The sequence below is a fragment of the Lepidochelys kempii genome, chromosome 7 (genome assembly GCF_965140265.1).
Source record: "Lepidochelys kempii isolate rLepKem1 chromosome 7, rLepKem1.hap2, whole genome shotgun sequence".
Classification (NCBI taxonomy): Eukaryota; Metazoa; Chordata; order Testudines; family Cheloniidae; genus Lepidochelys; species Lepidochelys kempii.
The window spans coordinates 111,781,168-111,911,114 of NC_133262.1; the positions used below are offsets into that span (position 1 = coordinate 111,781,168).

General features: G+C 41.5%; 2 protein-coding genes across 2 annotated transcripts; both read right to left on the reverse strand.

Annotated features, from left to right (window-relative positions):
* Window positions 1-2,867: 2,867 nt before the first annotated feature.
* On the reverse strand, window positions 2,868-34,219 carry LOC140915215 (pancreatic lipase-related protein 3-like). The gene is made up of 10 exons (XM_073354788.1): window positions 33,683-34,219; window positions 17,155-17,203; window positions 15,583-15,737; window positions 13,413-13,538; window positions 10,197-10,331; window positions 8,531-8,639; window positions 6,458-6,574; window positions 6,270-6,368; window positions 3,417-3,528; window positions 2,868-3,039 (listed from the first exon to the last, which is right to left on the reverse strand). The coding sequence occupies exons 1-10, from the start codon at window positions 34,217-34,219 to the stop codon at window positions 2,868-2,870; spliced, it is 1,611 nt and encodes a 536-aa protein (XP_073210889.1).
* A 38,150-nt stretch (window positions 34,220-72,369) lies between these two features.
* CCDC172 (coiled-coil domain containing 172) lies at window positions 72,370-117,906 on the reverse strand. Its single transcript, XM_073354789.1, has 9 exons — window positions 117,828-117,906; window positions 116,435-116,520; window positions 108,044-108,160; window positions 106,813-106,978; window positions 105,742-105,843; window positions 103,039-103,056; window positions 102,426-102,510; window positions 79,992-80,079; window positions 72,370-72,405 (listed from the first exon to the last, which is right to left on the reverse strand). The coding sequence occupies exons 1-9, from the start codon at window positions 117,904-117,906 to the stop codon at window positions 72,370-72,372; spliced, it is 777 nt and encodes a 258-aa protein (XP_073210890.1).
* Between the last annotated feature and the right edge of the window lie 12,041 nt (window positions 117,907-129,947).

Genomic DNA, 129,947 nt, shown 5'->3' on the forward strand with positions numbered 1-129,947 from the left:
CTTGCACACCCAACCTGCTTCATTGTGTAGAAGCTTGGTGTGGTGGCAGGTTTTGCCATCAGGACTTCACAGGGTTAGTGCCACCGTGGTATAAGCCTCTGCAAATGGAGTGGGGAGGAGACAGGGTCATGGCCCTGCTTCTTCTCCACAATCGCTAGCTGGGCTAGCCAGGCCATTTAAGAGCAGCGCAGTGGCTGTGCCATCAGGAACTTGGCAGAGACCAGAGTGTCTCCAGGAACTTCTATGAGGCTGGTGCATCTCTGTACTACCCTTATTGTAGAGCTGCGGCTTAATGCTACAGCTTAGTTCCGTCATTTCTCCGTAAGTGGGGAATATTTTACTTTGCGAAGTATTTGTGTGAGATTGCAAAAAGAAAAGGAGTACTAGTGGCACCTTAGAGACTAACCAATTTATGCTCAAATAAATTCATTAGTCTCTAAGGTGCCACTAGTACTCCTTTTCTTTTTGTGAATACAGACTAACATGGCTGCTACTCTGAAACCTGTGAGATTGCAGTGTATAATGCGTAGTTCTGACTTTCACTGAAATGGTGACTTGTTTTTGCGTGTGTCTATTCTTACCTTATACATATTTTGTATGTTAAGTGTAATGATGTATTTTAATGCATTCAAACAGCAAGGTAAACTGCATAGGGGTTTTCTGCATGTACTCCCAGCATATGTTTAGGGCTTTTTTGAGATTTTTTTGCCATCTAAACACATTAAAGAGAGAGAATCTTGCAAACGCAACACAGTGGAAAACATTTGTATTTGTCTGTGAGATTCTGTTTGAAAAGATTGTGTCAATATTTCAATGTTTATCAGTGCACCTACATATGTAGTCCCGTGGCTCCTGTCTCTTACAAGGGAGATGGACTAGGATAAACTTAAAACAATGACTTCTTGCTTGAAAAACCCATTAATGTGTTTGCACAGAGTTGAGAAAACAAAGAAAACTACCCATTTAAGAATTATTTTCTATCAATAGCTGTGTGTGAAAACAACCTCAGAGAGAGGACAGATAACACAGCAGCTATAGTTGAAGGGATTTAATTTAGCAAGGTGTAAGTAATTGTGGAATTCCATATTTCACGTTTCCATTGCCACAATATGTAGACCTGGGGGGAAAAAAACAACTTGAGTCAATATTTCACTACAAATGTTTTTTCCAAAGGTGTGTAGGAACATTGATTACATTTATTGGCTCATCTGATGCTGCCAGCCAAGATCCTACTCTTCTGGGAGGAGGGAGTACTCCACTTACATAACAATAATTCAGCCAACTAGTATAAAGGGGTGACAAGAACTGATGGAACACTATATATTTCCATCAGTGTGCAGTGCTGTCTTCACTTTTGTTGAACACAGGCTTTGCATATTCAGAGCCACATTGTATGATGATCTTGTTAGAAATGGATTTATCTGAGTACTTCCAAACACGGGGGAGCCTGTGTATACCCACGAATAAGTCTATGTTGATGTCCTGACCTATTTCTTTGAACAAAAAACATGGTACAAGTTTGTTTCCCTGATGTGACTCCTGGAAATACCTTCTGAGAAAATGACACCTTTGGGTGTGATCTGCACTAACTGGCTGACGGACACTTGAAATGCTGCCTGTAGGGTGGTACTTGTGGAAAGTCATGTCATAGAAATGGTAACCTCAGGGTTCTTTTTAAAAATAAAATAAAAATTATTTAACAAGTATTTATACAGAGTGTAATAAAGGAGTATCCTTTAATGCTCTGGGTGCCCTTGTCCATTTTTTTGGCCAAGCCAGGTGAAATCTAACACTCAGCTCTCTGGCATTTTCCTGTCTGCCTGTAACATGATCTCACTGAAACCCCATGTCTGACAAAGTCCAAAAATTCAGGGAGTGTTCCAGGCATCAGTAGGCACAACTCTGTTGATTTTGCTGCAAATACGAGCACCAGAAAAGCCTGATTCAATGGAAAATCAGGGCTCCAAGACTGCCTGGTGCTTCATGCAGAAGAATCTCACTGACACCCTCTGCTGCTGCTGCCTGGATATATCAGAGGCAACAGCTTAACTTACAAAAAGAACAGGAGTACTTGTGGCACCTTAGAGACTAACTAATTTATTTGAGCATAAGCTTTCTTGAGCTACAGCTCACTTCATCTACCCTGGGCTCCAAAAGAAATAAGAGAGCCTTACAGGGAGGGCTTGGGGTGGGAGGAGAAAGGGGGTGCACAGAGATCCTGGCATGGAGGGAGGAGATGCAGGACCCAGGGATGGGGGGTGCACAGAGACCCTGGAATGCGGGGAAATGAGCGGGGATGCAAAGAGACACTGGTATGTGGCAGAGAGGGGAATGTGAGCTACCCAGCCCCTGGCATGGGGCAAGTGGTAGGGAGGAGCTGCACTGAGTAAATGAAATGGAGGGGGATCGGAGCTTGTGGGGGAGAATGGAGGGATGCAAGAAGCCCCTGGTGTGTGCAATCAGCTCAGTTTACAAAAGCTACAAAGTCTGCACCCTCCCAGTCTAGAAATACGCTAGATCAAACAGAATCATCACTCCTCCTGATCAACTTGAATACACAGCAATGACGAATGACTGAAATCAATCAACCCCACACAGAGTCTCCAGAGCTGCTGTACTTCACTGCATGGAGTTAAAATTGCTTTTTGGATGAAATCTATCTCCATGCAGAAAGCCAGCCGAATGCCTGGGCACCCTTGAACTCCCATTTAAGCTCTGTTTGGAGGGTTTAAATGGGACTGAAGTGGGCCTTGCCCTTGTATGCTAGTTCTTTGCGTAGGGGAGGATATCACCCTTTAGGAGCAAACTGTAATGTCAAATTTGGCTCTTTTTATAAATGAATAAAATGTAGTGTAAGACAAGTGTACTTACACATGTCCATCTTCTTCATTGATTATGTGGACCATTTCTGCTCCCAGTTGGGCCCAAAGCAGAGTAAATATATTCTTATTCCAGAGAAATTCAATCTTCGTAATATTTCTAGGGTTAATTTCAACATCGACGTACTTTGTATAAATGTTACCTTGATGAAGGAGTCCACTGCAAATAGGAGAGGAGAGGACACTATCTGATATGGTCAGGGGCAGGGGTTCTCAACCATTTTCTTTCTGAGCCCCCTCCCATGTTCTAAAAACTTCACAGCCCAGCTGTGCCACAACTGGTTTTCTGCATATAAAAGCCGGGGACGCTGTTAGAGGGTAGTAAGCAGGGCAGTTGCCGGGGGCACCGGTAGGGTGACCAGATGTCCCCATTTTATAAGGACAGTCCCGATCTTGGGGGCTTTTTCTTATATAAGCACCTATTACCCCCCATCCCCGTCCCCATTTTTCTTGCTATCTTTTCATCCTACTTGCAAACAGAGGTGTGAATGAAATATAGACACACTACAAAGCCTAGTCTTGTGCCATTGAACTTACCAGATAATTTGGTACTGCTTTGTGAACCTGTCTGTGCCATGGAAAACTATGTTTAGTTCCCCCCTCACTTTCTTCGTGCCAGACAGCTTGATAGATATTTTGTGGCTCCAACCTACATAACAAAAGCCAAATAAAAGTAGATTGCTGGCATTGTTTAGGTTCCTTACAGACTGCAAACAGTGACAGTTCTCTTTTTAAGTGTACTTTTACTGTTCTCATTTGAAGAACAGGCAGCTCAAGAGTCTCAGCAAGAATGAAAAGGAGGACTTGTGGCACGTTAGAGACTAACCAATTTATTAGAGCATAAGCTTTCGTGATGCATCTGAGGAAGTGAGCTGTAGCTCACGAAAGCTTATGCTCTAATAAATTGGTTAGTCTCTAAGGTGCCACAAGTCCTCCTTTTCTTTTTGCGAATACAGACTAACACGGCTGTTACTCTGAAACTCAGCAAGAATGGACTTTGGTAAACAGTTTAGTGTTTTTCCTTGGTTGTCAGAGGTCCCTTCCAACTCTGATATTCTATAATTCTATGATACTAGAGAGACATGGAAAACCACCACCATTCAGCTTATCAAAGGTTTATAACAGCAAAGAGAATTACAGCTTTAGATCATCTCATTTCAAACCCCCACCTCTTCTCCCCCCTCCCCATCCATTTGTCTAAATAATTACCCTTCTACACTTACTAGTAAAGGGTGGGTGTGCTCCTGTGTTTAAAAAATATTTTTGGTTTATTTTCTCCAGTTTAGCTGGATATTGATCAGCATAGTGACCCATCATTGGGCAGCCTTCTCTGGGACATGGGAAGCAGATTCCCTAGGGTAAAATAAGAGCGTCTGGGTAATGTGGAATATTTTTCTTTTCATCCTACTCTTGCAAGACTAAGGCTGAAGAGGTGGCCCTGAGGCTGCCAAAGCCTTGACCATTCTCTTACCACGCTACTGAACCCCACTGCGTTTGTGTCCTGTTTCTGATATCAGTTTATTTTCTGATTATTTATGCTTAACCATCTGAGGATGAAACAAACTAACTCTTTACCCATAACAATGAAGGGTGCACTTAACTTCCAGGTGGTGATGGTCTGAACTCTTCCATTTCAAACACTGCCTTTTTTTCAACCTGAGATTTGCACAAAACTTATGCGAGCCGTAACCCCCCACTGGAAAGTGTAGCGTAGGAGACACTGGCGGTTTCACCTCTACCAGTGGAATCATCGGATACCCAGGATTCCACCATTGGTGCATCTATATCTGTATCTCTATCTATATCTGTCCTGCCACATGCCTGCTCTCCACCAGCTGGCATTGCTTTATTGCTGTTGGAGCTTTGTTCTCCCCAAGTCCTGATCCCAGTCAGGCACTGGGAGAGCAGAGACTCCCTAGCACCTGACTCTGTGTGTGATGTGTGCACATGAAAGTAGAGTTGTTAATTTTTGCAGCTCACCCATTCTTGGGCTGTTCTGCTTACCGACTGGAAGAACGCGTATGTCCTGCAGGGATATCCGAGAAATCCATTGGGATGGAGGATACTTTGAAAATAAAACTGATGGCTGCGTGAATGATGGCATAAAAGGTAATGGGCCTCTGTTGAAACAAAATTCTGAGAGTCTGTGAAACCATCTTCTATTACATTTGGCCATGTAGAGCAAGGGTGGTTTTTTCTCCTTTATGACAATAATGAAAATGCTGGCTGGAAGGATAGCATGGTCCTGTAGCATTTCTGAAGGAGAATCTTATGGGTTTCTGGTTGTCAATAGCATACGAGAAGCTTGCTGCTTCAATTGACCCATGCACTGACTTCTCATAGCTGGAAAACTGGGTTCACCCCTGCCTAAGATCTCTTGTGGATATTGATCCATCTTAGAAGACAGCTACGCAACGCAGTATCGTTTTTTGTGTTGCAGCATGCCATAAAGCAGCAGTTCTCAAACTGTGGGTTGGGACCCGAAACTGGGTCACAACACCATGTTAATGGGGTAGCCAGGGCTGGCTTAGACTTCCTGGGGCCGAAGCTGAAGCATCACCGCCCGGGGCCGAAGTCCGAGGGCTTTAGCCCTGGGCGTCAGGACTCAGATTACAGACCCCTGCCTGGGACTAAGACCTAGGGCTTCGGCTTTGTCCCCTGCCACCTGGGGCTCGGGCTGGCTCAGGCTTCAGTCCCTCTCCTGGGGTCATGTAGTAATTTTTATTGTCAAAAGGGGGTCGTGATGCAATGAAATTTGAGAACCCCTGCCGTAAAGATGCAATTCAGATAAACTGAATAGAGTATAAGGGATATACAAGCTTTGTGTCCACCATTCCAAGCCATGTGGAAAGGGGATTCTTTCCCCCTTCTCCTTGGAGACGTTCAGCCCACTCTTTGGCTCAAGTTGCTAGAAGGAGGGGAGATGCACTCAGGCTCTGTGCCTTTGCTCAATGCCTTGTGGGTGCTGGATGCAGCGTGGTGAGAGGTGTCACTTGCAGCCTCTGTTCCAAAGTGGGAGCTACCGCTGCCCCACCATAGGTATAGTCATGAGCTTGTCCTCACCCTGGCCAGACACTTCCCCTTACAACTGAAGCACTAACTGAGCTCTGCCCCAAATCTGCAGTCAAATTATGGAAATTAAGGCTGATCCCACATCTTCTGTATGCCCATTTCTCCCCTCACGCTACCTTCAGGCCATCATGGCTGTCATCTGGCCCTCATTATTTCATGCTTTTTTCCCCACCCATCATCAAATATGCAAAAACATTATTTTTAAAATAAAACCCTCAAAAAAGCTCCATTTGTCATGGTCAGAACTATAATATGAACTGACACTGTGAGTTAATGCTGCAGATGTTTGAAGTAGATTTATCTTCAGCGAAGATTTACCTTTTTTAGATGGAATAATTACATCATCGCATCCAGGCATAATACTGCCTCCATTTGGGTAAAAGTCAAGGTGGCCAGAGGTATTAACTATTCCAGCTCCTGAAATACATACATGACATGGTGAGTGCCTCAGATAATTCAGTGTCATGACTGTTGCTGCAAATGTTTGCTTGTATGTGGGACCTTACCTACAGTAGGAAATTGAGCAGCATTACTATGAATAACGTCAACAAATCTTGCATCCGTAGGGTCCAATCTGACTTTTGGCGGAGTGCCTTCAAAAAGGGGCCCAGCGGGGTCCAAGCCTAAAGAGAAACAAATTATTCACTGTTTGATTGGAAAAAAATTGTACGTATGCAGAGCATCAGTTTCAAATGAAGTATATAATGCATGGTGAGGAGTAATGTAAACATGGGTTAGAACCCCAGGCCAGTGCACTGAACATTTTAATGTAATAAACATTTGTACAGTGTCAAAACACTTACAAAAATTCAGAATACTTCATAAAATGTAGTCACTGAAAGGAGAATGAAGTCTCGTTTCTCTTGGTTGTCTACTGTTTTTCCCAAGTGATCTAGAAGTGAGTCTCAATTTCTAGAAGGCAGCCTTTCTGCAAACTCATCCCAGCACAAGCAAAGTGCTATCAGTTAGTGTATAATGGTGTCATATTGCCAAGGATAAGGAGGGATTTTAACACAGTGATCCAGTTTCCTACATTTTCTGCTGGTGTGGAATGGAAGGACTAAAGAGTTTTTGATAAGTTATTTATTTGTATTTTAGTAGCACCCATGGGGCCCAACTGTAATAGGCGCATTACAAACGCAAAGTGAGAGACCGTCCTTGCACAAAGGAGCTTGCAATCTAATTAGAGAAAAGAAGCATTATCATCATTATCCCCCTTTTACAGATGAAGGACTGAAGCACAGAGCTTGTGACTTGCTCAAGGGCACACAAGAAGCCTTTCATAGAGCCAGGAACTGATCCATCCTAGTCCAGTGCCTTAATCACCAATCTCCTGTCACTAGCAGCAGTAACTACTACAAATGAATCTGGGGAAGTGTGGCAAAAAAACCAAAATACAACACAGGAATGCAGTTATAGCCTGTCTGACTTGCCTGGTTGTGCCCACAAATCCTTAGCAGGGTCCAACAGCTGTCCAGGGAGAACCACCTCCTCCCAATGCTTAGACCTCCATCGTGGTTTAAAACAAGAGCATGTGGTGGAATGGTGCTCCACTCTAGCAGGAGCCCCTTGCTGTAAGAGAACACCGGATCTGTGCCACAGGCTCTTCCTGCCTTAGGCAGAGCTAGTTTGGTGTCGGAGAGAGGTGAGGCTGTGACTACCCCCTTCCTATACTCTGCTGGAGCAGTGCTTGTCCTCATGGGAGTGCAGGGATTGCTGTCGCGCTCTGCTGCTGTGCAGGTGCATGTAGGGGTGGGGAAAACCAAGAGAAAGCACAGAAAAGTCTTCAGGGGACTTGTGTGGTTATTTCCTCTCAAAGGCCTGGGAAAAGGTCATTTAGTGGGATTGTAGCCCGTGTTCCCGCCCCACCTCTTAAACCCATTCAGAGCAAGACATATGTCTCAACAGTGGCCATTGGGAGACTCCTTGGATGAGACTCCGATGAAGTGAGCTGTAACTCACGAAAGCTTATGCTCAAATAAATTGGTTAGTCTCTAAGATGCCACAAGTACTCCTTTTCTTCTTGGAGGCAGAGTGTATCTGCCTTGTTAATAAGTCCCATCCCAATTCCCACTTCCACTGAAAGTACGTTAAGCAGAAACTTAAGTTTTACTTTGCAAATGGATTGGAAGGCATGGAAAAGTGTGTGTGGAGAGAAACTTGCCAGTCGTATCTCAGGTCATCATTTGCTTGAGAATACTAAAAATACAGATCTGCATAAGAATCCTTATTGTTGCTATTTTAATACTATTACTAAACCAATACAGATAACATTGCATTTTCAGTTAACAAACACAACGATAAATGTTGAATATCTACCAGTGTGCAGATGGACTAGTTTTTTTATTTAAATATTTTGCTTACTCATGTTAACACCGTAAAGAATGCATAGTGACGTCTATAGGAACAACACACAGAACGGGCTAAATTCCGCTGTGGCATAAGCAAGCACAACTCCTCATTGAAGTTGGTGAAGATACATCCACTTACGCCTGTTTGGCTCAGTAGGTCCAGCTTTGCAAACTTCTTTCCTCTTAAAGAACATACCCTGTAATGTTCCATCTTAGTGCCAAGCCTACCGGTTATTCTTTTGATGCCTCGTATTCTTCTTCCCGCATCTCCTGCAACATGTGCACCCAGACTATGGCCGATGATATGGATATGAGAAGGGAAGTATCGAAACATTTTCTGATGAGTTTTTGAAAAAAAGAAAATAGAACATATGTATTTAAATGTCAAACACAGAAGATGCCTTATTTTCATAGATTTTTACAGCCAAAAGGGACCATTGTGATAATGTAGTCTGACCTCCTGCATAACACTGGCCATAGGACTTCCCTGTATTAATTCTTGTTTGAACTAGAACATTTTAGAATAAATCCCATCTTGATTTAAAGATTTCCAGTGTTGGAGAATTCATCACAACCTTTGGTTAGTTGGTCCAGTGGTTAATTACCTTCGCTGCTAAAAATGGGCACCTTACTTCTAGTATGAATTTGTCTAGCTTCATGTTCTAGCCCAGAGGTGGGCAAACTACGGCCTGCGGGCCACATCTGACCCGCGAGACCGTCCTGCCCAGCCCCCGAGCTCCTGGACCGGGAGGCTAGCCCCCGGCCCCTCCCCTGCTGTCCCCCCTGCCCCGCAGCCTCAGCTCACTCGCTCCGCCGCCGGCGCAATGCTCTGGGCGGCAGGGCTGTGAGCTTCTGGGGCAGCACAGCTGCAGCGCCCGGCCTGACTGGGTACCTACTAAAAGCATTGGCAAAAGTTATAAGGAAAGTGAGTAACACTGTAAATTGAAAGCCTGGGATTCTTTCATTTAAAGGTAAAAGCATTTTAAAATACTGTAGCCAAAGTTTTTTCTGTTCCTCTATCAAGGAAGACAAGCAAATATGGCTGGATGCACTTATTCTGGTACATGCATAAGCAAGTTAGGTTCCTTAGAGGCTAACCAATTTATTTGAGCATAAGCTTTTGTGAGCTACAGCTCACTTCATCGGATGCATTCAGTGGAAGTGAGCTGAAGCTCACGAAAGCTTACGCTCAAATAAATTGGTTAGTCTCTCAGGTGCCACTAGTACTCCTTTTCTTTTTGTGAATACAGACTAACATGGCTGCTACTCTGAAACAAGTTAGGTTGTGGACTCCAGGCAACGAGTCACTGTCACTGTCAGTGTCACAAAAGTTGCAACTCCTTGGGTCAAATACACCCTTATACAGTGAATATACAAATACAGTTGAGAAAGCAAAGAAATATTACAAGGAGTCTGGTGCAAATAAATCTGTTAGTCTTTAAGGTGCTACCGGACTCCTTCTTGTTTTTAGAAAATGAGTACTTGTGGCACCTTAGAGACTAACCAATTTATTTGAGCATAAGCTTTCATGAGCTACAGCTCACTTCATCGGATGCTTGTTTTTGTGGATACAGATTAACATGGCTACCCCCTGATACAAAGAAATGTTGCCACCTGCTGGTCTTTTAAGTTATTTTGTCACTTCTATCATATTAATATACTATCTTTAGGACATATCTTAGTACCATGTGTGGCTGTGTGAGGTATCCCCATTTTGATGGTTCTCAACTATCTGCTGTGTTCTTCACTTCCCAAACATTAATTTTTTGAATCATACTTTACTGACCACAAGAAAACAGGATCAGAGCACAAAGACACCAGTTACATAAACCCATTATGCTCAAGTGACTCTTAGCTTTAAAAAGTAACTTAAAATTCACAATATTTTTTTTACCATAAGAGTATTTATGAAATAAGCAATCTCCGCCCCAACAACACGGATGTTGTTCACTGCACTGATGTATATGCCTTTTGCACCTTCTGCCCAGTCCACGGCAATGCAGTTCACATCTTCCACTTCCACTAGCAGCTAGTGTGTAAACAGAAAACAAAGAATGTACGAAAGCATACAGTAAAATACGGATTCAACTTAAACCTAAATGAATCATTTAGTAAATTGAGCATTTGGGTTGCTTGTTGTTTACAAAGGACAACATTTTACTGCAGCTCTTACACACATTAACCTGGGTCTTCTCATGAAGCACAATGTGATGAAAACTTTGACATTCATACAAACAGATGCCTGAACTTTAAAAGAGCACACTCAAAATATTTTTTCAATTTTTGTCGCCATAAACACTTATTTCAGATCAGAACTATAAACTGATTTATTGCAGTATACAATTTCTGGCTGTTTTGTTTTGTCTCTTCTGTAAACAGTTTAATGAAACCATTAATTTTTAAAGCTCTCTCTTCAATTCTGAAATAGGCAACTGACAGTGAGGGGCTTAGATCTGAGTGGGAGGCTTCTACAGCAGCTCGTAAAGTTAAGCCTGGTGACTTTCACACTGGAGGCTTACAAACGTCAGGGATATTACTCTCTAATTTCCCATCATAACTCAGCATTTACTATAATAAGAATGCAAACATGAAGGTTTGCACTGTGCTTCTATAGTCTGTCCTCTTCGCAAGGCAGTATGTCTGTGCTGACCCATGAACAGTGCAGAGAAGGAATCATGCCTTAGAGAGAGGATTCCTTCCCTGCTTCCTATTTTGTGCCACAGGACCAGTAATTAGATGCTGGTGGATTACTACAAACAGTTCAGCTGCTCTGCTTAGAGGAGCGAAGGCTCAACTTCCTGCTCTGGGGTGGGTTGGGGGTGGAAGCACATAGAGTGTCAGTTTGCCACTTTATGCCTAGACCCAAGGTTTGGGGAGGAGATGCAGGGGTTTGTGGGGTTCTTACTGCTCTCATTCCCCTCACCAGGTACATGGACCACATTGTAGCCTGGCCTTTTTTTTATTCAATGGATGAAGGTAAATTTGGGTCATATTATCCAGCGAGAGACACTGTATGGCGATCTCTTATTTTTTCCATTTTAAGGTTAGTATTTTGCATCAAGAGACAGTATAAAACAGCCTCCACTGAGAGGACATTGAAATATTTAGTTTCACTTCTCTGCTGTGTATTGACTTTTCAAGATATTTTTGGTTGTGGGTTGTTTATTTTTCTGAAATGTATAAGATGATTCCAGTAATTGCAAGTAGAGCTCTTTGGAAAATATTTTCCTCTAGAAAATTTCAAATTTACACTGAAAAACTGACCATTTTAATTCAGAAAAGTTCTATTTTCTGAAAACTCAAAATATCCCTTAGAAAACTGATATTTTTCACAGTCATTTTGTCAAAAGTCCAATTTTCCTTTGAAAAATAGTTTTGATGGTAAATTTTCGACTTGCCTTAACTGAGAGTTCTCGGTATGAATTGTGTACTAAATCAGGCCAGCATATTGGTATTACTGTAGATTCTAGCCTTCACATGCTTTATTCTTTCAGAAGGATCTACTCAAAAGCAAACTAACTTTTGGATAAAATTTTTTTTAACTTTTAATTTTCAGTTTTGCAAACAAGCATTGTTGAGTTCAAGAAATGTGTGTGTCTGTATACTCTGTCTCTCTCTCTCTCTCTCTCTCTCTAGTTTTAAAGTTTGTCCTCTCTTCTGCATAGGGTGTAGAAAGTAACAAGACCATCTGTTAGCTTCAGCACAGTTAACCAAACCGCAAGGAGCAAAAAAGTTATTAAGGCTATGTCTACACTATCACTTGTGTGGATAAAATTTTTGTCGGTCAGGGGTGTGAAAAAAACCACCCGTGATTGACATAAGTTGCAACCACAAAAGCGCTGGTGTGGACCGTGCTATGTCGGCTGGAAAGAGCTCTCTCCTGTCAGCACAGAGCGGCTACATGGGAGTCCTTATAGTGGCGCAGCTGTGCTGCTGTAAGGTCTGTAGTGTAGACACTACCTAAGTTTCAATATCAGAAAGTTTGGAACAATGTAGGCTTGGCATGAGATCAAAATAAAATTAAACACCATCTCAATTAGAATAAAAATCCAACTTCTCAGGCCAATTTGCTAAGATGCCAATACTACAAAGACTTACACATATGCTTCATGTTGCTCTCTCTGAGTGGGCCCATTACTCGCAGTGTGTAAAGTTAAGCAGGTGTGCAGGCCTTCATAATGTCAGGGCCTAAGGTATTATCTACTTCCCGGTTACACAACAGTTAGCTTGATCCTGAGTATAAACTGATTTCCCCTGGAGCCTTGTGCCATAGGCTCTCTCTGCTTTTGCAGATTGCTGTTTGTTGAGGCCCAGACTTTCCTCTTTTTATTTTGCTGTGTAGAAGTCCTACTTTGGGAAGAAATTTCTTTTTCTCTGTATATATGTGCATATATCATTGCTTTCCATTCATTTGTCCAAAGTAGAATTTACTCCGTTAGACTGATGGACATAAGGAGCCATAATAATTCTGCAAGACTGGGGCTAAATTTTCGGGCTGGCTTGTGAGTGGTGATGTCAGAGGGATAGTACCCTCCAGCTGAGAGGTGGCATAGCTGAGTTGATAGCACACTGCCCAGGAATTCAGATGACTAGGGTTCTATTCCAGGCTCTGCCACCAGTCTGCTGGGTGACTATGGGTAAGTCATTTTACATCTGTGTGCCTCGTTTTCCCCATCTGTTAAATGGGGATAATGACACTGGCTGCCTTTGTAAAACACTTTGACATCGATGGATAAAAGGAACTATATAAGAGCTAGGTATTAGTATTGTTACCTCCCCCAACCACCCAGGAAGGAGTGGACGCCACAAGAAATATAGGTTTTTCTTCCAAAGCTGGACTACTACAAAAACATATGCACATCCTTAAACCCAGCCCTGCATTTTCATTTCCTGTGAAAGCCATATGGAATGTACAGTCCAATTCACTCCCACACCCACGTTCGTGAAAAGGGCGAGGTGATTATTAAAGTTGTTACATATGGTTTAGCACCCCTTGCCCATTAGTAACATCAAGTGGTTGTCAAAACGCAAGCTTAATATTAGCGTTTAAGAAACAGCGATTGAATGTGGCTGCAGTTAAAGTTGGAAATTATAGGATATTCTCTCATACCAAGCACATCTTTACCACCCAGCCACGTTTTCCGGTGCTCATGAATCCATGAACAATGAAGCGAGTTTTCCTATGTGAGCAGAAATGTGAGTCTTTGATAGTTGAGGGATGTATTGCAGAGATCACCTGTTTTGAGCAAAAACAACAGTAATAAATATCATCCTCTGTTTTGTCATCTTCCAACTCTTCTTAGCTAGGAAATAAAAACAAAATATGGTCCAGATCGTCGCTTATATAGGATGCTATCTTCACTCCTGGAAACCCCTGGGTCTCATTGGCTCCCCACAGCTCCCTGCCTCTCTAACCTCAGTCACAGCATAGTTCCTGTTCTGTCCCTGGTGCTCCACACTACTCCTCTCTGTGTACAAAGAGCTCTTTATACAGAGCCAACCAGTATAAGATAATCACAGTGAGCAGTACCCCACTGAGTATCCTCCTCCCAGCTCCTGCCTGCCCCCTTACTGACCTATCTCCTGACTCCCCAATTCTGCAGGGCAACTGAAGAGTGGCTTTGGGAAGTCACAGGCGATGGAATCATTGAGGTCGCTCTCCTCTCCAAATATGCTGGTACAGCTCCGTGCTAGGTACAGTAGTGGAGGCCTGTTGTACATTAATTTAGTATGGCCCTTTCTTCTGCTGCCAAAATGATCTCTAACCCTCAGTTTGGCTTTTTAAACTAATGTTAGGTCTATGTTCTGGGTGTGTGGAGAGAGTGGGACTCTGAAGCATTCCAGGACAATGCCCCTACAAGCTTAGTTTGAGTCATTTGTATTCAATGCAGGTTGAGCTGCTGGGCAATAATACAAGGTACATGCTACCTGATTTAATGTACTGGATAGCAGTAATGTTTTGTGTAACCCACTGGTGAGGGTATGTTACATGTCCTCATGTGCTCTCTCGTAGCCCTGGCTAGGGAGCTTTAATAGCTCCTGTCTTTACCTTCTGAGGTGCCCAGTTGGGTCCCTGTTGTGTTGGCCAAGATGGGTGGCTGTCACATTTACACCGTCACAGCTTGTGAAGGTTGCACTTTTTCTGTTCATGCATAACACAAAAGGCAAAATGTTCAGAAGTTCCTAAGTCCCATTTTTAGAAGAGTCTTGGGCTTCTAAGTCTCACTGAAAGTCAATGGGACTTAGGCTCCTAAGTGCCTAAGTCATTTTTCTAAGTCACTGAAGTGTATTTTGAAAAGGTGACCCCCTGGGCACGTCTCACTTCCACCCCCAAAGTGATATAGCTCTGGCTCAGTGGGATGGCACTAGTACTACAGTGTCTCTGGGGTAGCAGCAGAAGCGCTGGCTTCCTCACGCTGCTCCACTGCCTCCCCCTGACCTGCAGGATGAGATGGCCGTTCATGCTCCATGCCCGTTCAGGTTTTGGCTTCTGCTGAAATTGCCAACAAGGGCACCCATTAGGGTGGTGGTTTGTATGATGAAGGCAGCTATGTTCTGGGGAAATGGACTGAGACCACAGACTTCACATAGGCCACCACAGAGGAAGAATCTTCATTTGAAGCTGAACTTGGCTGCAGTGGCTACAGGTATTTTCCCCTTGCAATTTCCCCAAGCCATTCTCCTCCCCTCAGTTCCACTTCTTCACTCATCTTCCCTTACTGGCTGCATATTTGAGTTTAAAATTATGTTGGCTTTAAAAGGCAGCATGGGTGGGAGGAATGAACACAGCATTGGGAGTGAGGAGCCTAATCCTGGTTCTGCTCTGGACTTTCTATGTGGTTTTTGGCAAATCATATAATCCCTGCCTCAGTTTCCCCATCAGTAAAATGGTGATGTTAGCTCTCCTATCTGTCAGGGGTGATTAAGCACCTAGAGCACTGCATAAATGCTATTGACTATTCAAATGTGTCTCCCAGTTTTCCTCAGAGAATTAAATGTGTTACAAACAGTAGTAGTCTACAACATTCGTAGTTCCTTGCACAGGAAAAGTGCCAGAAAAAGGTTTCATTTGTTTGGTTCATTTTTCAGTTTGTGCATGAAAATATTTCAGTTTTTACCCCCGTGACTTTAACCTCTGTTAGTTACTGCATCTAACAACAAGCTGACTCTTTATTCCCTGACTCAGTTTCTCATGGTGAGTGCCGCACTCTTCCTAGGGAGCTAGTGAACATTGGCAGGTGTAATTAATTTTTAATATTAAAATAGAGGTAGGTTCTCACTTGAGAGTTATTTCTAGTTTCTTTAGTGTAAAGGGTGAAGCTGATGTTCATACTCTCTGGAGAGTCGGGTAAACCTCCCAGAAATCTCCCTGGTATTCCAGCCCATGGCGGTTTATCTGAAAAGCAGCCAAGTCGTTGATAGCAAACTTTTTCGCCTGTAGCATACAAAGCAAATCATTAGTATTTTGTAATCCATTACAGTTAGATGGTGCATTGGAAGCTGCAACAACTTTGAAAGAAGCAGACACTGGGCTTTGGTTTTATGATTCATTTTGAAGTCCAAATTCTTTCTGTCAGTATTCGCTAATGCAGATAATAGAGTATAGATCTTAGTGACTCATCAAACACAATGAAAGACCAGGATACTTTTGTGGAAGCTTTTTTCCCTTAGGGTTGTAGAATCCTCATACAAAAGTAAAAGAAGAGACTTTAAAAACTGTGTGCTGGTGTTACTACTGCCAGCTCCTGACTCAAAAGAACAAGTGTATATGTCACAGTTCCCAGGTTAACTGCATCCCTGACCCTCCCTGGTCTTCGTGAGGGCACCCCACTTAGGTCTCAGGCTCTAGCCGTCACCTTTCTTGGACTGGGATCCTGTGATCTGCTCCCTCTGGACCAGGAAAGTAGCCTGCAGACTCCTGCAGTTCTCTTTGATCACCTCAGCAGAACGGCCTTCCCATCAGCACCTGGTCTCTCAGGTGCAATGCCAGGGTGAGCAGCCAGCTCTCATGGAGCACATTACTATTTATTCAGAGCAAAAGCATTTAAGAGAAAACATAAAAACAAACAGCTTCTATGCATGCCTCGCTCACCAGCTGTCACCCATCTTCCACACAGAGACCCTGATAGGACTAAAGTACTTTGGGCACTTTCATAGCACCTGTCTCTCATGCTCGCAGTCTCATGTCAGTTCTTGGACTGACTGTGAGTGACCCTCCCCTCTGATCAGGGCTGTCACTTGATACAGTTTCAAGTCATTTTGTATGAGGCTTCTTGGACCAGGTTGAACTAGCATATGCTATTTCCCCAGGGCCCAAACTTCAAAAGTCTGGTTACCTGCAATTTTTCAGCATTGGGAATTGCATTAATTACTCCCTACTGAGTTCAGCTCCTGCAGGATGCACCTTTTAGCTCACCTGTTGAGCCACCCCACCTAGCCATCCCATGAAGATACATGCAACATTTATAAAATTGATACAATATCAAGGGATTACAATCTTTGAATCCTGAACACTTATTATTTCCTTTGACTTTTCTGTTCATCGCAAACGCTGTTCCTGGGAAACGGTGCACACGTGTAAAATAAGTATGTCTATAGGACTTTGCAGAATCAAGGTCTAAAGGTGAACAAGGGGGTCTATGCATCGCGTGAGCTCTTATAATAGAACTTAAGTGGTTCACAGGCCTTTTGCTAGTTCTCGGCACCAAGTGAACTGCATCATAAGTCATATAGAATAAACTGAATGCAGAGGAAAATGAATTTCCGTTGTACCTACATTGATTTTTTATTTCATTTGAACATGACTAAATTCACCATGTTTGGTGTAGTTATTTATAAATATGGTATCTCACCTGCTGTTGGGTCTAGCAGATAAAATGCAGCAATCCAAATTCCAATCATCTAAAGTAAATTAAATATACATGTGAAGTTCAGGTAAAGCATTTTATTTGGATACTAATTGATTTAGATTTATTCATCTTGTAAAAAGTGTATAATACAACAGTATTTTCCCAGCGACCAATATAGCACTCAATCTAGCATGAATTTCTATGCATTCATTCCTTTATGTCTTGCAAAGTAAAGGTAGCATGTCCTTAAATGTGCCCTTTAATCTACTCCTGTTTCAAAGCAGGGTAGATCAAAATGCACAACAGAACATTTAGGGCATGGCTAGAGTGACCAGACAGCAAATGTGAAAAATTGGGACAGGGGGTGGAGGGTAAAAGGAGCCTATATTAGAAAAAGACCCAAAATCGGTACTGTCCCTATAAAATCGGGACACCTGGTCACCCTAGGCATGGCAGCAAGGTCTACATGGACACTTACAGCATGGCAGGCTACTGCAGGGTAGATTTACACCCCAGCTTGCTGCAACCTAAGTGCTCATGTAGCCAAGCATTAGTGTAAAGCTCTGTTTTCTTGATGTCTCCTCATCAGCAGATGCCCCTTTTTAGTTCACCAGTTATTTTTTCTGCTTTCTGCAATGTCGTTTTTTCTTAGATTAAAAATTCCAATTTATGTCTTACACTTAGCCTGATAGTGCATTCTATGCATCCCCCCCAACTCCCATTACCGTCCCTGGAGAATTTTGTGTGTGCGAGAAATGCAGGCTCTAACTTCGTGAGGGAATAAATTCTGTCTCAAGTAGATCTTGGAAATGTTCCGACAAAACAGCGTTTGAGCTCTGCCCCTCCTTGTGATTCTGCTTTCATCTCTATTCCCACTCCCAAGGCACTACGCAAGCCTACTCCCTTTATCTCCTCTGATACTGTGCCACAAACTTAGCACCCTCCCAGTTGCAGTCTTCCAACAATCCTCCACTTCAAATCTCTCTTCAAATCCTCTTCTCCCTCCCCACCCACATAGTTTTGCATACAAGGTGTTTGGAAGCCCTGGGCTCAGCTCCTGACTCCATGCCAGAGAACCTGGAAGCCCTGAGAACCCAGGTTTGCGCCAAGCCTCTAGGGGCTTCCAGGGTCCCAAGTCAGCTGGCTCCCGGGCTGCCCAACTTCCGCAGCCTGGTGAGCCAGTTGCCCCAAGAGTCAGGAAGCCTAGGGAGCCAGCAGGGGTCCCTGGCCTGAGCAGTCGAGAAACCCCGGCTGCTCCAGAGCTGCAGATCCTATAAGCTTTGTCAGCTGCTGAGTGAAAATGACACAAACTGAGAAGATTCATCTCCTGCCAACCACTAAATAGCAGCACTGAAACTGACTCAGCAGCTGCTGAGTCATGGGACCATTTTGGAAACACCTTGTTTTGGCCAGCTCTAATTTGAAGGCTTTTGATTATTCCATCATCTTCGAGGAGCTGGGTAAAGTCCGGAGGGGAACAAAAGACAGTGACATGCAAAACTTATTAGAGGGTCACACACTTTTTTTTTCTTCTGTGGGCTGAACGCTGGGCTCACACCAGGGGCTCCTAGTGTTATTTACCCCATCACATCACCCAAGAACCAGGGGTCATCCAATGAAATTAATAGGCAGCAGGTTTAAAAACAAATTTCTTTACACAACGTATAGTCTAGGGTGACTAGATGTCCCGATTTTATAGGGACAGTCCCTATTTTGGGTCTTTTTCTTATATAGGCTCCTCTTACCCCTCCCACCCCCATCCTGATTTTTCACATTTGCTGTCTGGTCACCCTAGCACAGTCAAGCTGTGGAAGTTGTTGCCGGGGATGTTGCGAAGGCCAAAAGCATAACTGGATTAAAAAAAAAGAGAAATTCATGGAGGATAGGTCCATCAATGGCTATTAGCCAAGATGGTCAGGGATGCAACTTCATGCTCTGGGTGTTCCAAAACCTCTGACTGCCAGGTGCTGGGACTGGATGACAGGAATGGATCACTCAGTAATTGCCTTGTTCTTGTCATTGGCCACTGTCAGAAGAAAGGATCCTGGGCTAGATGGCCCATTGGTTTGACCCAGTATGGCTGTTCTTATGTTCTTATGTTCCTTGCATTCTTCCATTCCCATACAAGCTCCTGATGTGGCCTCCCAACCTCCTCTATTTCAGGGACTCTTTGCAATCCCCCAACCCTTTATTCATGCCAGATTTAGCTCAGTATGCTTTAGGATTAATACACAGGACCAAATCCTCAGTTGGTGTATATCCGCTAAGCAACATGGCCTTTGAAGCTACAACAATTTATACCAGCTGAGGGTATGCCTAAGGATATGATATAAACAATTGTAAGCTCCTTTCTTTGGCCTTCTACTTCAGTCCCACCCCCCTCCAGTCCACATGGAATAGCTACTGGAGAACAGCAATGCCAGTGAATTTCCCTGTGTAGGCTGCCCTAAAAGTGGCAGTAAAAATCACAAATCCTCTCCTGCCAATTCCGTCACATCACACCCCTCTCAAATGCATATGCAGACTGACCCAGTCCCGTATGTATTTTAAGCTCCTTACTGCATCAGAACCTTTCTCAATTCTGCCCCTGTTTATAATTCTGCTATCATCTCTTCCTTTATTCACACCCGTGAGGCACTGCACAAGCCAAATCCCTTTGTCTCCTCTTACAGTGCCTCAGACTTAAAACACCCTCCCAGCTGCAGTCTTTTAAGCATTCTCCCTTTTGTCTTTCAAACCTTTTTTTATATCCTTGCTGCACTTCACCCCCCCCCCCCGTTTTGCCTACCATTTACTTAATAAGTGACGTGCAACAGGGGTATCCACTCTTGCACTGCAATTATTACATGCAAAATGGAGAGGAAGGAGGGTGTTAGGGGTAGTGCACCTGCTGGAGACCCAAGTTTAATTCCCTGCTCTGCCACAAACTTCCTGTGTGGCCTTGGGCAGTCACTTAGTCTCTCTTTCTCATCTGTATAATGGGTTTAGTAGTGTTGTCAGGGTAAATGCATAAAAGATTGTGAGGTGCTCGGATACTGCAGTAATGGGGGCCATATAAGTACCTAAGAGACATAGAACTACCTCTTTCCCTTGCTATATTGTTGTTCCTCTCTTTGGCTGCTGTCCTGGAATGGTTTATGCCAGCAGCTGTTGTGCTGTTTTCTGCTCTTTCTGCACAGATCATATTATAAATTTTCCAAAGCCGAAAAGACGTCTCTTTAAAGTGCTGCATTCACCAGATCAATACAATGTGTCTAAGTGTTCACCTGTTGTCTTTTATACTTCAGTTTAAGGCCAAGGATCAGATTCATTAGAAGGAAAGAGGTAAATAAAAACATGCCAGATGATTGCAGTTAATGTCTTTGAAAACTCAAAACAAAACCCTTGATAATGGAAATACCTGACAGTACAAAGTTCTCGGCATACCACATGTCCCCTCTTACCTGTGTGAATACCCAGTTCACCTCTAGAAAATGACTACTTGGAAACACACCGGCCCACTCCTTAAAAGGAATCTGAGAATAGCCTCTTCTCTAGGCACATCCACCCTCTGTAGCTCAGGTTGGAGATAGCACAGTAGGATCCCAAATAGCTGCCCAGACTCTTCCAGACACTGAAAACTGGTGCACAGAGAATTGCATGGTTTGCTGGTGACATGAATAGTGAAGTAATCTGTACAGGAAGTGGAGGACTTCATCCCATCTGTAAATGCTGCCTACTCCTTCCATGTGATTGTACAGTGCTTAGCACAGTGATCCATAATTGCTATTAGGATTACTACAATGCAAAATATAACAGAGAAGAGAGCATCTTGACTTTGGCCAATCTCCTCTTCCTGTCTACCCACTAGGAATTGTATGGGGAAGTTCTCCAGGAGGTAACTTACCTTAAATAAAGGCTCAAGATGACATAAATTTAAAATTAGGCAAACCAGCCATCCCATGGAGCAGAGTGCTTTGGAACTTCTTTGAGACTCTCCTCCTCCAAATCAGCGGACAGAGTAAAAGCAATAATTAGGTCAGGGTAGAGCATTCATACATATCACTTTGTCCGGTGTAGGTAAGAAGGGAGGCTTTCAAATATCTGCCGATCTCCTAAATTATGTTGGAGTCTCTGGATTGAAGCAGTGACCCAGAATAGGTGCTAGGGGATGTTTTTCTGAGGTATTTGATGTGGGGGATGAGGGTACAAAGTGTACAGGCATTTGCTTACTGTTGGAGACCATGTGCCAGGCGTTGGGATTTTAAGAAATTAATGTTATAACCTGATGAAGAATCAGATACAATTAATATGATGGTAACATAGGACAGAGGAAAAGGGGATATTAATCCACAGCTACTTGCTTGGGCACGGATCATAGTCGAATGGACTCAGATAATGTAGTGATGAAAAAAACTCATTCAGTTATCCAATTTTTCATCTTGCCAATGTAAGATTGTTCCATTCAGCATTTTGTCTAGTCTAGTTTAATGTCCTAAGTAAGGAGGATTCAACCACTTCCTTGCACTGGGATTCATGGATTTTTAAGGCCGAAAAGGACCATTATGATAATCTATTCTTGACCTCTGCATAGCACAGGCCATAGAAGAGTTTGGGAGATGTTTGTGCTACCTGTGGATTCTTCCACTAGTTTATAGTCATTGACTAAGATTTCTTGCCTCTTCTTTCTTTCTAGTGGCTCTTTCTCTCCTTTCTTCTTGGTCAGTAGTTAGGTTACTGTTAATCTCTGGCCTATTCTCAGTCTGCTTGTCAACTAGCCATCCTTAGATGCAGGATACCTTTTAGTGGCAACCAACCTGAATCTGAATGTCTCCATAGATGATTGCGTAATAGAATTGTTTCTAGTTGCCACATTCTTCCAATTAGTATCTCCAAAACAATCCCATTCATTCTTTAACTCTGACAGTACTTTACTTCATGCTTTATCTAATTTTGCTTCCTCAGTGACTTCAAATATTACTCATCGCTAGAGCTGAGTGTGAAATAGTTCTCCCATCCAGCAACATTTTTTGAGATTTCAAATATGTTCCTGTTTTGCATTGGGATGAAACTAAGACCTTCCGGCATTTTTCACAAACAGAGAGACAGACACAGAATAGCTAATAGCCTGATGCTCCAAATCCAACACCGCCAGGACTTAAACAAGGCACGCTCACATCCCGGGTAAGTGCTCCAATGACTAGGCTGGGGTGGTAGTGGATCTTTCTCAGAATCTCCTGTTGGAGCTATTCCACTCTGTATAAATAATTAATTCATCATTGGGCTAGAGTACAAGCAAGACTGACTATAGCACAGTAGTTTAGTCACTGATGTGAAAAACCAGGGTTCAAGTCCTTGCCCTAGAGCAGGGATTTGAACCTGTGTCTCCCATTTGCCAGGTGATGTGCTAACCAGGAGTCTGATGGTCAGAGGCACACACTTTAATCCTAGACACGAGAAACCTTATGATGAAAGTTTTGTTGACTGTGAGCCTTTCCCATGAAAAGCTTTGGTTTTGACAAATCAGTTATATTCTGATGAAAACATGTTTCATCAAAAAATTCCCAACCAGTTCTACTTGTGCCCCTATATATTTGACTCTGAAAAGGATCCAGATTACAGATATAGCTTTTCTGGTCTTCTTTCAAATTGGGACAGCATCCCCCCCTCTGAATCCCAGTTATGTTACATTATCTCTCCAAAGGAGACTCATCACTTGTTGGGATATGTCAGTGTTTAGACCCTGAAACCTCTTCCTTTCAGAGCTTCCACGGGTAGCCCTCAGAACTCGTTTGTTTGCTTCTCACATGTTGGCTGAGTCACTCTGCCATCCCTGTCTCAGATACATCCCTTGGTTAGCAGTAATGGATTTCACTGTCCCCTGGCCCCTACATGGAAACAATCAAACATCTCACACTACCCTTCTTATTTTTAGTCACTTACCACTCTAAATCCAGCATATACTCTTGCTTTGTAATCTCTGTTCAGATCACTCCCTCTGGAACACTGGTTCCTGCTCTCTTTCCTCAGACTATCCTCTTCTTGGGTGTGGACCTAACCATAAAGTGCCTAATTATGTATTTAGTGCGGGGGAGTGTGAATCTTTGTGATGATCATACAATGAGAGTATCCTTGTTCCACCCTTTCCTGTCTTGTCTTTTTTCTTACCATCTCCAGGGATGAAGCAACCCCCAGCTTCCCCCAACATTAGGGGGGCACAAAGGAAGCAATTTAGGGCAGGTCTACACTAGAAGTACTACGTAGGTACAGCTGCACTGATGCAGCCTTGTCGCTGTAGCATCTCTGGTGAAGACGCTCTGTGCCGACAGGAGACACTGTCCTGTCAGCATAATTACCCCACCTTCGTGAGTGGCAGAAGCTCTGCTGGCAAGAGAGCGTCTCTCACCGACACAGCACTGGTGTGGACAGAGCTTAGGTCACTGTAACTTGTGTTGCTCAGAGGGGTGTCTTTTTCACATCCTGGAGTGGCTTAAGTTAAATTGACTAAAGCAGTAGTGTAGACTTGCCCTTAGCAAAGACAAGAGGGTGTGTATTGTGTATGGAGCCCTATATAGGGAACAAGACACTAGGTAGGTGAACATGGTGTCCTACTCCAGAAGCAACTAACAGGCTCAAATGGCTTTGCCTAAAAAGCTGTGGAGCAGCGAAGGGAAAGTAACTTAAATAACAAGTGCACTGAGTGCCACACTGGTTCTTTCTTGCTTGTTCCAGGACAATGGGAAGGCAACATGTGACACTGAGAGATTTAGGATATTAAATCTGGCCAGGAGGGGTCGGAGTCTTGGCAAACTGAAAAAGGTCCTGTGCTGAGGAGCAGTAATCACGTTTTCCTCATTCAGGCTGGGGATTGGGTAGAGGAACCTCCTATTAGAGGAAGTTAATGATTTATAGGGTGGTGGGAGGAAAGATGGTAAAGGTAATCACAGAAATATTCAATTGTACTACTCATGGAGGAGGGAAGAGCCAAGCTCCCACAAGCGGATGCTAAGAGGGAGAGAGCTCTTGCTCCCGCTCCTGTGCATAATTGATGTCCCACAGCTGTGGTTTGCATTGATTTTGGCTGAAAATGGCAAAAAGCATCTTTGGCTCCAAATTGCCTCTTCCAAGCCATAAGCATCACCCTCACGATCTAACCTCACTCCCTTTGCAACCTCACTATTTTCTCTCAATTCCAAAGTCCTGGGACAAAATTGTGAAGGGAGTATTATTTACTCCTGAGGGCATTCTGTGCAAAAAAATTTAAAAATTCTGCACCAAAAATATAAAAATTCTGCGCACAATATTTTAAAATTCTGCAAATTTTATTTGTCAAATAAATATGGAGGCTCCAACATAGCAGTGGGAAGTACAGACTACTGGCTGCACAGAGATGGGAGATAACTGTGCAGCTCCCCTCTGGGACATGGACTCAGGGTTGGATGCAGCCTCACCACTGACATAGCACAAGGACCAGGCCTGCCTCAGAAACATCCCAGGGCCCTGCCCCTCTGTGCCAGGTGCACCAAGTGTGGAGAGGCAGGCTCAGCAAGGCAGGATCCAAGTATGGAGGGCTTAGTGTGGGGTGATCCAGGTGTGGGTTGAGAGGGTTCTGTGTAGGGCAAACTGGCTGTGGGCGGCTCAGTAGGGTATCTGGGTTTGTGGGGGATCTGGATGCACAGGGGCTTGTTGGGGAGTTCTGGGTGTAATGGTAATGGGACTCTGGAGGGGTTGTGGCATGCAGTTAAACATTTTATTTCCTGTTAATAGAGAATCCTGATGTTCAGGGTTCTTGCTATCAAAGGAGCTCATTTTTATGCATCGTTATCTGCAAAATGGATTCTCTCCTTTAACATTGTCCCATGGAGACGCACACAAATTGAAGGCAGTAGGATAAGTGGCTCTAAAATATTATTAGATTTTTGGTACAGTAATTTAATATTCTGGATTATTTATTTACTATTGCTGTTCACTTCTTCCATGGAACTAAAAGGAACATATAAAGTTCAAGGATCTCATGTTTTTTCACCTCCCACAGTAACAGAAGAAATGTCATGCGTATAATAATAACCTCCCCACACACTGAAAGCTGAATTTTCTGTAATAATTGTGTTAGTAATTTTTGAGAGTATCCTCAGCTTATTCTTTGCACCAAGGAAGAACTTTGGACGAAGGTTTTTGTTTTGTTTTTAATTTTAATAAAATATTTTTCTATTGTAGTTCCAAAAAGCCAATACAATGTTAAAAATAAAGAAAAATCAATAGTAATAACTGAAGTTGTTGAATCCAATGACAAAAGCTGCCTCTAAAGTTAGCATTTTATGGGGTAACAAAGAGAATGCAAATTGCACAGTAGAGGAATATGCCCTCAAAAAACATACTTAGAGCACAGCTGTTCAAAGAGTAATTGTCTTTTTCAACATGGCAGCAAAATGCATCACGTAGCACACCATGAAATTATAAATTATAGATAAGATTTAATTCATTATAAAATGTAGGCTTACTTTATTTTGCCATTTACAAGGTATGAACTTCTTGACTGGTTATCTTTTTCCAAGGCAAATCTTCCTGTGATTAGATCAGGCCTTTATAGCCTCAGACTAGTTCCAAAAATTTAAAATGACAGCACCACACAAATCTGAAACCAAGTTACAATTTTAAAATTTCAAAAGAGGGAGGTGGAAAGAGAAGACTGTGATACAGCAATAGCTGGTAACTGTCAATTCTTTATTAAAAGTACCTGTGATAAGTTCACAGGTACTAGCAGGAAAGATCAGTACTTTCACCCAAGTAATTATTACACCATTATCATAATCTCATATTGCAATAAGGAATGTAATAAATCTACTTTTGATCTACTTGGGGAAGATACTTACCCTCTCTATACCTCAGTTCCCCATCTGGTCTTCTAGGTGCTACTGTAGTACAAATAGTAAAAAACAACAGGAACCATTCCCAATGCGTCCGAACTCCTCCCACTCTAGTGTATCTCAAAAGATCTACAGGAGAGGACTCCTCATATTAGGAAAATCCAAAGATTCACAGGAATGGGGTCCTGCCCAAGTAGATTTCCTAAGTTAGACCGGAGTAGGTTCCTTGGTTGTGCAGGTCTCTATGTCTGGTTAGTGGATGCACTGATTTACTGTATCTGAGCATGAAGTCTGCTGATCTGGTCAGCACTGCTGCCGGCTTCCTAAGCTGCTTCCATTCCTCTGGCAAACCTCATAAGAAGTGACTGGATTTAGACATTTCTAGATATGCTTTTTCGACTCTCAGGTTTGGCCTTGCAGACTAGATCTCATTAAGATCTTGCCAATAAATCTTGTTTGAAGTATTCCAGACAAGCCAGTAGTCAGGATCCGGTAGTAAAGTAGTTGCAAGAATTGTCACATAATGATTAATACTTATTATTTCTATGTCCCATATTTTAAAAATGGCTTCTTGAAATGGTCTCACACCAGGTTAAAAAAAAAAAAAAGGCTTGCCACAGACCACATACACCAAGTTCAAAGCTGAAAGGACTTTTATGGGGGATTTTAGATAGGAATCAAAATTTGGTTTATAACAGAAACAGTGTCTGCCTTTTCAACATTCTCTGTTAGTTCATCTTATAGATAGGCAGAATCTGAATACCTTCAAACTTTGGGAAAAATCCAAACTATGCAGCTCAAGTCTACCTCTAATATGAACAGATGCTGAAATTCTGATGAGGAGGATAGAGATTTATGGGACATGTTCTCACATTCCCCTCCTTTGTGTTCTTTGTGGGAGGAAAATAAACATGATCCTAAGAACTGATTAAGCCTGTAGCTGTAGAATTTCTGTGACAGGTGATCTTAATGGTCTTTCCAGAGTTAGTAAGCCACATCAGTTGTTTGTATAGAAAATTCAGCTTGATTGCTAAAAGACACACGATCATATTTTGGAAGACACCAGGGATGTTTAACATATCTGAATACTTCAGTGTTGTTCTGGCTAATGAGATGAGCCATGCTCTGTGAATACAAAGGGTTGGGAAAAGATCCTGGTTGTCCACCAAATCCAGCAGAGATGGATGAAGCCGACCACAGCAAGAACAAGGTGGCAACAGCAAATTTGTTCTAGAGGAAAATGAGAAAAATCAAGTGCCATGCATTGCATTAGGCTGGCCTGATACGTCATCGTTCCCAGCAATGACCAGGTTTTATTTCCATGTACATGTCTGACTACATATCTGGATACACCGTCCTGCCAATTCTCAACAGGCTTTTGAAGGTATTGCCAAAAAGTAGCTTTAAACATGTGCTTCAGGAAGAAAGGTCATATCTCAGATAATTCTAGTCCAACTTCGGAGGCTTTTATTTTCAGTAGACACTATTCAGAATACTGGTGTAGAAGCAGATGTTCCCAGGACAACCATGGGAATTTTCTGGGCATGTTTAGTTGCCCGGGAAAAGGGGATTAAGAAGAGATGGTGCAGCAGTCACTCTCAGCATGAGTTAGCATATTTGAAGCTCCTATGCTTACAAAGTACGTTCGGAAGGGTAAAGGTTTAAAGACAGTCTTTTTCCATTTTAGTATTTGTTTTCACGTTGATACAAAAATGGAACGAAACCATTCAGTTACAGCATTGGTAAAATATCTGTTATGTTCTATTGTCATTAGCTGAGCTTGACAGGAGTTTAGCTCCCCTGTGAAGGAGTGGATAGGGACAATGAATGATTTTGAAAACACAATGTTAGTGCTTTTGCAGAGAGCCAAGTAAATAAAGCTCTAGTATTTATTGAAGGAACCTTGTTCGAAATCAGTTTGCCACTGAACAAATGAAAGAAGATTCTGTGGTTCCGTGTACTATGGTCGCAGGAACTACAAACACAAAGTTTCCATCTATATGTTAGCAAGGTGTAAGAGTTTGCCAAACTCTAAGCTGCACAATGACTTTGCTACAAAACATAGATCTGTGAACAAAAGAAAAATATAAGTAAATGTATTTCAGTACAACTGGAAATTTTCAAAGCAATGGCCGCAGTTACTAAACATGGAATCTATTCACTTTTTTAATGTCGTGTCAACATACTGGTTATTCTGCCTCAAAATATTTGCTTTTTCTAAAAATACATTGTTTTTTAAATGATCAGAATAAATATTTTAAGGGTCACCAGGTAGGATTTAACTAAACTATTCCAAAATATATTCACCCTCAGGTCAGCCCAAACATGGAAAATTTCAGCCCAAGAGGGAAACATAACTTTCCCATATGCCTAAACCAAAATTGCAAATCTGAATTCTCCTGTATCTGGGGTAAATCTGGATACAATTCATGGTTGGCTGTGAGATCCAAAATGGTCAGAATCAAAACCCTGTACCCCGTGGAGGATTAACACACAGGCCCATGACGCTGTGCCTAGGGGCCCCAGCCAATTTGGGGCCTTTGCTGGAGTTCTGGAACCTGTGTAGATGTGGGGGGGTCACTGGCACTGGAACTCTGGCCCCGCCCCTTGTTCCTCCTTTTCCCCCCGGGGCCCTGCCTGCTGGCTAGGCCAGAAGCCAGAGCCAGGCCATGGCAAGAGCTTTCTGGGGAGCTCTGGACCCTTCACCTCCCTGGACGGAGGGATGGGGGGCCTGAGAACAGCCCCCGGCCTGTGTCCCCGCCCTTTGAGGCGCGTTCCCAGGGCAGGTGGAGAGTCCATAGCTCCCCACAGTAGCCTGTTCTCCCTGGGCAGCTCTTACCACGGCCCAGCTCCGGCTTCTGGCCTGGCTAGGGGGCAGGGCCTTGGGGGGAATAGTAGGAGAAGGGCCCCATAGCGAGAGTGGGGCTAAGGCCCACCTCAGCCCTCCACTGGGAAGAGTATGGCACCGCTAGCGGGGCTGCACTTTGTGGTGGGGGAACTGATTTCCTGCTGCAAAGCACAGCCCCTGCTGCTCCATGCTGGCCTGAGGCTACTATGCCCATGTTAAAAAATGCATAGGCATGACCACCCTGGCTCCCCTGGGGTGTGGGAGGCCCAATGTTCTTTGTGCTCAGAACCCCAATAAATCTTAATCCGCCTCTGCAACACCGACAGACCCCAGTCGTCAGCAGGCAGGATTGAACCTGGGATCTCTGGAGCTAAATGCGTGAGCCTCTATTGCGAGAGCTAAAAGCCACATAGCCTTAGCTAAGGCTGTGGAGCAGACTCATTAATCTCTCTCTAAATGGTCTTGGTCCAATAGATGGGACAGAGTACTACACCCAGGAGGTGTGTGGGTTACACCTGGACCAAACATACCTCTGAATGGGTAAAATTTGCATCCGAGCCTTAATTTCATGGATGCAGCCTATTTGTTGTCATGAGAAAATCACAATGGATGTAAAATTTGTTACTTGAACCATCATTTTCACTGCAGAAGAAACTACAGAAATACAGCTGGTATGTGTACTTACACTTGCCCATCTTTTCCAGACACGACTGTAATGTTTTCTGCTCCCATAGTGCCCCTGCAGATACACAGGGGATGCTTTTCTCAGAAAAACTCGACTTTTGAAATGTTCCCCTGAATTTCTGTATCAATGTAGTTTGCATAAGTGTTGCTAAAGGAAAAAATATGCAAGGAAAGTGATACTCCATGTTCTTCAACATAGTGAAAAGAAAATTTATCAGCATAGTAATGCATCACTGGGCAACCTTCTTTGGGACATGGGAAGAAGGATCCCTTTTTTGAAATAAGAACATCTATTAATAAGTATTATTTTCTTTTCATCTCAACTTTTATAATATTTGGAGTCAGGATACCTTGGTTCAGTACTTAATCCCAGTTTAGAGGTGCTCTTTAAAAATCAGAAGAGGCAGAAGTGCTTGCTTCTGAGATCAAATCATTTCCCTATTATTTATGGATGTAGTTGACCCGTGAGACAGGATGGTCTGGTTAAGTCACTGGACAAGAACTCTGGAGACCTGAGTTTAATTCCTTGAGCTGCCATGGGCTTCTTGGGTGACATTGGGCAAATCGTTTAATCTACCCTGTGCCTCAGTTCCCTGCCTATAAAATGGGGATAGTAATTCCTTACCCCTAGAGGTGTTGTGAGGCTAAAAACCATTAATAATTGTGAGGCACTTAGATACTACAGCGATGAAGGGTCACATAAGTACCTAGATAGAGACTACAACAGAGAATAGTGATGAAATAAACTGGTTTTGGTCCCCAATCTTGATATCTGATCTGCATGCATGTGGGCCTTCTGCCTATGTAGAGTCCATTTTAAGCCAGTGGGGCCAGAGGTCTGACCATGTTGATGAGGACATTACTAACCATAAAAAAAGATGAGTGCACATAAGCTGAGTTAGTTTTTAAGTATTTATATTTAATTTCAGGAGGAAAATATTACTTACCACATTCAGACAGTAGAATTTTGTTGTTCATGAGTTATTGTGAAAAGTGTTCTTGCAGCAATAGCTATTTAGACATTAGAATGATAACAGGGCAAAATTGGGCATTGTGATCATTTCTATTATTTATTCTGCCATTCATGGAATTACTTTCCTCTCTGAAGTAAATTGCATAGAGTAGGAAAGAGCACTGGTTTTATTCTAATGCTGAATTATATCAAATTTCCAGGTTATTCTATAATATTGCTTCAAGGAACAATAAAGCTTCTTGTTGATCAGCACTGAGATAATCATTCCTTTTGTGAACAGATGGGGGGAAAGGATTACAGGCTGTATTCCCTATATAATTATCCCTCAATTGCATTACCAGAGTTCATTCATTAACGACCCAATCCTGCCAAGTGCTGAACATCACCAGTTCCCATTGACTTCCTAGTTTTCAGCACTTAGCAACTAATTTAGGCCCTGAACCATGAGTGTTTATATCCTGCATAAATGTTCATACAATCCTGTGCGTCTGTGGATGTACTTTCATTTATATAAACATCTAATCACATATGAAATCATACTCAGGCCCTGCCTCACTGATACCTGTTGACCATGAGTTCTGTTGTGAGCATTGGGCCTACAAATTGACCTGAATTATGAACTCAGCTGTAAAAAGTATGTAAAAGTTCATAAGATGTTACAGTAACATATAACAACAAATGCTGATGGGAAAAGATACGAAAAGTAGATAGAATAACTGAATTAGTTTTTAAACAAAAAGGCCTACTGATATAATTCAAGAACTGTGTTGAAATTAGGATTGTTAAAAATAGGAGATGTAGATCTGGAAATTAATGAGTTAAAATTGGTATGCTGGATATTAAGCTAATTGGTGGACAAAATAATAAGGGGCAGGGCTATTCCACCCATTGCTCCTTTTTGGAACCTCAAAAGAGAGAGATTTTATGGGGAATGAAAAAACAAAAAGAACAGATGGAAAGAAGAGAGGCTATTGGAGCAAGCCTCACAATCATGGCTGCCACCCCACCATTTCTGGGACCCTGCCTTTCCTCATCCTGATCCTCAGACATGTCCTGGCTAGAATGGGCCAGAGAGAGAGGGACCCAGATCATGTCGCCATCCCTATCAGCTCCATCTGAATCCAAAACACCATCTGGGATGACAGTTATTGCCATCTTTGATACCATCTAAAAGACTATCAAACAAGGGAAATTTTCCCTTCTGAAATTGGACTTTAACAACAGCAGCAACGACATCTCCAGACCATCTCAACTAACTTCTCTTTTCCCCAAAACAATACTTATTACCATCTTTAATACCATCTAAGAGACTGCCAACAGGGGATTTCTCCTTTTAAAAACTTGCTCCAGCTAAAAAGACAGGGAACAAAGGATGTCGTTAAAATGAAAGCTTTACTTAATACTTCACATTTCAAATGCTTTAATTGTTTTTCCTTCCTTTCTGTATCTTTAGTAAAAGTTTAAAAGGATTTTTAAATGCGTGTTTGCCATAGTGCGAAACAGGCTGACGTCTCTATATACCAAGCATCGGACTTTGTTTTACACTTGTTTAATGTTGAACAGTGACTCAGTTATGTTAACATCATTAGCTCATCTAAATTAATATAACAGTTTCATTGGTTAATTACGTATTTTAAATCCAATTATTTTCTTTTTAACTGTTTTAAGTGTACTTCCTTTTAATTGAGTGTTCCCTTGTTCCAGTATTTATATGAGAGTAAAAATAGGAGTGCGTGATTTTCTTTCTCATCATATTATATGCTCCTATTATTCCCTCTATTTAGTCATCTCTTTAAACAGTACTAACTCTTTTAATCTCTCTTCATGTGGATCTTCTTCTGTGTCTGCTGCTTCCTGCAGCTCCTATTGGCTGGGAATGGCGAACCGTGGCCACTGGGAGCTGCAGGGGGCAGTGTTCCCTCTAATTTCTGACAGGCCGTGTGTGCAAAAAATTTCTTCTGTGCAAATTTTTGAAGCAGAGGTCAAATTTGTTCGCCATGAGGCAAATGCGCCCAAGCGAGTAAAATGCTTATACATTTTAAAAAGTTTTAATTTGCAATTTGTGATGATAGTTTTACACCATGTTATTTTATAAATGTCTTTTTTAAATACTTAGAAAAAGGAAATTTAAGCATTCTTCATGAAGCAGAAGTTAGTTTTAAGCATTACGCTTTATGATCTTTTTATAGACAATCACAAGCATATATCAAGCACATATTAATCATGATCATTATCAGTCCATAGGCTTCTGTCCATTGATGTCCACTTTCACCTTTCATTCTATACACATGTCCGAAAAGATTTTGATAAACATATAATAAAGACAATTTAATAAGTATGCCATTATGTCAATTTATATGGGTTTTCAGATAGAGACATCATAAGTAAAAAAAGAAAAACAAGAGTTTGTGTTTTAAATTTAAAATATTCCTAAAAAAATCAATAAATGATTATCAGCCAAGAATAAGATATGTAATTACAAATGCATTTTAATTTCTTTATTGGTAAAAATGTCAAAGACGGCTAAACTAACCTTACTGTTTTTCCCTGCGATCCTTTTCATTTGCCCATTCAATATAAACTCTGTTCAGATCTATCAGTCCTCCATCCAGCTGGTAACTCTTAATGCACGTCAGCATGTCCAAACGATCTACTTGTAAACAATTCCATAGTTTGTTTTTTAGAGTGTTCATTAAGCTAAAGCCACGCTCACAGTCTGTACTTGATGCTAGGAATGTTCCTCCAATATCCATCAACTTTGCAAGATCCTGAAGCTGTTCGTTCTGGTGAGCAAATGTCACCATATCCGGAAAACTTAAAACCAATTGGCTTTTGATTCTTTCGGCTACTGCAAACTTGAAGTCATTGTACTGACTGATTATAACAATCTCTTCAGCAAGAAAGTCTTTGTATTTTGAACATAGGGATTTGACCTGATGAATTCCAAAAGTGAAGTCACACTTAATTATTGCTGCACAGTCAAAAGCGGACTACTCCTGGACTTCATCCTCTGGACACCTGTCTGCCAAATGTGCACACAAGTTGTTTATGAAAGTTTTATTATGGAACTGGTATCAATTTCATTATTTTCTTGAGAGCTCATATCTAAGAGAGCCTTAACTTTGTCACTCCATAAGACTGAATCTCCAAGGTACTGTCTTCTGATCTTGTTCAGTTTACCTCGTACAAGGTGAAATGCTTCAAGAGGTGTAAGGCCCCGTTCTGGAGCAGTGTGGATAGTGAAGCCAGCTCCGACAAAACATCTTTCATAACTTCTAATGTTATTCGGTATTCCATGGTATTCAGCTTTTTGTGGCAGTATTTAGAAACTGGATCAGTATCTTTGTCTTGCTCAAAATATTCCAGAAGAGGATTATAGTTGCGAATAATTGCTCTAAGTGCAAAGTGCCTAGATAACCAGCTCACTTCATTGCGTGGCCTGATAGCCACTGACTCACATTCAGAAGCATCCACTATTTCCTGAAATTTGCATTTTCTCCTAGATGACCAACAGAACACCGTGTGGACAGTTCTCATTAAGGTTTCGATGTCTCTTATCAGCTTGACCTCTTTCCATACATCAGAAATTCCCAAGTCTTCCCGGTGTGCAATGCAATGTTGCTGGACTAAGTGTGGAATATCACGTTTCAGCTGAGCCGCCACACCACTGAGTTTGCCCAACATCACAGAGGCAACATCAGATGTGAACATCACCATTTTCATTAGATCAAGTTGGTGTTTTTTATAAACTCTTTGATTGCAGACACTATTGAAACAGCATCATATTCTTGCAATCATAATAGTCCACCAAACGAAGTTTTATAGTCTGCAGAATTTATGGATCTATATTTAAAGTAGAGTATCAAGTATCTGTTAATGGATATATCAGTGCTTTCATCAACAGCTAGAGTATGAAACATTGCCGATGCTATTTCATGCATGAGGTCATTTTGGAAAATTAAAAAGCATAATTTTTACTTTTCCAGCTTGCTGGTATGTGCACATACTTTTCCATATGGTCATTAATATCCTGAACAGAAAACATTGAGCTGTTCATTTTAATAGCCAACAACACACTGTCAATAAGTACCTTGATTTCTTCTGGGTTTGAGTGCTTGCATTCAAGATTAATTTGCCTCCCCTGCTTTTCAGCTGGACTTTCAAGAATCATGCTAAGCAATCCGCTCTGTAAGGAAGGGTTTTCGTTTCTAAGTCTTGTAACACCATCTATATGAGACTTACTTGAAAGATGATGCTTTAAGAAATCCAACTTCCATACATTGTTCCACATTCTTCCTGTTGAAAATTCTCCCGAAGCTCTGGCATCTCGACAATATACACAAACCACTCCATTGTCCTCATCATATGTGAATATTTCACAAAGTTTGACAAGCATTACACTATGTGACTTTGGTGTAACCATCTCTATAGTCTCATACAGCCATCCAGATTTAAATGAAGTCTCTGTTCTTTTTACGCTTTAGACCTCTAGACAGTGACATTTTGGGATTGATTTTTTTACCAGATTGGTTTATTTAAAATTAATACTTTTACTATATGGCTACTATTTCAATGCGCTTAACAGCATGACTCGACAAAAGGGCAAATGGGAGATCATTCAGATCAGGATACCGGAAGTTTGTGCATAGCTCCGATCATGTCCATGCATCTGCGGCAAAAAAATGCGGGGAAATGGTAAAACATCATGAGTAAATGTATGAAGTCCAATGCCTTTGAAAGATTTCAATCACGAAAACAACACTCACCTTTGTTCATTTCTGGGAAATCTTTGCAGTTCCTTAGCAACTATGGCCAGGCATTTTGACTTATTCGCACGTACTTGAGTTTGTACACAGCCAAATGAACAGACTACAAGGAGATGTGTAGGTCCCGACTGTCCCGACATGATCAGCGTTCCACGTTCGAAATGCTGGCGGGGAGAGGTACGATTCATTGCCCTCCTTCCCCCCCACCCCCCTGCCAGCTAGTAGAATCTGGCTTTGTTGATAGATGGCGGGCGAACTATGTCAAAAGTCGCCTGTAAATGATATTTCGGCCTGGCTCCGATGTAGTATTTCATTTTTTGTGCACGTGGTATTTCACCATGTGCGTGGGGCTTAGGATCTGTGTGCGTGTGCGCACACCCACAGAGCTTAGAGGGAACAGTGGCAAGGGGCCGGGCCTGTGGATGGTTAACGTCAGCAAAATGTCTCGCGGCCCGCAATCACATTACCCTGATGGGCTGCATGTGGGCCGCAGGTTGCCCACCACTGGTCTAGATAATACTTAGTCCTGCCATGAGTGCAGGGGACTGGACTAGATGAGCTCTTGAGGTCCTTTCCAGTCCTATGATTCTATGATTGTCTTCGATCTCTCTGTAAAGCACCAATTTCCTCCCAAATTTTGATTAAAATATGTATTTTTGTCTAAAAGCTTCCATTTTGTTAAAAAGCCACATTTGGTTGAAAAAAAGAGTAGAGATGTGTAGCCCATAAAGCTAGCTTTGGCATTTGTTTTATTTAGCAGTAATGCAAGGAACCTACAGACATTGGCTTCAGCAGTTAGCATAAGGCTTGAGGCCTGTGAATTTTGGCACACATAAATGGCCCAGCAGTCACTTCTGAGTTTTGGGAAACTTGGAATAGTATTTCAAGGGGAAGTTTGTACATACAGAGATCAGGCAACCACAGAAATATGAGCTAAAACCGGTTTTTGGATATTTTAGAATAGGAACATCTGCAGATGTCTGATTTCAAGAGTGTAATGGCAACGAACTGACATATATGATGATAAGTTGAGATCATTAATATCCTAACCTATAGGAGAAGGGCACCCCAATATTAGTAGGGTGAAGAAACATAAATAAGGAAGAAGGGAGAAACCCTTACCGAATATACATTAGGCATAGTGGCATCAGCATATCATATTGTACAAGTTAAATCCCAGCCTGTGTGCAGGGAGAGAGGCCCTCTTTGTCTATGATCACATGATCACATAGGCTTAATACTATCGCGTGTGGTCGGTATTGTGGATTCATAAGATAGCAGTAGTTCCTGTGCTTTGTTAGGTTCTTCCCTCTTGCTGAAAAAATGTGCCACGTCCCATCTGATGAAGTAGCCTATGGTACCTGTTGTTCTTCCGATGCCTCTTTCCCTTCTCCTTGCTTCCCCCTCAGCATGTGTTCCAAGACTGCGGCCAATGAAATGGACATTGGCAGGACAGTATTCACATTTGTTTGGTTGATGTATGAAAATGAAAAAAGAGCATAAATATGTTTGTGCTGGGCCAAGAGAGTGCCAGGGAGAGGACTGCGTTGGGAGCTAGATCTTCTGACCCAGCTCCCGGCAAATGTCTGTCATGTCTGTGCCACAAATGTGCAGTGTGTGAAAATGTTAGAATATATGTGGGACCTGTAAATTAGAGATACAAGCCTAGTACAATGGCCTGATGCTCAGGGCCCAATCCTGTGAGGTGATGTATGCCTTCCCCCATTATGGACTTTGTTATGACCAATTTACCCCCAACTCATGCTATATCATGACCCCCCTCAGTACTTCCATGTCTTCACCTTCCCCTGCACAAGCACACTACCATCGTCTCTAAGGCACTGGCTAGCCTGCTTCCCACTCCTGGAGTCTGTGCAGGGACAGCAGAATGACCCTGGTTGCCCTCCCCAAGCCCCTCTTCCCCCAAGTCCCATCCCCATCCTTCAGGTCAGGGCTATGAGGCCTGGTGAGGAAGTTTGCGCTGTACCCAGCCTGTGGATAAAATAGGCCTTTATTGTACAGGGATGTCAGTCTGAGCCCTTCCACCAGCTCTGTTCATATGCACACTAAGTAACACCATGTAATTTAAAAGCAGTTAAAAAAATAGTGTATGAGTCATGTTCCATACCTCTCACTCCTAGTGAAGGGCCTGTCCGCTTCATTTGTGTGAGGAGACACTGCCACCTAGTGGCTTTTTGGGTTAATTGTCCGCCTTTTTCATAGTTTGCCCTTGGGGTGTATGCTGCATGTTTTGTGGTGGTGTGACCCAGATTTGGCAAACACATGCTTAACTTTAATGGGACTCTCAGGCACTTAAAGTAAAGCCTGTATTTTATCTATTTGTAGGATTGGGGCCTGTGCGAGGTAGCCACGTTTATGTGGTTATCAGCTACTGCATTCAGCATTCCCCCTCTTTCTGACTGTGCCAAGTCTGATCTAAGGATACCATTGGTATTTTCTTAGACCCATCATGTGAAAAAGCTTTAGGGTCTGTAAAGAAAATAAAACCTGATGTAAACTCCACCACATGGACTGTATGTCAATGGGTCAGCTCCACACAGCCTTGAATGGTGGCTAAATAAGATATTTTTACCTCAAGAAGGTCCACAAAATAGATCAGTTCAGCCCCCACAACACGGATATTGTTTGCTGCTTCAGTGTACAAGGCATTTGAGCCATCTCTCTAGTCTACAATAATGCAGTTCATGTCTTCCACTTGATACGTGAACTTTGGATATGAAAAAAAGAGGATGGAAGGAAATCAGCATGAGTTAAAAGTCAGGATTCAGGTTATTAGAACTAAATAATTAAGTAATGATTGAATTATATTGTGCTACGGCAGAGGGTCTCGTCTCAAGCACTGAGGGCTGGATTCTACAGCTATTATTTATGAAATTAGCATATGCTTGTGCAAAAAGCCCCATTGGCCTCAAATTCTGCTCACGTTACTAATGTGACTAATCATATTGAAATCCCTGGTCCAACTCGTGGGCACTGTACTGCAACTTTTCCACTGAAGAGTACCTCATTTTGCAAAAAGAAAAGGAGTACTTGTGACACCTTAGAGACTAACCAATTTATTTGAGCATAAGCTTTCGTGAGCTACAGCTCACTTCATCGGAAGCTTTCGTGAGCTCTAGCTCATGAAAGCTTATGCTCAAATAAATTGGTTAGTTTCTAAGGTGCCACAAGTACTCCTTTTCTTTTTGCGAATACAGACTAGCACGGCTGTTACTCTGAAACCTCTCATTTTGCAAGTAATTCTATTGATCAGTGGGCTACACACAGAGTAAAATATACATACCACTGGTAAGGGGGACAGAATGAGTATGTGAGTAAGGTGAGCAGGATTTGGCCTCCGGTTATATATGCAAAAATTTTCCACATAACTATAAAGCAACTCAGCTAAGATTGTTTTTCAACATTATTTTTTATCCTATATGTTTCTAATAGCCCCTCAGAAGCTCAAATCTTTGTGTGTTTCTATTTAGAAAAGTGGCAGTATAATAATGACACAACTGCCTCATCAGCTTACTTGACTAATGAAGATAAACTTTGAGTACTTTTTTACTCCTGTTAGTGGAGTGAACACATCACAAAACAGTGAGGCAGGATGGTCCAGTAGTTAGGGCATGACACTTGGACTTGGGAGACCTAGGCTGAAATAGCTGCAGCACCACTGACTTCCTGTTTGACTCTGGGCAAGTCACTTAGCCTCTCTGTGCCTCCGTTCCCCTTCCCCCGCTGAGGATAATAGTGTGACAGGTTGGATCACAGAAACCCCCTTGAGGCTGCCAACTGATGTGCCAAGACTACTTCTGCCCCTGCCTTCCCTGCGAGCTTCGGACTCCAGAACCCTGGCTGGTTGTGCCAGACATGCTTGCTGGCTACAAACACAGACCCAGTTCTGAACCACGTCCCGCAAACTGCAGGCTTAACTGAAAGCAGCTTAAGAAGCGTTCCTGTCTCTAACACTCAGATGCCCAGCTCCCAATGGGGTCCAAACCCCAAATAAATCCGTTTTACCCTGTATAAAGCTTATACAGGATAAACTCATAAATTGTCCGCCCTCTAAAACACTGATAGAGAGATATGCACAGCTGTTTGCCCCCCCAGCCCCAGGGATTAAATAACCCCGAGTATATATTAATAAGTAAAAAGTGATTTTATTAAATATAAAAAGTAGGATTTAAGTGGTTCCAAGTAATAAGACAGAACAAAGTGAATTGCCAAACAAAATAAAATAAAACACGCAAGTCTATACCTAATACATCAAGAGAGCTGAATACAGATAAAATCTCACCCTCAGAGATGTTTCAATAAACTTCTATCACAGACTGGACCCCTTCCTAGTCTGGGCACAATTCTTTCCCTTGGTACAGCCCTTGTTCCAGCTCAGGTGGTAGCTAGGGGATTTCTCATGATTGCCTCCCTTTATTCTGTTCCACCTCCTTATATATCTTTTGCACAAGGCGGAAATTTTTTGTCCATATCTGGGTTCCCACCCCACCTTCTAAATGGAAAAGCACCAGGTTTAAGATGGATTTCAGTACCAGGTGACATGGTCACATATCCCGTGATACCCCAAGCCTTCACTCCTCCCAGACTGACTCACAAGAAGGCCTGCAAGCAAACAGAGCCATCTACAGTCAATTGTCCTGGTTAGTGGGAGCCATCAAGATTCCAAACCACCATTAATGGCCTGCACTTTGCATAACTACAATAGGGCCTCAGAGTTATATTTCATATTTCTAGTTTCAGATACAAGAATTATACATACATGCAAATAGGATGTCCACTTTCAGTAGATTCTAAATTTTGTAAGATACCTTACAAGAGACCTTTTGCTTGAAGCATATTCCAGTTAGGTTATATTCACACTCATTAGCATATTTTCATAAAATCATGTAGAGTGCAACGTCACAAATAGTACTTCCCTTCTCACAGGTATGTTGCGAGGATGAATATATGAAAGACTCTGAGCAGCATACATGCAAAATTGTGGTGCACCCAGCATGGAGGGGTAGGACTTCAGGTTTTTTGGAGGTAGGCATGAGGCAGGCTCTGTCCCCTCAGGCAGAGCAGAAAATGTAGCAACCTGCCTGCATAGTTTTTCCTATTGTTGTTAGTTAATTGTTCCCGTTCTTAGTGAATTCCCCAAGGAGCGTAAAACAGGTGTAAAAGTTTTAAGGCTCTTTTACATTGTGAGAGTGGTGTAAAGGAGTCTTGCTGTAAATGACAGTAAGGGAATCCTCAGCTAGGAAGATCGATGTGCTTTCTCGCTTTTTTCCTGTGCCAGAATGGCACAGTGGGGTTAAATTACAGCTCAGGATCTATTTTACCGACCCATTTAAAAAAAAGACTTTGAGGGCAAATCAAATGTTTATCAAACAGTCAATAAAACATCAGGACAGGCAGAACTAAGCACTTTCCAAGGTAGCCAGCCAGGATTGTAACTGGAACGCAGAGTATTGGTTACCAAGTATTTGTAACTTAACTTTCTTATGTATAGGAAATGCTAAATAATTCTTGACTTTTTCCTGTATTGTAGTTTAAATAAATTACTAATGTAATTGAAACTGGTGTGACTATATTGCGTTATTTTGACAAATAAAATGTGCAGAATTTTTAAATTTTTAGTGCAGAATTCCCCCAGGAGTAGCGTATAAAGAGCTTAATGAGAAAACAGAGCTGACCATGTTTTGAAGTCCGTACATTTTAGCTAGAAAATACATACCAAATATTTTAGAAAAGGAAAGCTGAAATTTCAAGTTGAAATGGTATGACTATGAGATAATATTCGTATTATACCCTGCATGTATCTATTATCTAGAGGTAGTCTTACTGATGGTATATCCATGTATCATGAAAGGAATTTTCCTATGTGTTCAGAAATTTGAAGCTTTGATAGTTGAGGGATTCGTAGCTGAAATTTCCTGTATTAAGAAAGAAAAGGAAAAATAAAAAGATCTGTATATCTTACTGTGGCATGTATTTTTATGTGGAGGCAGTGTGGCCTAGTGAGTAGAGCATGGGACTGGGACTCAGGAGAGTTGGGGTTCTATTTCCAGCTCTGCCACTGGACTGCTGGAGGACCTTGGGCAAGTCACTTCCTCTCTCTGTTCCTTAGGTCTATGCATAAAAGTTAGCTACGTCGTTCAGGGCTGTGAAAAATTGCATTCTGTGTGTAACATAGGTAGGTCAACTTAGTGCCTACTGTAAACGCAGCTAAGTCAACAGAAAAATTCTTCCATTAACCTAGCTACTGCCTCTGGAGAGAGTGGATTTCCTGCAGTAACAGAAAAACACTTTCCGTCAGTACAGTGTCTACGATAGAGCGGGATAACTGCAGCATGTGTAGTGTAGACATACCCTTAGTTTCCCCTTAGTTTTGAGATATACTGCCATATCAGAACTAGGTATTATCAAAGGAAATACCTTCAAGCTGATAGACTGACAGGCACCTGTTTCCCCCACTTTTTGTTTGTTTTGTTTTTTTAGGAAAAATCAGAGAGACAAGAGGGGGGACCTGACTTTCTAACTATTTCTTTTTTATCTTAAAGACTCTCTAGACAACTGGAAAACTGCCAGTTATCACATCAGAGACCCTGGGTATCATTTGATTAGTTGAGAGGGGAAGCAATATTTTAATTATTTTTTTTTTAATTGTAGCTTGTTAAGGCTGATTAAATTTGAATACTTCCATAAACAGTTGTGAAAAAAGATGACTTGAAGTACTCAACACTTCCATGCCTTCAGCGAGGAGTTAAGAGAAGTCAGAGGATGTATCTGAGACCCTCACCAAGTCCTCCAGGGAAAACCAGACCTGTTAATCCTGAAGGGTTTTTAAGGTGACACACAACCAGGAAAAATAAAACTTTAAAAATCCCACTTTTTAAAAACTAACACTAATAAAAATCTTTTGAGCCTTTTTATTCATCATAAAAAAACAATAAAAAAGACACCCACCTCACTATTTTTTTCCATTGCCAGGTAACCATTAAATTACTTGAATTTCAATTTCTCTTTAACACAATTAGGATTGGCTTTCTTTGGTGAGTCATTTTTCTTCTGCCACCAACGTAGTCTCCGGTCCAGCAAATGCATCGCAAGTACACACTGTGCTGCAGATGGGCCCAAGCCAGAGCCCTCAACCCAAACACCTGCTACGTCTTGAGAAGGTCAGATGCGAATTTGGATACAAACTTCACCCAGTGCTGGCTGGTTCTTAAAATAATTGATGGGACTGAGACATCCTCCATCTCCTTTCTACCCTCCCAATGAGGACTCCTCACTTTCTCTCTCTCCCTGCCAGTGCAGCAAACCTCTTCCAGCTGTCCCTTTCTGCTTCCTCCTGTCTTCCGCTCCATTACTTCCTCTGATCATGCCTGGTCTCCTGTCACTGTAGTTGCCTCTGTTGCCTCCTTCCCTTTCCCACTGCATGTGGTTCCAGAAAGCTGGCCCAGCCACCTCTCACTATCTATCTGAGCAGCCTCTAGAGACACAGCCTACTCATACTTTCCCTGCCCAGCTGACCCTGCACAGGAGGAGCCAAAGTCACCTCCAAAGTCACCACCACTTTAAAAGAAGTCGATTAGAGAGATTTGCTTCTCTTTAGATCGGGGAGCTGAGAAGAGCTGAATCAGATTTGAAATGGTACATGAGTCCATTTCTAGAGAGAAGGGGTTCAGCTTTCTGTTGAATACTCCTAGCAACCACACTGAAGTCCCCACAGCGATTGCACTGGGAGTAAGACTGGGTCCCAAAGCATTCCGAATTGCTCCAGTGGTGTTCCTAAGAAAAATAAGAGTAATAGATAGAGCAGACTTCATGGCTCTATCACTCACACTCGCCACATCTGGGAGGAGAGGGGAAAGACCTGAGAATCTCTGCCATGCAGAGTGCACAGCACGGGGATTGCACTGGTTCCTCTGTTCCCCTATAGGCGAGGCAGGAGTTGCCCTTTATTGCAGACATGTTGACACAGAACAAGCCCACATCTTTTTCTGGTGTTAACAGTGCACTGACTAAACAAGGCGCTCCTAAGAAGAATAGCTGTGTTACTTTGATGCAGCAAACTCTTGACATCCACTTAGCCATTTCTAGATATTCCTGATACACGGCAGATCACTAAAGACGACAGCACTACAACAATAAACTTCTTCGGGGCTGAGGGCCACGTCTAGATGGGGAAATTGTATGCAGGGCTGGGGCAGGGGGTTGGGGTGCGGTGTGCAGGAACGGGCTCAGGGCAAGGGATTGGGGCAGGGGAGGGGTGCGGGGTGTATGAGGGGCCTCAGGGAAGGGGGTTGGGGTGCAGGAGGGGTGCGGAGTGCAGGAGGGGGCTCAGGGCAGGGGTGCGGACTGCGGGAGGGAGCTCAGGGCAGGGGGTTGGGGTGCAGGAGGGGTTCGGGCTCTGGCCAGGCGCCGCTTACCTAAAGCAGCTCCGGGGTGGCAGTGGTGCGCACCGGGGCCAGGGCAGGCTCCCTGCATGCCTGGCCTGACCCCAGGCCGCGCCGCTCTGGGAAGCGGCCGGAACCATGTCCCTGCACGGCCCTTGCCACGCCTCCAGGTACCTCTTCCTAAGCACCCATTGGCCGCGGTTCCCCGGTCCCGGCCAATGGGAGCCGCGGGGGGCGGTGCCTGAAGGCAAGGGCAACGCACGGAGCCCTCTGCCCCGCCCCCCCCTCCCCAGGCCCCAGGGACGTGGTGCCGCTGCTTCTGAGGGCAGCGTGGGGCCTGTGGCCGGATCCAAAGCCCAGACGGGCCGGATCCAGCCTGCAGGCCGTAGTTTGCTCATCCCGATGTAGGGCATGTTACTAGAACTGGTATTTCTGGGGAACTTGGTTTACTGTCTGCTAAAAGCTAAAAGTGAGCTATTTAGAAATGGTCTTCAAGTGCTGTCAGAGTAAACAAGAATTAGGTTTGAACACTCCTCAAGAGACTGTAACCTGGTGGAGCTCTACCTTCCACATTTTTAGATGTTATTTCTTTAGAGATGACTAAGGTTTGGGTCTTTGGTCTAAGAGGAAGAGAAGCCAAATGGGAAATACATGTAGCCTATGGAACTCATAGTTACAAGTTTACTGTTGAGGCCAAGACCTTAGTAGGAAATTTATGTGAATAACAACAATATCCAGAGTCATATTAGTGAGGAATTTAAAGAGAGTTTGGAAGGGATATAAACTTACATACTTCCGAGAATAAATCAACTTTTAACTCATGAGAGTTAGGAAGAAACCTCCCCTGCAAGGTAGTTATCCCAGAACTGCTTAGTGCAAGGTTTCTTGTATCTTTCTTTGAAGCAGCTAGTAGTGGCTACTGTCAGAGACAGGATACTGGACTTAATGGGCTTTGGGTATGATCCAGTATGGCAGCTCCTATGTTCCAACGACCTGACTGGGAAGGGTTTAGAATCTGATTGGCCCACATCTTAAATCAAATATCTGCTTTTATTAGCCAAAAGGCGTGAAGTGAATGTACTAGTGCCCAAAGCAATGCACAGCCTGGGGAAGTGGTGAACTCCTAAAAAAAAATAAAATAAAAAAAGTTGTAGTCTTTTAATTTCTATAGTTGTTTTAATATAGTAGCAATACAATGACCATATGTGGAAGTTGCCATTTAAAAGTCACCATTTACCAACACTTATCGCTGTACCTGCAATCCTCCAACTAGTTCCTGTTCTAACTAGAGGAAAATAATACAAATGATTGGAAACTATGATAACCAAGGTTAAATAATGAATTTTTAATTGTGGCAACTATGACTTGTATGTTGTTCAGAACTCTTGACAAGTGACTGGTATAGTAGATTGTATGCTTTAGAAACACATTTGGGATAAGAATGAAATTTGAATATTGAAATGTAAATAGGGTGTATGTTGAGACCTGACATTGTTTAGTGATATTCAAAGGAGTCATTCCATTGACTTCAATGAGCTTTTTGATCATGCCCTTAGATACTTGTAAAATGTAGTGCTTATATAGCTCAGAATGCTTTATTAACAAAGATTCACATCTGCGTCTACTCTTTGGTATGTCAGGATTACTTACTGAAGAAAACTATGACCCAAATATTTAAGATGAATGTCTGGTTTATATTCCTGCATCAACCATTTTGCAGGAGCAATGTGGGTTTGCACAAAACTGTGTGCACACTTTAAAAAAAAAATTGGACCTACCTCCTTTACTGAGCCACAAAACCTGCTTTGCATTAAATTCCAGCGTAACAGGAGTAAATATAGATAACCATAGATGGCCACTCTGCCTATTGGCCTAGATGAAAAGTCAATCAAATGTCATTAATGGGCCATACACCATAACTCAAAAAGGCTAGATCCAACAGGATTATAGATTAAAGCCAGGCTATTAAGCACCACACAAATTAGCCTGGAATTTAGCATTAATGACATTGCTAAATAGCATACCAGGAGTAGGAGAGAGACATTTACTCTATTAAAGAAGCTGTAATGGAGGGAAAAGGAGCAGACAGATGGTGCTTGTCAAATTCCAATATCAGGTCCTGTCAAGGTTCCTCCCCCACTCTGAACTCTAGGGTACAGATGTGGGGACCTGCATGAAAAACCTCCTAAGCTTATCTTTACCAGCTTAGGTCAAAACTTCCCCAAGGTACAAAATATTCCACCCGTTGTCCTTGGACTGGCCGCTACCACCACCAAACTAATACTGGTTACTGGGGAAGAGCTGTTTGGACGCGTCCTTCCCCCCAAAATACTTCCCAAAACCTTGCACCCCACTTCCTGGACAAGGTTTGGTAAAAAGCCTCACCAATTTGCCTAGGTGACTACAGACCCAGACCCTTGGATCTTAAGAACAATGAACAATCCTCCCAACACTTGCACCCCCCCCCCCTTTCCTGGGAAATGTTGGATAAAAAGCCTCACCAATTTGCATAGGTGACCACAGACCCAAACCCTTGGATCTAAGGACAATGAAAAAGCATTCAGTTTCTTACAAGAAGACTTTTAATAAAAATACAAGTAAATAGAAATGAAGAAATCCCCCCTGTAAAATCAGGATGGTAGATATCTTACAGGGTAATTAGCTTCAAAAACATAGAGAACCCCTCTAGGCAAAACCTTAAGTTACAAAAAAGATACACAGACAGAAATAGTTATTCTATTCAGCACAATCCTTTTCTCAGCCATTTAAAGAAATCATAATCTAACACATACCTAGCTAGATTACTTACTAAAAGTTCTAAGACTCCATTCCTGGTCTATCCCTGGCAGAAACCAGCATACAGACAGACACAGACCCTTTGTTTCTCTCCCTTCTCCCAGCTTTTGAAAGTATCTTGTCTCCTCATTGGTCATTTTGGTCAGGTGCCAGCGAGGTTACCTTTAGCTTCTTAACCCTTTACAGGTGAGAGGAGCTTTCTCCTGGCCAGGAGGGATTTCAAAGGGGTTTACCCTTCCCTTTATATTTATGACAGGTCCCAATCCTGCAATGGCTGCTAGGCAGGCTGATCCCAGCATCCCCACAGAATTCCAGTGAAGACAGTGGAGCTCTGATGGGGACCAAGGGACAATCCATATGGAGCTCATTGCAGGTTCAGAGCCTAAACATATCCTCCCTTATGCCCCTCCCCTGACACGAAATAACCAAGGCGTTGTCATGGCCCACATTATAGTTTCATGGATTTCAAGGCCAGAAGGGACCATTGTGATCATCTAGTCTGACCTCCTATATAACACAAACCACAGACCTTCCCCAAAATAATTCCTAGAGCAAGGTTTTTAGAAAAATTTCCAATCTTGATTTAAAAAATTGTCAGTGATGGAGAATCCATCACAACCCTAGGTAAATTGTTCCAATGGTTAATTGCTCTCACCATAAAAAATTTACACCTTACATCCTTGTCTGTATTTGTCTAGCTTCAACTTCCAACCATTGGATTGTGTTATATCTTTATGCTAGGTTGAAGAGCCCATTATTAAATATTTGTTCCCCATGATAGGTACTTATAGACGGTAATCAGGTACCTCTTAACCTTCTCTTTGTTAAGATAATTAGATTGAGCTTCTTGAGTCTGTCACCATAAGGCATGTTTCCTTCTCCCTTAATCGTTCATACCTGACCGTATGTCCTTAAGTATCCCTAGCACTAGTGGTGAGCTGGAGCCGGTTCGCACCGGTTCATGCGAACCGGTTGTTAAATTTTGAAGTTGTTAACTCGCTTCCCTGCAGGGGACGCTGAGGCTTTGACGGGCTCCGGCTGGGAAGTGATGTAATTCCTCCTCCGGCCACCGGGGGCGCTGCGGGAGCCATGTGGGCTGCTGCCTGGCCCTGGGCATGAGCCCTGTTGCTGCTGCTGCTCTCCTGGCCCTGGGGCTCCCAATGCTGCTTGGTGGGTCTGGGCTGCGGCATCCTGCTCTCCCCTTGAGTACCCACCACCCTGTCCACAGCCAGCCCCTGCCGCACCCCCAGCACCCCCTGCCCGCACCAGCCCCTGTCTCCAGCCACCCCTGCACCCTCTGCCCGCAACCAGCCCCTGCCGCACCCCTGCCCTGCCTGCAGCCAACCCCCGTCTCCAGCCACCCCCGCATGCCCTGCCCTGCAGCCAGCCCGTGCCGCACCCCGTGCCTCCAGCCAGCCCCTGCCCTGTCTCCAGCGAGCCCCGCACCCCCTGCTCTTCCCCCAGCCAGCCCTGCACCCCCTGCCTCCCCCAGCTAGCCCTGCCCCACACCCCTGTCTGCAGCTGGCCCCATGTCCACTGGTGCCCTGCAGTTCCCAGGGCAGTAACCCTGCACACCTGCTTCAATGAGGGGGGCAGGGAGCAGCTGGGACCCACACATGTGCACACCCTAGGGTGACCAGACAGCAAATGTGAAAAATCAGGACGGGGGTGGGGGGGTTATAGGAGCCTATATAAGAAAAAGACCCCAAAATCAGGACTGTCCCTATAAAATCAGGACATCTGGTCACCCTAGCAAACCCCAGGGAGTGGCGGGGATCCACACATGTGAAACGGAGCTCATTTCTAGTTCAGGCCCATCTTTTTAAAAAAGAACTTTAGGCAGGGTAAACATACATCCGTATTTTCCCAGACAGGTCAGGCTTTTTGGTTCTTAAATCGCTGTTCGGGAAAATACGGACGTATGGTAACCCCGTTGGTACAAAAAATACATACTGGGGCATATCCCTTAAATCAGAACTTTTTATAGGGAACTGGTTGTTAAGATTTTGGCAGCTCATCACTGCCTAGCACCCATACACTACTGCAGCTTACCAATGGACAGGCTGAAGCTATGCATTTTAGGTCCACCATCTTGGCGTAGAATGTAGCCTCTTCAGGTGTCTGAAGCAAAATAGGGCCACAGCACATCCTCCACCCCAAGCCATGAATCAGATTGAGACTAACTCTGCAGTTGTTACCCTTCTTTTGGTTTCCCAACTATGTGTGCGGTTCCATGGGCTAGTGCCAACCCAAATCTCGTTATTTTGGGAGTGTTCTATTTAAGACAACTAGAACTGGTTCAGACCAGCTTTTGTGGGGCACCACTCATGTAAACCCTAGTGAATAGTAATTAATTATTTTTAAAGAACCCAGAAGTGTGGTAGGAGCCCCACTGTACAAATAGAGTCAATGGCAGGTTGCTTGGTGGTATATCGTCCCCTTGAAGAACATTGCATTGAGCAAAACTCAAACTTCTGAAAACCAGAAAATGCACAGCTCAGGGTTGCCCATGCAGCTTTAATTTGGCCCTCTTTCAGAATTTCATATGGATTTTAGAGCACTTCAAAATTCAGCTCTTCTTATGCTCCTAAGTAACTTAGACACTTTGCAATGGGGGCTTAGGCTCTTAAGACACTTAAGTGCCTTTGAAAATTTTACCTATAATGACAATATCACAATCTTGTGTCCAAGATCTAAAGCAAAGGTTTATACTGTACAGTTATTCCTCTAATTCATTACTCGAGATATTACACCTCAAGCCTCATTGCAGGGAGCTTAACTCCTGTCGGCTTTTCTAAAAGTATATGAGATGAATTTTCAGTGAGTCCCTTACTGCTGGGTGGCAGTCAGTATGATTCCACAGTTCCCACTTCACCACAGAAAGCATCACAAGCCAAGATTACAGGTAAAGTGGTGGCCAGCCGGAGCATCTTCATTTATTAACAATTCAGTCAGAGGATTTACTAGAGCTGACAAGCATGAAATGAATTCTCCATAGTAGTTTATTAATGCCAGGAAAGCTTGCTCCACAGAAGCCAATAGAATTTGTCTGCTTACAGTATTAACCCCTGGTTTTCTGTTCTCCCATCAGTCTTTCATTCTTATTCCTGCTTCCAAGTTCTACAGTTGTTTCTCTAATAATTTGGATGTCTTCCAAAAACAAAGGATCCCTTTTAGATTTTGCTATATCTGGTTCATAATGGATTGAAAACCATAGCCAGGATTACTGTGTGAGATAAAACAGGATTCCTGCCTCCCCAGCCAACCTGCTGATTTTAACAGCTCCACCTCTGGTGTGTTTTCCATTAACCCCTACAGCTGGTCAAAGCTTGGAGATCAAACATAAGATCTGTTGTGCCAGTGCATCTTTTGGAAAGTTGCTTCATGGTAAGAAGATTTTTGGGGGACAGAGGAAACACTACAAAGACACCCTGAAAGTATATCTTAAGAAGAGAGACCCCATGAATTGGGAAGAGACCCCATGAACTGGGAGTTGGCTGGCAATAGACTGCAATGGCATCACATCATACATCAAGCCTCAGTCCATTTTGAAGAGAATTGCCTTGCTCAAGAGGTGGAGAAATGGTAGAGGTGGAAGGAAAGTGTACAGCATCCCAGCCAGGAGTTGTGCTGTCTCCAAGCAACCACCTGTCACATAGATGGAAAAATCTGTAGAGCACGGATTGAACTCCTCCGCTATCTTAAGTCTCATTAGTGACTCTTTTCCCCCCTGGCAGATATCATCCTTGTATCGAGGAATAACTGACGACGAGGACGAGAGACAATATGAAAGTTAGAAATACAGATTAGGGAACTGAAGAGTGTCACATGCAGAGGAGATTTTAAATCACCTCTGGAGAAATATTTTAAGGATGAGGGACACTTGTTATCTTAATCCAAATTTCAAGGTATAGGTGGTTTTATCTAGACGGCAAAAGGGAGATGAGATACATTTTTGAACCACCCATTGGGGTGAAGTCCTGATCCCATTGATGTCAATGGCAAAACTCCCATTTGCTTCAGTGGTACCAGGATTTCACCCTGGATCTTTACTCTGAATTCTGCCTTCTCTAAGGGAATGAAAGAAATGGTTACAGTAATAATGTTTTTTCCCAGTTGATTTATGACTGTTTTTACTTTTCTCAAGGGTCAGCTCTTGTATAATTGTTTAGCCTATAATTTTCGATAGCTAGTTATAAACAATTTTGAGAATAGATTATGAAATATTGTATGAGATGCATTTCGCAGATCAGTGGGCAAGGATAAGGCTATTTCAGGGTGAGGATAGAGATTCTAATCACACTCATTTTAGAAGACCTCATGGAAGACTGATGATATGAGGCAAATGAATTGTAATCATGAATGACAGATTTTATTATGTGGTCTTAGAATGACTTTATGAGATGAAAATGGAGGTTCTGCCTGCAGACCTTGGATATAATGTGTGTGACCTATTGACTTGGTTTGTTGAGCTTGTTGCTAATTTTAAAAAATATTTGGATCAGTCCATATCATGACATAATAAGTTGTCATGCCTTTAGGAAGGGATTGTGTATATATTTTAATTACTTAGGTTCTTTCAAACAAGAGTAGTCATGTTATGTTACTTGTGTAACATTAGTTGAATAAGATGGCTGTATCATCTCTTTTTTACATCCTGATTAAAGTTTTTATCCAACTGTATATATGATGTATTTGGAAAAGAATAGTCTTAAGACCAGGAGTCAGAAGATCTAAGTTCTATTCTTGGCTCTTCAGATTTCCTGTGTGACATTAACAAACCCACTTAATCTCTCCCTCTCTCTGTCTCCCTATCCTTAAAATGGGGACAACAATACTTGGGCCAGTTCCTTAGCTGGTGTAAATAGACATGGTGAAGTCAATGGATCTATGCTGATTTACACCAGCTGAGACTCTTACCTACTTAACTAGGAGTTTTTTGATACTTTCATATAGTTAGGTGCATTTGGATTGGGTGGGTCTGTTTCTCCTTTTGATGACACAAATTTTGCACTGGTATAATTCCATTAACTTCAGGTGAGTGACTTCTGATTTACACTAGTATACTTGTATGTGTGTGTGATTTTTTATACTCTTAACTTTTATGGTGGTTAAGGACTAGATAGTGTCTGGCCCTATGCACAAGGGGAGACAGGGTTCAACGAACTTTTCCCGCATATGCCTGCATAGGGACCAGACACAAGCACAGCCTTCGTGCTCCCCAAACATATGGACTATTCCACATTAATGCTATTAGCAGCCCTGGCTTCCCCAGAGTGACAGGTTGAGAGCAGAGCACAATCGGCTGATGCTGGCCAGTGGAGCAGAGAGCTGCAGAGGGAAAATGCCCGCTATAGCCTAACTAAGGGTGGTAGAACTGCCACTCCAGTGCCTGTGCTTTTACTATCCCTGAAAGTGCCAGGCCCTGGACATTTCTGGAAAGTCTATTAAATAAATGCGATCTGGGACATCAACAGGGTCAGACACAGGAGACAGTTAATGCTGACAGAAGATCCCAGAGACCGTTAGCTTTACAACACTCTGTATTGAGAAATGAATGTAATTTGTAACATCTTCCTGTAAATGAAGCTTATATCAGCTCCAGATCACCATAAATTTATTTTGCAGACCAGCTCAGTCGTGTCTGGAACAACTCCAGGTTATGATTTTACTTCTGTCAAACCAAGCATTGCAATTTAAAATGAATGCCTTCGGGTTTAAACATTTTTGAATTCACTAATACTGCCATATTTGCGATTAGGAAGGAAGGGTCTATGAAGAACCAGGTGAAAATTCTTTAAATACAACACTGAAACAAAGGAGTTATTTTAAACTTAGCAGAATTATAATGACAGGATCAGAAAGCACAACGCTATTTGAAATCTAAACCAGGTGGGCATGGAATGTTGCAATCAGCCTAGCAAGCGGTGGAAAGAATTACAATACTGATGATATCTACAAAGTATAACTGCATACTTGTGTAATGTGAGTCCTATGCTGCTCCTCTTGAAGCCAAGTGGGAATTTTGCCATTGACTTCAAGTAGAGCAGGATGTAGCACTGTATTTCTATATTGACTAACATCTGATTTACTTGTGCAAATTTGAGGGGTGTGGAGGTGACTGGAAAATAAATTCATTATTCAAAGGCGAATGCAATATTCCTTCCTATCTCTAAAAGCCTGTGTATCGGACCAGACTTAGGAAAACATACATGCACACCCTCAGGGACTCGTTCACCTGCACATCTACCAATGTGATATATGCCATCATGTGCCAGAAATGCCCCTCTGCCATGTAATTGGCCAAACCGGACAGTCTCTACGCAAAAGAATAAATGGACACAAATCTGACATCAGGAATCATAACATTAAAAAACCGGTAGGAGAACGCTTCAGCCTCTCTGGACACTCAGTAAAAGATTTAAGGGTAGCAATTTTGCAACAGAAAAGCTTCAAAAACAGACTCCAACGAGAAACTGCTGAACTTGAATTAATATGCAAACTAGATACCATTAACTTGGATTTGAATAGAGACTGGGAGTGGCTGGGTCATTACACATATTGAATCTATTTCCTTAAATTAAATATCCTCACACCTTCTTGGCAACTGTCTAAATGGGCCATCTTGATTATCACTACAAAAGTTTTTTTTTCCTGCTGATAATAGCTCATCTTAACTAATTATCCTCTCACAGTTTGTATGGTAACTTCCAACTTACCTGTATATGTGTGTGTGTGTGTATATATATATATATATATATTACTATATGTTCCATTCTATGCATCTGATTAAGTGGGCTGTAGCCCACGAAAGCTTATGCTCTAATAATTTGTTAGTTTCTAAGGTGCCACAAGTACTCCTGTTCTTTTTATTCTGATGCAGTAGCTTTCCATTTTTTTGTCCAAAAGGAAATACCTTTTAGAATATATTTTGCTGTCAGTTCAATTCAGAACATTTGAAATACACACACAAAAAATAAAACAAAACAAAAATATACACACACGAGCCTGCTAATAAACATTTATAAATTAAATGTCATTGACATTATTGCCAAAATATTTCAGAATAGCACTATAGCAAATCTCAACCTTATCTCATTGATCTCCTACACTGCTCGCTAGATGAACTGTATGCTGAACGGAGGAGATTTAAGTTTATAGGGCTGAATTCTGGCCTAATGTAAACCCTGTGTAAGACACTTGGAGTCCATGGAGATGCATTTGTGCAGGTGACTGTGATTCTTAATATGTCTTATAAGTATTATATGGAAAACAAACTATATCAGGGAAAAGTTTTGTATACAGCAATTGAATGGTCTGGCTCTTTCACCTTATTACTATTCAAACTAAGTTTCTGGTGGTGATGTAAAGATTGGTAAAGTCCAACATTTCATGTAAGGTTCCACAGGCCTAGAATCCAGGCCTGTAGAGCTGCAAGGCAGCTAGCATCATCTGGCTGCTATCCAGCTGTAGCCAACTTGTATCCTACTGCCATTGATCCGCTGGGGTCACAGACTATGGGAAGTCCCCCCTCAAGGGGTATGATAGGCAGTAGTCTCATGGTTCCTGATTGGCTGCCTGCCCTATATAAATGCAAGGAACGTTCCAGGACATGTCCAGGCAACAGTGCAGGTTTCCTGTATATGCAGTGACCACTTCTGCTTCCTTTTCTGGAAGTCCTGGCTTTGACCTCAGTTTGATTTGTACTTTGCCTTGTGGCCCAGACCCTAAAACCTGACTCGGATTCTGACCCTTGGTATTGATCCTGGTCTGGAATCTGCCTCTGAACAGCTCCACTAATCCCAATCTCAGGTTTGACCCTGCCTTGACCTTTGGTCCAACTGCCCTTGTGTCATAAATATAAAGGGAAGGGTAAACCCCTTTGAAATCCCTCCTGGCCAGGGGAAAGCTCCTCTCACCTGTAAAGGGTTAAGAAGCTAAAGGTAACCTCGCTGGCACCTGACCAAAATGACCAATGAGGAGACAAGATACTTTCAAAAGCTGGGAGAAGGGAGAGAAACAAAGGGTCTGTGTCTGTCTGTATGCTGGGTCTTTGCCGGGGATAGACCAGGAATGGAGTCTTAGAACTTTTAGTAAGTAATCTAGCTAGGTATGTGTTAGATTATGATTTCTTTAAATGGCTGAGAAAAGAATTGTGCTGAATAGAATAACTATTTCTGTCTGTGTATCTTTTTTGTAACTTAAGGTTTTGCCTAGAGGGGTTCTCTATGTTTTTGAATCTAATTACCCTGTAAGATATCTACCATCCTGATTTTACAGGGGGGATTTCTTTATTTCTATTTACTTCTATTTTTTATTAAAAGTCTTCTTGTAAAAAACTGAATGCTTTTTCATTGTTCTCAGATCCAAGGGTTTGGGTCTGTGGTCACCTATGCAAATTGGTGAGGCTTTTTATCCAACATTTCCCAGGAAAGGGGGGGGGGTGCAAGTGTTGGGAGGATTGTTCATTGTTCTTAAGATCCAAGGGTCTGGGTCTGTAGTCACCTAGGCAAATTGGTGAGGCTTTTTACCAAACCTTGTCCAGGAAGTGGGGTGCAAGGTTTTGGGAAGTATTTTGGGGGGAAGGACGCGTCCAAACAGCTCTTCCCCAGTAACCAGTATTAGTTTGGTGGTGGTAGCGGCCAGTCCAAGGACAACGGGTGAAATATTTTGTACCTTGGGGAAGTTTTGACCTAAGCTGGTAAAGATAAGCTTAGGAGGTTTTTCATGCAGGTCCCCACATCTGTACCCTAGAGTTCAGAGTGGGGGAGGAACCTTGACATGGTGGCACAGTGGTGGGATTATCCTGAAATCATTTTGAGATCCAGTTGAGATTTTTGAACTAGAAATACAGATTTTAAAAAGGAAATTTTTTTTTCCTTTGGAAAGGAAGTCCAGAAAGCAGCTGAAACTGAAAGCAGCTTGGTTTTTCTCTGCTTTGTGGCCAAGCAGAGACAAAAGGGGATTATCTTTGTGAATTGCAGGTTTTCTTTGCCTGGAGGCAGGGTACTTAACTCCTGCAGGGAAATTCACAGTCTTCCAACCCAGAGTTTTTTTTTTTTCTTTGCTTCCTAAAAGTAAATAGGGGGTGTGTGTTCTACCCATTTGCCTGGAGACAAAAGTGGCAGGGTTTTTTTTTTAGGATTTTGATTTTTTTGTTTTTCAAGGAGCACAGGTTTGAAAAGGAATTTTTTTTTTCCTTTGGGCTGCTGGTAAGCAGGTTTCCAAGTAGTTGGAGGTTTTTTGCTTTGATTTGGGCCCAGAGCAGAGACAAGGGAATTGTCTTTTTCTGTAGGCTGACAATCCCTATCAGAGAATAGGTATTCTATTCCAGCACAGCAAAATTTTACAGCCAAGTTTTTTTTGTTTATTTCTAAACCTTGGGTGTAAAGTTAGTTAAAAACAGAGAGGTTAGAATGACAAAATCCACGGCTCGACAAAAGCTGGAATTAGCCAGATTTCAGGCTGCGGAAAAACAAAGGGAACATGAAAGACAGATAGAACTCATGCGGCTGAAAATGGAAGCAAGGGACAAAGAAATGGAAGCAAGGGCCAAAGAACTGGAGGAGAAGGAAAAAGAGAGGAAGCATGTGGAGGAGGTGGAGAAGATAAAGGCTCAGCGGAATATCCCAACAAACCCTAGCAATCCTTCTCCAAGTACCACTTCCCATCCCAGAAAGTTTCCCACCTACAAGGCAGGCGATGATACTGAGGCCTTCTTAGAAAACTTCGAAAGGGCCTGCCTTGGGTACAACATCTCTACTGACCAATACATGGTAGAGCTGAGGCCGCAGCTCAGTGGACCCTTAGCTGAGGTGGCAGCTGAAATGCCTAAAGAACACATGAACAAGTATGAACTGTTTAAATCGAAGTCGAGAGTGAGAATGGGGATAACACCCGAGCAGTCTCGTCAGAGGTTCAGAGCTCTAAGGTGGAAACCAGACATGTCATTTACCCAACATGCCTACCACATTGTGAAACATTGGGATGCCTGGATATCAGGAGCAAGTGTTGACTCTCCAGTAAATTTGCCCTTCCTAATGCAAATGGAACAATTCTTAGAGGGTGTTCCTGAGTAAATAGAAAGATACATCCTAGATGGGAAACCCAAAACTGTAATCGAGGCAGGAGAGATTGGAGCCAGATGGGTGGAGGTGGCAGAGAAGAAGAAAACTGGTCGCAGTTGGAGCGGAGACCAGAAGGGACCACCCCAGACCACACCCTATTACCGGGGGCTGCCCAAAGCCCCACCTACCTCCCAAAGAACCCTCCAGACCCCTTATCGTCCCACCACCCCGTTCTCCAGCAACCCTCCTCGCCCCAGTGACCCGTCAGCTGGACGATGTTTTAAATGTAACGAGCTGGGGCATGTAAAGGCCAACTGCCCCAAGAACCCCAACAGATTACAGTTCATTGCACCGGAATCACACCAGAGGTCCACAGGCCCAGATACCTCCCAGATACTCTTGGAGCGGAGGGAAACTGTGAGTGTGGGCGGGAAGAAGGTCACCGCGTGGAGGGACACCGGAGCACAATTCCTTAGTGGACCCCAATTTAATCAACCCAGAGATCCAAGTGCCAATTCAACCCTTCAAGTCCAACTCTTTCAATTTGCCTACAGCCAAGTTGCCTGTCCAGTACAAGGGCTGGTCAGGAATGTGGACTTTTGCAGTCTATGATGATTATCCCATCCCCATGCTGTTGGGGGAAGACTTGGCCAAGCATGTGAAGCAGGCCAAGAGGGTGGGAACGGTCACCCGCAGCCAGGCTAAACAAGCCGTGAGGCCTAGCTCTGTTCCGGAAACTTCTATCAGGACCCGGTCAGAGGTGATGGACCTGGACCCCAGGCCAATGTCTGCAACAGCAGTAGTGGATCCAGTCCCAGAGACCCAGACAGAACCAGTCCCAGAACCGGAACCAGCCGAACAACCAACACCAGACCCCGTGTCAGCACTGAATCCAGTACTTGCAACCTCAACACCAGAGGGCCCCACCGAACCTGAACTGGCAGCAGCCGATAACCCTACACAAGAGGCTCAGCCGGAGCCTGAATCCCAACATAGTGCACCAGCGGAGAGCGGTTCACAGTCAACAGAAACAGCTCCATCCCCTATATCGCTTCCAGAGGGACCAAGCCTAGGTCCACAATCCCATGAGGAACTGATGTCTCCAGCATCAAGGGAACAGTTCCAGACCGAACAGGAAGCAGATGAAAGCCTCCAGAGAGCTTGGACGGCGGCACGGAGCAACCCACCGCCTCTCAGCTCTTCTAATCGATCCAGGTTTGTTATAGAAAGAGGACTTTTATACAAGGAAACTCTTTCTGGTGGACACCAGGAAGACTGGCATCCTCAGAGACAGTTGGTAGTTCCAACTAAATACCGGGCCAAGCTCTTGAGCTTAGCCCACGATCACCCTAGTGGCCATGCTGGGGTGAACAGGACCAAAGACCGTTTGCGGGGGTCATTCCACTGGGAGGGAATGGGCAAGGATGTTTCTACCTATGTCCAGTCTTGTGAGGTGTGCCAAAGAGTGGGAAAACCCCAAGACCAGGTCAAAGCCCCTCTACAACCACTCCCCATCATTGAAGTTCCATTTCAGCGAGTAGCTGTGGATATTCTGGGTCCTTTTCCGAAAAAGACACCCAGAGGAAAGCAGTACATACTGACTTTCATGGATTTTGCCACCCAATGGCCAGAAGCAGTAGCTCTAAGCAACACCAGGGCTAAAAGTGTGTGCCAGGCACTAGCAGACATTTTTGCCAGGGTAGGTTGGCCCTCCGACATCCTCACAGATGCAGGGACTAATTTCCTGGCAGGAACTATGAAAAACCTTTGGGAAGCTCATGGGGTAAATCACTTGGTTGCCACTCCTTACCATCATCAAACAAATGGCATGGTGGAGAAGTTTAATGGAACTTTGGGGGCCATGATACGTAAATTCGTAAATGAGCACTCCAATGATTGGGACCTAGTGTTGCAGCAGTTGCTCTTTGCCTACAGAGCTGTACCACATCCCAGTTTAGGGTTTTCCCCATTTGAACTTGTATATGGCCGTGAGGTTAAGGGGCTATTGCAGTTGGTGAAGCAGCAAGGGGAGGGATTTACACCTTCTCCAGGAACTAACATTCTGGACTTTGTAACCAACCTACAAAACACCCTCCGAACCTCTTTAGCCCTTGCTAGAGAAAACTTACAGGATGCTCAAAAAGAGCAAAAAGCCTGGTATGATAAACATGCCAGAGAGCGTTCCTTCAAAGTAGGAGACCAGGTCATGGTCTTAAAGGCGCTCCAGGCCCATAAAATGGAAGCATCGTGGGAAGGGCCATTCATGGTCCAGGAGCTCCTGGGAGCTGTTAATTATCTCATAGCATTCCCCACCTCCAACCGAAAGCCTAAGGTGTACCATATTAATTCTCTAAAGCCCTTTTATTCCAGAGAATTAAAGGTTTGTCAGTTTACAGCCCAGGGAGGAGACGACGCTGAGTGGCCTGAAGGTGTCTACTACGAAGGGAAATGTGCTGGTGGTGTGGAAGAGGTGAACCTCTCCATGACCCTTGGGCGTATGCAGCAACAGCAGATCCAGGAGCTGTGCACTAGCTACGCGCCAACGTTCTCAGCCACCCCAGGACTGACTGAACGGGCATACCACTCCATTGACACAGGTAATGCTCACCCAATTAGGGTCCAACCTTACCGGGTGTCTCCTCAAGCTAAAACTGCTATAGAACGGGAGATCCAGGATATGTTACAGATGGGTGTAATCCGCCCCTCTGAAAGTGCATGGGCATCTCCAGTGGTTCTAGTTCCCAAACCAGATGGGGAAATACGTTTTTGCGTGGACTACCGTAAGCTAAATGCTGTAACTCGCCCAGACAACTATCCAATGCCACGCACAGATGAACTATTAGAGAAACTGGGACGGGCCCAGTTCATCTCTACCTTGGACTTAACCAAGGGGTACTGGCAGGTACCGCTAGATGAATCTGCCAAGGAAAGGTCAGCCTTCACCACACATCTCGGGCTGTATGAATTTAATGTACTCCCTTTCGGGCTGCGAAATGCACCCGCCACTTTCCAAAGACTTGTAGATGGTCTCCTAGCGGGATTAGGAGAATATGCAGTCGCCTACCTTGACGACGTGGCCATATTTTCGGATTCCTGGGCAGACCACCTGGAACATCTACAAAAAGTCCTTGAGCGCATAAGGGAGGCAGGACTAACTGTTAAGGCTAAGAAGTGACAAATAGGCCTAAACAGAGTGACTTACCTTGGACACCAGGTGGGTCAAGGAACTATCAGCCCCCTACAGGCCAAAGTGGATGCTATCCAAAAGTGGCCTGTCCCAAAGTCAAAGAAACAGGTTCAATCCTTCTTAGGCTTGGCCGGTTATTACAGACGATTTGTACCGCACTACAGCCAAATCGCTGCCCCACTGACAGACCTAACCAAAAAGAAACAGCCAAATGCTATTCAGTGGACCGAAAAGTGTCAGAAGGCCTTTAACAAGCTTAAAGCGACACTCATGTCTGACCCTGTACTAAGGGCCCCAGACTTTAACAAACAGTTCCTAGTAACCACAGATGCGTCCGAGCGTGGTGTGGGAGCAGTTTTAATGCAGAAAGGACCTGATCAAGAATTCCACCCTGTAGTGTTTCTCAGCAAAAAACTGTCTGAGAGGGAAAGCAACTGGTCAGTCACTGAAAAAGAATGTTATGCCATTGTCTATGCTCTGGAAAAGCTACGCCCATATGTTTGGGGATGGCGTTTCCACCTGCAAACCGACCATGCTGCACTGAAGTGGCTTCACACCGTCAAGGAAACTAACAAAAAACTTCTTCGGTGGAGTTTAGCTCTCCAAGATTTTGATTTCGACATCCAACACATCTCAGGAGCTTCTAACAAAGTGGCTGATGCACTCTCCCGTGAAAGTTTCCCAGAATCAACTGGTTAAAATCGTCCTTGAGATGTGGAAAATATTGTTAGTCTTTATGTACTTGGTAGTATATTTAGAGATGCATGTGTCTTATTAACTCTGTTTTTCCTAGAGCTCCAGGAAGAAATCCCAGCCAGTGTTTCACCCTAGCTGAGATTTGGGGGGCGTGTCATAAATATAAAGGGAAGGGTAAACCCCTTTGAAATCCCTCCTGGCCAGGGGAAAGCTCCTCTCACCTGTAAAGGGTTAAGAAGCTAAAGGTAACCTCGCTGGCACCTGACCAAAATGACCAATGAGGAGACAAGATACTTTCAAAAGCTGGGAGGAGGGAGAGAAACAAAGGGTCTGTGTCTGTCTGTATGCTGGGTCTTTGCTGGGGATAGACCAGGAATGGAGCCTTAGAACTTTTAGTAAGTAATCTAGCTAGGTATGTGTTAGATTATGATTTCTTTAAATGGCTGAGAAAAGAATTGTGCTGAATAGAATAACTATTTCTGTCTGTGTATCTTTTTTGTAACTTAAGGTTTTGCCTAGAGGGGTTCTCTATGTTTTTGAATCTAATTACCCTGTAAGATATCTACCATCCTGATTTTACAGGGGGGATTTCTTTATTTCTATTTACTTCTATTTTTTATTAAAAGTCTTCTTGTAAAAAGCTGAATGCTTTTTCATTGTTCTCAGATCCAAGGGTTTGGGTCTGTGGTCACCTATGCAAATTGGTGAGGCTTTTTATCCAACATTTCCCAGGAAAGGGGGGGTGCAAGTGTTGGGAGGATTGTTCATTGTTCTTAAGATCCAAGGGTCTGGGTCTGTAGCCACCTAGGCAAATTGGTGAGGCTTTTTACCAAACCTTGTCCAGGAAGTGGGGTGCAAGGTTTTGGGAAATATTTTGGGGGGAAGGACGCGTCCAAACAGCTCTTCCCCAGTAACCAGTATTAGTTTGGTGGTGGTAGCGGCCAGTCCAAGGACAACGGGTGGAATATTTTGTACCTTGGGGAAGTTTTGACCTAAGCTGGTAAAGATAAGCTTAGGAGGTTTTTCATGCAGGTCCCCACATCTGTACCCTAGAGTTCAGAGTGGGGGAGGAACCTTGACATTGTTAGGATCCTGACACTTAAATTGAACTGGATTACTTGGGGTAACAGTACAGGAAAGGCAAAATGCTGCATGAAGCAGGTCTGCAGATGAGATAAGCCTGTAGTAATTGAGAGGAAGCACCACAGGTGTGTGGCCTATTTCCCTCATCCTGCACCAGGATATCCCTGCGCCAGTAATACTGCTGACATCATGGGACCGATCTACTCCTCCTCCCCACTGCTTTTGACAATATGTCACTGCTGAGGCAACTTTCCAGGAAAACAACTACAAAGCTCTGTATTCTCCATAGGCAGAATAGACCACCTAACTGGGGAGTGATTAGTGACCGTCTATCAAGCATAGAGCACCAGTGTAGGGCAAGGACACATGGTCAGTGAGGCAGGCCTGCAGAATCCCCTGAGCCATTAGTGCAGCAGTCTGCAAACTGTGGGGCATGTGGAGGAATGTTCAGGGGTCTGCAGATGGGCCCAGGTGAGCCCCCACAGGGGGCGGGGAGGGAGTGCCATCCAGCCCTGCTCCGCTCCCAGTTCTGCTCTGGCTTGACCCTGCGGCTCTGCTCCTTGCTCAGCATCGGCCCCCAGCCTTGCCCCTGGCCGTGGCTCCGCCCCTGGCTTTTTCCCCCAGCTGCGGTCTCAGCCTCCGCCCCCTTACTGCAGTCTGCATCCCCACTCCTGGCCCTGGCTTCGGGGACAGGGGTAGCGGGGATGGGGTAGAGGGGAGGAATGACTCTGAAAAGTTTGGGGACCACTGCATTAGTGACATCAGCAGGAGTCTGAGCCTGCCCCAGATCTGCTTTGCTGAGAGATTACAGGTAGAGCCTATATAATCTCTTCCCCCATCCCTTGCCACTAGATATTTGATCCAGATATTCCAATTGATTCCAGTGCGAGTTGGGTCTGGCCCTAGAAGACATGTAGTATGTGGCCAAGGAATTCAAAGGGGCTCTTGTTGCTGGTATGTTAGTAATACTCATTTATCTCTTTGAAAAAATTCCTTTTTGCCCTACTGCAAAATTGAGTTCAAAGGAATTATTTTTGCCGGCCACCATTGCTTCTTAGAGTAATAATTTTCCATGTGCACTAAACCTATCAAGCAGGTAAAGTGGCATTTTTCCTAATCTGCTGTTTGCAGCAGAAAATAAAGCTGGCAAACAAGTTAAGTGCCTGTTTTGCATATTGCTGCTGCTGTAGTAAGTACAATGGCTTCACCACCATGAAGTTTTGAGTTTGTGCAAATTACACTCTTACATTCCCCCCCTCCCCCCTTATAAATGGTCTCTGCAACAGTTTTTGCATTGTGGTGAAATTTGATTGGACTCTCTCAAAGAGATTTTTTTTCCTTACTAAGTTGAAAAAACACCTTGAAGATCAAAAAAAATTTAAATTACTTATACAGCGCCATGGGCATGCCTGACACTTCAACGGATTACAGATCTCTGCCCCACAGAGCTAGCCATTATAATTCCTGATGCATGAGTGTGATTTATTTTTAATAGAGCAGAGGTTCTCAAACTGTGATCCGTGAGCTCCATTCAGGTGGTCTATAGATAGTTCCCTCTAAGGCGCATGCCTGGGCGGCCGCGCACAAGAGAATGAAGGGCCACCCACCTAATTAGTGGAGCCACGCAGGTATGGCTCCATTAATTAGGTGCCTGGACCCTGGAGAAGACGCACATGTAAGGTGAGGTGGTAGCCTTGGGGGGAAATAGGGAGTAGGTGGCAGGGGGCAGTGGGGTAAGAAGAGAGGGTGGGGGGAATTTGGGATGTGCAGAGCTGTGGTGGCCAGAGAAAGAGGCGACTTTCCCCACCTCCAGGGCTGCGGCTGCTGGGGAGAGACCCCCCTCCTTCCCAACCCCAGCTTGTGGGCTGCCACAGAGGGGGAAACCCCCCTTCTTCCAAGCCCCAACTCGGGGGTTGCCACGGAAAGGGACAGAGGGAAAGACCGGCCCTCTTTCCCAGCTCCAGCTTGGGGGCTGCTGCGGTGGGGGAGAGAGGGCACATCCATCGCATTAGAAAGGTAAGACTACTGATATTAAAATGTGAGTTGTGTGCTTTTATTTCTAGAACAAAAAAACCTTAATTTTTATTAACTTTTTTTATATAGCACTTTTATCCAAAGCGCTTTACAATAGTTAGCTAACAGTACAAAAACATTTGGTGAGATCATTAAGCAGTCCGCTGAGACCCTCAGCAATTTTCAAGTGGTCCGCGGAAAAAAAAAGCTTGAGAGCCACTGACTTATATGAATTCACTTTGTGGTAGAGAACATCTTCCATGGGAGAATGATGTTTTAAAGGGCCAGGACTGTAAGCTCATGGATAACTATAATATAAGTAAACTTAATTGTTGAGATTTTCAAAGCAGTGTAGCGATCTAGACATGTATTGTCCATTAAAGTGGAAGATTACAATTAATGGAAGATATAGGTCTGAATCCCCTAGATTGCTTTGAAAATCTCTACCAGTGTGCATTCAATTCACCAGGGATAAATCTGGCCCCATGTGATGTGATCTTTAAATATATCTCATTTTATATTTTTATTTTTCCAGCTAAAATTGAATATTTTCAGAAAAAGACATGCATGGAATATTGGGTTTAAATATTTGTACTGGAGAGGCAGTTGAAGACAATTGGGTATTAAAAGGATTTAGACTAATCTCTGTTGGTTAAGGCAGTTTCCCTAGAAGCTGACTGGGGGGAGGGATAGCTCAGCAGTTTGAGCATTGGCCTGCTAAACCCAGGGTTGTGAGTTCAATCCTTGAGGGGGCCATTTAGTGATCAGGGCAAAAATTAGGGATTGGCCCTGCTTTGAGCAGAGGGTTGGACTAGATGATCTCCTGAGGTCCCTTCCAACCCTGATATTCTATGACTGTTTCTACTGCAGTCAAATCTATTGTAAATGTGCTGTTTTGTCTGGTAACAGCATAAATGCTAAATGAGAATATCTGCATGTTGAAAAGTATTTGTTCTCAGTGGCTTTATCTGGCAGTGATATGATGTACTTTTTAAGGGTTAACTTTCGGGCATGAGAGAGATAAATGACAGTGGATATTCATGAATATCTTTCAGTGAGAATCTCCAAGATCTTCATGCTCATAGTTTTCTTTCCGACCTGTTAAATAAATGGGGAACAGATTAGCATAATTCTGCTCCGGCCCTGCGTACTTTTCTGACGAGGCTCATAGAGTTCTAGCCACTGCTGAGCTAATGATAGTAGCCTTGACCTGTTCACGCACTTCCTTCCCCAGCTGTCTCTGTGCCTTCTCCCACATCATTCCTAAGCACCGTTCTAAGGGGATCCATGACTTTACCCATTTCTATCATGACACCCGCAAAACATTTTTCAATTTTAATTTGTATTTTAAGTGCCACCACCCTGTGCCTTTTCTCAGGAACCATGTATTCTTACTGCTGTTACTCTTGTCCTTCCTCCTTCATTCCCACCCTGCAGTGTACTTGCCTCCCTTGGTTGCCTGAAATTAGACTGTAAACTCTTTAAAGCAGGTAGGTCATTTTATATGTCCTGTGAGGCACTAGCTCACTTTTGAGTGCTGCTGAATAACATTAATATCCTTAATTTACAGATTTTTTTATATGGGGAGTATTGCTATGTTTACCAGCCTTGTATTGCTTGTTTGCTGCACATTGGATAACTAGATTAGTTGCCCTCCCTTCACATGTGTGTGGGGTAGTATAGAGAAGTGGATCTCAACCAGGGGTCCAAGGCCCCCTGGGGGAGCTGCAAGCAGGTTTCAAGGAGGTTGCCAAGCAGAGCCAGCATTAGACTTGCTGGGGTCAAAAGCCAAAGCCCTGTTGCATGGGGTTGAAGCCTGGCCCCTGAGTGTCGTCACCTGTGGCTGAAGCTGAAGCCTGAGAAATGTAGCTTTGCGGGGGCCCCTGTGGCATGAGGCCCCAGCAATTGCCCTGCTTGCTACCCCCGAACACCGGCCCTGCCTTTTATATGCAGAAAACCAGTTACTGTGACACAGGTGGGCAGTGGAGTTTTTATAGCATAGTTGGGGGTGGGGCGTAAAGAAAAAGGTTAAGAACCCCTGGTATAGAGTATTTGCCTGATGGTTACCTGGAGCCCAAGCAGGTGTGCTTAATACTGACCATGAGGCTGATGCAGATGATAAATCTCCTGGTAAGCATCCTCCTGAAGAAAGTGAATGTAAAATCCTTTGTGAACAACATGTATCTTGACTTCCTTCATTAGCTGAATGTCCCCAGGATGCTTTCTGATGAGATACTATTGTCTTTTGTATAGTAGTAGGGAATGTAACACAGGCAAAGGGATTTAAAAAAACCTCATTGTACAGCTTCATATTAAGCTGTTAAACTGTATGATTCATTTCACCACACCCTTTTAGAATTGTAGCAATACACCCTAGTACCACCTATGTGCATTGTAGAAAGGTGCATACATAACATAGTGTGGTGATGATTCCTGACAAGAACCAGTTCCCACGTCATCCTATCAGCAGACTTCCAGTACTGTGATGAGTTTTCATAGCATTTGGAAATCACAGAGCAGCAGCTGACAAGTTTGTTCACATGTCATCCTTTTTACAGGTGACTCAGTAATAGGTACTACTAAAATACAAATAACTAACACTAATAATCACAGCTCTATCAATCACACCTAGCATTCAGTAGCATAGTTATGAATCTTGATAGCCTAGATGTTTACAGAATAGGTCATGGGTTTAACTACTGGAGGAGATGAAGAGGATGCTTCCTGCTGAACTTTATAGTAACCTCACAACTCAGGATTCCCCCCGCTTCTGCTGCAGTGCCAGAATCCATGGCTACTGCAGACAAGCCAATGATTGCGGAATGGAGGAAGTAGTTAACAGGGAGAGGCAAATCTGTGCTATTTCACTGAGTCTCTAGACTCCCACAAGCCAATGGACTACTGAATTTGTTGGTAAATTAGACATGGAGGAATCTGAGTTGCATGAGTGACCTAATAACTTTAGCAGGTACTGGGAGCATTTGGGAGGTGCTCAGAGATACTGTGATGAAGTGAGACACATGAGTACCTAGACAGATGAATTAAACAACTAAAAGACAAAGGTTAATCAAACAAATAGGTAAAGTAAAAAAGGAGGCATAGTTTTAAAGGGTTCAAAACTGAGCTGAAGGAAAAAAAAATCTTGGGCTGCATCCCATTGTCTATTTAGCTTTTGAGTATTTTGGGGCAGCGATATTTCTTCATGTATGGTCAGTGCTTAATAGACTTTGAGGTTTTATATAAATAATTACAGAGGAAATGCCAGTTTCCATCGCTCACATCCTCAGTACTCCATTGCAGTAACAGGGGCACACCTAGCCTCCAGCATTTACCTGATGACATTTTGCTTCCTTCACACGTGACTGCTGACTGCCCCGCAACCACTGACTTAATGGTCTTGCTCCAAGAGTGCTTGGCCACAACATTTCTTGTGATTTATTGTTACTAAAAATATGGGAGAGCCAACTGTCGTGGAGTTTGTAGTCATTCTACGGATACTGCATTGTGTTTGGCTCAGACGGGATTGCAGACGGATGCCACTCAACAGCCAGCAAAGCGTGGCACCTTCCAAAACGGAACAGAATGTGGTAGAAGTGTGTAGGCCAGAGGTGGGCAGACTGCGGCCTGCGGGCCATATCTGGCCTGTGGGACCCTCCTGCCTGGCCCTTGAGCTCCTGGGCGGGGAGGCTAGCCCCCAGCTCCTCCCCTGCTGCCCCCCCTCCCCTGCAGCCTCAGCTCACCGTGCCGCCAGCGTTCTGGGTGGCGGGGCTGCAAGCTCCTGCCAGGCAGCGTGACTGCAAGAGCCGCCGGCCTGCCCTGGTGCTCTAGACTGCACGGTGGCATGGCTGGCTGAGGCCAGGTGCTGCGGCTGCCAGTTCTGGTGCTCTGAGCGGCATGGTAAGGGGGTGGAGAGCGGGGGGGGGGAGGGTTGGATAAGGGGCAGGGGGTCCCAGGAGAGTGCGGTCAGGGGACAGGGAGCAGGGGGTGGTTGGATGAGGCAGAGGTTTGGGGGGGGGCTGTCAGGGGGCAGGGTTGTGGATAGGGGTTGGGGCAGTCAGGGGATTGGGGGGGGTTGGATAGGGGGTAGGGTCCCGGGGTGGTGGTTAGGGGCGGGGGAGGTCAGGGGACAAGGAGCAGGAGGGGTTGGATGGGTCAGGCGTTCTGAAGGGGGCAGTCAGGGACAGGAAGTGCGAGGGGGCAGATAGGGGGCAGGGGCCTGGCTGTTTTGGGAGGCACAGCCTTCCCTGCCCGGCCCTCCATACAGTTTCGGAACCCCGATGTGGCCCTCAGGCCAAAAAGTTTACCCACCCCTGCTGTAGGCCCTCTCGTTCACAACGGGAAGAGCCACAATTATGCCATGTGGGGCTAGGGACAATTAAAGAAGATGCAACTTCCTGATTTCAGCATGATATGCCGATGTCATACCACCAAGCATCTCTGGCGAGGCGACAAGAAAATTTTATATATGGAAATGTGGTAATAACAATATAGCATGTGCTACCTGTTAAATTATGTTAGTATTTGCAGCATGTTATAGGAACAGACAATCATATACCAGCCATAGATACATGTAAATACCTACCTTTAAATTACATCCCAGCTCATAGACCCAACGCTTTGCTTAGTATGTCATAAAACAGATCCATATAGGCCCCTATAAAAGCATTTATTAGACACTGTTAGAAGATGTGTGCCCATACAGAAAGCCTGCTGGATGATGATATATCAACTCACAGAATATCCTTACCGAATGTTGGGATCGATGAGCAATACATGGCAAACTGCTAGACACAGTTGTGTAGGTCCTCTGAGCAAGGGAGTTGGGGCCAAACAGCTCATTTAAGACTTTTTCAGAACTGTTGGTTAGGTCTAATTTTCACTGTTATAGTCATGCCTCCAATGAGGTACATGTTTATACCACCACCTACCGTTGTATAAATTACATTGCAGATAGGATTATACAAAAATGTAAAATCTGTATTACTAATGGTTTCCTCTGAATGACTGAACTATAGCAGATATGCTTATTGCCAGTGTTGATACCTGTGTATTACTCTGACTATTGCCAGAAGCAATGTTTAGCATTTACAGGCAAGGTTTGATTAAGGTTAAAGAGGTGCAGATCCTGTAAAAATCTCTGGCCTTCAAAGTGAGCACTTCTTCCCAGTGATGAGAAACCTCTTTCCCATGACAACAATGGAAGTAAAGTTACTTTGGAACAGTTGAGTTTTGTGACACCATGTCTTTAAAAATAACATTGGGGGAAAGAAGTCAATATGGTTTGATGGTTCCATGATTTGTAGGTATTTAACTAAAGGCTGCTCCATATGCCGCATTCTCCACTGACCCTAAAAATACTCCTGTTACGGTCTTCCAGCATTGCCTGCAGATTCTCTCACTCTACAGTCTGCGGGTGAGAGTTGGAGATATCTACTCCCTTTTACCGACTAGCGATAAAATAATAGGACTATTTTAAGCTCTCAGACATCAAGGTAGAAGTAGATGTACTCAGCCATTGTAATACCAGCAGCACTGTCAGTCTGTCACTTAGGAGTTGAGTGTCTGCTGTTTTAGGGAAGGGGATGAGATCAGAGGAGCATTTTCAGGACCTTTTGGGGACAAAGGCATCTACTGAATCTTCATGTGCAAAAAATCCAGAACTCTTCTGCCTGTTAAATACTCAAAATCTAATTACCGTGCAGCAGAATTACGCAAACCACCCACCTGTCCAGGCACGTGTTGAAGCAGTCTGGAAATAGTATTCACCATATCCTTGCTTGTGAACATATTAGAAATAGGTCATCTTCCTATCATCCAGTATGTGTTTCTGCCAGAGATGAGGAAATTGGCAGCTTATGTGGATTAGGTCAATGTTATCAATTTCCTCTGTAAAGAGTGTAATTTGGCATATGATTGCTAATACTGTATTCTGGCTAGCAGACTGAAGGTCAGGTTTTCAATGAGGTTGGCATACAATTATTTATGCAAAATATCTTGCACACAGCCATTAAAATTTCACAGTCAAGTAACTGCATAAAAATGTGTCTAAATAACTGTTTGCACATACAGTTCTTGATCTGCATACACAATCTCACTAATTGCAAATATATACTAGATGTACAACCACAAATGCATTTTGTGCATACAATGGCATAAGCTTTCTGGAAATCACTGAATGTTTGTCCCTATGAAAACTCAGTGATCTACTGCACATGACTGCTGTATTTTCTTCACTGCATAGAGTCTAGGCGGGCATATGTCATAAAGCTTCTTGCTCCTCCCTTTAAAATCCACCATTTTCCCACTCTTGACTTTCCCCTCCCCTCTCTCTTTGGCTCCACTTTTGAGTTTCCCTCACCTCCTTCATCTACCTCTGGTCCCCCACATCCTCTCCTCCTAGGAGGATGTTAAAACAGCAGCTACTTAAATTAGACATTTTAAAATCAGCAGGTCAGTATAATTTTTATGCAAGAGTTTTAACATTGCTGGATGAAGAGCTCACTGGATCATTTATTTTGGTCCTCAGTAAGTCTGGGGACATTTGAGAAGACTGGAAAAAACCTTATGTTTTGCCAGTGTTTAAAAAGAGAAAACAGGAAGACTCAGGTAATTATAGGTCTGTCAGTCTGACATTGATCCTGGTGAAGATAATGGAGCAGCTGATACAGGCTCAATTGATGAAGACTTAAAGGAATGGAATATAATTCATGCCAATCAACGTGGTTTTATGGAAAACAGATCCTGTCAAACTAACTTGATATCTCTTTTTGATGAGATTACATGTTTAGTTGATAAAGACAATAATGTAATATACTGGGACATCTGTAAGGTACCACATGACATTTTGATTAAAAAACCAACAACCTAGAATGATACAAAATTTACATGGCATGCACTAAATGGATTAAAAACTAGCTAGCTGATAGGTTTCAAAATAAAATTGTAAATGGAGAATCCTCATTGAGAGGGTGTGTGTCTGCTGGGGTCCTGCAGGGATATGTTTTTTGGCCCTACAGTATTTAATATTTATCAGTGATCTGGAAAAACACATAACATCATCACTGATAAAGTTTGCAGACAACACACAAGTTGGGGGAGTGGTACATAATGAAGAGGACGGGTTCCTGATTCAGAGGGAGCTGGATCTTTTGATAAGCACAAGCAGACAGTATGTGTTTAATATGGCTAAATGTAAATGTATACTTCTAGAAACAAAGAATATTGGCCATACTGGGGACTCTCCTGAGAAGCGGTGTGTCTAAAAAAGATTTGGGGCTTGTGGTGGATAGTCAGCTGAACATGAGGTCGCAGACAATATGGCCAAAGGGCTAATGTGATCCTTGGATGCATAAACAGGGGAATCTTGACTAGGAGTAGAGGTTATTTAATGAGACACCACTAAACCTGAAACATTTATTTACCCAGGTTTTCACACATTTCATGGGTTGTCTATACAACCAATATATATCCCTTGCCTAATGCTACTATAAACTATATAAGTCTCCAGATGGAGACATTATACTACACCTATTACAGGATAAATCTATGGGTTGGTAGTTCATGGGAAAGCCATAATGGCTTGTGAATGTGACAGGTGTCACTGATTTAGTGCTCAGTAGTTTAGTGATAATATTGTGCATGACAGCATTTTAGTTACGTACTTTGATATGCTTGTAGGGTCATGTTCAGGATTCTATTGACCTATACTTTTGTTTTCTTGAAATGACTGTCATGAGGTCCACAGACTCTTCTATGATGTTTGTATTAATTTGTCTTTGCATCTGTTTGTCTTGATTCTAGCCTATGTGCTTCAAGTAGAAGTACTGTATATGCATCCCAATGGCCACAGTAGACATGTGAATTGACAGTTGATGTCAACAATGGAGAAATATCATTGTATTCTACCTCGCACGTAACTCATTGTGAGCTCACCAAACTGCATGGAAACTTTTAAAAAACACCATAATAGATGCTCAAATTTAATGTATACCCCCAATCAATAATAATAAAAAAAACAAAGTAAGAGGACCGAAATGTGCCACCATGGCTAAACAGAGTAAAAGCGGGCAGCTAGAGGTAAAATGGCATCCCTTAAAAATTGGAATTCAAATCCTAATGAGTAAAATAGAAAGGAGCATAAACTCTGGCAAGTGAAGCGTAAAAGTACAGGTCAAAAAAGAATTAGAAATTCAATTTACAAAAAACTCATATAAACCAAAAAAATAAAAAAAATTAAGTACATCCGAAGCAGGAAGCCTGCCAAACAATCAGTGGAGCCACTGGACAATTGAGGGGAGCTCTACAGGAAAGGAGCACTACGGGAAAACAAGGCCATTGCAAAGCAGATAAATGAATTCTTTGATCTTATTATGGATTAAAGACTGGAATCATGCCCATTCCTCTGTATTCAACTGGGAATGGGAAAGTCTGAACTGGCTTAAAAAAATTACAGAGTGTGCATGCAGATGATCATCTGCAGTTACTCGGGACCCACTGCAATTTAAGTGAAGGAGGCTCTCTTTGTTTAGTTTTGGGGGAAGATATGGAGGGTGATTTTTTTTCCTTTTTCTTTTTTTTCTTTTTTACCTGATGAGGCCCCTTCATTGCCCTGTCTGGTCTCTGGAATGGAACCATTAGCTCAAGAGATGTCATTAGGCTGCCCATACCCTATTCAACATGTCCCTTGGCTTTGTTTCATTGTACAGTGCAAACTCATGAATGCAGTGTGATATATTTTGGAATGTTGTTGATATGAAACTTGATCTTCATATAGGCTCTGATAATTTTCTTATAAAATAAGAATGCCCATTCTTCATAGGGACAGAGTGTTGCTAGAACACACCTACTATATGCTGTTTCACGTTATTCCCGGAAGTACATCTAATATCAGTGCCTGTAAAATTTAGAAAGGGAAATTAAAGATGTACAATTTTTAATATGAAGTATCTGATTAAAAGTGATGAAATAAAAATGATTGTACGAGAGAGAAAACATTTTATATTAAATGAAAAAGTGTAATAAAAAATTAAGCCTGTTTGATATCCTGTTTAAGTTGTGTTGTAGGGTACAGACCAGCAGATGGCACTAAAGTTTTCCTTTTACAAAACCTCCTCTTGTGAATGATAACCAGGACTGCCCAAATTTTCTACTCTATACTAACAAGAATTTATGAACCATAGAAAGAAGAATTTAATGACTGTAAAATCCTGATCTCAAACAAGAACAAGCCTCACTTTCAGTGTGTCTGTTTACTGTGTTTAGTTTGATTTGTCTGAAATATCTTTATACATTCCATCCTGCTTGGAAGTTTTGGGCCTGTTTACACAAACATTTAGTTTTCAGCAAATTGGGGTGTAAATCTATCCTGTACCACCCTGCTACCCACTGACTGTTCGTGTGGACACTGCTGAAGCACACTACAGTTTATTAGTGTGCTTTCATCTACCCTGTTCTCTTTTTTTACACTAATATTTAAGTAAATTACAGCATTTTTGAACTGTAAAGGCAAGCAAAGCCTGCAGCCCTCTTGCCCTCTGTTAAGAGCTGATGTAAAGAGCTGCATAGTGAAACCCATTTGCAGTGCCCAACATCAAGAAGTTTTATTGATTCTGCAAAACCCAGTAACTAAATTCTTAAATATCAACTTCTAGAATTTTTTACATACATAAAGACATAGAGCACTATCATGACACCCTTTTCCAAATAAGTTGCTTAGGACTTTAAACACTTAAAACGATGAATTGGAAGAAATGAAGCAGCTCCCACATCAGGTTTTTAAATAAAGTTTGAACAACTCAGCCTACTTTTGAAGCATGAGTGACCGACAGGTTTGCCCTGTAGGTGAGATTATAGCAACAGTAGAGACTGCTGGTAACTGGTAATCAATTTACAGGAGTGGATGAAAAATCACAAGTGGTTGGGGGTTGTAAATATTCCTCTGAACCTGTTTGATATTTTAAAAAAATGAAAATGAATGAAATGTGATGCATTTAGTACCCTTTAACAAGAACGTAAGTAGAATTTTAGTGTTTTTGACAATCGATGAAAATAGTATTGCTAGCTCATGTGTCAAGGTTCCTTCCCCACTCTGAACTCTAGGGTACAGATGTGAGGACCTGCATAAAAACCTCCTAAGCTTACTTTTACCAGCTTAGGTTAAAACTTCCCCAAGGTACAAATTAATTTTACCTTTGCCCTTGGATTTCCACTGCCACCACCAAACTTTATCTGGGTTCCTGAAAAAACAGAGTTTGGACACATCTTTCCCCCCAAAATCCTCCCAATCCTTGCACCCCACTTCCTAGGGAAGGTTTGGTAAAAATCCTCACCAATTTGCATAGGTGACCACAGACCCAAACCCTTGGATCTGAGAACAATGAAAAAGCATTCAGTTTTCTTACAAGAAGACTTTTAATAGAAATAGAAGTAAAGGAATCCCCTCTGTAAAATCAGGATGGTAGATACCTTACAGGGTAATTAGATTCAAAACATAGAGAATCCCTCTAGGCAAAACCTTAAATTACAAAAGAGATACACAGACAGGAATATTCATTCTATTCAGCACTGCTATTTTCTCAGCCATTTAAAGGAATCATAATCTAACACATACCTAGCTAGATTACTTACTAAGTTCTAAGACTCTATTCCTGTTCTGTCCCCAATAAAGCATCATACAGACACAGACCCTTTGTTTTTCTCCCTCCTCCCAGCTTTTGAAAGTATCTTGTCTCCTCATTGGTCATTTTGGTCAGGTGCCAGCAAGGTTACCTTTAGCTTCTTAACCCTTTACAGGTGAGAGGATTTTTCCTCTGGCCAGGAGGGATTTTAAAGGGGTTTACCCTCCCCTTTACATTTATGACATCATGTGTAAAAGAAAGACCCATAATTCCAGCTGAAATCAATGGATGCAAATGTGTGGTTCAGCATCTCTGAGAATCAGACCCAAGGCATCTCAAGTTAGCAACTCCAAAACTGGGGTGCCAAGTGGCTACTTTTGACTGTTTGGGCCTTAGAATTTTTATTTCTGGCCCGGTAACCAGTTACCTTTTGATAGCAGAAGATGGTGTTAAACTTAATTGCTTTTCTGTGTATGGTATATTGCACATATTGCCACAGAGAAGGCTATTTGCCTTGGCCTTACATCTAAAATAAAAACGGAATTAGCAATTTAGAAAAAAACAAACAAAAATACAATGTATAATATCCCACCAACAAGAGGTTGACAAATCCCCAGCTAATGTGATGAGATTTATAGGAATTTGGTTAGCTGACCAGCTGTCATTTGTATTTTAACTGAGAATATGCTAGAGCATGCTGATCAGAAAAAGTAGAACTACTGCTATTTATATCATTGCCAAACATGCTGTGATGGGAGTGTGCACCCCACACAGGCCCTAAAAGGGTTAATGTGGGCTTGAGAGGCTGCACCTGGAGGGAGAACCAGGCTTAAGTGAACATGAAGCCCAGCTGGGTAGGAGCAGGTTCCTTCCTATAAAGCCAGGAATTTTAGAGCAGGAGGCTGGCTGGTGTGAGTGAGCAGAAAATCCAAAAGGGAGAATGAGACTTGGAAGAAGGGTCAATCCTAGAAGAATTATGGGGGAAAGAAAGCCTGAGAGTGCTGCGTAGGAAGAAGCCCAGGGAAGCAGCAGCAAGGAGTGGGACTGAGCAGAACTTAACTGCATGTTATAGGGTCCCTGGGCTAGAACCCAGTGTAGAGAATGGGCTGGGTTCCCTTACCAGCCATTGGGAAGTGGCACAGGATTGTTGGAAACACTAGCTGGCCCACAGGGACTTTGTTACAGTGGAAGGGGAGGACTATTAAGTGTATGTCTACATTGCAATTAGACACCTGCAGCTGGCCTGTGCCAGCTGACTCAGGCTCATGGGGGTTGGGCTGTGGGGTTGTTTAATTGCACAGTAGATGTTTGGGCTCAGGCTGTAGCCCTAGCTCTGGGGCCCTACCATCTCACAGGGTCCTAGAGTCTAGGCTCCAGCCCAAGCCCAAAGGTCTACAGGGCCAGCTGTGGATTTGTAATTACTGTGTAGACATACCCACAGTGGCCTGGCCAGAGGGCCGAGTCAGGAAGAGGGAGCGTTCCGAGTTGTGGGGGGAGTCACAGCATGAGTAACCGACAGAAGGGGGAGGCCAGAGTTGGTAAAAGCTGATCTCCAAATGTAGAGATAGGAGGTGCTACCCGTGGTGAGTGTACCTCTTCACACTTGCCATGAATGATTAGACCAGTGGCTCTCTAACTTTTGTACTGGTGACCCTTTTCACATAGCAAGCCTGTGAGTATGACATCCCCCCCCCTTATAAATTAAAAACACTTTTAAATATATTTAACACCATTATGTATAACTGGATGCAAAGCAGAGTTTGGGGTGGAGGCTGACAGCTTGCGACCTCCCCATATAATAACCTCGCACCCACCCTGAGGGGTCCTGACCCCCAGTTTGAGAACCCCTGGATTAGACCTACCTGATCCTGCACTCAGTGTAGTCAATTATACTACTGTATCACCATCTACTTCAATGGACACAAGATTAGGAGCCTCTGTTGTTGACTCTCTCTTTTGGCTGTGATTTTTTTTGTTTATTCCATTGTCATCTGGGGGAAATGGGGATACTAAATGTCTTTTAAATGCGTAATCCTACAGTCATTTCTAAGGGAAAACACCCTGAAGTGTTTTGCCTGAGTAAAGGCTGTAAAATAGTTGTCTGTATCTCTAATTGTCTTTAGCTGAACTAACACAGACAAAATTATTTATCATGTTAGACCTTGCCGTCAAACTAGGAAATCCTCACCTCAGCTTTTCTTTCGTTAGCATTGGCACTAAAGGCCTCACCATGTTCTCCTCAGGTTCATGTAGACAAAAAATCCAACTTTTGCTAATATTTTTAATTGGATAATACTGCTCATATCACTCATTTGAATTTTATTCATACGCTATTCAAATACTTTTTTTATTTAACATCTATTACATGTATACTTTACATGTTTGGGCTGAATAGCTACCCGTAAATAATACCATTGGAAAAAAGACACAAGGAACACTTGTAAATGAACAATTTAAACACATGCATACTGAGATTGAATATTAATAACAGGTTTTCACCAGATTAGGAGTCAAATCCTAGTCAGTTGATTCTCATGGCTAGTACAATCAATGACAATGACATTATCTGAATAAACAAGGCAGGAAAATCCTAATCCCAGTACAGAGAAGGCCCAGATTTATGTAATTTTCACTTTCTTCCAGTTCCATACCATGTAAATTACACCATTTTAGCCACCTTGAGGTTCTCTGACATAACTTATATCTCCTTATACAACACCTCTTAATTTGACTCAGTTCAGCAAAGGACTGGAGCACTTGCGTAACTTTAAATAGGCAACTAGTTTTATTGAAGTCACTGCGACTACTGATATGCTTAAAGTTAAGCTTATACTTAAGTGTTGTGCTGAATCAAGGCCTAAAAGGATTCCCATGAAAAAACACTTTAATATTAATTATGAAGTCAACTGTCATCATCAACTTTAACAGCAATAGTTATTGGTAATGGTAATAATTCCTATTTTATAAGACTAAGTGGTTTTAGAATATGTTTTGGGACCAATTCTGCAATCCATACACGGACAAAACTGCTATCAAACTCTCTCCCTCCATCTCAGACACAAGGGGGGGGGGGTCAATTTTCAAAAACTGTAAGAAAATATGGGTTGTGGAGCTTGGATACAGTATTTCACTGGGGACAAATAGATCCACCCTCCCCATCACTCCCCTGGATTCCTCCACATCTGTGGAGTACCCTGGGCAATGGACCTGCAGCCCTGAGGCTGAAGTGGCAATCATGGATCATACAGCATTGGGTGGGGGAGGATTTCTTAAACTTAAACCCCAAGGAAATCCTCATCAAACAGCCCAGTTACTTATATATGAAAATAGGATTTAGTCTGTAATGTTAACTGATGAGAATTAAGGTAGTGATGGTGGGGGGGTGGATTAGAAAACATGTACCTACTAGCAGAGTGGCTTTGTGATTGCTGCCACTCTATAGAAGTTATTTTGTACTTTCATCTTTGTACTTCTGGGTTATGGCCTGCTTTATGAAGCTTGCACAATTGAGCTTTTAAGGTATAAATAACCATATGGCATGTAAATATCTCCTGCTGGCAGCATAAGTGTCTGTCTTAGAGGAGACCCAGGCTATTACCTTTCCTAGTAAGAGGAGGAATATGATGAAAGTGGATACACAGGGAAAATGGTACACTCAGAATGGAGTTAGTTATGGACTCTACTGTATCTGTACTGGCTTGTGTGCCATATTCAGAGATGGTAAAGGAACAGCCTAGGCAGGGATGCCTGTTGAATATGAGAATGGGATCACTGCCAAAACAGGAAAAATATTATTTTTGAAGTAACCAAATGCCCACATTAATAAACAGCAAAAGGAGAATCTTTGTTTTCCCAACAAGAAATATGAAGGGTGATAGCGTAACAACAAAGGCTTACTAAAATGTGTGTAGCTAAAGTACTGCAAAGACTGGTTTCTGTGACATTTAAATCAATCTTCTGTAAATTATTTATTTGCCTGAAGACTTTTGTGATAATTTCTGCAAAAAAGAAAGATACATGCATGTTAATTTGAAATATATGAAACAAATCCTAATTGTGAGACTATTCTTTATAAATAACTTAAAAGGGCAAGGACATGGTCACAACCTCCGCCATATGTCAGCTGACTTGGGCTAGTATGTGGCCAGGAGTATTCACCACTCTCTTTAAAGAGGTATACTAGATATTGTTGCTGTGTGTACTCTTTCACAGGAGTCAAAAACAACATGCCTGTCTTGGGTACAATACCTTTGGGAACTATTTTCAGAGTATCAGCCATGTTAGTCTGTGTTCGCAAAAAGAAAAGGAGTACTTGTGGCACCTTAGAGACTAAACAATTTATTTGAGCATTCGATGCATCCGATGAAGTGAGCTGTAGCTCACAAAAGCTTATGCTCAAATAAATTGGTTAGTCTCTAAGGTGCCACAAGTACTCCTTTTTTTTGGCGAACTATTGTTTTTGCACAGCTCCTGTTCCCTTGTCCCCAACACATGGGTATGTCTACATAGCAATTAAACACCTGTGGCTGTCCTGTGTCAACTGGCTTGGGCTATGGGGTCCCAGAAGGATGTCCCCTAATGGGGTCCCAGAGTCCAGGCTCCAACCCAAGCCTAACATATACACTGTAATTAAACAGCTCTGTAGCCAGCTGATGCGGGACAGCCACAGATGTTTAACTTCAATGAAGACATACCCACAGTGGCCTAATGCCAAAATCTTGCCCTTGAATTTTAAGAAGACTGAATTTCTTTGTATCATATGTAATGTACCAGGATACCAAATGAAATTTATTTTGTTTACACATCATATACAACATCCTATACATAGTGAAGTATGTAACGTTCCCAAACCACCTCAATCAGCTTTAAGATTAGTATAGCTACATTGCTATATTTAAAGTTGAGCATTTCTGTTAGGCATCTCATTTTGAGAGTTTAATCTCACTCTGTGTATTTATGTGGCCCCTGTCATCATAGTATATGAGCATCTGCCAGCATTATTATTCCCGGCCTTGCTTGAGAGTGTACATTTTAGATCTGTTTTAGACCTCTGAGAAATCAAAAAAGTAGAAGTTTGCATTTTACAAAACTTTGTTTTACTTGCTCATGATAAAGTTAATGAATGAGGTTCAAGGTTACCATCCTTCCAAATAAAGCGTTATGCAATAAACTACTCTGGCACAAACATTTTTACTGTTCATTAAAACCAATGTACATACATCCAAATAAACCATATCTTGTCACTGATGCCACATTTTTTCCCCCTAGTGGCAGTTGTATCATCAAACAGTAGCTAGACCAGACTCCAAAATACATCAACCAAAACCCCTTCACTCCTGAAAATGAGACCCTTAAAGTATTTACCTGCAATGTGTTTGTCCCCTACTTTTAAAAAACTAATATTAAGAGTAGTAAAATTCATAAATTCACAAGTGCTGAATAAATAAAGCTAATGTAACACAAACTAACAGTTATGAAAATTGAAGAAAAGGTTGATATTTAGAAGAAAATATGCAGTCTTCTCTAGTCGGTTTCCATAAAGAACCCTATGAGTTTACAACATTCAGTAAGTACATGAGAGTTGTCCTCCTCTGTGGCCCAATTGCAACATGTCTATTTAAATAAAGGTTGCTCTCTAGGATCAATGTAGCTCATCCTCCATGGTCTGTTCAGCATTCAAGAGGCTAATATTAATGGTGGCCCTACAACTAAATCCCTGCATCTTTTGCTGAAAATTTCTCAGTCTTAACAGGTAATTTTTTTCTGACTTTCCTTTTTCAGTGAAAAATGGGGCTCTTGGCAGTTTGCAAATGGTGGGCCTAAAATTAATGGAAATTAGGAGCGCTCAATAAAAATAGCATACCATCTGCAGAAATTCAATTTCTGTTTGAAGAGCTTCACAAACATTTTCCAAGTCATCTTCTTTGTAAATTTCCAGTTCTTTTTTTATTCTGTTTCAATTAAAAAAACAAAAGTCATATCCAAGGCTAGTCAATTGTATTACTTACTGTTTCATTCAAATTTGGTCCAAGCCTGCAATCTGCTCAGCGTTCGCAGACCTTATCCTCCCTGCACAGATCTGATTGCGTGATCAAGAGCTAGATTTGCAGTTATGATAGACCTGCATGTTCAACACTGCATAACTCCTGGAGATTATTCATCACTGGCAGTTGTGGTAGTGATGAGAAGAACTTTAGAAAATAACAATCTCTGGGTTTGAAGAAAATATATCCAGAATAAGTGCTGTAACAGACAAATGTGAATTATAGGGCTATAAGTCTATTGCTGGGTGTGGTGATATCATAAACTCTGAGAGGATTATAACCTCATAATTAAAAATTTGCCTTTCTTTTAATACATGGATTTGAATAATTGATCCAGGCCCTCCACAGGTTCCCACTTCTGTTGCCTCCATAGTTATCGCTGCTGTCTCTCCTCTGTGTTATGTTTGTTCCATGCTGTCCTCTCCTTTGCAATATCAATAGCATATGTCAGGGGTTCTCAAACTCCTCCACAGTGTGGCTCAATTTCAATAGAGTGAGTCTCTGATTATACCTCCCCTCCTGTTCACTGTGCTGTGCCCCATTTCTCCTTCCATTCTATGTCACATGATAGTCCTATGGCCACTGCGGCAATTGCTTACCTGGAAAAATAGTAGTATTAAAAGTATCTTTAATTTTTAAAAGTGTTTGTAGCTAGATTGCGATATGCATTAGCAGCTGGAAATAAGGAGGTGCCAGCACCTTGTGACCAGCCACCTCACTGTGTGGACCACCAGAAAGTGCTCTGCAAGCCAACAACGGTTCAGAGTCTGGGAACCCCTGTGTTAAAACTTTCTTAAACTGAAGGGCCCTAGGTCTTCACATTGAGTTTCCAGGAGGGATGTTATGGAGAATGAAATTGGTCACTGTCATAATTATTAAGGGAAGGGTAAACCCCTTTGAAATCCCTCCTGGCCAGGGGAAAGCTCCTCTCACCTGTAAAGGGTTAAGAAGCTAAAGGTAACCTTGCTGGCACCTGACCAAAATGACCAATGAGGAGACAAGATACTTTCAAAAGCTGGGAGGAGGGAGAGAAACAAAGGGGTCTGTGTGGCTGTCTATATGCTGTTTCTGCCGGGGATAGACCAGGAATGGAGTCTTAGAACTTTTAGTAAGTAATCTAGCTAGGTATGTGTTAGATTATGATTTCTTTAAATGGCTGAGAAAAGAATTGTGCTGAATAGAATAACTATTTCTGTCTGTGTATCTTTTTTGTAATTTAAGGTTTTGCCTAGAGGGATTCTCTATGTTTTGAATCTAATTACCCTGTAAGGGATCTACCATCCTGATTTTACAGAGGTGATTTCTTTACTTCTATTTACTTCTATTTCTATTAAAAGTCTTCTTGTAAGAAAACTGAATGCTTTTTCATTGTTCTCAGATCCAAGGGTTTGGGTCTGTGGTCACCTATGCAAATTGGTGAGGCTTTTTATCCAACATTTCCCAGGAAATGGGGGGGTGCAAGTGTTGGGAGGATTGTTCATTGTTCTTAAGATCCAAGGGTCTGGGTCTGTAGTCACCTAGGCAAATTGGTGAGGCTTTTTACCAAACCTTGTCCAGGAAGTGGGGTGCAAGGTTTTGGGAAGTATTTGGGGGAAAGGCGTTTCCAAACACCTCTTCCCCAGTAACCAGTATTTGTTTGGTGGTGGTAGCGGCCAATCCAAGGACAAAGGGTGGAATATTTTGTACCTTGGGGAAGTTTTGACCTAAGCTGGTAAAGATAAGCTTAGGAGGTTTTTCATGCAGGTCCCCACATCTGTACCCTAGCGTTCAGAGTGGGGAAGGAACATTGACAGTCACAAGGACAAAACTGTCTAATTGTCACTCAGCATCAAGCTCAAAAGGCAGCCCCTACAAACACAGAACCTGTGACTGAGTTAACCTCTGGCACAGAAGCAGTTAATAAAGCAGATTCTTGTCAACAAAATTCTGAATTGTGGCTGATCCTGATTCAGAGGAAATGTCCGCTCCAAATATTCCTGTAGACTGGATGGAGCCATTGAGAGGGATTTGACTTACTTAATACTGTCTCCAGAGTGGCCTAAGAGGCCATGACCAGAACAACAGATGCACTGTTCATCAGATAACTAGAGTCTGTGCAGCTCTCACAGAAGCAAAGAGAGCTATTCACAAGTGAATAATCCTCTCTAAAGGGGGTGGGTTCCCATGGGGAATATTAAAGTTTAGGAAATAAGCAGGCAATTAGTCCTGTCAAAGGTACCAGTCCAAACTACTGTGCATCACCCATTATATTTACTTAGTTAGACACTTAATGGACCAAGAGATAAGCTAATCCCAAACTTTTAGTGGCCTGATGTACATGAAGCGTAAAATTATACTGTAAGCCCTGTTATGGGTGCTAGCAGGTAGAGAAACAGAAGAGAACTGCAAAGTTCGGTTAAGTCCACTTCCTATAACAGAAGAACAATATCAAAGGGTCATGATGGATATTTTGAGTCTACTATATAGGCAGACAAAAAGGCAAGAGGTATCTCCTGGTGCTAGTGAAATATGCCAGCTAGTCCCTTACAGCAGTAGCCTTGCGCACTGCTGATGTTGAAAGAGAGAAACTGATAACCTTTAAGTGTTTCATATATTGGGTGTTAGAGGATATTGGTGAATTAGCCTACTATGTATATATTGATGATGTTTCTTTAGCCAGCCTAACATGGGCAGAGCATCTCTTCCACATGCGGCAGTGATGCTTCTCATAAAAATGGCTTTGCTAACCGTGAAAGAAAAAGTGTAACCTTGAGTTGATAGAATTAGCTTATTTGGGACACAGAGTTAGAATGGATGGATTTAATAACAGAGACTGAAGTTTGTTTCATTTTTCCCCATTAAGGTACCAAAAAAGGCAAACTGCAGAAAGGGATAAATTTGAGCTGTATATGATGTGTGAGGTCTCTCTGTTTAGAGAAGGGTTACAGAAGCTTACAGAAGCATTTCTTTGGAAACGAACTGCATACATACATGTGTTCTGACAGAAAAGGAAGATATAAAAGAGAGTTTTAAAGATGGTCTACAGCTGTGGTCCACAAACTTTTTAGTACTGCAGTTCCCTTACAGATATTTTAAAATTTGGTGGCTCCCTATATCAAGTGCCTTTTGTTTTTCTTTTTTTTTTTCTTGACACAGGATACTAGAATCAAGATGGACTCTAGAGTTTGGATGGTGTTTGTGACTTTAACTATACACAGTTTGTTTAATTATATAATCTAATCTAATCTGGGTTTTTAAACCTATAATTTGAAACTATGGAGGTTTTTTTCATGGTGTCTTTGGACAGAGCCTAACATTTTAGTGGAAAAAACAGGCTGTTCTGAACTGCATAGTTGCGCAATGCTTGGTTGAATCTCTGATAGTGCCAGGTATTAGTTGTTTTCCAAGTTTAAATGATTTCTGTGTTTAGTTTTCCTGGAAACAACTGCTGAAAACGCAGACACACAGAAATAACTTAAACCAAATGGAAGCAGCACTTTCATAGCTTTATCACTGAGTTCTTTGTACTCTCCCCTAACAGAAATCCAGAATTCCTGATTTGTCAGATTTGAAAATTTGACGACAGTTTTTAACACTTGACAATTCTAAGTGATTTTCTTGAGCTGAGATATCTAAGGTTAGAAGTGAGTCAGCTGTTACCAAGAATGGCTTTCAAATGCAATCGATCTGGAGAGTCGTGTTCAACTTCAGGAAAATATTCATCAAAGTGGGAATACAGTCCAGACAAATGAGTTAATATTGGGTCGTTAATTCCATTTTGATTACTTTCACTTTGTTCTTTTTAAAAGTCTGATAATATTGGAAACCTCTCGCTAACTCCCTTTTCAATGTGGCATCTTCAAAGACAAACTTTCTTCATTAATCCCCAGATTTTCTCTTTCATATTTAGTATATTTGCATGCCTACCTTGAAGTGTTAGGTTCAGTGCATTCAATTTGCTAATATGTCCACTGGCTAACCCAATGTAATAAAAAAGTCCAATTACATATGTAATCTGCAAGGTCTGTTTTCCCCAAGGAGGAAAATTCTGATTTCATCACACAATTCAAAACCACCTGACTTTGCTATGAAACAAAACTTGAATGTGGTCAGTGCCCATCTGTTCACAAAACATACTAAAAGAGTGTGTGATCACCAAACACTCTAGTTTTCTGTGATTTTTTAAAAAAAAATCTCCATAAGAAACATAAAAATCCACGTTTTTTCTGTGATTAAAATTAAATATTGAATTTCAGTTTCCCTAGCCACAATATATATAGGTATCAGTTGAACACAATGTTATTGATACAGTAGAACTCTGTTTGTCTGAGCCTCCATTATCTGGCTCTCCGTATTAACCAAGCTGGGGCTGACAGCTGAGCCCCGGGATAGCAGGGCTCCCGCCATCAGCCCCAGGGTGTTTAATATGGAGAGCCGGATAATGGCGGCTCAGCTAAATGAGGTACTACTGTATGTGTTTTTATTTTTTCACAAAATGTAAAAACTAAAGATTCTCTGCAAAAAATGCAAATTCTATGTTTTTCCATGGCAGACGGATGTCTAGGATCCCTGGTGATCACTGCCCAGGATTTTATAAAATTAACAATTTTAATAACCATATTGAGAGCCTTATATACTTCAGTCTGCAAATTCTTCAATGCCAAAGCTTGGTGATGAATCATACAGAATGTCCAAATTGATGCTGGTGTCACTTTCTTTAATCATGCTGCAAAATCCCTATTCTTTCCAGTCATGGCTGCAGCCTCCTCCCCACACAGCCTCCTCCGCACACAGCCTGATTTAAGATCGTCATCCACTATGAATTTATCACTGATCTTGCATATTTTCTCACTTGTTGTTTGAGTTGGGCTTTTTTGCAAAATGAAAGTTCAATTATTGTACCTGCTGTGACAAATTTCATATAACGCAGAAGCTGAACTATGTTGGCTATGTTTGTGGGTTCTTAACTTGTACTTACAACTGGTCTTGGCCGTTTTCTGTGCGATCATCAGTGTGCCAAGGGGTAGAATTATTTGACATCGGAATGGTTTTCAATGCCATGGCTGTTTGTTCCCCAATCATAATTCTACACATCTGTGGCTGCTGGAAGAAAAAGGCTCTTGCCAACAGTGTGTGCTTGTTTTGCATTTTGCAATTCACTTGGCTACAACGTAAGATGCTTCTAAGGCTTTTTGAGGAATGATTGCTTCTTTAGGCACAATTTTTTTTTAAACACTTTCATTCTTCTTGTTTCCAAAAGAAAAAAATTGTGGCTCTTGTGTACAAATTCCAGGTATTTATTTTCTAAATGTCTCTGTATTTTCTCTGACCTCAGATTTTCATTTATTAACACTTGAAAACAAATTACACATTGTGTCTGTGGACTTTCCACAGTAATATCAAGACACAAAAATCCAAACATACTGTAACTGTCATCATATTATCTACTTTTCTTCCTTTTTCAGTTTAAATTTATTAAAATAATCATCATCTTCAGCCAAACATTTGCTACATGTAGGATTCATACTCGATAAAAATCATTCCATTATAAGGATAAGATGCACTTCAATTATAGAACCATAGGGTTAGAAAGGACCGCAAAGGTCATCTAGTCTAACCCCCTCCCAAAATGCAGGATTTGTTGTGTCTAAACCAACCAAGACAGATGGCTATCCAGCCTCCTTTGAAAATCTCCAGTGAATAAGCTTCCACAACTTCGTGAGGGAGTCTGTTCCTTTGTCCTACTGTTCTTACAGTTAGGAAGTTTTTCCTGAGATTTAATCTAAATTTGCTATGCTGTAGATTGAACCCACTGCCTCTTGGCCTGCCCTCTATGGCAAAAGACAACAACTTTTCTCAATCTATTTTATGGCAATTTTTCAAGTATCTGAAGACCACTATCTTATCCCACCACGTCTCTTCTTTTCCAAACTAAACATACCCAGTTCCTTCAGCCTTTGCTCATATGGCTTGCATTCCTTCTCTTTGATCATCTTTGTTGCTCACCTCTGGATTCTTTCCAGTTTCTCTACATCCTTTCTACATATATTGGTGACCAGAGCTGAGGCCTAACCAGTAGCGAGTAGAGTGATACTGTCACCTCCTGTGACTTGCATGCTATGCCTCTGTTAATGCAACCTAAACTTACATTTGCTTTTTTTGCAACAGCATCACACTACTGACTCATGTGAGGTTGTGATCCACCACAACTCCCAGATCCTTCTCAGCAGTGCTGCTACCAAGCCAGTTTTCCACCATTTTGTTTTTTTCTTCCCTATGTGTAGCACTTTACATTTGTCTTTGTTGAATTTCATTTTGTTGTCTATAGCCCAGCTTATCAAGATCCCTCTGAATTTTAACTCTATTCTTCAAAGTATTGGCAACCCCCTCTAGTTTTGTGTCATCTGCAAACTTGATAAGTATGCTGTCATAAATATAAAGGGAAGGGTAAACCCCTTTGAAATCCCTCCTGGCCAGGGGAAAGCTCCTCTCACCTGTAAAGGGTTAAGAAGCTAAAGGTAACCTCGCTGGCACCTGACCAAAATGACCAATGAGGAGACAAGATACTTTCAAAAGCTGGGAGGAGGGAGAGAAACAAAGGGTCTGTGTCTGTCTGTATGCTGGTTTCTGCCAGGGATAGACCAGGAATGGAGCCTTAGAACTTTTAGTAAGTAATCTAGCTAGGTATGTGTTAGATTATGATTTCTTTAAATGGCTGAGAAAAGAATTGTGCTGAATAGAATAATTATTTCTGTCTGTGTATCTTTTTTGTAACTTAAGGTTTTGCCTAGAGGGGTTCTCTATGTTTTTGAATCTAATTACCCTGTAAGATATCTACCATCCTGATTTTACAGGGGGGGATTTCTTTATTTCTATTTACTTCTATTTTTTATTAAAAGTCTTCTTGTAAAAAACTGAATGCTTTTTCATTGTTCTCAGATCCAAGGGTTTGGGTCTGTGGTCACCTATGCAAATTGGTGAGGCTTTTTATCCAACATTTCCCAGGAAAGGGGGGGTGCAAGTGTTGGGAGGATTGTTCATTGTTCTTAAGATCCAAGATCCAAGGGTCTGGGTCTGTAGTCACCTAGGCAAATTGGTGAGGCTTTTTACCAAACCTTGTCCAGGAAGTGGGGTGCAAGGTTTTGGGAAGTATTTGGGGGGGAAAGATGCGTCCAAACAGCTCTTCCCCAGTAACCAGTATTAGTTTGGTGGTGGTAGCGGCCAGTCCAAGGACAACGGGTGTAATATTTTGTACCTTGGGGAAGTTTTGACCTAAGCTGGTAAAGATAAGCTTAGGAGGTTTTTCATGCAGGTCCCCACATCTGTACCCTAGAGTTCAGAGTGGGGGAGGAACCTTGACATATGCTCTTTCTACCTACATCCAGGTCACTAATAAAGATGTTAAACAACACTGGACCCAGAACAGATCCCTGTGGAACCCCACTTGAGACCTTCCTCCAATCTGACATAATTCCAGTAATAGTTACTCTTTGTTTGAGGTTGTTTAACCAATTATGTATTCATTTAATGGTAGTTCCACCGAGCCTGCATTTCTCCAGGTTACTTATCAGAATGTCATGTGGGACTCTGTAAAAAGCCTTGCTGAAGTCCAGGTCTATTATGTCCACCGCATTTTCCCCATCCACCAAATCAGTTAGCCTGTCAAAGAAGGAAATCAGCCTGGTTTCGCCTGATTTGTTCCTGGTTGATCCATGCTGGCTGCTGCTTCATCTTCCACGTATTCACAAATTGAATGTTTTATAGATTGCTCTAGTAGCTTCCCAGGTATTGAAGTCAGACTGCCTGGTCTGTAGTTCCCCAGCTCCTCTTTTATCCCCTTTCTAAAGATGGGGCATTACATTAGCCCTTCTTCACTCTTCCAGGACCTCTGCTGTCATCCATGAGTTTGTAAAGATTATTGCCAGTGGCTCTGAGATTTCTTCAGCGAATTCCTTCAGTACCCTCAGGTGAATAGCATCCTGCCCCGCTGATTTGAATTCATTCAGATTGGTCAGAAGATCTCTTTACTTATCTCAATCTGCATCCTTTCCCCTTTGTCTATGGTAACTTCACTTGTCGTCCAGTCATATGTTATTTTTTGTGAGAAGACTGAAGCAAAGTAGGCACTGAGCAGCTATGTCTCCTATCATCTTCCATTACCAGCTCACCTTCTGCACTGAGCAGCGGACCCACACTGTCCTTGGTCTTTCTTTTTTGCCTGGTATATTTTGAGAGCCCCTTCTTGTTGTTGTCTCTAGAATTTCTTGCCAGCTGTGACTCATTCTTTGCCTTGGCTTTCCTGATTTTGTCCCTATGTGCTCACGCTATTCCCATGTATACTTCCTTGGTGACGTGCCCCTCCTTCCATTTCCTGTATGTATCACTTTTGATTTTTAGATAGCTGAAAAGCTCCTTGTGCAGCCAGTGGCTCTTTTTATCCTTCCTCTGCATCAGAATAGCTTGATGTTGAGACAGCCCCCTTTGACTCCTTGTCTTCCTAATTGGCCTTTCCATGGGACCTTGCCTACTATTTCTCTGAGTCAGTTGAAATCTGCCTTTCTGAAGTCCAGTGTCTTTGTTTTGCTGTTCTCATGTCCTCCTTTCCATAGGATCTTGAATTCTATCAGATCATGATCACTACCTCCCAAGTTCCCAACCACCTTCATATTCGCTACTAATTCATTCCTGTTTGTCAAAACCGGATCCAAAATGGTTGACCCCCTAGTTGTTTCCTCAACTTTCTGAATCGGAAAACTGTCCTCTACCCATGGTAAGAATTTGCAGGACGTATAATGTTTTGCTGTAATAGTCTTCCAGCAGATCTCAGGGACGTTAAAATCCCCCATTAATACTAACTCGTGTGTTAGCTAATCTTGTTACCTGCTTGTAGAATGACTCATTCACCTGACTTTGTGGCCTATAATAGACCCCCACCATAACATTGCTACTGTTCTTTTCCCTTGTTATCTTCACCCAGAGACTTTGTAGGTCTGTCTCTCACTTCCCCTTGAGGCTTGGAGCAAGTGTATACATTCTTGATGTACAGCGCAACACTCTACTCCTTTTATTCCCAAACCTATCCTTTAGGAACAAGCTATCTCCCTCAGTGCTGGTACTCTAATCATGGGAGTTGTCCCCACAGTGTCTGTAATGCCCATTAAGTCATAATCTTCTTCATATACCATGTTCTCCATACTCCTTGTATTTGTATATAGGCGTCAAAGATATTTTGCAGACTGCCCTGTTGCTTTTCTTTTTGCCTTTTTAACGCAGTTGTGATTTCTAGTCTCTTCTCCAGAAATTAGCCCCTTCCCCTTTTCTTTTTTACTTGAGCCTAGATCCTCATCGGACAGATTTTTGTCACCATCCCTGATAGGACCTAGTTTAAAGCTCTCATCAGGTTAACCAGACAATATCCAAAGATGCTTTTCCCAGTATTTGATAGATGGAGCCCATCCCAGCATGGTAATCCTCTTTCCTGGAACATCAGCTTGTTGTCAAAGAAGCTAAAGCCCTCTTGCCAACACCACCTGCGTAGCCGAGCATTGACTTCCACGATTCGTCGATCCTTTCCTGGGCCTTTTCTTTCAATATGGAGGAGGAACGAGAACACAACTTGCACTCCAAATTCATTGATCCTTTTTCCCAGAGCCCACATAGTCTGTACTGATCTGCTCCAGGTCATTCTTGGCAGTATTGTTGGTGCCCATTTGCATAAGCAGGAAGGGGTAGAGGTCCCAGTGCTTGATGAGTCTTGGCAGACTTTCAGTCACATCCTGAATTCTAGCTTCAGGCAAGCAGCACGCTTCTCAGGATTCCCGGTCTGGATGGCAGATGGTGACTCTGTCCCGCTTAGGAGGAAGTCCCCTACCACTACCACCCTTCTCCTCCTCTTGGGAGTTGGCTGGGTTCTTCCTCAGCCCTCTTTCACCATCTGGTAGTGCTGGTGCTGCTGCAGGCACTGGAAGTCTCTTTGCCTACCACTCCAGCAAGAGGCCTTCAGCAGAGACTTCCTGCTGAACGCTTCCCCCAGGAGGAAGTCTCTCTGCTGAAGGCCTCCTGAAGGAGCAGAGGGCACAGGAGCTCCCAGCCTCAGTGGGAGCAGCAGCATACGCTACAGAACCATAGATAAGGTACAGGAAATTTTTAAACTCAGTTTAATAGTCTCTTAATTAGAAAATAAAATGGGCATATCTACTATTTTTTTTCCCATAAACACTTATGGCTTCCCCGTGAATCCTTCAAGGCTCCTTTTGAGAGCCAAGGCTCAGAGTTTGGGAGGCACTGCTCTAAGAGGTAATATGTACTGCACTGTAATAAAATTTAATGTATAGCTCACAGATCCTTTAGAAGGGAGAAGTGGTACATTTAAAGGTCTAAGCCTCAGATTCTGATCTTGGTTACATTGATTTCGTAGAATATCCGGGTTGGAAGGGACCTCAGGAGGTCATCTAGTCCAACCCCCTGCTCAAAGCAGGACCCCCAATCCCCAATTTTTGCCCCAGATCCCTCAATGGGCCCCCTCAAGGATTGAACTCACAACCCCGGGGTTTAGCAGGCCAATTCTCAAACCACTGAGCTATTCCTCCCCCCTAAAGATTTGTCTACAACTCTGGCCCATTTAACTGAGGCTATTCCTCATAGAATCATAGAAAATCATATTAGGGTTGGAAGGGACCTCAGGAGGTCATCTAGTCCAACCACCTGCTCAAAGCAGGACCAATCCCCAATTTTTGCCCCAGATCCCAAACGGCCTCCTCAAGGATTGAACTCACAACCCTGGGTTTAGCAGGCCAATGCTCAAACCACTGAGAGTAACTTCATTGTCTTTGCTCCTAATTTATTACTTTCTGTATTTTCCTCTGTTAGCTTGATATTAAAAGCCTAATTTGTTTAATAAAAACAAAAGCATAGTTTGTTTAACATGGGAATAGGCAGGCACTGATTGCTTTCAAAGTGAACACTGCTATTCTTGTCTTCTGGAGTCAGGTGAAATTGATGTGTCTGATAGTCTGGGTGCAGGTCTTGAGCTACAAATGATACCATGGCTGTGATTCATGTGAGGAGTCCCAACTCGCTTTGTGGCACCAGTACTGAGGGTAAAATAACTGAGACCCAAGCAATAATTTCACCCATATTTGCTTATCTGCCTCTCGGAGCTATTATGAGAATTAACTAATTGCTATCTGTGAAGTGCTTTAAAACTGTCAAGCACTAATTAAATAATTACTTATGCATTTTATTTTAAAAGTTTTTCTAAAACTTTTAAATAGTCAGGTGGAGACATTTACATTTCTCAGAGTTTGGGGGGCAGTGGTAAGTCATTCTCATTCAAACGGAGAGGTTAATTTTACATTAATCAATTGATTCTGCTTTCAAGTCTTCCTTCTTTCTTATTTAGAAACTAAATAATTACAGTATGTGCCAGGAATATTATACTCACAAAACAGGAGATGTCTGTTAGGTTATAGGCTACACAATCAATGCTGTGGAGACGCCTGAGTTAGTGAATAAATGATGAAGTTTTACCAGAAAGAATACAGAGACAATGGAAATATTCAAAATAATGCTTAACCTGGAAGTAGATTTAGCTTTCTCATTTTAGTAATCAGATCAGAAGGACCTTCATACCAATCTTTTCACTGTCAAATTAGATGTGCAAATCTATGGAAATATATTATCCTGACATAATTCTCAGTCACTTTTAGAAGTAAGGCGTACTTCTCACCAGAACAAGGCATAATAGGACATTTCCCCCTCCCCCAGCATAATGACAACAGTTCTTTAAAAACAAAGAAAATAAAATATAAAGTTGGGCCACAAGATTCTTGCTCCAATAATGTAGATGAGTATTCAGAGAATTATTAGGTTAACCACTTACTTTCCAAATAAGCCAATATTTATATAAAATTCTATTATCCCCCTTCAAGTATGTCGTCTTTACTCACCTGAATTTGTGTAAGCGCTACACAAAACAATTCAGTTGTTTTATTTTATGCTGAAAATCATCAAAAAGCGATCACCAACTCAGTCTCACTGAGCACCTGATTCTGCAGGCTTTTCCTCACATTGAGTGGTACCTTATTGAGGATCCAATCTAATGCCCACTGGAGTAAATGGGAGTTGGATCAGGCCCTAAGAGTATGTCTATACACTACTGCCAGGAGTGAACCTCCCATCACCAGGAAGACAAATTAATACTAGTGGGGCTTGAGCTAGCAAATAAAAATAGCAGTGTGGACACTGCAGGTTGGGCTCTCATGTTTACCTGTCCCCCTAGGCTTCAGAGCACAAGCTACAATGTTTACACTGCTAGGTCAAGGCTGTCTACCCGAGTTTGGAGGCTCGCACCCAGTTGCAGTGTAGAGGTACCCTAAGTGACTAGCCACACTGACTTCAGCAAGGCTACTCAAGATGTAAATCAAAAGAGATAGAAATACCTTACCTCAGATTAGATAGGTTACGTGCCTGTCACTTGAGAATCTAAGTGCTGGTTCCATTGTATATAAAGTACTAATTAGGACAGAATATGTGAGCAGTATCCATCCAGTTATCTTTAAAAATATATTAAATTCTTAGAAAATGTCTGGAGAATGGTTACAAAATGTAATTTAGGTATGACTGGAATACCCTATGACAAATTTTAAGAAATACTACATGAGGGAAATAGTGTTTGAAAGATAAATATTCAGTGGTCAGACAAGGGTGAAATTCACCGCTGTTCACAGAGCCTGCAGAAGGCCTAAGCACCACTTACATCCCAGGTAATTTGAGTGTCTTAACTGGGTCTTAAATGACATGTTGGCTTTGTGCTGGCCTTTGGCATGTTGGTGAATTTGACCATAAACAACATAACTTTTCTCATTGCAGGATAATAGTCCAACTCATGGACATGAATTAAGGAGAAGTTTGCGGGATGGGCTTTTCCTCTCCAAGGCTTGTTGAGTAGTTGACTTTAATGGAGCTATAACAGATTACACCTACCAAGGATTTGGCTCATAGTATTTATAAAGCTCCCAGGCAATGTATTTAAGGCACTGCACAAATAGAAACAATCACAGATTTAAGAATTACAGTATAAATACATCAAGATTATTAATGTAATTTAATATACCATTGGTTAAACTCTGGGCTAGGTGAAAGAGTTTGTCACATACTAACACAATATTTAACAAATGTTTAATTTCAGTTAAGTTACTGCCTGTCTGAGGGGCACATTTCTTCCCAATACCTAAATAATCCTTCATAACTCCTATTGGGGTCTCTTTTTAAGGAAGGGAGTGGTTAAAGCTACAAACCTCAGATTTCAAAGCTGAAATGGATAAGTATCTGGGGACTGATAGCATTTATGGTTATACCTGCTGAAAGGCAGAGGAAATCATAGATGAATCAATTCAATCCAAATTTCCTATGTTTCTACTTGCATAAAGAAAATTGCTCCCAAGCAGACTTTAGATGTCAACATTTACCCTATAGCAAATTTTATATCTGAATTATAAACCCCAGAAATTGGGGTTCATAATGGAAACCATGACACAATTCTAACTATAATAGCCTTACTGGGCAGTGCCATAAAAAAGTGTTCGGAAATCAATGAGCAGATTTTCATTAAAGAAACCCATTTTGCATCACATATTACTCCAGAGATTGATATTTCCTGCTTATAAAATTTAACATAAAATTTAATTGCAAATATTTTCTCAAAACCACCAGAATCAGGCCTTAGGCAATCCACTATTAATATGAATCATTTGTTCAGCTCTAGTGGACATATTTCTTGTATGAATTATGTGAAAGAAGGCATCATTTGCTCCTTCATGGTTTCAGTAATGAGGTTTCTTTTCCTGTAATATGAAGCATAAGAAGCAGTACTAGTTCTTTTCTAATTAGGTAAGTAAACAAAGCCCCAAACTATTAAATAATGTAAACTGACTGTGCATTTTGTTTCTGTTTCCAGGCTTCTTAAATAGTATGGAATTTCAAGCTTCAAAGACATAATTTATCCTCTAAATTCTCTTATATAATGGACTGGTTTCAATTAGAAACTGCCCCAGCCTTCTCAGAATCACCTTTTAATTAAAAATCCTTTTAGCCTGTTTGATGTGTGGCAACACACAGTTCTAAAGTAAAAGTGTAAAACAAGTTAAATAATAATAACCATGGTAAATAATTAAATAGAATATAACAGAGGCAAACCCTGAACTCAAGAATGTATTAGTACCAGTTAGAGGCCCCTCTCTACTTAACTCTGAGTTAGGATTTCATGTTTGAGAAACAAGAGGAGCGGAGTATTTGGCATCTGAGAGTTAAATGCAAACTATAGGTAGCAGATACCTAGAATGGGTGATTAAAATGGGTATCTCATGATTTAAAGGCAACTCCCCTTTGAAAAAGCTCAGTTTTACTCTAACTGTTGCCTTGAATATGCATCCAATTCATTGAGACTGTTGATTTTTTTGAGGCTGCTTTGAAGCAGAGAAGGCACTTCGGAGAGAAAGAGAGAGACTTCTGTGCATGAGTTGTAAGTAATTTTGGGGTAGGAGCAAAGGCATGCTCTTGTTTTTTTACCTGATGATATATCCAGCAGAATAGTGGTCACTCTATGAGGCATGCAACATACTAGTTGTAATGATCTGTGAGTGACACCAGGAAGTTATTGGAGTGTTATATATCGTTTTTTAAATCAAAATATTCTTGTTTTGACATTTTCAGTCTTTTTTATAAAAACAATTTTTGTTAGCTTTTCCCTCTTTTGTTTTGCTTTTCCCTTTTTTCAGTGGAAAAATGGGAAAAGGGGGAGAAAGTGTGTACATGGGGGCGGGAAATAAAAATGAAAGAGGATAAATAAAATTAAAATGAAAACCAAAAACTTAAAATCATTTTGAAATTTTTTGGTAATTTTTTTTCCAGAAAATTAAAGTTTTTCTTTTAAAACCCTTGGAATGAAAATCATTTTGAAATTGTTTGTAGCAATTTTCAGTCACTTTAGACTTTTTGTCATGAAGATGTCTACTTAAAGGCCATCAGGCCAATTTTGCATCAGAGTCATTGAGAGACTCCAGGGAAGCTGACAGGCATGTGAAGCATTCACCCTAGAATGGTAACAATTTGGGATGACATTCTGGAGAAGAAAGAAAAGGAGTACTTGTGGCACCTTAGAGACTAACCAATTTATTTGAGCATGAGCTTTCGTGAGCTACAGCTCACTTCATCGGATGCATACCGTGGAAACTGCAGCAGACTTTATATACACACAGAGAATATGAAACAATACCTCCTCCCACCCCACTGTCCTGCTGGTAATAGCTTATCTAAAGTGATCATCAGGTTGGGTCATTTCCAGCACAAATCCAGGTTTTCTCACCCTCCACCCCCCCCCACAAATTCACTCTCCTGCTGGTGATAGCGCATCCAAAGTGATAACTCTTTACACAATGTGCATGATAATCAAGTTGGGCCATTTCCTGCACAAATCCAGGTTCTCTCACCCCCTCCCAAAAACCACACACACAAATTCACTATCCTGCTGGTAATAGCTCATCCAAAGTGACCACTCTCCCTACAATGTGCATGATAATCAAGGTGGGCCATTTCCAGCACAAATCCAGGTTTTCTCACACCCCCCCCACCCCCATACACACACAAACTCACTCTCCTGCTGGTAATAGCTCATCCAAACTGACCACTCTCCAAGTTTAAATCCAAGTTAAACCAGAACATCTGGGGGGGGGGTAGGAAAAAACAAGAGGAAATAGGCTACCTTGCATAATGACTTAGCCACTCCCAGTCTCTATTTAAGCCTAAATTAATACGCCTAAATTAATAGTATCCAATTTAGTATTAATTTAGGCTTAAATAGAGACTGGGAGTGGCTAAGTCATTATGCAAGGTAGCCATTTCCCCTTGTTTTTTCCTACCCCCCCCCCCCCAGATGTTCTGGTTTAACTTGGATTTAAACTTGGAGAGTGGTCAGTTTGGATGAGCTATTACCAGCAGGAGAGTGAGTTTGTGTGTGTATGGGGGTGGGGGGGGATGTGAGAAAACCTGGATTTGTGCTGGAAATGGCCCACCTTGATTATCATGCACATTGTAGGGAGAGTGGTCACTTTGGATGAGCTATTACCAGCAGGATAGTGAGTTTGTGTGTGTGGTTTTTGGGAGGGGGGTGAGAGAACCTGGATTTGTGCTGGAAATGGCCCAACTTGATTATCATGCACATTGTGTAAAGAGTTATCACTTTGGATGCGCTATCACCAGCAGGAGAGTGAATTTGTGGGGGGGGGGTGGAGGGTGAGAAAACCTGGATTTGTGCTGGAAATGACCCAACCTGATGATCACTTTAGATAAGCTATTACCAGCAGGACAGTGGGGTGGGAGGAGGTATTGTTTCATATTCTCTGTGTGTATATAAAGTCTGCTGCAGTTTCCACGGTATGCATCCGATGAAGTGAGCTGTAGCTCACGAAAGCTCATGCTCAAATAAATTGGTTAGTCTCTAAGTTGCCACAAGTACTCCTTTTCTTTTTGCGAATACAGACTAACACGGCTGTTACTCTGAAATTCTGGAGAAGATCTTTGAAGCCAGCTGAGGCATGGCTCACTGGAAAGCCAGTTACCAACATTTCAAATTTTGAAGTTGTTTCTGATTGCAAAGTTTTCAAATGGAACAATTTTTCACTTTACCAGCATTTTTTTGTATTTTTTTTTGTAATTTTCAAAATGTCTGAATTTTCTTTTCTTTTCTCCTTTTCTTCTTTTTGCCACTGAGTGCAGTACTAGGAATAGTGTCCAGATTTGTCTTCTCACACTCATTCACTTTCCTTTTTCCACTCTGTGACTCTTCAAAACTTCATCCACTTTGAAAAAGTTACTAAGTAGCAAAGTAAATGTTTCATTTTTCCTTTTGCTGCATGTAATTTTCCAAAGTGGAGGACATTTTGGAAAGTTTAGAATGGAAAAAGAATACATTTTTAAAAATGTGGAAGAAAAAAAAAAGCAAACCAAAACCCTAAACTTGTTCATTCTGTTGCCTCCAGTAGCAAAAAAGGGAGAGAAAATGGGAAAAGCAATCATTGAAAATACTGAAAATTATTAGATTTTGAAAAAAATTAAACAAATCTAAAATTCAATTCAAGAAAAAACAATTGTTTAATTTCATTTTGAAATTTCACATAGAAAAAATGAAATATTTAATCAAAAGATATTTTGCCACAGAAAACTTAATTTTTGATAAAACATTGTTCTTCAGCAGGAAAATTTCAGTTAATTCTTACTCTGAGGCATGTTAGGCCAAGAGTGTTGCCAGTCAGTGAGCTAGATCTTCCAGCAACACTCAAGGCATTTCTTGAAGCCTGTAAATTGTTTGTCCACCAGAAGCTGCTGAAGGGTTTTGAATATTCATAGTAGTTCCTGTGGAGGTTAACTGATGGGCAGAGTGCAGGTGAGGTGATTGAGGTGTACGATGGAACTAATTTAACGCATACATGATACATGCTTCAGTTTCTGAAGGCTCAGAAAAAATATTATTTATTGGAGATAAACAGTAAACAGACTGTAGCAGCAGCAGCATCTGGCAAAAGACCCACTACCATCGGTGGTGCACAATGAAAAGACAATTGTTGGCAATTCTGGTACTTGTATCTAATCAATAGGAAGTTGAGTGCCTCTTGCCCCCAATGTGTATTGATGATTTTTGAATTCTGAGTCAGAGGCATTCCTTTGAGGCACATACCCATGGGTGAGGATTCATGAAAATACTGCATTTGGAGAACACTATTTTGTTTCAGTGTTCCTAATATCTCAGAAAAAGCCAAAAGAAATTTTAACAAAAATTTAACAAATTTCCCCAAAATTTATCTTTGAGCATGAGAAATTCCAGCCTTTTTTGGGAAAACCTGTAAGTGTTGGAAGCTACTATTTTGCTATAACCACATCAGTGCTTTTTATTTAAATTGCGTGTGGCTGGTTCCTATATCTCAGGCATGTTGTGGAGCATCTGCTCATCTACAGCAGCTCCCATCAGCTGTCTGAATCACCAATGAGTGGGTTTTTTTCCTGACCGTGTGTGATAATTGGAGGGATTTTGGAGAGATTTTATTAAACCATCGACATGTTACAGAGCATTTTGCTGAGCTCCAAGATGAGTCACTGTAATTTGAATTACCTTGCTATACTTTTCAGCTGAAATGTAATATACTTTAAGATATATACTTAATTGTAATGAAGATTCTTCCTTTGCCAGCTACTTTTAATATTGATTTTTGAGCTGGGCCTAAGTATGTGATACAATAACAGACTTAGAGGACAGTCTGGGAGCTACATATATCAGGTTTATTGATGCCGTCTGTGTCTCCTTTTCTTCCCTTTTCTAATGAGGCACTAAAAACATCTGTATTTTTACCATTTACAGAGTAGTGTGGTTTCACTGTCTGTAAAAGGTAAACAAAAATGTTTTGATTCTTTCATTTTGTAGGCAAATCTACGTATGTTACCCATGATTCTTGTCAAAATATCATCCTTTGTATACTAAATATTGTTTCTAAATACTATTTAGAAACAAAGGCTCCATTCCTACAATGGATTCTGCATAGGCAGCACCCTGTTTTCAAGCCCTATCTTGAAGGCCAAAAAAGTTTTTTTTTTTTTTTTTTTTTTCCCCCAATCATGTTAGTTAAATCACATTAGCTTAACATTACTGAAAATCTCTAAGATGTGGACTAGCAAGTTTGAAGCCAAATAACACTGCTTCAGAAATGTTAGTATCTTAACAGAGCTTTTCAGTCATGTTAAGCTCACTTGGCTGAACTCACATGCCTGAAAAACACACTTTTGGGGCATTTGACTTCAGTAGGGTTCCATGCAGGTGCAAGGGCATGCCTGCCTAGGATTTGTAGGATTGGCTTTATCAAGACAATGACCTCTTTATAAAATATTTCATTTGAAAATGATACAGAATCAATGGTCAGAAATTTTTGACTGCCTGTGTTTGGGGAAAAAAATAGTGTACCTCCTGTAAAGAGTACAGCTGTGTCAGAATGACACTTAACAGATTTTGTCTAAATCAACATTTGAAGGAATATACAAGTTAAATTTCAATAATGAACTAAGAAATATAATAGTCATTTAGTTTGTTAATCTTTTTCTAATCCTTTGTAGTAAATTTTTTCCAAGACAAGAAGTTTTTAATTAGTATTTTTCTTCTAAACTGAACAATGACAACAAAATGTCAGGTTTTAGTCAGCCCATCAACTAATGTGGAAGTGCATTTATTTTCTTGCTGAGTCAGCTTTGTGTCAGGTGTATTGAAATTAAGCTTCCTTCATTCAGTGTTGAGAGTTGTTAATCTAAAATAGCTTATTTATTTTGAAGGAAGAGCCAGAAAGAGTCATTCTTAACATGCAACTATAGAATCGAAAGCAAGTAATCAAGGTAGCTTAATAATTAGCAACTTAGCCAATAATTCATAACTTGAGCTATAACATCCACTCTTTTTTCTCCTTCCGTATTTCCTCTTAGAGGCCCAAATGTAGAGGTGAGTGGGTGAATCCAAAATAGCGTAAGCTAAAGTAATTTACTCTTTAACACCCTCCTGTTAGTTGCTTTTCTTTCAACACTGCTCTCTTATGGCTCCATATTTATATTAATAGAATGTAAATTAAACCATCTTTGATTCCCTTTCTATCTTAGCTCAGTTGGCCCAATTAAGTTGTAATATGTCAGGGTTGTAAGAAACACACTGGTAAACGTGTATGAGTCCAAGTTGTTGCAACTACATGCTAAAGAGCCAAGATGAAGATGTAAGCCAAACTATCTTAAACAACTTTGGACTCACTTTGCGCAGAGCGGCGTTTAAGTGTGAAATGCTAAAACAGATTTTATGTGACTGTAGTAGGTTTTTTAAAGGATTTCCTAAGTCATAGAAAAGCAAACGGTTACTATTTTAGTAGTCGTCGTACTTTATATATCTTCTAAACACTATGCAGCCAGTAGCTAATTAATATAAACTTATTGCAACATAAAATAAAAATCTATGATCAATTAATCAGCAAATCTTATCATATTTCTTGTTGATTTGATTTCTTTAGGATGCTTCATTGATTAGTATTCATGACTATTTAATATATTTTATCTTCTATAGTGCCTTCCATCCAAAGTTCTTACAAACACTTTACAAACATTGATTGAACCTCAGAAGACCCCTCATTTGCTTATTACCCTTATTTACAAATGGGGAAACTGAGGCACAGGTTAAATGATTTGCACAATGTCTTTCAGTGAGTCCATAATCCTAATTCTTGGTGGTTCCTGACTTTCAACACAGACAGATTTTCCAAGAAAACTAATTATGCTAGGTTGAATATTAAGTGATGTTACAGCACTAAATTACTCTGAGAAGTGTATTATTTAGAAGGAAGATGACAACCCCATACATCAGAAAAGCTAATGCATCACCATGGAATTAATAATGTAAAAGAATGAAGTCTAACACATTCCCTTATGGACCAGCAGATACTATTACTATTTACATTGTGTCTGGTGTGTACATGTTGTACAAAAGTCTTTTGCCCCTGTATGTAGCTTTCCAAATTAATTAATTCTCAAGGGTTGAAAGGGTTAGGAAATAGGGTTGGTGGTTGATTTTCTATGAAAACTGTTTTTCAACAGAAAATTGGGTTTTTGACAAGCAAAATTTTCCTGGAAACTTTTTTAATTGAAAGAGTATAGCTGCAATCTTTCAGTTTTCAGCTGAAAAGTCAAATTTCCGTGGAAGATTTTGATGATGACAAATGTTACTTCATTTTCATCATAAATTTCTATGGGGAAAAGAAAACTTCAGATGAGCTCTGCTACAAAGAAGTCCTTTCTTTGCTTTGTTAAAGGGTTCTTACGCCCAAGGACAATTTCATCAAGCTCAGAAAACATTATATTAACATGTCTTCAATATTTTTGTATTGAAAAGTCATGGTTTCTCCTTGAAAGATATTGCAGAATTTACATTTGCATAAAAGGGTAAATGTCACATTTAGGCAAACTAAGATAGATGTCAATTTCCAGAACCGGGAAGTCCCTTTTTTTTTTTTTTTTTTCCAGAAAGTGAGTAAGATGGAAGATCAAGTACTCACATAGAGCAGAAAATGAGTACATGGTCCTCCATTTTACTTAGTCCATGAGAGAACCAGCCATACGGGGATGCTGATGCACCTTTTATGCACCAGAGGCGTGACTCCACAGTAGCTTCATTCGAAGACAATCGCACTTGGGGAGGGTGGCAGTGATCAGGGAAAGTAGATCAAATTTAAATTTTTGTGACTCCAGTGTCCTCAGACCACTGCACAACTGGTGCAGAGGAACAAGGATCACCATTCCATTCTGTAGGCTGAAACAGCACAGCAGGTAAGGCAGCACCCACCCTCCCTCCCCTTGACGTGAGATGGTCAGGTGGAGTTTGAACCTGCTGTGGGCATTGTGCTAGTCCCTGCTTTTTACTGGGGCTGGGAAGGAATTTTTCCCTCACCATCATATTGGCTTCAGTGGAGTGGGGGGGTTTTCGCCTTCCCCACAGTGGGTGTCAGGGAAGGCCTATTATGGTGAGCAGAAAAGGTGGTAGGCTATATGTCACAACTTATTTTGTAAGTGTGGGGCAGATGTTCAGTGCAGGTACTCGATAGGGAAGGCATCCAGTGAGCAGATAAATGGCCTGGTAAAGGACTTAAAAAGGAAGTGCTGGTTAAAGGAATGGAACGGGGCAGGGAGTTTGGGGCTCCTATGGTTGGAACAGCAGGGAGCCAACCCCCCTTTCTTATAGCCCACCTTAACCTGTCTATGAGGGAGCGTTTATGGTAAGGTTCTGGCAAAAGATGTGCTTGAGGGACCTGGCTGGAAAAAGAGGGGGAGCTGGTGGAAGCCCCCTGGGTAATTACGGAATAAATAGGTGGTTGCCTGCACTGTACACTTTTATCTGCTGGGTAGTCCCAGACATCTAATAATAAAGTTGTGGCCTGATTAAATCCATATCAAGTGTCTCCTGTCCTTCTTTTTGGTATAGCCAGACAACGAGGAGCAAAGTCTTTGACTTAACTGGATGTCATAAGTAAGGGCAACAGGATTTGTTCTGTAACACACACTAATTATTTTTTCAGACTTCAAAGGGAATAGTATGCAGAAAAAGTTAAAAGTAGGCCCAGTGTAGCTACCATGATGTTACAGGAATGATCCAAAATCGTAAAGGCAAAGTTTAAGTTTGAAAACTAAACTACACAACTGATGGTCATTACCTTAAACATTCAATGTCAGTCTGAGGCTTTTCACTAACTTTGACTTTTTCTGCTTCTAAACATTTTGTAATGTCTTCAGCTTCATGTAGTTGTTCTTTAGTATCTAAAAATAAAATAACAATGTCCTTACTAATATATATTAATCATCTGTATTCACATATAACCTGCATTTTATAAGTTCACACATTCTAATTATTGTGGAAACTGCTATGAAGGTGAAAATATTAGATCACAGTACATGAAATTAAAATATTTTACAGTTGTAGTTACCATACAATTGTAATCTTTCAAGCAATTGCAAAATCTGCAGGTTGCTTATAGTATCTGTACATTAAAATTTTAACTCAGAAAGAACCATTTATGGCATTTCTTCCCTAGTTCAACTACTATTACATATGCATTATGTAAACAATACACATACATTCTGGTTATTTCTATTTTATACCGAAAGCTTTGTAGATTTAATAAAAATAAAAGATTGGCTTTATTATACTATTTTGGCCAAATCTCAGAACCGGTACTTCATCCTCATCCTCCTTGACATGTCAGCTGTTTTTTTTTTTTCTTGAAATCTTGTCCTCCTTTTCTTTCCATGACTTTTTTCTCTCCTGATTTTCCTCCTCCTCTCTAACTGGTCCTTCAGAGGATCCTCTTCCTCACCCCTTCAACTTTCAGTGGGGGTGTCACAGGGCTCTGTCCTTGGTCACTTTCTCTTCTCTGTCTACACCTTATTTCACCTACACCTACACAGTAATCTCATCTGTAAACACAAATTCAACCATCTCTATGTTGATGACTCACAGATCTATCTTTTGGCTCCAGGCCTATCTCCCTTTGTCCAATCTAAAATCTTGGCCTGTCTCTCTGACATCTGCTCACCGATGTCTAGTCATCAGCTTAAGATCAACATGTCTAAAACTCAGCTTCTTATCTCCTGCCCATTCCTCCGAGCCTTCCTAATACCTCTTTTCTCAATCATTGTGGACAACATTGCCATCCTGCCTGTCACTCAGACCTATGTCACGGGCATCATCTTTGACTTGGCCCTCTTTGTAGGTCCTCACGTCCAGGCTGACTAAATCTTGGTGATTCTTTCAGATTTTTCTCTGGCCTCGACAAATGTAGTCTTGCCCTGCTCGTCTCCGTTCCAAATGCTGCTGCCAAGATCATTTTTCTGTCCCGTCACTTTGACCCTATCACTCCTGTCTTTGCCTCCCTCCTCTGGCTCCCCCTTCTCTATTACATGAAACATAAGGTGCCTGTCTTAACTTTCAAGGCCCTTCATAGCCCATCTCCACCCTAGTTATCTCTCAGTTGGTATTGAGATGTTGACTCCCACCTCCAGTCGCCCCATGATGCCATCACCAACTTGTACAATTTTTAAACAAGCCCTTCATTCCTTATTACATGCAGTTCCTCGCAGTTGAGAGGGGGAAATCTACATCATTATCTTCCTCCAAAACCCTCCTTAAAACTCATCAACGATAGCTTGAGCAACAGTAGTAGTGAAGTTGCAGCCGCACGGTCGGTGACTGCTCGAGGATGTATGCAGGGTTCTGGCAGGCAGGAGTAGCTTGTGCAGACACCAATGCTGCTGCTGTTACTCAAGCTAGCTTTGATTTCATATCTGTCTGTATATGCTTCAATCACACCTCCCCATGGCAGAATACAAATACTCTTATGTGGTAAGTTCTTTGGGACAGACATCATCTCTTTGTTCTGAGTTTGCACAGCACTTACCACAGTGGCCTCCTAGTCTATGATTGGTTTCAGAGTAGCAGCCGTGTTAGTCTGTATTCGCAAAAAGAAAAGGAGTACTAGTGGCACCTTAGAGACTAACCAATTTATTTGAGCATAAGCTTTCGTGAGCTACAGCTCACTTCATCCACTAAATGCATCCGATGAAGTGAGCTGTAGCTCACAAAAGCTTATGCTCAAATAAATTGGTTAGTCTCTAAGGTGCCACTAGTACTTCTTTTCGTTTAGTCTATAACTAGCTCTCCTAGGCACTACCGTAGTACAGTAAATAATTATGATGGTGAATGGACTGCAGTGTTAAACAAAATGGGACAAAAGTTGGATCCACTGAACTCTGCTCTATTTGAAATGTCACACAAATAAACCCATTTTATTACTAGATCCTAGTATATAATAATCTAGATGACAGGCTATCAAGAGGTGTTACAGTATACATGGATCAGAGCTGTATTTCAAACACCAAAGTACTTTGGAGAAAGATTGTTTCAGTATTATAAAGAGAGAAGAGGTGAAAAGGAAGGTGAGGTTGGAGAAAGGAATAACAAAGACAAAAAGCGAAAGGAAATGAGGGAGAGGGTAGATAACTAAATTACTATCAATCTATCCATAAATGATAAAAATAGTCTGGAAGAGAGTGACACCACTGGTTCAAATTTATAAGCCTCAAATTTGTCTTTTATGGCCCCTATCCTGCTTCCACAGAAGACAATGGTAACACCTACTGTTTTGACTTCCGTGAGAGCAGGTTCAGACCCCAGATTATCCTGAGTTATCCGATGCTCCTGCTTTATTTTATTTCAGATATGCACCACCGGCACACGGATAAAAACTTTTACTTTGTCACCTTTTGTTGGTTCTTTCATAAATCAAGTTACACACACACAAATATATATATATCTCATGTCCTCATTCTAAATCAATGCAGTATTATATCTGAAAAGATTAGCAGGATAAACAGCTTATCATTAAAGCTAGATGAACAATGGCTTTTTTTGGTTTTCAAGAAAAAGTTTTCGGTCAAACCAAAAACGACATTTAAAAAAATTGTTTGGTGAATCTAAGTTTGAAAATTTTTATAAATGTATGTGTTTTACCCCAGTGATAAGGGCACTCCCCTGGGATGTGGGAGACCTAGGTTCAATTCTTCCCACTGCCTGATGTGGAGAAGAGATTTTAGTTGGGGTCTCCCACATTTCAGAAGAGTAGTGCACTACTATCACTGGGCTATGGATATTCTAGTATGCGTTTTTTTTCAATCTCTTCTCTTGAAGCTGTGTTCTACTTTTAAAAAATTATCACTGGAGAAGGGACTTGGGTGTCCCTCCCCACAGGCGAGTCCCTAAATACTAAGCTATACATCCATTCTAACTCTCTTTCCCTGTCCCCGTGACTATCCATTGTCATTCTAAGTAACAGTTCATATCTTTCATTAAGACAATGAATAGTCATTGGGACAATCATACTTCTGAAAAAATATCTGAGGGGAACTATTTGTCAAATATGTTTGTCAAATCACAAATGATTATCATAATAAGTGATTATCAAACACATTAAATACCTTTGAGTTTGCTCTGGAGAGTAAATAAATCCTGCTTTAATTCATTCTTCTGCAGCTGGAGTGCATTTAACTGAACATTTTCATGTTCCATTGACTCCATTTCTAAGAAGAAATATATTTTAAGTTAAAATGTATTACAGTTTTAATCTTGATGGTATAATCTTAAATACTCTTTAATTACTTGTAACCGTCTTTGGATATTCTAAAAGGACATTAGGCTAAAAATACAATTAGACTTATAAAACCTGGTGTACAAGAAATTACATATGGACAACTCTATTAGAATTATATGTATCTACAAAGAGGGAATACAAGGAACAGGTGCATGATGAATTAAGTCTGTCAAGTCAAACTGTCTGCAGAGAAATTTTTTACCCCTGTTGGCTATTCATGTTCCTGGAACTCTGGACTTTATCGCCAGATGGGTGAGTTGGGTTCACCTGGAGAAATAGGAACTGAAACGGTCCAAGTAGCCATTGCCTTTGTTACTCGTGTGGTCTGTGGCTAGCACAAAGAATGATTGCCCAGTCAGCAAGGAAGAGGAACAGGAAATGCCGTGGTTAGACTACCTGCTATGATCTTATATTCTGTATTTGAGCTCAAAGGGTCATAGGATCCTGTTTGAGACAATAACTATAAAGGACCAATCTCATGAGGCACCTGTGCATGTAACTCCCGTTGAATTTAGGAGGGCTTGTAGGATTCAGAGCTAGGTGGTCAATAATCATTGAGGATTTATGTGGTCCATTTAACATGGTAATGCAACGTGCACCCCCCTATACTTCTCTGTTGGCTATGACCTCCTGGATAGCTGTGCAGGAGTAGATGCAGGTATCGCAGAGCTTGTACTTCCCTGCATAGCACAAATGAGTGGGAGAGAGTGTACTGGGCAATATAGCCACACCAACACACTGTCCCTTATTCAGGGCAGATCATGTCTTACAATCTAGCCCGAAGAGAAATATCCAGCTAGGAAGGCAATAGGTTTAAAACTATTGCTTTACTCAGTTATGTTTTAGTCATTTGTATTCTCTAGCAATCCAAGATAAAATAGTTTAACATAAGACATACCGTTTTTCAAAATATTTGCCTTAGTTTCTAAATCACATATTTCAGTCTTGACTTTTTTCCTAATCAAAAGCTCTCTGTTACATGTTAGTCCATACTCATTGTTAAAATCTGTGATTTCCTTAATAAAATTCTCCTCTTCTTCAATCATTTTCCTCTTTGTATCTGACTAAAAAGGTGGGAAAAAAATACATAGAGAAAAATAGAATCCTTGTTAAAATAATCGAGGTGAAATACAGTTTTGTCCCCTTATAACTATGTAAAATCAGTATGTATTCTATTTTGTAACCTGGAAAAACAGGAAAATGGTCTAGCTCTCCATCATTACTTCTGTTGCATTAATCTTACTGTTTTGCTCTTGTGACAAAATGAAAGGAGTGTGTTCTATAATAATAGTGCTGTATCATTAGTGTTAGAGGCCACATTATGCTATCAATTTTTAAGCATGTGTTGAAATCAATGGAGAGTTCTGCTTAAAATCAATGGCACAAAATGGCCATTATTTTTGGTTCTTTAAATTGCTCATTAAGGGTGAAATTCATCCCTTTGCAGAAGTCCAGGACAAGGCCACTGCACTATTTAAGCTCCCAAAATATAGCCTAAGAGAGCTGACTCTGTTAGGGAGTCTGGAATATGGAGTTTCTCAGTGCCTTTTAGAAGTAGGTCCCAAATTTAAAGTATTTGCTTTTTCAAGGAAAACTTTAACTCATAGAAAAATACATTCATATAGTCAATTACAAGATTAAATTCCATTCAAAGCTCTTATCTGAATACTAATTTAAGTAAAAAGTGAATTCCCTTGTAAACAAGAAGAGATAACCCATGTATCAAATCTAACTGGATACAGCTGATATCAAATTCACGTTCCATCAGAGGATAGGAATTTTGCCTTTATTGCTAAGTAGCATTACTATAATATTTACAGTATTCCTATTCTGTCCTATATGTCAGAAGGGGAATATGCTAGACACTGCAGTAATACTACTAAATTGTAAAGACAACTGAAAAGTTTTTAAAGGTAATCCAGGAGGTAGATTATCTAAAATCATGGATTAAAGTTTGGAGTGAGAGTCTGAATTTTTGTGTTCTAATTTGTTAGAACCAAAACAAATTTTAATCATTCAGATTTTCATACTTAATTAGTGTCCAGTTTTTTTCAAAATATAAATCTGACTGTAGTCATACAGTATTTTGTAAAACTGAACTCCCCTAAATAGTATAACTGGAAACATACAAAGATTTTGAGAAAAATACTCCTTTGATTCATAAGTTCAACTTTCTTTTTCTCTAAGATGTCTTCACGTTTCTTCAAAAGTTGTAAGTAGAAGAGCTTTTCAGACAGCTGTTGAACCTTCAAAGAGAAGAAAAGATTATTGGTGATAAAAATAAGTACACATGATGGATAGGTCTTGCACATAAAGTGCCCTATCCAGGAAAAAAAAGTCTGCATAGCTGCTGGACCATGGAAGCTTAATGGGTCTCCTTTTCTCTTTAGCTTGCAATCTAAACACAATTCTTCATAGCAGTCTCTCCTCTTTAGAGGCTAAACTCAGTGCTGTTCCCAATATAGAGAATGGAGTCCTTAACTCTCATTTTTAGCCAGAAAATTTTTCATTTGGAATGGAGAGAGACTCAACAGAGCATACAATCTTTTAAATAGCTTAACATAGGGGTGAGTTTTTCTCTATCTAACCAGATATCATTAAGTCAGGCATAGATTAACTTCAAAGGGACAAAACCCCAAAGTTATTGTGCTCTTCTCTGAATGTCTGTGGTTAGCCATAGAGCGCTATTTATGCTAGCTATTACCCTGTGCCTCTTCTACTATTGACGATGAAGTAGGGATTAATGGTCTCATAAATTTTCCCAGTTTGACTGTGAGAACTATCAGGCAGAGGAGAGTAATGAAGGGACCAAGCTTTGGGCTGAAGACAGTTCTACTATAAAACCCCAAATAAACTAAAAACCTTCCTTCTGCACACATTTGTATTTTTGGATTTAATTTTTTTAAACAGTACTTCAACTGATGAGGTAGGCTGCTCAACTAATTTGTGCATACCACTCAAGGAGAATTCTTCCAGATTTTGCAGCACAACCATGGTTGGAAATTTAAAACTAAGCAAGCATAGGGGGACAGAATATGATAAGATACAGGAGCAGATAAGTAGGGAGCAACTAAGTTATTGAAGGATATTAAAGGCAAGCACCAGAAGCTTGTATCTGATGTGATGGTGAGTGGAGCCAATGAAGGGACTCAAAGAGAGGGGATGACAAGGGAGCAAAGTGGCTGTCAGGAAGCCCACAGAGTATGGGATTGCAGTAGTCAAGAGGAAATATGGTGAGAGTCTATATGATAGTTTCAGTGGTATGGATGGCAAGAAAAGGCCAAATATTAGAGATATTATGGAAGAAGAAGTAACAAGATTTAGAAACTGTCTACATAAACAGGTTGAGAAAGGGTACTGTCAAGATGATATGCCTGAATAACAGAGAGAATGGTGGTAGTGTCAACAGTAATGTAGCTCGGGCAAAATTAGGAGAATTTAGAAAAGAAAACAATGGGCCAGATTTTCTCCTCACATACCAACCATATTTTAGTGAAGGTGTCAGGGAGCTTGTTCCTCCAATATCAAGAGCTTTGGGATAATTTATTGTTACGTACTGATTCAAAGCAAGTTACTAATATTGTGCTTCTGTGTGTTGGATCACATTAAAGAAGTTCTGTATTAAAATCACAAATGAGTTTGATTCCCCAGAGTTTAAATTCCAGGGTATTACTAATTAAGAGGTCTCTTGGTTTTTGGTACTTTCTCTCCCTCTATGTGTGAAACTTGCAAGCTGCTAATTGTGTTAGTACATTCCAAGACAGAGTCTGTTCTCAAAGCAATTCACAGAGAGAGAGACTCAAAGCAATACTCTAACAACAGAAACAGCACCCAGAGACTCCCCGCCCTTTTGTTGTATTAACCATTGTGATTAAAATAGAGATAGAGGATGTATGTGGATGGATGCTTGGTGTAGATGATAACTGAATGATCAGGGAGGTGCCAGCCTAAGAATCCAGTGTCCATCGGCTGAAGAAGGCGTCAAGTGGAAATAACCAGAGGACCCCCCCGGAGGGCAGACTGGAATCCACCCAACAGCCTCAAGAATGGGAGAACCAAAGAACAAGATAACATCTTGGAGCCGTCAGGAATGTGCTATCTGCTGATTGATTCAGCAACAGCATGATGAAGCAATTCCCATAGACTGCCATAGGAAGAAATTCCTATAAAAATAGACTCTAAAAAGTGAGAACTTTGGGGTCTGATTCTGCAAACCAACTTCCAGGAGCATCAGATGAGCATCTGACAAGGCCCTGCTCCCTCCTCATGTCCAGGCCACCTGGCCAGTGGCTTGGCATGAGCAACTCTAAGGCTGGTAACTATGATAACAACCTTGCAGAACCTGTGTGTGTGTGTGTGTGTGTGTTTGTATGAATGAATGTGAGAATAAATTTGAGATTGAATGGAATGTTATAACTATAACTAACTGCTTACTATGATTCTTTCTGTATTCACAATAAATGTGGTATTTTGCCTTTTTCCCTTTAATAAGATCCTGCTGGTTTTTATTTTATTGGTACAACATTTTGGTGGAGAAGGCCCTATGTAAAGGGGGAGAAGGCCCTATGTACGGCACCCCCAGGCATAATTACAAAGAGAAAAGAGAGTAAAAAAAAAAAGAAAAAAAAGTTAGCTCTGCAGAGGCTGGAGGGAATTAAGCAGTTAAACTTTGTATTTCACCCAAACAACTTTTAACCGAAAATGTTAAAAAGGAAAAGTGTTAGAGCATTCTTGGTTTCTTTGCAGCCATTCTGAAAGAAAAATGGGCCCTTTTCCAAAGGAATGTCTGTAAATTAGCCAGGCAAAAATAAACTGATTAAAATCATTTGACTGGACAATTTAGTCAAATTTGCTAAAAGAACATAAGAGGGTTCTATTGGAACTTAACTGCCTCAAATGTATAAAGGGAATGTAAGATGTAAAAAACAGAGCAGTGTGGAAGGGATGTTAAGGAAAAGAAAATGTGTATGTATCTGTCTGTGTGTGTGTAAATATGTAAAGTTCTAAGGACCAGTTAGTTTTGTTTTTGTTTTAAATAATGCCACTAAAAATCCATTTGACTCTTTAATTCAAAGTTGCAAAACTGACAGACCTTTTTGCTAGACACAGGTAATTAGTGTTGTTTGGCTTTGGGATTTGGCATTTAACCCTTAAAAGGTAACTCAATGCTTTACAAAATTTAAAATGTTTTTAAGTTGTGGCTGCAGCAGGGCAGTCAAAATCAGGAGAATATAAAAAAAATTTTGGATTCTTTTTGTTTGTTTTTTGTTTGTTTGTTTTTGTAACAAAATAGCAGATGAGAGTTGTAGTAAAAAAAAAAAAATTAAAAAAGACAGTGCCTCTCTGAAGCAACAGCAGGGGTGACGTGCACAAAACAAAAAGGAGCAATGTTAGAAACACTGAGTCTTAAAATGGCTCTGAGTAATCAGACTGTCACTTTGATAAAGGTACATGAAAACTCTGTAAGCAAAAAAAGAAATAGTGACACCTTATGTAAAAATGGATCTGGATAATGTTATAGAAGTTAAACTATGGAAGGAATGTGCATTTGCCCCAGAACATGTGCAGGGTATATTGTAGAAGGGGCAAAAGAAATGCAAACATACCATGCTACTTAATTAAAATGCTATTAGGGCTCCAAAGGGAGCCACAATAGGTTGGGTTTTCTTTTTCAGATTGCGGTGTGTTTTGGAAGCAGAAGTTAAAAGTAATCAAAACTCTGGTGAAAGTTGATTGTGTCCCTTTTAAGATAGAGTCTCTGAGCTGCTGATGGCTTTAAATCCAAAAGCAGGAAGTTTCTGTGAAAATGCAAATTACCTAAATGATAAAGGAAGGAAAGAACTAGCAGCACAAAGGAGCTGCAGATAAAGGACATACCTGGTCAGCAAACAAATTGTCTAAATAAAAGGCATGGGATAACAAGATAATTTTAATACATTTAATGATAATAAGTATCCCTGTAACAACGTATAGTGTGTATGATTTTTGGAAAAATCCTTTAAGGTCGTATGGTAATGATGCTTCTCAGTTATTACCTGTAAATAAAACTTAAAGCTTAACACAGCAGGAAAAACATTATAAACTTGGTCTGCTGTATAAGAAGGAAAACTCAGGGATTTAATGACTAAACAGTGGGATAATTTCCCCATAACCCTTAAAAGATAAAAGCCTTTGAAACCTGGCCTGCCTATAGAACAAAAACAGGAAAATATGGGGGCAATTTTTCTGTTTTGCCTGCAATCAGCAAGGGTATTTGTAAAAGAAATATTTTAAGCAATAATCTGCCACCCCAAAAGGGGTAGAAACATGTTCTTTTTGTCTTTCAGAAAATCAGGAAAAGCTGCCAGCTGAAAAGCAACCCAATACCATGAATCTACTGTCACAATAGAAATTGTGTTCTGTGTTCTATGTTTTGTCTTGTGTTTTGTGTTGTTGCTCGCACTGTTGTGTGTTTAAAAAAAAAATACTGAAGACCTGCAGGAACTTAAAAATAAATTAAGCTTTCTGTCCCAGCTACAGGACAGCCTGATACAAAAACAAGTACATGCCAATGTAGACTTGGTCCAAATTGGTCTGGGTAACCTAAAAGGCCAATGGAATCCTTAGTAATGGCTTAATACTACCACATGGCTTATCCATAAGAAAAAAAAAATATTAGAAATAGGAAACTACACAGCCATAACTATGGGATGCACTGAAATGCAGATACTTGCACTAGCTACTTTGGAACACAAAATGTTCTGGGTCATATTGGGAAATATTAAGGGTTTGATGCATTTGTTAAAAAAGAAAGAGATCATTGGTTGACACTTATCAATATGAATGGATGCAATATGTTTCCAGCATTGTAAACCAGACTTGTTAATGGGAGAAATTGTTGTCAAAATTGCACACCAACAGTCCCTGGAGGCAAAGGTATTGAAGGTTAACCCACTCCCCATATTACACATGGGATCCTTTTGGCTACCCTGGACCTTGAGCCAGTGGGCTGGGGAGGGAGGGAAGCTATTGGACACTAGAGGTTGTACCGAATGGACTCCTCAAAAGTGGGTGTGCCTCACCTTGCCTGTTGCCCCAGAACCTTGTAGTAAAGATGCATCACTAGGATCATGTATGTGGCATGAATTGGAATCACAAACTCAAATTGCCTCACAGTACTTTCTCTTGAATAGGCTACATAGAAAGTGACACTGACGATTATAAATCTTAGTGTCAAAAGGGGGATTATGTTGGATCACATTAAAGAAGTTCTGTATTAAAATCACAAATGAGTTTGATTCCCCAGAGTTTAAATTCCAGGGTATTACTAATTAAGAGGTCTCTTGGTTTTTGGTACTTTCTCTCCCTCTATGTGTGAAACTTGCAAGCTGCTAATTGTGTTAGTACATTCCAAGACAGAGTCTGTTCTCAAAGCAATTCACAGAGAGAGAGACTCAAAGCAATACTCTAACAACAGAAACAGCACCCAGAGACTCCCCGCCCTTTTGTTGTATTAACCATTGTGATTAAAATAGAGATAGAGGATGTATGTGGATGGATGCTTGGTGTAGATGATAACTGAATGATCAGGGAGGTGCCAGCCTAAGAATCCAGTGTCCATCGGCTGAAGAAGGCGTCAAGTGGAAATAACCAGAGGACCCCCCCGGAGGGCAGACTGGAATCCACCCAACAGCCTCAAGAATGGGAGAACCAAAGAACAAGATAACATCTTGGAGCCGTCAGGAATGTGCTATCTGCTGATTGATTCAGCAACAGCATGATGAAGCAATTCCCATAGACTGCCATAGGAAGAAATTCCTATAAAAATAGACTCTAAAAAGTGAGAACTTTGGGGTCTGATTCTGCAAACCAACTTCCAGGAGCATCAGATGAGCATCTGACAAGGCCCTGCTCCCTCCTCATGTCCAGGCCACCTGGCCAGTGGCTTGGCATGAGCAACTCTAAGGCTGGTAACTATGATAACAACCTTGCAGAACCTGTGTGTGTGTGTGTGTGTGTGTTTGTATGAATGAATGTGAGAATAAATTTGAGATTGAATGGAATGTTATAACTATAACTAACTGCTTACTATGATTCTTTCTGTATTCACAATAAATGTGGTATTTTGCCTTTTTCCCTTTAATAAGATCCTGCTGGTTTTTATTTTATTGGTACAACATTTGTTTATATTACTGAATATAACCAGGCATATTGTAGTTTCTCCAACCCCAAAGTGCCTTCATAATCTATTACTTTGCAGTAAATTTTTTTAAAGAAATCATTGAGCCATGAAAGGCAAAATGCTATAAATCAAGTTCTAATTACATGCTACCTGGTTTTACAGAACAGAAAAAAATTAATATTTCCTATGAGCATTCCCTTGACCACAAGCAGTCTCTGTGAAATAGATGTCAAAACATTTTTGAACTCTAAGGCTCATCTACTTATTTAGGCTTGGGTTGGGATGCAGCCGGGGGAGAGGGAAGAAATGACATACAGTTATTTGAAGGAGGACTTTAGTATTATATTATTTCTTAGTAGTAGTTTGATTATATTAATTGCAGTAGATACATTGAGAATTTGTAGAATAAGCTAAATTTTAGGTGTTGAAAAATAATTGACAATGTAAATAATCTCACTAGTCAATGTATAATCTTTATATTGAAATATTATTTGATTGAAATAATGCATTTTGGCATTTCCTTTATTGCCTGCATCATCTCCTTTTGATAAATGAATTAATTTCAAACTAAACAAGCAAATAAAATCTACTATTGTACACATTGGTAAGAATATAATTAATTTTTGAAGTATAAAAGACAATGGAATCAATTAGGATTGCATCTTCACCTTTCTCCAGTAGTCATGTACAGCAATTGTTTTACTTTTGAGTCCTCTGATACCTACCATACAAACCACAATTATAAACCAGAATTAATCAGTAACAAATTAGTGAATGCATCCGATGAAGTGAGCTGTAGCTCACGAAAGCTTATGCTCAAATAAATTTGTTAGTCTCTAAGGTGCCACAAGTACTCCTTTTCTTTTTACAAATAAAATTGTGATTCTCATAAATTAATTTTATAAGCAGGACTACAGGGGGTTGGTTACCTAGCAAATATCACACATTCCAACCTTGTATTGATTAAAGACCACTTCCTATTGTAGATCCATATTGGGTTCTGATCTATGAAACCGTTATGCACATTAGTCCCATTGAAGTCAATGGGGCTGTTGACATGCATATGTTTAACTGTTTGCAGAATCAAGATCTAAATTTGTAACTAGTAAATATTTCTAAACAATTCTGTGGATTCTTTTCCCCCCTCTAACATACCTTAATCTATTTTAGGGGTTTCTATAGCACCTGTCAAAGTAGCATTGAAGTGCATATGTAGAACAAATGCACTGGCAAACCACACAACAGCCTAAATTTTTGAAGAGATAGGTATTACCACCAAACCATTAATTCACCTCACCAAATGAATTAGTAGTATAATAAGTGTTGGTAAAATTAGGAGTCTGGTAGTAAAAGTCAAAAGGGGCACAAAGCACAATCCAGAAGATTGCAAGATTTATCTCTAACATATTTCTGTTATTTTATAGGTAGAATACTAGAGATAGCATAGGCCTGACTCTAAAAGGAGCCTCTGTCTGCCTCCTTACTATGCACCTACAATTTTGTAGGTGCAGATATTTAAGAGCACAGGTGACATCATTTAGACCTTATTTACAGGCACAAACAAGTGGGTGTCGAACATCAATTTCACCCACAATTATTAGTACTGACAAAACTGAGAGTATAAAGAGGGAGTACATGTCTCAAAACAAGGCTCCACATCTACTATATGGAAAAAGGGATTAGAAAATGTAAAAGAGTGAGTGGTAGAATACTAACTGGTCTGGCTAGAAAGGTGGTTCTGTCTACAACGGCACTAGCCAAACTATAAGTGCACTCTTTGTACATGCTAGACGGTGAGTAACACAAATAGAATTGCTGATGTGTGGATGAGGTGGAAACTCTTAAGGCCTGATCCAAAGCTCACTAAAGTCAGTTCTGGGACTCTCTTAATTTACTTCAGTGCACACTAGATACGGCCGTCATTGAATGGAAGTGGACAGTGAAGCGCGTATGTGAACGAACTCCATGTATCTTAGAGTGGTAATAAAGGAGAAGGAAGGAGTGTTCTACCTTCTACATCAAGACCCCAAGCTTGTAAAAGGAACCAGATTAGACCCCTGAGCCCATCTGGAATCCTACTGAGGCCCCTGGGGCTCCATGCAATCTCAGGGGTCAGTCTGAATGGTGAGTCTTATAGGACTAGGATCAAAATGGCAGGCCGATGCTCTTGTGACGTGTTCAGATACTATGGCGATGAGCACTATAGAAATGCCTACAAATACATACATAAAGCAAACACTATGATAAGATTAACACTACGTGAAGTGTAGTGCTTCAAAGTGTTCATGAACAATTTATTAAAATTACAGCCCATTTACCAATAACAATAATTAACATACTATAAGTATTACTACTCTACCTTAGTTTCTAATTTTATTTTTGCTTCATTCAGTTCTTCTGTTGTTTGCTTAATTTTTTCATGACTTCTGTTTATGTCTAATTTAACTGCAATACAAAATGAAACTTTAAACACATGAAATCAATTTGTGAAAGTGAGATTCTTTTAACAATTTGTTGCTTGCAAGATAGAGTGGTGTAGAAAGATGACTTCAGTAGAGACATATAATTGCTAGACTTCTAAACACATCGGTTTTCCTATAATAGCTACTGTCACTGTCATCAGTTACTAGAAGCGGAAATCGACATTCAGTTGCAAACAAACGAGTGCCTAATTACTACTTTAGGGTGGACAAACATGACATTTGCATAGATAATTCAGATAGCTATCTTTGGAAATTTGATTTAAATTAAGGGTTACCTGTTTTACTGTATAGTAAAGTACCTTGTTGATACTCTGCTACACCATGACCTACTGATTAAAACAACAGGCAGGGAGACAAGATACAGGGGTTCTATTTCTAAATCTGCTGGTGGTTTTATGTGAATCTTGGACAAACTTCCTAAAGTTCCCACTGCACTCCAAGCAATTACATTTCCTGAAAGCAGATTTTGTAGAGTTCAAACTACAGGTCTAGACTGCAGTATTGCCAGACCCAAGCATTTACAAAATCATGATTTAGCCCCCACCAATATTATGAGGTCAGCTTAAAAATCATGAGATTAAAAAAAATAGCAGGTCCTTTTTATTCGCCTTCTGGTTTTGAGCCTTTGGGTTTGTTTTTAATCTTTCCTCCATCATCAGGAGGGTAGAAATGTACTCTTTAAAAACAAAACAACAACAACAAAAAAAACGAGCGAGCACTGAGATTTGCTTGTAATAACATGATTCCAGGAATTGGGGCTTTAGGAATAACAACAAATATCATGACTCTCGTGATAAAAAATTATTTGTTGGCAAGGCTGTGCGTGAGGATGATACAAGCCTGACCCTGCTGTATTCAAACACAGGAGAAGGGAGGTAGGCTCTTTCAAAGCAAGCCCACATGTGTCTATTACAGGGCTGTCCTGAGGCCCTATGGAGTTCACTATAACTATTGAAACAGGAGGTGGTGAGAGAGGCAGGAACTCGAGTTATTGGGCTCAATACAGGAGTGACTGGGTAACTCTGGCCTGTATTATACAGGTGAGACTAGAGACTCTGAAGGTCCCTTCTGGCCTTATAATCTAGGAGTCTATATACTCCAGGGGAAAGGCTCAGCCAAGATTTACTGGCCTTGCTTGAAACCATCACCCCCACCACGAGATGGGGGAACCACCACACTGCCCTTCAGGGCTCTATGGGAGCCAGGGAGTCATGTGACCACAGGCCATCATTGCTGCACCAGGCATGAGATGGCAGCTGTGTGGCTGACCTTGGTGCATGAGGCGCCGCCTCTCCTCCGCTTGCTGCTCCGTGAGGAGGATTTGCTGGAACAGCGAATCCAGGCTCATTTCTGTCTCCTTGCGGGGCAGGACTTGGGGTTATTTCCCTGTCCCTGGGAGGCTTATTCACCACTTCAGAGGCCCCTCACAGGGGGGTAGGGAGCTCTTCACGGAGACTGACTCCTCCCCCTTTAGCAGCAGCCTTGTGCTCAGTCCGTCACACCTACTCCCCCTCCCCACCTGACCACCTCAGTTCCTACCTCTGTACTGGGGTTTGTGCAGCCGAGGAGAAGCCGCAGAACCAGCCCATCAGGTGGGGAAGCCTGAGGTTAGAGCAGAGGAAGGAAGCTGGGTTGAGGGGTGGGAAAAGAGGAGCCCAGTAGTACAGGTGGCTGGATAGGGGAGGCTGGTGGTTTTGGGGGGCAGTAGAGGGAATAGAGATTGGATGGAGAGAGCGGGGGAGTTAGCGGGGGAACTGCTGGTGGAAAAGATTAGATTGGGGGTGGGGCAGAAGGTAATCTTAACACATAGAGGGAGGGGTGGTAGTCATGGTTGCACAACATTTCAAAGTTAATGGGATGAAACAGAACTTCAGCAAAACGTTATGTTATAGTCAAACTACTGTTAAACAAAATAAGGCTCTGATGAAACTTGAAAACATGAACCTGACCCATCTTATGTAAAACTGAAAGGATTTTTTTTTAAAATTGGTGCAAAGTGAAACAGAGGGAAGAGTTCACAAGGGTGAATTTAGGAAAGTGTTTTAGTAGCGAAGCTTCCTACCCAAAGGCCAAAGGAAAAATGGAAACTATGAGTGAAGTGGGAAACTTTTGGCAATTCAGATAGCTATTTCTTACCTGAGCCTGGTGAGCGAACAAGTTATTTTATAAAAATTCAAGAGAAAGAACTACAATATCCTGGGATCAAGGCGAAAATAAAATGAAAACCATTCTTTGACGTTTTCAAGACTTTACTGCTATGGTTGCAACAGGGGCTTTCATGTTTCAAACTGTGAGAAAGCTTCTGTATGCCAGGATGGTGTTCCCTGTCACATATTAGAAGAGCTGCTCTTTGTGGCGGGGCTCCAGAGTCTCAAATTATGGGAAAGGAACTGTTCTTCATAAGAGAGGAAGCCAGAATCCAACAATAGTGCATTTCTCGATATCTGAGAATGCCCAGTAAGCCCTTTTTACGGCTCTGTTAAAGAAGTCTTGAAATTAGGATGGGGGAAGTGAAATAGTCTTTAGAGTTCAGCTTGGTAGCTGTGACTTGGGCCTCAGTTCTCTAAACACACACATGCTTAAGTCCACATAGTAGTCTCATTGAGTTCAGTGGGACTACTCATGTGCAAAGTTAAATATGTATGTAAATGTTTGCAGGGTCCAAACTAAATGTTATAGAATAAAAGTAAAATGCATTCCTGTTTAACTGGAGCCATGCAAAGAATAAGACCTTTTGTAACTTGTTGGTTTTTCCCAAAGGTGGCTTTAATTTTATTTTGTAGGTCATATCGGTGCATCCTAATCTTAATCTATATCTGTATTTTAATCATCATGCCCTAATCAGGTCATGTCTTTTTAATGTACTTCAGAATTAGTAATTGCCTTTTGTAATCAAGGTGCTGTGCCAGTAGTAAAGTTTCCTCTACAAATTCTAATTTGTGTAGGAAAGGGGCGGGGGGGTGGGGGGAAGAGATTTTGTTACTAAGTAGTGCTAAGCGTAAAAACACTTGTCAATTTAATTGCATGTATTTTTAAATGTATAGTGTCAGATTTTTTCAAAAACAATTGTGATAGCCTGAAATGTAAATTTGGAATCTCTGCCCCCCAATCCTCTAAATATTTATAAATATTTATAAATTAAAAAAAAGTTAATGGAACCTTCAGGATGTACATGAACTCTGAGTAGCTTCTTGCTCTTACTCTCTTCTCCCTTGTTTATTGCTCTAATTCACTGCAGCATGTCTAAAATTAGGTACTGATCTTGTGTACATTTAAGCATGTGCATAACTTTAGAAAAAAAAGGGGGGAGGATGGGTTGGGATTTTTGTTTTTCTAATGTTCCACGCTGTGGACCCCCTCTTTTTATTCGTAACAGAAGTCTCGAACACAGCCACACAGAGATGCCATAGTCTTTGGCCTTTAAAAATATTCTCTATCCAACCAAATGTCACATGAGAAATTCCTTGCCTTTCATGCTAGGATGCTGGGGGACACAGAATGTGGGTCATTCTCCCTATTTTGATTGTTTTATGACAGTGTAAGCGGGGGAATAGTCCCACTATTGTGGGGAACTTTCCCGGCTTCTGCATTACCGCGGTGAAGTGGGCTAGCGAAAGGATCTGAGTCCTCGCTCCCACTTCCTTTACCCAGTGGCCTCCCTGCCCTTGAGGACTCCCCTTCCACTCTCCTGTCTGGCAGAGTCCTCGTAACCCCAACAAGGCTGGGCCCAGGATTCCTGGGGGGCTTGACCCCCAACCCTGCTGTGGTCACCTAGGACGGGCTAGGGTGTCCCCACTCCGGGGTATTCTCTCTGCACTGGCCACTTCTCTGACCCACTGACCATTACATACAATTTAAAGCAAATGCAAGTTATTTAATCAACAATTAATTTTAAAAAGAATAAGGAAAAATGGGAAAGTTAAAGGAAACACATCATCCCGCTCTGTTGCAGGGAACATCACAAACAGTGTCTCTGGAATGTCAAGGCAGTTCACAGTCTGTTCCTTGTAAGTCCCAGGCCGCCTTCTCAGGCCCTGGCTGTGCTGTAGAGATGCTGTGGGTTGGACGCTTGCTCTGGTGGTGGCCACACGCTCTCACACTCTAAGTGGTAGGACCCTTCTTCCCAGTGTCGCCCCCGCCCTGTCGGGGTTATGATCCAAACCTGGCCTGCAGAGCCTCTTGGCTGAGGCGTCTCCCTGTGCTGGGCCCGCTGCCCAGGGTCCCCCTCGCTCTCCCCAGCTGCTCACCGCAGCCAGCTCAGGACTGCTCCAACCCCAGCTCCACCACTCTGTCTCATGACTGCTGCTGTTGCTGCTCTGCCTCCAGCTCCATGGGCTGTTTCTTTGGCCCTTCTGCCTCTGGTTGCTACAGTTCTGCTCCCAGGACAGGTCTGCTCTGTGGGCTGCTTCTGTGACTCTGCTCCCAGCACTGACCTGCTTTGTGGGCTGCTTTTCTGGCCCCTCTGGCTCTGGTTGCTGTAGCTTTCCTCGCAGGGCAAGTCTGCTCTCTCTGGGCTGTGCCTCTGGCTTTGGGGCTGCAGCTCTGCTCCCAGGACAGGGTCTGCTCTCTCTGGGCTGCTTTTCTGGCCCCTCTGGATCTGGTTCAGCTCTGCTCCCCAGCTCAGCTTGGGCCCCTGCTTTCTCCTTAGGTTGGCCCCACTCTGTCTGACCCAGGCAATTCCAGCTCACACGGAGGACGGGACCTCTCTGGCCTCCTGACTCCTTGATTAGCCTGCCTACCCTGTCATTCAGGCTGACCTGGAGCATTGGCCTCTCCCCACTGTTCCTGGGGACTATCTGTTTCAGGGTCCTGATTTTCCATAGATCATTCCCCTTTTCGTACTGGGAGCTAGCCAACCAAAACACCCACACTGAATGTTAGTAAGGAGGCAACTGTCCCCTTACAAAAGTCTTCTTGGACAGAGTTCACCTCTGGGAAGAAGCTACAAGAAGGTGCACATTGGTAGCCTTGTGATGCCTCTAGTGCCTTGTGAGGCATGAACCTGTTAAATGTTGTTTTAAAAGAAATAACCTTTATAGAAAACTATTTTTGGTGGGAGTAAAAGGAAAATAAGGCTGTAGTAGAACTAGGTGAGGCAGTATGGCCTTCTTCTAAAAATTATAGTAGAAAGATAGAAAATACAGAAGCAGGGAATAGTTTATAAATACATTTCTTCTCCTATTTTGAATACATTTAATATTTGTTTTTTCCTAGTCATTTTTCTCTTGTTTACCTGTAGCATTTGGACCGCCTGTCCCTCTTCTGATTACCCAAGAAGTCCAGCTGTCCATTTAGTTACATAAAAGGCACAGCTAATGCTCTTAAAACGCTTTTGAAAGAAACAGAATACTGAATAATTTCAATGTGAAACCAAAGTGCATTAAAGTGGCTGGAGGTCAACAAAGTGCTACTGAAATAGGTGCTTGACATTGTGGGGGCAGGGGGCAGTTTTTATTCCAGCGCTTCTCTCCCCCTAACCCGCCTCTCTTCAATCCCATGCTGACTGCTTCTTTGTGTCTACCTCCACCTTCACTCTTCCCCACCTATTTAATAGAATAGGGCGAATTCTTCCTTATGGTAATTCTACTTACTTTATTTTGTGTTTGTTTTCAGTGATGAAGTCCCAGCTGTACGCTGCTGGGAGTTGGTGCTTAAGTGTGACATTATAAAAAATGTGGTTTTGAACAACTAAATTTTAACCCAGTATAACTTACTCCACTGACTTCAGTGGAATCATTTCTGAGTTGCACCAATGTGAGATCAAACTCAGTGTTTTGGCACAAATGAAATGAAAATTAAAAAACAAAAAACAAAATTAAAATTAATTTTACACTGAGCCATGCTAAATAGGAACATCAACTAAGCTACATTTATGACTGGTACAACATTGTTACAACACAACAAGCATCAGATAGTAAAACAGATCTCTCATCAATGATGATGGCCAATAAAAGGATGAGTGACTAAAATAGATACGTCACAGGGTTTCTGGCCCCAGTAAATGACATAGATCCAGTTTCCTTGTGCCAGAACCAGTGTTCCCACTTCGGCCAATTAAGAGGGTAGGGCACCACTTGGGGCTATAAAGGATCAGGGAGTCAGAGAGAGAGAGACCTTGATGAAGCAGAATTGCCTGTGTGAGAATCTGGTGAGAGCTGCTGGAGACCAGGGGTCTGGAGGACCTGGCCTAGAGTTACTGGGGAGTTGGAGGAAACTGAGGCAGGTGCACTTGTTGTGCTGCAGCCTGCTGAAAGCAGGTGCTGTAGGGCAGTGGTTCTCAAACGTATTTGATTGTGCCACCCTTCTTTGTGTCTAGTAGTTTACGCGCCCCCTTCCCCCGGGCGCCTGGCCAGCAGCCACCGCTCAGTTCTCAAGGCAGAGCAGAGAGCAGCAGCTGCTGGCTGGGCACCCAGCTCTGAAGGCAGTGCCGCCGCCAGCAGCAGCGCAGATGAGAACCCACAACATGCATTGGCTCCTTGATTTTCTTCTGCAGCACAGGTTAAAGCATGGTCTAATCATATACCCCTCTTCATCCCTTATACTATGGACTGCAAGGTGGGATGCATAGGAGTCAGTGCTCCAGCTTTAAATCCATTGGAGGTTCCCCTTCTCTTGGATGATCCCCAGCAGGGGCTTTGTGAGTAGGTTCTGCTTTCTTTGTGTTGTCTGATCACGGAAAAGGACTAGAACATGGCAGAGAATCTGCTCCAAAGTTTTAACTGTTGCCCAGGGACCTATTTTAATATTGTGTTTGGCCTGCAGGGTGAAAAGCTTAAGCACAACTTGTATGCAGCATATCCTACATCTGCAGAAATACCTTACAAACATGAAATACTGGTGTTCTTCATTTAGCTTTGTCTTAGAAAAGTTAGAAGTACAATTTTAAAATCATTTTCTTCCAAACAAATCTATTGATTGAGCAGCCGGTTCAGTACTACTGTCAAATACAAATACAGGACTGATTCTGCTTGCATTCACGTCAGTTATTTCCCCCAACTCCCCTCACCCCCATTTTCTTGAATAGAAGCAGGATTGGGCCAATGGTAAATTCTACGGAAAGAAATACAGTCATATCAGACTCCATCTTGTGGCTGTGAATGGTAATTTCAGGGTGCTCTTTATGCCCAACACCCACGTTTGTTTGTTAATGTTTAAAATAGTGCTGCCAAATCAGCAAAATAATGTTTTGTCCAAATGATTGGTTAATTCAACTATTGCTACTGCGGTTGTTAAGAGTGAAAAATATTTATACTTCCAGTAACATTTTGTGATTTTACTTTGAAGTAATTGGACCAGATTATTGTGCAGATTTATATCCTGTGTAATCTCATTGATTTATGTAAGTGTCAGTGAAGAACTTGGCTCATTGTTTTTCCAGACTGAAAGTGTTCAGTATTTCAAAACTGAAGTAAATAAAATGACATCACTACCTAATAAATTGTTAGTTATTGCAGAGAAACAAAAATCTACAGTAGATCTCTGAATTTAAGCAAACAGGCTAATATTAAATAATAGCACCAGGAAGTGACTTTAATCCTCCAGTGAAGCTAACATTGTCTGGGGTAAGAGTTATAGCCTTTTGCATTTTGGTAGGAATGTAAACAACTTTTCAACAGATGTCCCTTATAAAGGAAGCCAGCTATTAGCATTGTGATATCTCTGTTTGAGTCTCACATCCAAGATTTTGTGTAATTCCATCTGGAAAGTCTTCATTGGATCCCATCCCTAGGGGTTATAAAGTGAAGATTATTTTTTTTTAAATATAAGCCTTCTATTGTCTTTTGGTCATAATCATACAGCACCTGCTTTATTTGCTGATTGGTAATTGTGCTCGGTAAAAGGTCTTTACACTGTATGTCTCCAATGCTTTTGTAATTTAAAAGGTAGTTCACCTGTCTTCTTTGCTAGACTTTTCTCTTAAAACTTCTTAAATCTAACCTTCCTAATAATTTGGATATTTGACAACTGCGGCCTTCCTTTTTAAACATTTATCAGAGCTCTGAAATTTTTTGGCATGTGTATAGTAACATATGTAATGAAGGAAAAATATGACTAATCTGTCATGTAGTAAAAAACTAGCAAAACAAAAAAGGCTTTGGTTTAGTGTTGCAGCAAACTTGTTTAGTTGTTAGTCTGGAACTACAACTAAAACTACAGTTTGGTTTTAGTACACAGTAGATAGGACTCAGTTGTTTGAGGAAGCTATCAGCTGTCCATTTTCACAATGGAGAGACGTAAACAGTGGGGTCCCCATCCCCAAAGGAGCTGCACTGGGAGCTGTGCTGGTCAACATATTCATTAATGATCTGGGAAAGAGAGTGAACAGTGAAGTGGATGATACAAAATTATTTAAGATAGTTAAATACAGAGCTGACTTCAAAGAGTTAGAGGGGGCTCTCACAAAACTGGGTGAAAGGGCGACAAAATGGCAGATGAAATTCAACACCCCCCCCACCCCGCTATAATGATGGGTTCTAAATTACCTGTTATTGCTTAAGAAAGAGATCTTGGAGTTGTCATGGATAGTTCTCTGAAAACTTCCACTCAATGCATAGTAGCTGTCAACAAGGCTAAAGAATGTTAGGCATTATTAAGAAGGGGCCAAAAAATATAATGCCACTATATAAATCCATTGTATGCCCAGACCTTGAATAGTGTGTCCAGTTCGGGTTGCTCTACCTCAAAAAAATATAGTGGAACTGGAAAAAGTTCATAGAAGGGCAACAAAGATGAGCAAGGGTATGGAACAATTACCATACAAGGACAGACTAAAAAGATGAGGACTATTCGTCTTAGAAAACACTCAGTTAAGGAAGATATGATAGATTTCTATATAAAATCATTAATGTTGTGGAGAACGTGAATGGAGAAGTGGTGTTTACCCTTTCCCACAATACAAAAATCAGGGGTCACCCAATGAAATTAGTAGGCAGCAGGTTTAATGCAAACAAGAGCAAGTACTTCTTGCACACAACACAATATTAACATGTGGAACACATTGCCATGGGATGTTGTGAAGGCCAAAGGTATAACTGGTTTCGAAAAAGAACTAGATTAAATTCATGGAGGATAAGTCTATCAAGGGCTGTTAGCCAAGATGGTCAGGGATGTAATCTCATACTCGGGGCAGCCTAAACTGCTGACTGCCAGTAGCCAGAAGGGGAAGACAGGGTGGATCTCTAAAGAATTGCCCTGTTTTATACACTCCCCCTGAAGTTCTGGTACTGTCTGCTGTCAGAGATAGGATATGGGGCTAGATGGACCATTGGTGAGACCCTATATGGCTGTTCTTATCCTTAAGGCTAGAGAAGAAAGTCCCAGAAAGCTGAAGGGTATCATTTTGAAACTTAAGTTCTTTGTAGCTTATGGTAGTCATAAAGAGATGGGTTCACCACTTGTTTTGTTGTTTGTTTTTTATTAGCATCAATACTGTTATTGTGGGTTCTGACCCTGTAAGATACTGAGAGCTCTTAAATCCCATTTAAATCAATGGGAGTTAAGGATACTCGGCACTTTGCAGGATTGGGCCCTTTGTTATGTGGTGTAAGCTTGCATTAAAACAGACTTAAGGAAAATATTCATTTTGTTTAATGACTCAAATTGAGCAACTTTAAATATTTTACCATATCCTTTGTAACCCCATTCCATTTCTTTGATCCCTCTTTACCTGTCTGTTGCATGTTACTCTGTTTTTTCCCCGGAAATCTGGTTTCTTTTTCAGCATCTATTGGTTATACAATCCCGCCTTACTTTATATGAAATATAAATCCTAGTGGGTCTTGAAATATGTATTTAATGTTAATACATCAAGATAAAAATCATTTTATGCTTTCAGTATTTAAATTGACAGTAACCTTTATAGAATATTACTAGATCAGCATCTGTCATTGTCTTCTCTAAGGCAGTGGTTCTTAAACTGTTTTTTTCGTGGACCAATTGAAAATTGCTGAGGGTCTCGGTGGACCACATAGTGATCTTTCCAAATGTTGTTTGTACTGTTAGCTAACTATTGTAAAGCACTTTGGATAAAAGCACTATATAAAAAAACCACCTCAATAATAATTAACTTTTTTTGTTCTACAAATAAAAGCACACCTCATATTTTAATATCAGTAGTCTTACTTTCTAATGGGATGGATGTGCCCTCTCTCCCCTGCCGTGGCAACCCCCGAGCTGGAGCTGGGAAGGAGGGGGTCTCTCCCCGACAGCCGCAGCCCTGGAGCTGGGAAAGGTCGCCTCTTTGTCTGGCCTCCACAGCTGTGCACATCCCAAATTCCCCCCACTCTCTCTTCTGACCCCACTGCCCCCTCCCACCTACTCCCTATTCCCCACAAGGCCACCACCTCACCTTACATGTGTGTCTTCTCCAGGGTCCAGGCATCTAATTGGTAGAGCCATGCCTGTGCGGCTCCACTAATTAGGTGGGTTGCCCTTCACTGTTTCATGTGTGGCCGCCCAGGCGCGCACCTTAGAGGGAACTATCCACGAACTACCTGAATGGAGCTTGTGGACCACTGGTGGTTCATGGACCACAGTTTGAGTACTTCTGCTCTAAGGTATTTCAGAAGATTTTCAAATGTTTTATCATAGTTCATAAAGCCCAACTTCTTTCTGATACTTCAAATGCACCAACAACATGATACATATTAGATGGTTAAAGAAAATAAATAAAACATCTTAATTTTCACAGTCATAACAAAAGTGGTATTCAGAACTAATTTAGATAATTTTTAAACCCTTCCCATAATTTCCATTAAAGCAAAAGGAGTTAGCTGGCATGATGAAAACAACTTGAATGCAAAAAACAAGAATTTCCTATTTTTTTATAATAATAATTGTGTCTGTGCTGAAGGCTTTCATCAAATTAATCTCATAGCCTAATATGCCATATTTCCCCCATAAAAATTTGCCAATTGATTTATAACTTCTTAAGTAACAAATTTTACATCAATATTTACAGCATTCAATATATTTCTTTCTATAAGTACAGAAAAGCACAAATACTGTAGACCTAAGATAACGTTTAATGGTCAACTAAGGTAAAACAGGCAAGTTTTTTAATGGCAATGGATGAGTCAACCTCTGAATTTAGTAATATGTCTTTTCTCTATGGGAGACCTAGTAGGGGATGAGACAGTATGTACCTGTAAGCTTAATACAAAGGATCTGAGTTATTTGTCTAGAAGCTGTTCTTCCCCCCCAGCTCTCTTTAAAAAAATCTGAATAGCTCTTAGAAAACTTATCTAGCCTTCCTGAGGAAGCTGGTTAAGGCCTTTCCTATCTGTTAATTGCAAAAGATAATCTGAGAAACAATAGGATAATCCTGAGATCTACATAAACTGTGCCCTTTCCCTTTTGATATGACTCCTTTTTGGGTGCAGGAGACCTTACTCAGAGTAGATTTGGCAGTGGTCACTCATGCTATCAAAATCTCCCTATTGATGGAGATACTGTTTCTGTGATTCCATCTGTTTAAAAAAATGTGATTGCAATTAAAAGAGAGCCTGCAAACTGTATTCAACCTATGCTTATAAGGGATTACTCCTTTTTTTATGATGCAATTTTCAAAGGCTTGCATGGGCACAAATAACTTTTTGCATGCTCCATCTGGGGTTCAATGCAAAGGCAAAGCAATTAAAAAAATTATTTTGAGCAAAATATCACAGCGAGATTAAACTGGAATTATAAAATGTTCTGGATACATAAACAATTATTTACTTTGTGTCCCAACTGCTGCTTTTCAGAAGCATCAGCATGTCCGCTCTCTGTTTGTGTGAAGTGTGTCTAAATAATTTTTCTGGTTTATTTTTTTAAAGATTATTGAAAGAAAGTAACAGAAAAGTGAATGGTAATGAATAGCAAAGCAAATGTATTGCTTTCTTGTGAAATCATTACATCTCTCTCTATCTGAAAGTTAAATCAGACAGTTTCATATTCTCTCTCTGTCCGTTTTTTGAATACCTCATCTTTATTATCTCCGTATAATTAAGTAGGTATACACGTTATTTTCATAGAAGTTTTAAGTCAATGATTTTTTTAATCAGATCATCTAAATTCTTTTATTTTAGTCAATCACGTTTCTATGGATAACTGTTTTTGCAACTAGTTGATGAAATGATTAATAAGACTGCACTTTAAATTTAAAGGCGACTGTTGTGTGTTAAATGCCATTGGGTTTCCCAGAACTGTACAAATAAAAAACAAACAAAAAAACTCTGTCCCTTTCTAGAGAGACATCAGAATGAAAGGGCAAATCCTGCATACGTGCACATGATTAACTTTACGTATCTGAGTAGTCTAATTAGAGACATGGCTTGATTATGCTGAGCATGCCAGGTTAAAAAGAGTTTGGGTGGGACAATCTGTGCAGAATTATACCATTGCTCTTCAAGGTAATTCCAGCCTTAGTGCACAAGAAGCTTCCCCTTCCCCAGTAACCGACCCGAATCACTGTTATATATTCTTCTTGGTATTTGTACATGTGATCAAATGCAGTGTCTGGACTGTCCATACTCCACTGGACGAGACTGAAGTTTTTGTCTGAGCTGTTTATGACATCTCAGCACTTTTTGGGTAGAGAGGTTAATAAAGTGCATAACCTCTCCAGATTGACTGTTGTCAATTCGTTGTAGAATTTATATTCTGGCAAAATCATTAGTTAGCAGTTTGGCACGTCCAATAGGAGTTACTTCTGTATCTGAACACGCACTGTCATGTGGTCTTTACTTACTTTGAGATGGATGTAGGAATCTCTGGGCAGAGATTCCCTGCTTATTGTTGGCAGACCTAAAGTTTCAAAAGTACCTTCCAGGATATATTCACCAATGTTTTATGTAAAATTTGAGACAATAATGAATATTATATGGGAAGCCTTAACAGCTTTTTTCTATCTGCGATAGGATTCAAACCAGGAACCAAGTATCCTTAGAACAGATGAAACCTTGAGTAAAAATTGGAATGCTTCAGTTTTGATTATCTCTAGATAATCTTCCTTTGTAGCCAAGAAACTAACACTGTCCAAAAGCAACTAGATCAGCTCCTCACAACTAAGCCACAACCTTTACTTATATTAGAGAAACCATTATTCAGTCATTGGGCATCACTTGATAGAACAGACAGATATTTTTAGACAGGATGAACAACTCACAACTGTCTGACCAACCAAGGACTGAGAATGATCTAATTTTAGGAGAAGGTTCAGATCTACTACAAGAATTTGATTAGTTTAATTAAAATGACCATGTTGAGAGCTTGGAGAATAACTACCACGTAGCTCAGTATGCTCTGGTAGTATACCTACTGCTTGCTGCTTCTGGCCTCCCAGGATTCTCCCTGTGCAAGAATATCCTAATTTTGTGAGGTGGCATGGAGCTGAGTTAAAGGTGATGA

Bases quoted from the DNA above. Each gene is read 5' to 3' on its own strand.
- LOC140915215 (XM_073354788.1), bottom strand. From the start codon at position 34,219: ATGGTGATGTTCACATCTGATGTTGCCTCTGTGATGTTGGGCAAACTC. The intron at 15,738-17,154 runs GTGAGATACCAT...TGTATGCTACAG, and splicing joins TCTGCTAGACCCAACAGCAG to GCGAAAAAGTTTGCTATCAA. The intron at 3,529-6,269 runs GTAAATCTTCGC...TTTGTTATGTAG, and splicing joins AATTATTCCATCTAAAAAAG to GTTGGAGCCACAAAATATCT.
- CCDC172 (XM_073354789.1), bottom strand. From the start codon at position 117,906: ATGAGCCTGGATTCGCTGTTCCAGCAAATCCTCCTCACGGAGCAGCAA. The intron at 116,521-117,827 runs GTCAGCCACACA...TTTGTATTGCAG, and splicing joins GCGGCGCCTCATGCACCAAG to TTAAATTAGACATAAACAGA. The intron at 108,161-116,434 runs GTAGAGTAGTAA...TTCTCTTTGAAG, and splicing joins AAATAAAATTAGAAACTAAG to GTTCAACAGCTGTCTGAAAA.